Source organism: Gorilla gorilla, chromosome 21 (genome assembly GCF_029281585.2).
Source record: "Gorilla gorilla gorilla isolate KB3781 chromosome 21, NHGRI_mGorGor1-v2.1_pri, whole genome shotgun sequence".
NCBI lineage: Eukaryota > Metazoa > Chordata > Mammalia > Primates > Hominidae > Gorilla > Gorilla gorilla.
The window spans coordinates 31,299,783-31,443,961 of NC_073245.2; the positions used below are offsets into that span (position 1 = coordinate 31,299,783).

The window sequence follows — 144,179 nt, forward strand, 5'->3', positions numbered from 1 at the left end:
GCTGGCAGTCCTCACAGCCCTGGCTCGCTCTCGGCGCCTCCTCTGCCTGGGCTCCCACTTTGGCGGCACTTGAAGAGCCCTTCGGCCCACCGCTGCACTGTGGGAGCCCCTTTCTGGGCTGGCCAAGGCCGGAGCCCACTCCCTCAGCTTGCAGGGAGGTGTGGAGGGAGAGGCGCCAGCGGGAACCGGGGCTGTGCGCGCTTGCGGGCCATCTGGAGTTCCGGGTGAGCGTGGGCTTGGCGGACCCCGCACTCGGAGCAGCTGGCCGGCCCTGCCGGCCCCCGGCAATGAGGGACTTAGCACCCGGGCCAGCAGCTGCGGAGGGTGTACTGGGTCCCCCAGCAGTGCCAGCCCACCGGCGCTGCACTCTGTTTCTCACCGGGCCTTAGCTGCCTTCCCGCCTGGCAGGGCTCGGGACGTGCAGCCCGCCATGCGTGAGCCTCCCACCCACTCCATGGGCTCCTGTGCGGCCTGAGCCTCCCCGACGAGTGCCACCCCCTGCTCCAGGGCGCCCAGTCCCATCGACCACCCAAGGGCTGAGGAGTGCGAGCACACGGCGGCGGACTGGCGGGCAGCTCCACCTGCAGCCCCGGTGCGGGATCCACTGGGTGAAGCCAGCTGGGCTCCTGAGTCTGGTGGGAGGTGGAGACCTTTATGTCTAGCTCAGGGATTGTAAAGACACCAATCGGCACTCTGTATCTAGCCCAAGGTTTGTAAACACACCAATCAGCACCCTGTGTCTAGCTCAGGGTTTGTGAATGCACCAATCGACACTCTGTATGTAGCTGCTCTGGTGGGGCCTTGGAGAACCTTTGTGTCTATACTCTGTATCTAACTGATCTGATGGGGATGTGGAGAACCTTTATGTCTAGCTCAGGGATTGTAAACGCACCAATCAGCGCCCTGTCAAAACAGACCACTGGGCTCTACCAATCAGCAGGACGTGGGTGGGGACCAGATAAGAGAAGAAAAGCAGGCTGTGAGCCAGCAGTGGCAACCCACTTGGGTCCCCTTCCACAGTGTGGAAGTGTTGTTCTTTTGCTCTTTGCAATAAATCTTGCTACTGCTCACTCTTTGGGTCCACCGTGCTTTTATGAGCTGTAACACTCACCGCAAAGGTCTGCAGCTTCACTACTGAAGCCAGCGAGACCAGGAGCCCACCAGAAGGAAGAAACTCCGAACACATCCGAACATCAGAAGGAACAAACTCCAGATGCGCCACCTTAAGAGCTGTAACACTTACCGTGAGGGTCCACGGCTTCATTCTTGAAGTCAGTGAGACCAAGAACCCACCAATTCCGGACAAACTGGGTTCACGCCATTCTCCTGCCTCAGCCTCCCGAGTAGCTGGGACTACAGGCGCCTGCCACCATGCCCGGCTAATTTTTTGTATTTTTAGTAGAGATGGGGTTTCACTGTGTTAGCCAGGATGGTCTTGATCTCCTGACCCCGTGATCCGCCTGCCTCGACCTCCCAAAGGGCTAGGATTACAGGTGTGAGCCTCCGTGCCCAGCGGCTTCCACAGTTTTTGACAATGGCAATAATGCTCATGGAGGCCACTCCTATAATCACCAAGCAGATATTTAGGAAAAATGGCGCGAGTACTTTGGAAAACAGTTTGGTAGTTTTTTACAAAGTCAAATATACACTATTATGCATCCTTTATTCCTATTTGTTCCAGAGAAACGAAAATGTATTTCCACAAAAAGACTTGTGCATGAATATTCATACTAGCTTTATTCCAAAAAATCCAACAGCCCAAATATCCATCAGTGAGTAACTGGGTAAACAAATTGTGTTACATCTATACAATGAGATACCACACAGCAAAAACAAAAACAAAAACAAAACAAAACCCCAAAACCAAAAAACCACTGATTCACACAACACGGGTGAATCTCAAAAACATTATACTTAATATAGCCAGATATAAGACTATAAATAGTATGACTTCATTTACATGAAACTCTAATGAAACTAATGTATAGGGACAAAAAGCACATCAACGGTCGCCTGAGGCTAGGGCTAGGGAGGTAGTTTCTACCGCAAAGAAGCAAAAGAGACCTTTTGGGGTGAAAAAATTGTTGTATATTGTGATTGTAGTGGTGGTTGCCCAAGTGTATGTATACATTTGTCAAACATCATTGAACTGAACACTTAAAATGGATGCATTTCAATATGTGCAAATTATACCACAATAAAGTTGACTGGTTATAAAAAAAGAGAACTATATTTGGGCATAGCTTTACACAAGGCCAAGGGGAGGAAACAGAAGAGACTTTCCTAGGGTGTTTATGGTTTAGTACGAAGCTGAGGTGCAGATCCGTGGCACAAGGCCCTGCACTTAGGAACAATGGGTGGCAGAATGGATTAAGTGGCCAAAGAAGCCTATGGACAAGAAATAGAGAAGGAGGCAGAGAGAAAGAGACAGAGAGAGAGGTGAGGGAGTAGGTCCACCATGGCCTGGAGTTAAAGAATGATACATCATTTTAGAGAAGGTCTTATTTATTTCACTCTTCCATCAAGGCCTGTTCAAATCCCACTTTCTTCGCAAATTCTTGCTTGAGTCCCTACCCACAGCAACCTTTTCATCTTTCCCTCTTTTGTACTCTTATAGTAAGTTCTGTTTAATTTATGTGTAAATAGCTCTTTAATAGCTGTTTAATTTATGTGTAAATGGCCTCTTTTCTCTTGAACTGCTATTCAAATTGCTTAGTGCTAATTTCAAATGTGCTTATGCCTTATCTCATATCTAGAACACAAGTTCCTTAAGAGAGTCCTGTACCTTGGATCTCCCCATAGTTCCTTAACTACAGCAGCTGGGCAGCTTTTGTAGATGTTCTTGATTCATCGATTTTCAGTTACTAAAACTGGACTGGGTTAACATTTTGGGGTAAGGAAGATAAACCTACAATTCTATTATGATTGTACCTAGGGACTAAGTAGGGAGGTACTGTGGTTTGTGAACCCCTTGGTAATTCATTCCACTCCTCCTTTAATTGACAGACCATACTTTCTATCACAAAGCCAAGACCCTCTTCAGGCAAAGGCTTCTGTGAGGCAAACTGAAATTGAGTTGATATAGTTACCCCATCCCATGATTTTATACGTCAATTTTTTGTTTGTTTTGTTTTTCCAATCAGGAATTTCAGCCAGGGCAGTCACGTTTGTATTCGAAGCCTGCCAACTCTGACCAGAAATCAGGTCTCCGTTTAAGACACAACTTGACAAGTGGATTACATGTTCTGGTGAAAGGCAGATAAATGTCACTCATGTCACTATAAATAAAAGTCTGGGCCTGCTTATCAGCTTGTAGGGTTGAGGTCTTACCTTCAACACTTCTCAGAGTGCTTTACACTTTATTATCCTTTAAACGAGGTCTTTTCCATCCAGCTTCTTCCAGGGAATTATTACTGTTCAGCTCTTTGAAACATACAGCTCCTGTCAACTCCCTGTCTTTTCCTTTAAGGAACAATACAACCTGTGGCCTTAAACAGAAATCTGCCAGAATTTTCTCAAATGTCATATTAGAGAATGAAATGTAGGAAGACCTTTCATAGTAATGGATCTAGGACACCTTCCATAGTAATGGATCTAGGATCTTGTACCTGCTTTACAAGCAAATCATGTTCTAGCAGGCTTTGGTTGCTTGGGGTTATGGTTTAGAGCATGGGATTGGTCATCTAAATCCATGTAATAACAAGTATGGTTTGCAAAAAAGGATTTTCATGGTTAGAGAAATTTAGAAATGCACAATCAAAAAGGCTCTAAGATGGTTGCAGAAATGTAGTCTGTTTAGCTCGATTTAATCCAGAATTCTCAAAGTTATTTGACCACAGAACCTCCTTTTCACATATTTTTGGATACACTACTCACAAAAATGTTTCTGAGTGACTTAAGGCATTAACACAGATTGAGAAAGTTTAGAATTGAATTAAATAATCTTTTCTTTCTTTTTTTTTTTTTTAAATTTGAGGCAGGGTCTTGCTCTGTTGCCCAGGCTGGAGTGCAGTGGCACAATCTCGGCTCACTGCAACCTTGACCTCCTGGGCTCAAGCTATCCTCCTGCCTCAGCCTTCCGAGTAGCTGGGACTACAGGCATGTGCCACCATGTCCAGCAATTTTTGCATTTTTTGTGGAGACAGGGTTTCGCCTGGTCTCAAACTCCTGAGCTCAAGTGATCCACCCACCTCGGCCTCCTGAAGTGCTGGGATTATAGGCATGAGCCACGGCACCAAGCCAGAATTAAATAATCTTTCTACATTTATCAAAGTACACTTATTGAGGCCCTAAAAAGGCACATCTTTGTGTCTATATATCTGTATTACATTTCTGTACACTTCTGAGCTATATTCTAAAGTTCAATGAGGATAGAACTGGATATACACAAAAGTGTTTTGTACATTTGCTCACCAATGTTATGTTCATTTGTACCAGTGAATTATACTTGGTGATAATGATTGCAGACTGTTTTAGGTAACAAGGAACATTTGAGACAAGATCTGAATATAACAAAATCCTGGAAATGTGAAAAATTAGCTTTGGGTGGGTTCTAGGAGGAGAAACTCGTAGATTCCACTTCCAGTTTTACATTCTAAGACAGAGGTTCTCAAATTTTCGGTCTCAGGACTCATTTATACTCTTAAAATCCCAAGGAGCTTTTGTTTAAGTGGATTATATCTATTAACTTTTACTATGTTAGAAATCAAACCTGGGAAAATTTAAAAATACAAATTTATTATCTTAAAAATAAGAAACCCATAAGATCTTACCATAAGCAACATTTTTGTGAAAATAGCTATATTTTTGCAAAAAGATCAGTGAGAATATTGGTATTGTTCTACATTTTTGGAAATCTTTTCAGTGTCTGGTTTGGTAGAAGACAACTGGATTGTCACATCTGCTTCTGATTCAATTTGCTGATACTGCATGTCACAGAGTCTCTGAAAAATTTCAGTTACACTTAAGAATGAGAACAAAAAGGGTAAATAACATCCTACTATTATGAAAATAGTTTTGACCTCACAGACCCTCTCAGAGAGTCTCTGAGGACCTTGGGGTCTCTGAATCACACTTTGAGAACTACTGCTCTAAGAATTCAATTCAGTAAAAGTATTATATTTATTGAGAACCTACTGGATGCTCACCACAAGATAAATGTCCGAATTTGAGTTGTAAAAAAGGTGGTGGGAAGACTATGAGTCTCAGCAAAGTGGGAATGAGCAGGAAATATAAGTGAGGGAAAATTAAGACAGAGTCAATATGAGAAAGTTAACACCGTAACAGTGTGGTGGCATGCCTGTAGTCCAAGCTACTTGAGAGGCTGAGGTGGGAGGATTGCTTGAGTCTGGGAGATGGAGGTTGCATTGCGCCACTACACTTCCACCTGGCTTACAGAGAAAGATCCTGTCTGAAAAAGAAAAAAGAATGAACGCACGAGAGAAAGAAAAAGAAAGAAAGAAGGAAATAAAGAAACAGAGAAAGAGAAAGAGAGAGAGAGGAAGGAAGGAAGGAAAGAAGGAAGAAAAGAAAGTTAATACTAGCTGGGGAGTGGCAAAATGAGGCCTGTTAGATTATTAAATTGTCCAAAATAAGTGGAACATGCTAATAAAATTGTGAGGCTTCTTCAAAGCAAACAGTGTGGAGCACAACAAATAGCCATATAATGGTGATCACTTCCTGGTTCTTAGCAAGTTTTGGCCTGTGCACTGGGCATGGTATCACTGAATTTTCACAGAAAACCTATGAAGTCTATGATCCTCATTTTACAGATGAAGAAACTGAAGCTTAGAGAGGTGAAGCATCTTGAAAATGCATTAGTCAGAATTCTCCTGAAAAACAGGACCAATAGGTTGTGAGAAGGTTTTATTTGAAGAAATTGGCTCACACGATTGTGGGGGCTTGATGAGTCCAAAATCTGATGGGGTAGCCCAGCAGGCTGGAGACCCAGGGAAGAGGTGCATCTGCTGGCAGAATCCATTCTTGCTCAGGTAAGGTCAGTCTCAGGGGCTGTAGTGCTGCAGTGTCCACTTTCAGGTGGTGCCTGCACATCATGCAGAACCACCTGTAAACCAGCCCTGAGCTTTCTCTTCTCTACATTAAACCCAAGTAGGCCTGGCATTTCTCACTCACTCACTGTGGTCTACCTTTTGGTCCATGTTTCAGTCAACCAACCCATCAGTTATAGCACTAACTCCTTGAGTTGCAACATTAAATGCAGAAATCTTGCTCAATCGGCCCCTATCAATATATTCAGCCTGATTCAATTTTATGTTTCTTCCATCTTTATCCCACACCTTTAATTTCCATTCTCACACATATTCCCTGAATTTCTGACTAAATAAGAAAACTCCAGTAGTTCTTTTGGAGTGTAGTATGCCTCGTGGATCACATTTCGTGCCTCACCTTTTGGGACTGCTAGGACTTGAGTCTAGTTATAGTTCTAGAAGCCAAGAGGGGTAATGGGGGTGTGTCCTGAGGAGAATCAGCATTGTCTTGCGAGACAACTGTATCAGGGGAGGTCATGATAGATTCCTTAAGCAATGAAAGGTTAGTTCCCTCAGGTGGGGGTGGAGAGGATATATCTACTGGGGTGGAGAAAATGCTTCTACGGGCAAAGATGACTCATTGGAACTTAGGAATTCAATGTCCCCAGTGCCATCAAGGTCTTTCCATATGCCCCCATTCCAACTTTCAGGATCCAATTCGTTCCCAATCAATGCCCTCACTTTAGAAGTAGACAACCTGCAAAGTCAAAAATTCAATCAGCACTTTAACTCAGCCACTTACAGGATGTGATTCGGAGTTGATTTTTAACAATCTTGGCTCTGCAGCTACAGGAGATAAGGGTCTATTTCAGGCAGAAATACAAAGTTTCAGGTCACTTATGTTATACTTGAGCTGGGAATTTGAATCCCTGAGCTCATCCTTTTCTTTTCCCACTTTGTCCAGCAACATTAGGGGCAACCAATCTCATTATACTTGTTATTTTGGCAAATATGTTATAAAGTATCATACGCATGGTCACCCAGATCCTGCTTCTTTTTAGTTTTGGTAATATTTTGTGTAATTCTACTACTTCATCATGCCATAGACTATCACGTGTTTTATTTACTACTGGAAAGACATTCCTGTTTTTAATCTAATCAGACTAGAGAACCACTTCCAGAAACCTCAGAACCAATTACAAAAATGCATCCCTAAGATTCCGTTCCACTTGAACCACTTCTAGTACCAGAATCTGTAGCTGTCAGCGCTCTCTAGAGACATGGAATCAACATGTGGGCATATACAAAGACATTTATTATAAGGATTTGGCTCACGTAACTATACAGACTGGCTAATCCAAATCTGCAGTGTAGGCCAGCAGATTCAGGACTCAGGAGGCAGATTACATCTCAAGGCAGTTGGCTAGAGAATTCCCTCTTGCTTGGGGGCCAGACTTTTTGTTCTATTCAGGCCTTCAACTGATGAAATGAGGTCCACTCACATTATGGAGGGCAATCTGCTTTACTCTGCTGATTAAAAATGTTTATCTCAACCCAAAACGGCCACAATTACTGTTTTAAATACATCAGGTTATTCACAATGAATTTTGTAAGGATAAAGAAGGAAAGGAAGCACTTGGTAGAAGGACCAATAGTAGGCAAAAAAAAACTGAGAATTTTTTTCTATGATAATTACAATGTTAATGGGGCTTAAAAATGAATTGATGAATATTTAAAAACATCCTAGTTTCCACATATTATATATTTTTCATATTGTTTTTCACATTAATGTAATCCAGATACTAGCTGTGGCCTTCCTCTCTCCCTTTGAGATCTGGGCAAAAATGTTTCAAAACCTCTGAGTTCTCTGCCTGTATAAGTCCAAAGTCTGGTTCAGTATTTCTGCTAATTTATTTTATTTTATTATTATTATTATTTTTAGATAGCTTCTCGCTCTGTCACCCAGGCTGTAGCACAGTGGTGCAATCATAGCTCACTGCAGCCTTAAACTCTTGGGCTCAAGTGATCCTCCTGTCTTAGTCTCCCAATTTGCTAGGATTACAGATGTGAACCACCACACCTGGCCTCCCTGCTAATTTCTAACAATAATAAATTCTCACCTCTTCTGCTTCTAGAGGTCTGCTATGTTGCCCACCCCGTGGTGGTTCCAGACCACAGTGACCCCAACTGGAGACTTTTTATTTGATTTCTACAAGAAAAACCCATACCAAGCCTGAGTCTGACAGGCTTTACTGGACACATTGGGCCAGGGAAAGTGTCACAATACTTAGTCCATATCCTCCTGCCGCCTTTCAAGTTTCTTCTCTCTTTTACCCACTCCTTCTCTGAGTGCCAAAACTCCAATTTTAGTACTTCTATGCAAACCAATTTCACCACCCAGGTGAATTAGCTTGCACTCCCCAAATTTTGTTACTGGACTCTTTCCTTTGTAAGGGATAAGAATTTAGCCCAAGCCAGCTTAGGGCAAAAGGAAACTTTTGGCTGGGAGTGGTGGCTCACACCTGGAATCCCAGCACTTTGGGAGGCCAAGGCGGGCAGACCACAAGGTCAAGAGATTGAGACCATCCTGGCCAACATGGTAAACCCCCATCTCTACTAAAAATACAAAAATTAGCCAGGCGTGGTGGCGCACATTGGTAGTCCCGGCTACTTGGGAGGCTGAGGCAGGAGAATCGCTTGAACCTGGGAGTTGGAGTTTGCAGTGAACCGAGATGGCGCCACTGCACTCCAGCCTGGCAACAGAGTGAGACTCTGTCTTAAAAAAAAAAAAAAAATTTTTTTTGGCTCACAGAATCAAAGGACAGACTTAATCAAACTGCAGGAAGAGAGGGATTTAACTGGAACCAGGGAATTAACCCTGCTTCTCTCATTGCCTACTGGCAACAAGTTCCAATTCTTATCTTTTAGCGTTCACGCACTGGAAAGATGCAGTCTTAAATTTCTTATGGTTCAAAGCTCAAAAATGCTGGTGAGGCTGGGTGCAGTGGCTCACACCTGTAATCCCAGCACTCTGGAAGGCCGAGGTGGGCAGATCACCTGAGGTTAGGAGTTCGAGACCAGCCTGGCCAACATGGTGAAACCCTGTCTCAACTAAAAACACAAAAATCAGCGGGGTGTCGTGGCAGGCGCCTCTAATCCCAGCTACTCGGGAGGCTGAGGCAGGAGAATCACTTGAACCCGGGAGGTGGAGGTTGCAGTGAGCCTAGATCTTGCCACTGCACTCCAGCCTGGGTGACTGAGACTCCGTCTGAAAAAACAAAAACAAAACAATAAACCCTCCCAACCCGCCAAAATGCTGGTTAAGGATTCTAAATGGCTCAACTTGGCCAGCTGTCTATCCCTGAACTGCCTATGGTGTACATGTTCCTATAACAGCACCTCCCAGGGAAACCAGAGGGGCTGCTTCCAGGTAAAAGGAGGAATTTCACCATAGACATAATACTTTGGAATAGTTTTGGCTATCCTTAAGTAAAACACGGGATGACTATTTCTCTAATTTCCACACTAGTAGTTTAAACAAAGTAGTCATTAGACCACAGAGGAGGAGGCAATAAATACTGCCTGTCAGGTAACTCGGAGAAATACTTTCACAGAGGCCTCATGAGGTGAGCATTTAGCATCGTGTGTGATGTGTGTCAAACCAAGAGGGGATTCAGGGAGACTTCCAGGCTTGAGCAAACGGACAAATATACCTCCTCTTCCAGACCTCTCCTTTCATATGAAAAAAATTCGTTTGGGACCACCAGAAAACAAAAGATAAAAGTATCGTGTTAGAACAAGGACGGATTAAATGACCTTTGCTTGAACTGAAACAGAAGCTATGTGCATAAGTGACTTAACTCCTCTGTAACTTGGCTTTATCATTTACACGAGGGTGCTAACAGTACCCTCACAAGGCTCAAGTGAAGATTACATAGGACAATCCCTTAGTCAATGTCTTGGTACACTGTAAAGGCTCAGTAAATGCTGGAAAATCATATTAGCAACTATTTTATACCCGTAATTGTAGCTGGAAGGTTGTATTGGATGCTAAATACGGGCTAGATTCCATTCGGTAACTATTATAATTATTTATTTGCATAACAATCAAATTATTGGTGCAAAGCAGCCATTATTACTGTAAAATACTTTAAAATGCTCCTTTTGATAGTCCAGGTACGTACTGCAGCACAAAACTAAGAGAAACCAGGAAATGGAAGTAACGAGTAAGTTTGGATGCTTCGATTCTACCCTAGATTGAGATGGGTGAGAATAGAGGCAAAAGAAGACATCTTCTTCCAAACAAGAGGTGACCAAACGGGCAAGGGAGACCTCCTCCCGGGCATGCAGAGCGCAGCGATTCTGTGCGCAGGGAGCCGGAGGGCTGGGGCTGGGAGATCCCGGCGGAGCCCCGGCAGAGCAGTCGCCCGTGAGCCCCCGCGACTCAGACGCGCTCGGCCTCGCGCTCCGGGGCTGGGACCACCGAGGGCGAGCTGCAGCCTTCGCCACCCGGTCCGCCGGACTCCGCCTCCCACAAGCAGCCCGGCAAGGCCCTTTTCCGCCGCTGCCTCATCGAGCGGAGCCTCCTTCCCAGCTTCCCCGGCGGCGGCGCCGTGACGTCACTTCCGGTCTCCAGCGCGCACGTGGGAGGAAGTGCTGGTGCCCTCAGCCGCTGCTCCCGTCTCTTTGGTTACGCTCGTCAGCCGGTCGGCCGCCGCCTCCAGCCGTGTGCCGCTATGGGAGTCCCGGCGTTCTTCCGCTGGCTCAGCCGCAAGTACCCGTCCATCATAGTCAACTGCGTGGAAGAGAAGGTGAGGAGGCGCCAGGCGGCCGCCACACTCGAGCCCGGGCCCCCGGCACGTCTAGGCCGCGGCCCATGGGCTCCGCCGCCTGCCCCCGGGGAGCCTTGCCGGAGCTCGCGCCCTGCTGCCAGCCTCGCGAGCAGTCGCAGCCCCACACGCGGTGGGACGCGGGCTGTGGGATTCAGCACCCCGGGGGCGAGGAATTCAGGACCCTCGGCGGGGCAAGGGCCTATGGGGTTCCGAACTCGCAGGAGGGTCGCTCCTCCCCTACTCGCTTTTTCCCGGCACCGGAAGGCCCCGCCCACTGCTTTGTTTCCTCTCCAGACCGCGCATTTTGGGTCTCGGAAGAGGTTCAGAGGCTGTTGTTGAGCAATGCATGCCAGGTCAGCTGAGCTAGCGGGTTATGGATGCACGGATTCGGAGGCCAGCTTTTTGACAACCTTGTAAAGGAGTCCCTGGCGGCGACCTTTTCGTTGTTTACCAATTGTGCCGGAAAGGTTTTCTCCTAGTGTTCAGGACCATTTGTTGTTCTGGTTAGATTGGACGCTTAAAGCAGTATGTCAGGTCCAGGATGAGCGCTATAGAATTCTGAGAAGTTACCCTTCTCTGTGTGCCCTGACTACTGAACGGGGTGGGTGCTTGTTGAAAATTTCAAGATTACTGGATGTACTTGAGCAGTACAATTTTTGTTGTTAGTTAATACGTAAGTAGATTTTTGGCCATTATTGAGTTTTGTTTTTATTGTTTTCGTCATTCCGTGTAGATTCGATTTTGTGCTCTTAATTAGAATTTCTGGATTGGAAACGTTCGGAGGCACATCACGCGTACCTCACTCCTTAGTTTTTGAAGGCAGTGCTTGCCTGTCACTGTGAACTTATTTCTGCTTTTTTTTTTTAACTTTCTTGGCTTCTATCCAAGGAGGAACCAAAAGCCTTGTCTTAGTGGCATTCCCACTATTTCTTGTTTTTTTCAAAAAGCAACTGCTAAATTGAATACTTGTTTCCTTTGTAAAATTTTAATCGAACTTTATTGAACTTTACTTGCACGTGGGTTAAACAAAAAGCAACAGTTCTTGCTCTACCCCTTCTCATCCCATTTCTCCACCTTTAACTGTTTTGGTTCTGTCTCTAAGTATCATACTTATACTTTATCACTTTTAGATCTGTTGAATTCTAGCTGGAATAGGCGAGGATTTAGTCACCTATTCAGCCCTCCCTCTATACTCTTAATGGAGTAAATCACTAGATATATATTTTTATTGGTAAGCTTTATAACTAAGTAATTTGCCTTTTTCATTCCATCGCCTGTGTAACGTATCCCTTGACTCAATGCTTTCTAAGGTCGATCTTAGCTTTTCTTCCCTTTCACCTCAAGTTTGTCAGCTGTACTTTTGCGTTGTGGGCATCCAAAATTAAATGATCAGGGCTTTGACTATACAGATTTAAAATGCCGAAAAATCAGATAGGATAGTTGACTATTGACACTGTGTAGATTCAGGTTATGTACTGTGATTTTGTTTTTTGTGCTGCTTTTGTCTTTTTCCCTGGGGGTGCCTTTCTTTTTCCACTTTACATCTTGCCGCGCCCGGACTCTATTTTACCAGGTAGTCTATCAAGAGTCATCTTTCTTCTTGAATAGTCCTTCTTGGGGTCTTATTTATTTTTGTTGCTGTCACACCTGGCTATTCTGTAGGCTTGCTGGAAAGCTGCATCTGGGATTTTATTATTATTATTGCTATCATATCTTTCTTCAGTGGGAGGTACTGTTTTCTGGATCATCATCTTACTTCATTTGTTTATTTATTTAGAGATGGAGTCTCGCTATGTCTCTTAGGCTGGAGTACAGTGGCATGATCTCGGCTCACTACAACCTCCGGCCTCCTGGGTTCAAGCCATTCTTCTGCCACAGCGTCCAGAGCAGCTAGGACTACAGGTGTGCGCCGCCACGCCCAGCTGATTTTTTTTTTAGTAGAAACGGAGTTTTGCCATGTTGGTCAGGCTGGTCTCGAACTCCTGACCTCAGGTGATCTGCCTGCCTCAGCCTCCACAGTGCTGAGACTACAGGCATGAGCCACCATACCTGGCCTTTTTTTTTTTTTTTTTTTTTTTTGTTGTTGTATTTTTAGTAGAGACGGGGTTTTGCCATGTTGGCTATGCTGGTCTCTGTCCTGACCGCACGTGATCCGCCTCCCTGGGCCTCCCTTGTGCTAGGATTACAGGTGTGAGCCACGGCGCCCGGCCCATCTTTCTTCCTTTAAATCGTTTTCTTAGTTTTTATTCTTACTTCTTTTTTTTTTTTTTTTTTTTGAGACGGAGCCTCCCTCTGTCTCCCAGGCTGGAGTGCAGTGGCGCAATCAATCTCGGCTCACTGCAAGCTCCGCCTCTCGGGTTCACGCCATTCTCCTGCCTCAGCCTCCCAAGTAGCTGGGACTACAGGCGCCCGCCACCACGCCTGGCTAATTTTTTTGTACTTTTAGTAGAGACGGGGTTTCACCGTGTTAGCCAGGATGGTCTCGATCTCCTGACCTTCTGATCCGCCTGCCTTGGCCTCCTTATTCTTAATTCTTAAGAAATGCTGTGTGGGATGTGAGATTTCCGAGTCATTGTAGGACCCAAAATAGCTGCATTCTACCCTTATACACGTGAATGATCATTAGCTAGGCATGGAATTTGAGGTGTTTTTTTTTTTTTTTTCTTCTTTGAGAGGGAGTCTAGCTCTGTCACCCAGGCAGGAGTGCAGTGGTGTGATCTCGGCTCACTGCAGCCTCCACTTCCCGGGTTCAAGCCATTCTCCTGCCTCAGCCTCCCGAGTAGCTGGGACTACAGGCGCGCCACCACGCCCGGCTAATTTTTGTAGTTTTAGTAGAGACGGAGTTTCACCATGTTGGCCAAGCTGATCTTGAACTCCTGACCTCAGGTGATCCACCAGCCTCTGCCTCCCAAAGTGCTGGGATTACAGGCATGAGCCACCGCACCTGGCCAGGAATTCCAGTTTTAATATTAGGTTCCCTCAAAACTTTGAAAGAAATTGTTCTTTTGTACTCTCTCATCTAGTAGTGTTGATGACAAGTTCGGTGTTAATGTGATGTATTTATTTAACCAGCAGTTATATAGCATTTACCATTGTTTTAAGAACTTTATTATAACTTGTTTGATCCTCACAACCACATGACTTCTACTGTTGTAATTATTTTTATTACATACAAATAATAGAAGCACGTTATTTGGTGACAACCAATATTGTTATTATGTTATAATAATTACTATGTTTATTGGCCGGGTGCGGTGGCTCACGCCTGTAATTCCAGCACTTTGGGAGGCTGAAGTGGGTGGATCACGAGGTCAAGAGATCCAGACCATCCTGGCTAACATGGTGAAACCCTATCTCTACTAAAAATACAAAAATTAGCTGCGCATGGTGGCGTGCCTGTAGTCCCAGCTACTTGGGAGGCTGAGGCAGGAGAATCACTTGAACCCGGGAGGCGGAGATTGCGGTGAGCCGAGATCCCGCCACTGCACTCCAGCCTGGTGACAGAGCGAGACTCCATCTCAGAAAAATAATGATTATTGTTATGTTTATTATTATTACAGATGAGAAAATGGAAACACAGCAGGGTCGAGTATCATACCCAAGGTCACTCAGCTGATAAATGTCAGAGCTAGTGTGGAAACCAGAAGGACTTAATTTTTATGCTCATATGCTTTCATTCTTTTGTGATCAGTTTTCCTTCCTAGATTTTAAAAAGATCTTTTTCTTGATAGTGTAAACTTTCATTATTAGGTACCCAGGTATAGATGTTATTTTAAATTCAGATTCATTTTGATCAGTACGTGGCTCACTCTTTGAGTCTGGAGTCTTATGTTCTTCGGTTTTAGGGAATGCTGTTTGATGATTTCTTGACCTTTTTTTCTTCCCTTTCCAGACTCAGGATACTGGTCCTCCTAGACTCATGTATTTTTATTTTTATTTTCTCTCTCATTCTCTGGCTTTCCTTGAAACCTCCCCCAACCTTTGGTGTTTTTGCAGCTTTGTTGAGGTATACTTGACATAGAATAAACTGCAGGTAATTAAAGTGTACAATTTTCTTTTAACTTTTTTAGAGATGAGGTCTTGCTCTGTCACCAGGCTGGAATGCAGTGTGCAATCATGGCTCACTGCAGCCTCAAACTCCTGGGCTTAAAGTATATAATTTAATACAGTGCATACATCTGTGAAACCAGCACAACCAAGACAGTGAACGTGACCTCTAAAACATTCCTTCTGCCCTTTTGTAGTTCCTTTCTACCATCCCTCCCTGCCACCTGTCTTTTGCCAACCACTGACTGGTTTGCTTTCTGACTGTATGATAAGTTTTCATTTTCTATAATTTTTTATAAATGAGATTATATAGTATATACTCATTTTTTGCCTCAGTTACTTTCATTCAGTATACTTACTTTGAAATTCTTCCGTTGTTGTATGTGTCAGTAGTTTATTTCTTTTTTGTTTTTCTTTTTTTTTTGAGATGGAGTCTCGCTCTGTCGCCCAGGCTGGAGTGCAGTGGTGCAATCTCGGCTCACTGCAACCTCCACCTTCCGGGTTCAGGCAATTCTCCTGCCTCAGCCTCCCGAGCAGCTGGGATTACAGGCACATGCCACCACACCCGGCTAATTTTTGTATTTTTAGTAGAGATGGAGTTTCACCATGTTGGCCAGGCTGGTCTTGAACTCCTGACCTCAAGTATCTGCCTGCCTCGTCTTTTAATTTTTGGATAGTATTCTGTGTGTAGATACACCACATTTTATTTATTTATTCAGATGATTGATGAACATTGGGATTGTTTCCAGTTTTCGGCTTTCTGAAAAAGAAACCTATGAACATCTGTGTACAAGTCTTTGTAGGGACATATGCTTGCATTTGTTTGGGGGAAAAACATTAGGAGTGAAATGGTTGGATTGTATAGTAGGTGTGTGATTACTTAAAAAGAAAAACCTGCCAGACTTTTTTTTTCAAACTGGTTTTGCCATTTTACATTGGCATCAGCAGCATATCAGGGTTCCAGTTGCTCAACTTCCTCACCAACACTTGATATAGTTAGCCCTTTTAGTTTTAGGTAGTCCGGTGTACTGTTACCTTATTGTGGTTTTAACTTGCATTTCCTTCAGATGCTTATTTGCTTTCTGTATATCATCATGGGCAGGGTGAGGCATCTGTTCAGATCTTTTGCCCATTTTTATCTTCGGTTGTCTTACTTAAATGTAGAGTTTGTTACATATTCTAGATAGAAATCCTTAGTTTGATATATCTTTTGCAAATATTTTCTTTTGATCTGTGGCTTGTCTTTTTACTTCTTAACAGTGTCTTGGGAGCAAACATTTAAAAATTTTAATGAAGTCTGATTAATTTTTTCCCTTTATATTTCTGCTTTTTGTATTTAAGGAATCCTTTGTCAAAGCCAAGGTCTGCTGTGTTTTCTTAGAGAAGTTTTATAGTTTTACTTCATTCTGTGGTTTCCATTTTTTGGTCTAGTCATATGGTGAATTATCGGTCTTTAAATGCTAAAGCCACCTTGCATTCCTTGGATAAACCCCACTTGATCATGTTGTATTATTTTTATATACTGTTGAATTCAGTTTGCTAAAGTTTTCTTGAGAATTTTTACGTCTCTGTTCACAAAAGATATTTGTAGCATTCTTGTAATGTGTAGTTTAGATGTCAGAATAATGTTGACCTCAAATTGAGTTCCTTCAGTTTTTTGGAAGAGTTTGTGTAGAGTTAGTATTGTTTCTTCCTAAAATGTTTGATAAATTTACCAGTGAGGCCATCTGGACTTGGAGTTCTGTGGGAAGGCTTTAAGCTGCAAATTAAGTTTCTTTAGTAGATCTAGAACTATTGAGGTTACCTATTTATTTATTTATTTATTTTTTGGATGAGCTTTTTTAGTTTGTATCTTTCACAGATTTTGCCCGCTTCATCTAAGTCAAGCTTGTCCAACCTGTGGCCTGCAAGCTGCATGCGACCCAGGATGCTTTGAATGCAGCCCAGCACAAATTCGTAAACTTTCTTAAAACATCATGAGATTTATGAACGGACCTTTTCTTTTTTTTTCAGCTCATCAGCTGTCGTTAGTATTAGTGGCCCAAGACAATTCTTCTTCCAGAGTGGCCCAGGGAAGCCAAAAGACTGGACACCCCTGATCTAAGTAGTTGAATTGGCTGACATAAAGTTGTTCATAGTATTTTCTTACTATCCTTTTTTTTTGTTATTAAAATGTTTTCACTCCTGTTTTTACTTCTCTTTTGTTTTCTTTTTTCTTCCTGTTAACTTGTTATTATCCTTTTAATATTGTTAGAATCTGTAGTGATGTTACCTCTTTCATTTCTGATACTTGTAATTCTACTTTGTTTTGTCCCATTATCAGTCTGGCTACACTGTTCTCAGATAACTAGCTTTTGGTTTCATTGATTTTCTTTATTGTTTTTCTGTTTTCTCTTTCTTTGATTCTGCTCTTATATGTATTTGTTATGCTTACTTTGGGTTCAACTTGTTTTTTCTCTTCCTTGTTTATTAAGGTAGAAGCTGAGGTCATTGTTTTGAGACATTTCTTCCTCTCTGATACAGATCTTGAGTGCCATAAATTGCCTTCTAGATATTGTTTAAACAGTGTGCCACAAATATTAACATGTTGTATTTTCATTTTCATCCACTTAAAAATATATTCTAAAACTCCCTTTGGCCCGCTGGTTATTTAAGAGTGTTACTTAATTTTCACACACATGGGAGATTTTCCAGGTATTTTTTCCTGTTCGTGATTTTTAATTTAATTCCCTTATCAGAGATCATATTTAATTTGAGGTCTGTTGAAGTTTATCAGACTGGTTCAGAATATGGTCTCTATAAATGTTTTATGTATATTTGAAAAGGATACATTTTCTGCTGCTGTGAAACTTTGACTATAACTTTTGGATTTTTCTGTTTCTCCTTTCAGTTCTATTGGTTTTTGGTTGTGTATTTTGAAGCTCTTTTATTAGGTGCATAAATGCTTAACATTGTTCTAGTTTTTTGGTGGATAATACACTTATTATGAAATGACCTTCATTATTCTTGGTTAATATTTGCTCAGAAATCTATTTTATTTGTCATTAATACAGCCAGTTATTCTGACTAGTGTCAGCATGGTGTGTTTTTTTCTATCCTTTTATTTTAGCCTGTTTGCATCTTTATGTTTAAAGTGGACGTTTTTGTAGGTAACATAACAATTGGGTCTGGCTTTTTTTTATTTTTATTTTTTATTTTTTATTTTTTTTGAGATGGAGTCTCGCTGTGTTGCCCAGGCTGGAGTGTAGTGGCGCGATCTCGGCTCACTGCAAGCTCCGCCACCCGGTTTCATGCCATTCCGAGTAGCTGGGACTACAGGCGCCCGCCACCACGCCTGGCTAATTTTTTTGTTTTTTTTTTTAGTAGAGATGGGGTTCCATTCACTGTGTTAGCCAGGATGGTCTTGATCTCCTGACCTCGTGATCCGCCCGCCTCTGCCTCCCAAAGTGCTGGGATTACAGGCGTGAGCCACCACGCCTGTCCAGGTCTGGCTTTTTTATACAGTTTGAGAATCTCTGCCCCCTCTTTTTATTGGGATAAAACATACATAAAATTACCATTTTGACTGTTTTAAAGTGTACAATTCAATGGAACCAAGTATGTTCAAATTGTTGTGCAACTGTCACCAATGTCTATTTCCAGAACAATTTTATCATCCCAAACAGAAATGCTACCTGTTAAACAGTAACTCCTTGTCCCCCTCCCCACTTTCTATCTTTATAAATTTGCCTATTCTAGTTACCTTATGTAAATGAAATCATAATATTTTTCCTTTTGTGTCTGGCTTATTTCTCTTAACATAGTGTTTTCAAGGTTTGTCCATGTTGTTGCATGTCTCAGAATTTCATTCCTTTTTAAAGCTGAATGATACTCCCATTGTATATGGGAGTATATGTCACACTCTGGACACTTTGGCTGGTTCTACCTTTAGTCTATTATGAATAACACTGCTATGCACATTGGTGTACAAGTATCTTTTTTAGTCCCTGCATTCAATTCTTTTGAGTATGTACCTATGAGTGGAATCATTGGATCATGTAATTCTGTGTTTAGCATTTTGAGGAACCACCAAACTGTTTTTCTAGTCTGCTTTGTAATTGGGCCATTTAGAACATTTATATTTAAAATGATTATTGATGGCCAGGCATGTTGGCTCACGCCTGCCATCCCAGCACTTTGGGAGGCCAAGGAAGATGGATCATTTGAGGCCAGGAGTTCGAGAGCAGCCTGGACAACATGGTGAAACCTCGTCTCTACTAAAAAAGTAACAAAAAAAAATTAGCTGGGCATAGTGGTACAACACCTATAAACCCAGCTACTCAGGAGGCTGAGGCACAAAATCACTTGATCCCGGGATACTGAGATTGTAGTGAGCTGAGATTGTTCCACTGCACTCCAGCCTGGGCGACAGAGCGAGCCTCTGTCTCAAAAGACAAAAAAAGATTATTGATATGGTTAGATTTAAATCTGTCATCTTACTATTTGTTTTCTGTCTCATCTGTTCATTGTTTCAGTTTCTTAAGTCTTATGCCTTCTTTTAGGTTGTGTTTTTTTTTTTTGTCTTTTTGAGAGGAGTTTCACTGTGTTGCCCAGGCTGGAGTGCAGTGGCACGATCTCAGCTCACTGCAAGCTCTGCCTCCCGGGCTCACGCCATTCTCCTGCCTCAGCCTCCCGAGTAGCTGGGACTACAGGCGCCTGCCACCATGCCCAGCTAATTTTTTGTATTTATTTATTTTTTTAGTAGAGACAGGGTTTCACCGTGTTAGCCAGGATGGTCTCTATCTCCTGACTTCCTGGAATTACAGGTGTGAGCCACCGTGCCCGGCCTTAGGTTGTGTTTTTATGATTTCATTTTATTCCCTGTGCTCACTTATTAAGAACTCTTTACTGATTCAGTCATCAGCTTCTTCACTTCATATACTCTAACTGCTTGGCTCATGCAGTCCTCCATTTATCAGCTTTCTGACCATCGGAAAATGACTTAAATGCCTAAACTCTAGAGGGCCGGAGCTTCTCGTTAAAACCAAACCCCAAGATTTTTTTTTTTTTTTTTTTTTGAAGACAGAGTCTTGCTCTGTTGCCCAGGCTGGAGTGCAGTGGTGCAATCTCTGCTCACTGCAACCTCTGCCTCCTGGGTTCAAGCCATTCTCCTTCCTCAGCCTCCCAAATAACTGGGACAACCAGTGTGCACCATGACGCCTGGCTAATTTTTGTATTTTTAGTAGAGGTTTCACCACGTTGGCTAAGCTGGTCTTGAACTCCTGACCTCAGGCGATCCGCCTGCCTCAGCCTCCCAAAGTGCTGGGATTAGAGGCGTGAGCCACCATGCCTGGGCCCTAGATAAATTAAATAACACAGTTCAATTGAGCAATGAACAGTTTGCCAGTTGAGTGGCCCTCAGAACCAGAAGAGGTTTGGGGAGCTCTTGAAAACAGAAGTGAGGTACAGAGACAGCTTAATCTTTTGGCTTATTTAAACATGGCCAGATAAGTTGGCAACCTGTGATTGACTGAAGCTCGACTGCTGCGATTGGCGGAGACTCTGCTTTTTGTTACAAAAGTATGCTCCTAAGTTAGGCTTTTCCTTAGTGGACTTTATGTAAGTAATATTGCAGTTCTTCAAGTGAAGAATCAGTAAGGAGCCATCCTCAGGCCAAATTTGGTGTAAGTTAACACACTACGCTACACTGTGCTGCTCCCTACAGTTTCCCCCTCTGGTCATCTCTGTGCAAGGGCTGAAAGCAGAAGGCTGCGTGTCCTCATTTGTTGCCAGCTGGGAATGTGTATGTTGGGTGACTCAATTTTTCGCTGCTCTGTGCATGTCCACAAATGACTGCGAAAGTACCATGATTATTAATTTTGGGGTTAAAAATAAATTTCAGTGAGTAGACATATTTGCAAATATGGGATTCATGAATAATGAAGATTGGCTATGTATGTATCACAGAGGGTGATTGTGTGGATTAGATGTATTAATACCAGTTACAATCCTGTTACAGAAGCATTTGCTAAATGGCAACTATTTGGAAAATCTGATTTCAGAATTTTATTTGGTAAATTAATTTTTAGTAGTTTATGTGTCCAAGTAAAGGCAGAGATGTTTTTGAGTCTAACTCTTGGTAATACTGCGTTGGAGTGTACAGTGTGGTCTTACTGTTTTCATGTAATGAAATCCAGGTTTCCTCCACTGCCTCTTTTCTCTCTTCCATTTCATTGAGTACTACTTTTGTGATAGGCATCACTCTGAGGGAAGGGAGAAAAATCATAAGGTGGACATTTATCCTTGACCCTACATTCTATTTTCTCTAATATGATTATTTCTTTGGAGCTGGTTACCACATTCTTTAAACAGCTTTGTTGAGATATGATTTGCATACAATAAAATTCACCCATTTAAAGTGTACAACTCAGTGATTTTTAGTATTTTCACAAATGTGTGCATCCATCACCACAGTCAATTTTAGAACATTTTAATCACCTTGAAAAGAAACTTGTACCCTTTAGCTGTTGTCCCTCTAACTGCTGTCACCTTTTCTCCCAGCCTTAAGCAACCACTAATCTACTTTATGTCTATATAGATTTTTCCTAGTCTGGACTTTCACATGAGAGGAATCTATAGAATATGGTCGTTTCTGGCTGGCTGCTTTCACTTAATATTATGTTTTCAAAGTTCACCCATGTTGTAACATGTCGCAGTACTTTATTATTTGCTTATGGCCAAATACTGTGCCATTGTATGGATATACCACATTTTGTTCATCCATTTGTCTGTTGATAAACATTTGAACAGTTTCTATCTTTTGGCTATTATGAATAATGCTGTTTTAAACATTCATGTTATGTTTCTGTGTGGATATGTTTTCGTGTTTCTTGGGTGTATACCTAGGCGTAGAGTTGCTGGATTATATGGTTTAATCATTTGAAGAACTGCCAGCCACTTTCCCAGGTTCTTGCTCTGTTGCCCAGGCTGGAGTGCAATGGCATGATCATAGCTCACTGCAGCCTTGAACTCCTGGGTTCAAGCGATTCTCCTGCCTCAGTCTCCTGAATAGCTAGGACTATAGGCATGTGCCACTATGCTTGGCTAACTTTTTTTTTTTTTAAGAGATGGGGTTTCTCTGTGTTGCCTCCTGGTCTTGAACTCCTAGCCCCAAGTGATTGCACTATTTTATATTCCCACCAGTAGTGTATGAGGGTTCCAATTTTTCCACATTTTTGCTGTGAAGCAGGTTTACTGTGTGTTGCTTACCAACTTGTCTGAGTCTGAGGAGACAAGGACATCCATGTACAATGTTACATGAAGAGGGTTTATTATTTACAAATAGACAGTAAAGGACAACAGAAGCCTAGGATTCATTCTGAATGGGTCCCCCATGGCTCAGGAAACATGCCCGGGGCAGATAGAGTCTTGACTGCAGGGGCCACACTTGCTTGGCGGGAGAGGAACCCTGAAAGGCAGCCCACTCTGGGTTATACACCTCAGGGTTTATGTGACACACTGAGCTAATGCTTTAAAAAACGTCCTGCTTCCAGGGGTGAAAGGAACAAAGCCCACCTTGTCCCGGGCAGTTGCGCCCTCACTCAAGATGTTAAATTCCTGGGAGGGACAGGAGCAAGGCTGGACATTTTCAGGCAGTTCTTCCCTATTTCAGGATATTGCATTACCATCACATTCTACAGTCACTTTTGAGAACTATGAGCAAGAAAAGGAACTGAGTTAGTCCAAGGCCAGCCAAAGAACTATGCCACACTTGCCAACACTTGTTATCTGACTTGGCTTTAGCCATTCTAGTGGGTGTGTGACGTGGTATCTCCTGTGGTTTTGATTTGCATTTTCTGATGAGTAGTCGTGTTGAGCATCTTTTCATGTGCTTACTGGCCATCTGTGTATCTTTTGGAGAAATGTCTATTTAGGTTCTTTGTCTCCTCTTCCCCCCTTTTTTTGAGACAGGGTTTCACTCTTGTTACCCAGGCTGGAGGGCAGTGGCACAATCTCAGCTCACTGCAACCTCCATCTCCCAGGGTCACGTTATCCTCCCACCTCAGCCTCCTGAGTAGCTGGGACTACAGGCAGGCACCACCATGCCTGGCTAACTTTTTGTATTTTAGGTTGAGACAGGGTTTTGCCATATTGCCCAGGCTGGTCTTGAACTCCTGAGCTCAGATGATCCACCTGCCTCAGCCTCCTAAAGTGTTGGGATTACAGGCGTAAGCCATCATACCCGGCCTCTTTGCCCTTTTAAAATTGGGTTGTCCTATTATTGAATTGTAAGGGTTTTAAAGAATGTATTCTGAATATAAGTCCCTTATGAGATAAATGATTTGCAAATATTTTGCCACATTCTGTGGATTGTCTTTCCACTTTCTTGATGGTGTCCTTTGAAGAATAAAAGTTTAAAATTTTGTCCGATTGTGGTGACTCACGCTTGTAATCGCAGCACTTTGGGAGGCTGAGGTGGGCAGATCACTTGAGGACAGGAGTTCGAGACCAGCCTGGCCAACATGGTGAAACCCCGTCTCTACTGAAAATACAGAAAATTAGCCGGGTGTGGTGGTGGGCGCCTGTAATCCCAGCTACTCAGGAGGCTGGGGCAGGAGAATGGCTTGAACCCAGGAGGCGGAGGTTGCAGTGAGCCAAGATTGTGCCGTTGCACTCCAGCCTGGGCAACAAGAGCAAAACTCAGTCTCAAAAAACAAACAAACAAACTAACAAAAAAGTTTAAAATTTTGATGATGGAGTGCAGTTCATCTGCTTTTTTCTTTTATCATTTGAGCTTTTGATGGCATATCTAAGAATTCCATTGCGAAATTCAAGGTCACAAATATTTACACCTGTTTTTCGGAAGAGTTTTATAGCTTTAGCTCTTAAATGTAGGTTCATGATCCATTTTGAGTTGTTTGAGTTAAGGTGTGAAGTAATAGTCCAGCTTCACTTTCTTGCATTGGCTATCTAGTTGTCCTACACCATTTGTTGAAGACTGTTCTTTTCCCCATTAAATGATCTTGACACCTTGTCAAAAATCAGTTAATAATAGCTATGTGCATTTATTTCTGGACTCAATTCCATTCCATTGATCTAAATGTTTATCCTTGTCCCAGTACCACACTGTCTTGATTACTGTTGCTTTGTAGTAAGTTTTGAAATCAGGTATGATTCTTACCTTATTCTTTTCCAGCATTATTTTGGCTATTATGGTGCCTTGCAATTTTATATGAAATTTTAGAAGCAGCTTGTCAGGTTCTACAAATAAATCAGCTGGGATTCTGGTACAGATCACATTGAATTTGTCAATCAGTTTGGGGAGTATTGTCATCTTAATGTTGAGTCTTGTGTTCCATAAATATGGGATGTTATTTGTTTAGAACTATTTTGATTTCTGTCAACAGTGTTTTGTAGTTTTCAAAATATAAATTTCGCATTTCTTTGTTAGATTTAGCCCTAGTTTTTTGATACTATTGTGAGAATGTTTTAACTTTATTTTTGGAATACTCATTGCAAGTGTATAGAAATGTAATTGATTTTTATATATTGATTTTGTATCCTATAACCTTGCTGCAGTCATATATCATAATAATTTTCTAGTGGATCCCTTAGGATTTTCTATATACAAAATCATGTCATGTGCAAATATAGTTTAATTTCTTTTTTTCTAATATCAATACCTTTTCCTTTTCCTGCCTAATTGCCCTGGCTGGAACCTCCAGAATAGAAGTGGCAAGAGCAGGCATCTTTGTCTTATTCCTGATTTTAGAGGGAAAGCATTTAGGCTTTGACCACCAAGTATGGTGTTAACTGTTAGGTTATTTTTTTGTTTGTTTGTTTTTGTTTTTGCGATGCCCTTTATGTTGAGAATTTCCCTTCTATTTCTAGTTGAGTATTTTTTTTTTAATCATGAAAGTGTTGGATTTTTCTAACGCTTTTTCTGTATGAAGATGATCGTGTCATTTTGCTTTGCAATCTGTTAATATGATGTGTTTGATTGGTTTTTGGATGTTCAACTAACTTTGCATTTCTAGGATAAATCCTACTTGGTCATGGTGTATAATATTTTAATATATTGCTGGCTTCTGTTTGCTAGTCCGGTCGTCTTGCAGTATCTGTGAGGGATTGGTTCCAGGACCTCCTGTGGATGCCGAAATCAACGGAGGCTCAAATCTCTGATATATAATGGTGTAATATTTGCATATAATCTATGCACATCTTCTCATATATTTTAAATAGTCTCTGGGTTACTTAAATACCTGGCACAATGTAAATGCTGTGTGAATAGTTGTTATACTGTACCGTTTAGGGAATAATGACAAGAAAAGGTCTGCACATGTTGAGTACCAATGCAACTGTCCATTTTTTTTCCTGAATATTTTTGATCCATGATTGATCTATTCCACAGATGTAGAATTGACAGATATGGAGGGCTGACTGTATTTTGTTGAGGATTTTTGCATCCATGCTCATAAGAGATGCTGGTCTGCAGTTTTTTCTTTTATGTTTTTGTGTGGTCTTGGTATTGGTCATATTGGCCCAATAAAATGTGTTCGGAATTGTTGGGAAGAGTTCGTGAAGAATTCGTACAAATTCTTCTTTTGACTGTCTGATGTAATTCAGCAGTGAAGCCATTTACGCTTAACTTTTCTTTTGGGTAGTTTGCGGATTACTGATTTAATCTCTTTAACTTGTTACGGGTTTATGCAGTTTATGTCTTTCTTGAATCATTTTTGGTAGTTTGTGTCTTTCTAGTAATTTGTCCATTTCATCTAAGTTATCTAATTTGTTGGTGTATGACTATTCATGGTATTTCTTTATGATCCTTTTTGTTTTTATAAGGTTAGCAGTAGCGTCCTGTCTCTCATCTCTGATTCTAGTAACTTGAGTCTTCTCTCTTTTTTCTTTCATCAGACTAGCTGAAGGTTTGTCATTTTTTGTTGACCTTTTTAAACAACTAGCTTTGTTGGTTTCATTGATTTTTCTCTATTTTTAAATTTTCGTTTCATTAATTTCTGCTCTCATCTTTTATTCTTTCTGCTTGCTTTAGGTTTAGTTTACTCTCTTTTGGTATCTTAAGGTGGAAAGTTAGGTAATTGATTTGAGATTTTTTTTTTTAATTAACTTTTTCAGAGCCAAATACTTCTGAAGAGATATTTCTTAATCTAAGCATTTGCAGCTATAAATTTCCATCTGAACACTGCTTTATATGTATTCCATAACATTTTGTATATTGTGTCTTCATTTGCATTGATCCCAAAGTAGTTTCTGGTTTCCCGTTTGATTTCTTCCTAGATCCCTTGGTTATTTTGGACTGTGTTGTTTAATTTCCACATATTTGTGAATTTGCCAATTTTTTTTTTCTCTTAATGGTTTCTAATTTTATTTCATTGTGGTCAGAGTATATACTTTGTATTATTTCTGTGCTTTTACTTTTTTTGAGAGCATATTGCGTGTACACCTGAGAATGTATATTCTGTTGTTAGGTGTAATGTGCTAGAAACATCTGTTAGGTCTCTGTTGATAGTGTTGTTCAAGTTATCTGTTTTCATGTTGATCTTCTGTTTTGTTCTATTATTGAAGGGGGAGTATTGAAGTCTCCAGCTATCATTGTTGAATTGCCATATGTCTTGTTTTGTGTATTTTGGTGCTGTTATTAGGTGCACCTGTATTTTTAATTGTTATATCTTTTTCTTGATGGATTTACTTTTTATCATTATAAAATGACCATCTTTACCTCCAGTAACATTTTTTTATTTGTTTTAGTCTGTTTTATCTGATATCAGTATAGCCACTCCAGTTTTCTTGTGGTTGCTGTCTGCATGATTATCTTTTCTCATCCATTTACTTTTACTCTTTTGGGTCTTTGAATCTCAAGTGTATCTCCTGTAGATAACGCATAGTTAGATCATGTTTTTAAAATCCACTTTGACAAGCTACCTTTTTGTTAGATTGTTTGATCCATTCACATTTTAATGTAATTATTGATAGAGTTACATTTTACTTTTTGTTTTTTGTATGTCTCATGTCATTGTTCTCTATTTCTCCTTTGTGCTTTCTTTTGCAATGAGAGGATATTTTCTAATATAGCATTCAAATTTTTTTCTTTTCTTATTCAGTGGCCAGTTACTAGAAGGATTCTAAATTCATTAGTAATTTTTTCCACTATATATTTTTTTCAAAGTCATTGTTCTAGAGCTTACCCTATGTATCTTGTCAGAATCAAATTCAGATTTATACTTGCTTAGTTTCAGTAATACATGCTAAAATTTATTGAACTTTACTGCTATGTAGTTCAATTCCCATCCCCCCTTTGTATATTATTGTTATATATATTACATATATTGACATAATCCAACAATACTTTTTTTAAGAGTTACTTTACCGTCTGTAGCCATTTCCTTAGCCCACTGTAACTTTGTTTCCATCTACCCCTTTTTGCTATTAGGGCAAATATATTACACATATATTACATTCTACCTTATAAGCTCAACATTATACTATGTAATATTTATACAATTGCTTTTTAATTCAATTAAGAGAAGAAAGGAGGGAAAATATACTTGTGCTTATTGTTTGCCTGGACTTGAATTACCATCTAGAGTCACTTGCTTTAGTAACTTTAGTAAACTTTTTGTAACTTTATAGCTTGAAGAACTTCCTTTAGTAGTTTTTGACAGTGTGGTTTGTTAGCAATAATTCTCTCAGCTTTTTATTGATCTGAGTCTTTATGTCACCCCAGTTTTGCACCATAGCTTTCCTGGACTGAGAATTCTTGGTTGACAGGGTTCTTTTGTTGTTGTTTGTTTGTTTCCACTTCTTTACTGCTTTTTATGTTATCCCACTACCTATTGGCCTCATTTATTTATTTATTTATTTATTTATTTATTTATTTATTTATTTTGAGACGGAGTCTTGCTGTGTCGCCCAGGCTGGAGTGCAGTGGCACAATCTCGGCTTACTGCAAGCTCCACCTCCCGGGTTCACGCCATTCTCCTGCCTCAGCCTCCTGAGTAGCTGGCACTACAGGCGCCTGCCACCACATCCGGCTAATTTTTTGTATTTTTAGTAGAGACAGGGTTTCAGCGGGTTAGCCAGGATGGTCTCGATCTCCTGACATCGTGATCGGCCTGACTTGGCCTCCCAAAGTGCTGGGATTACAGACGTGAGCCACCACGCCCAGCCTTATTTATTTATTTTTGAGATGGAGTCTTGCTGTCACCCAGGTTGGAGTGCAGTGGCGTGATCTTGGCTCACTGTAACCTCCATCTCCCAGGTTCAAGCGATTCTCCTGCCTCAGCCTCCCGAGTAGCTGGGGCTACAGGCATGCACCACCACACCTGGCTAATTTTCTGTATTTTTAGTAGAGACGGGGTTTCACCATGTTGGCCAGGCTGATCTCGAACTCCTAAATTGTAGATCTTTCCAGGAATTAGTTTCTGACGTCAGTGTTTGGTATTTGTGCTAACACCAGGAGGGCTCCTCCCAGCCATCTTAATCCCGAGTTTTCTTCTGCAAACTAGCCTTTAGTCCAGGCCTGTATCTTCATTAGATCTATTAGTCTCCTCCCAATTGCTCTTCACCATAGCTTGCACTGTTTTGGTTTGTTTCTTTGTATTTGAGACAGGGTCTCACTCTGTTGCCCAGGCTGGAGTGCAGTAGTGCGATCTTGGCCCACTGCATCCTCAACTTCCTGGGCTCAGGTGATTCTCCCACCTCAGCCTCCTGAGTAAGCTGGGATTACAGGTATGCCATCACACCTGGCTAATTTTTTGTAGAGATGAGGTTTCACCATATTGCCTAGGCTGGTCTCGAACTCCTGGGCTCAAGTGCTCTGTCTCGGTGTCCCAAATTGCTCAGATTATAGTTATGAGCCACTGTGCCTGGCTCTCTCTCTCTCTCTCTCTCTGTGTGTGTGTGTGTGTGTGTGTGTGTGTGTGTGTGTGTAGGGTCTCATTTTGTCACCTAGGCTATAGTGCAGTAGTGGCACAATCAGCTCACTGTAGTTTCCAACTCCTGGACTCATGCAGACCTCTGCCTAAATCTCCTAGGTAGCTGGGACTACAGGTACATGCCACTGTACCTTCCTGATTCTTGATGGGGCTCCAGGACTCTTATGTTCCCCAGGCTGGCCTTGAACTCCTGGGTGCAAGTGATTCTCCCGCTTCAGCCTCCCAAAATGCTGATTACAGGCATGAGCCACTGGGCCTCACTCTACTTTCACTGTTCTTGAGAACAGCTTTTTTTTGTTTGTTTTTTAAACTTTACTGTGCACTTTTGCAAATGAATTTTGTTCTAAAATTTTTACAGGTTTTCTTGATTTGCTTGCTGTTCGCCCTCAGGATCATTTCCAAAGGCTTTAAATGTTTTTGTTTTAAAAGTAATATTTACCAGTTTCACTGGGGAGCAGGTCGTTGAAGCTCTTCATGCTGTCATGTTAGAATAAAATCTTCTGATCAGACTTTATTTAGCAAATGATGATCAATGTCACACACCTTGCCTATTTTGTATCCTCTGTAGTACTTGATATAGACCTTGGCACACATCACTTTGAATCTAGTGAAATTACAATTAATTAGTCTAACATACTGGTTAAGGTACCATCTCTGAGTCATGGTTTTAAATCCTAGTTCCTGAATCTGTAGTAGTGTGACTTTGGAAAAGCCACTTAACCTCTCTGAGCATTTGTGTTCTTAATTGTAAGTGGGATACTCCAGACCTCACAAGGTTGTTGTGAGGATAGAATGGAATAATCCATGAGTAAAAGCCCTTGTAACAGTGCTTATCACATCAAGTGCTCCGTAAATGCTAGTGGTAATTATTAGTCCTCATTCACTAACGTCGTATAAAAATGAAGATCTAACACACGTACAACTTGAAAAAATACTAATCACCCATAAGTGTTAAAATGTCTTATTATAGGTTGAATTTTTAAGCCAAAATACTGTAATTTCAATTTTTCATTAGCCCTTTGGCCATTTCTCTCTAAAATATCACCCATGTTTTGAATTTCTTTTCATAGTTCCAAGCTTCTTTAAGGGAAATCTGAAACTGAGTTGTATGGTTTGGCATATGACTTCCATCAGTGGGATACTCCTATTGCCCTGGAACCTCAGACATGATTCATGGTTTTTCTAATGTTCCTGTTAAATCCTTTGTAGGTTTAAACAAAAACAATGCATCTACTGAGCTATTGGTGGTGGTTTCTCCTCATAAGGTTGACTGGAACAGTGGGTTGGCATGAAATTCATTTTAGGGATTTACTTCAAAACCTGTGTAATGTATATTTATACAAACATTATTTGTATATTTCTATTATCTTTACTTCTTTAAATACCTTCTTTATCTTGATTTCTTGGCATTTTCACACACAAATATAATGATATCCCAACTGCCTATTTGAAATAAATATATCCCCTGCTTTATCCATGAAGTCACGAAGGAGCAGGCTTCCTACTAGGCAGAGCTACCTTGACTGCCAGCCTTCTGGTAGGGGTGCTCTCTGTTCCTTCCTAGGCATTGTTACTCAGCCAGGGCACTGCACTGCCTTTCTAACCTAAGCCTTCACATTCTCTGGGAGCTTCTGTCTCAAGTTGCCTGGTTCATATGGGACCTGGGTGGGTGAAGGGAGAGGAGAGGGCAGGAGTTGACCCATCTGGCTGTTGCTGTGACTGGCGCTGATGAATCATCCAGAAGCTGTCCCTTGAGCCTCCTCTCTGGGCCTAGAGCCCTCTTGTGTTAGCCCACCTTTGGCAGCATATCTCTTCTCACATGTTGGAGGTACTGCACTCCATCTTCAGTTAGGGCTATTGGTTGCCCATATTTTAGGTATCCCTCATCATTTCTCAGCCACAGAAATTCTGGTTTTCCGCCGTAGTTATACAGTAGATTTGTTTGTTTGTTTGGTCTTTCATGTGGTCTTGGGGTAGAAAGGGAAGACTGCAGTGTGTGTTCAGTCTGTCATCTGGGGAATCCAAAAAATAATTAAAAGTCATTACTTGAAATACATTGGTTTTAGGGTTCAGAGTGGCTCTCCTTTTAGCTGCCCTTTGATTAAGGATCTCTCTTTAACTGAACAGGAAACGTGTTGGTATAGCATTGGACAAGGTTCTTGAGGAGTCACTTCTCTGTTGAGCATCAGAGTCTTCTCTTGATGAAAGGAATTCTAAAGTTACATAATAAGTGTGTTGGACATGTCTACAGTACTCTTGAGGGGAAAATATATTCAGTTTTCTTACTGGGAATACCTGGAGCTCTTTTCTCAAAATTAGGACCCACCTACTCCATACTTTATTTTTTTTCCTAGGTAGTAGAAGTAGAAATTCTCATGTAGCTCCACTCTATATGAAGAGCTGTGCCTTTTCTTGTGCTAGGCACTAGGGCAGGGATTAGCCTGCTAGTGACGTCCTGTTTTTGTGAGTCAGGTTTTATTGGAATACAGCCATATCCATTCATGTTGTGTTGTTTATGGTTGCTTTCACTCTTCAAAGGCAGATATTAGTTGTTGCAGCTGAGATCATATGGCCAGCAGGTCTGAAATATTTATTGATTGTTTTCCTGGGGGGCACAAAGAATGAGTTTTGATTTTCCTGAGTGTGGTGGGCCCTTGGACAGGATGAAGGTAGATGTGGACTTTGGGGTATAGAGGTTAGATGAAGAGGCAGAGAGCCTCTTGTCATCATAGAGTTTAATTTTGGGGTCATCAAATTATCTTTTTCTATAGACTCCACCCACCCCCCAAGAATTGACCTGCTTTTTTCTTTACCACTTATTCCACTCACTGTTCCTGATCAAGCCTTTTTTTCTTGATTCACAGCATGTATGTACAGAAGATTGTCTAGTAGCTTCTTCTCTGTTCTGCCTTAAATCCCTTTTGTTATTCTTTCTCTCCAATTCTAAGTGCAACTTGAAGCCCAGTTGCATTCCCGTGATTCCTTCTCAAAGACAGTCAATATCCTGAAGTTGGTGTTTATCATTCATTTGCTTTTCACCATGCTTTCATTGCATATGTATTTGTCCCTGAGCAGTATTGAATGCTGTTTTATTTATTCATAACTTTCTGTAAGTGGTATACTGTATATGTTCTTTTTTTTTTTTTTTTTGGCTTAGTATGTTTGTGACCATCTAGCTCTAGCTCTTCCAATCTCACTTGCATCTCACAAGTATATGGATGTTATATGAGTTTATTCTTTTCCTGATGGGCTTGTTTCCTTTCCTCTAAGTTGATCTGTTTACTTGTTTAAGAGATGAGATCTTACTCTGTCGCCCAGGCTGGCGTACAGTGGTGTGATTATAGCTCACGGCAGCCTTGAACTCCTGGCCTCAGGCAGTCCTCCCACCTCAGCTTCCGAAGTAGCTGAGACTACCTGCACATACCACCATACCTGATTTTAAATTTCTATTTCTAACAGCTTTATTGAGATATAATTTGTGTATCATGAAATTGACCTGCTGAAAGTGTATGATTCGGTGGTTTTTAGTATATTTACAGAGCTGTGCAGTCATCACTATTATCTGATTTTAGAGGGTCTTCATTCTCAAAAGTAATTAGCAGTTGCTACCCATCTCCCTCCCCTGTCTCCACCCTCACCTGAAGCAACCATTAATCTACTTTTTATATTTGCAAACATGTCTATTTTAGACTTTTCATATAAATGGGGTTGTATATACTTGGTACTTTATGACTGGCTTCTTTCACTTAACGTAATGTTTTTGAGCTTCATGCATGATGTAGTATGTACATGATGGGCTTTTAAATTGCTTACAGTTTTTGCTGTTACAAGTGATGCTTTATATGTGCTTGAGGAACTGTTATTTTTTTAAGTGACTTTTATTGTTAATGGTAAAAATTAGATCTCATAGTCTTAATCTCTTGCTGAGGCTCTGGAAGAGAAAAACAAAGGAAGTAACATTTACAAAAACGTAATTGAGTATCTCTGGCAGTGAGTAAGCCCTTACCTTTTGAGGAACTCAGTGTAGCTGGGGTAGATTGACTAACTGTAAAACAGTGGAAGTGCTACAAGTGAATAAGCAAAATTATGAGGAAATTCAGAAGGAACAATTTCTTGGGAGATATGTACAAGGTGTTATAAAGTGAGTGACATTTGATTTGAGTGTAGACCCTGGAAATTAGTAATTTTTCAGGAAGTGGGTGTTGGCAAGGGAGGAAGAAGGTGTTCTGAAAGAAGCATCATGTGACGGCATTGAGAGATCAAAAGGCATTTTCCAGGAACTTAGAGTGAGTGGGCCTCAACAATAGTATGGCAGGATAGGAGACTAGGAAGGCTCCAGGCTCATTGGTAAACACCTGCCGTGAGAATCATTAGAAAAATTAGATAAGATTAAGGACGTACACTTTTATGTTTTAGAAAGAGAACTCTGACAATGCAGAAAGTGAGCTGGAGACCAGAGAGTCTAGAGGTGGGGTAGACTAGATGAAGGTTGTTGTGCTCTTTTAGGTTAGAGATGGTAACTTCTTGTTGTTCATGGTGGTGGGAATGAAAGGAGATGAAGTAGGTAAGCATTTTTTACCTTACTTTGACAGGACTTACTGATGTGAGTGGTGAGGGAAATGAATTTTAAGATGACTCCCATGATTTCTCACTTGAACAACCTGAATGATTTGTGAATTTTCTAAACATCTACATTGTCAAAAATAACTTGTGTTAGAAGCCATCCACTTTCTACAGATAAAATATCTGCTTCAGTTTGCTTTAAGGAATAAAATAACTTATTATAATTTAAAAGTTACTTGAAGTGTTTTATTTCCAGTTCAGAAATGAAACACAAGTTCATATTGAGCCTAGGATCTGTCATTTTTAGACTTGAACAATCAAACTACTATTAATTATCACTTCCTCATAGCCAAAAGAATGCAATGGTGTAAAGATTCCAGTTGATGCCAGTAAACCTAATCCAAATGATGTGGAGTTTGATAATCTGTATTTGGATATGAATGGAATCATCCATCCCTGTACTCATCCTGAAGACAAGTACGTAACCCATTTTTGTCACTGATATAGCAAATCACAGAGGAAACACTATATTATATTACATTGTTTGCTTGTCATTATAGACCAGCACCAAAAAATGAAGATGAAATGATGGTTGCAATTTTTGAGTACATTGACAGACTTTTCAGTATTGTAAGACCAAGACGACTTCTCTACATGGCAATAGATGGAGTGGTAAGTGCTAAAATAATTAGAAGCCTCCATTTTGGTTTTTTTTGCTGTGTTACCAGTGTCTAGAATGAAAGTCAGCTAAATAATGAAAAATGTTGACAGTGATGAACTTGAGAAAGAAAGCCTCATCCTTCAGTCATTCATTCAGATGTTTTTTTGTGTGTGTGTTTTGTGCTTATTTTGTGCTCAGTACTGTGAAATACTGGGGATGTTGGCGACTGCCCTTGCTTTTGAACTTTTGGCTTACCGTCAAAGGGAAGGAGGCATAGATAAATGGGTGAGCTTAATTATTTATAGGCATTATAAGCACTAGATAATACATGCAGGGTGTTGAGGGAAGAGAAAGTCAGTGCTACTAAGGAAGTTAGGATATAGAGAAGAGGTGACTTTTGTTCCATTTCTTTAACAATGAAGAATAATTGGGAGATTGGTGGGTGGTGGTGGGAGATGGATGGGACAGGGTTTGGGGAGGGAGGACCTTCCAGATTTCTCAAATGTGGCAGGTAAACACACTTTCCATGCCTTTGACCACACTGACATGTTTTGGCAACTACAGGTGGTTTGAATTGAGAAGGGAAGTATAGCAAAAGCTTGAGAAAGCCTTACCATCTGGAGTTTGGATTGTATCCTATAGGCAATGAGTAGTCATGAAAATGATTTGAGAGGAGTAAGTTACTGACCTGTGATAATAATACCAAGTAGCTCCTTTTATAAATGACCAGCAAACTCTATTAGGGGGGTAAGGTAAGATATAACTCTAAATTTATTTAGCTATGTGCAAGTAGATTCTTTTAATTTTAGTGCATCCTAGCGGCTAATGGAATGATTTTGGAAATCCAGAGAACTTTGAATCCAAGAAGATTAACTTTTCTGTGAGATTCGTCTTACTCAGTGAAAAACCTTAGCTACCTGATAACTTGCTAAGTTGCAGTTAGAATGGAGTAAAGAGTAAAAAGAAAAGGAATATGTCTTGTTTAGAGCACATTTCAGTTTATATTCAGCTAATTTTTTTTGAAGAAATCTTTAGCTTTACTCCAGTGTGTTCTTTCTGCTACATCAAGTATAAAATATGTACACATTTATATGCATGTGTATGTACATGTTTATACACATTTTTTTGTTTATATATAAATGTAGATATAGAACTTTGTACTTGAGAGGGCTTTATTAGATGGTCTCATTCTACAGAAAAGGGAATTGTTTAAAGAGAATATTAAGTAACTTACATTTAGATGTAAACAGGATATTTCACAGTTTCTTCCCACCCCAAAACTCAGTTCAGTAACTTCCAAAATCTTACAATCTAGTTCACTTTATTTGGGCTTTTCCACTGAAATTGCATTTGGTTAGAGTGATTTAAAAGTACTTCTGGTTAAGGCATTATTTCTTTTCTAACTGCTGTGCCTTATTGAAAAGACAGAAAAATTATAAACCTTTATTGTGGGAAATAGAAGTGCACCGAGATTCTTCACATAAAGAAACAGTTTTCTGTTGCTTTTATGAGACATTGTGGATCCCATTTGGACACCATTCTTCCTTTTAGGTGTGGACATAGAGAAGGTCTTCCTGATCTTAGTTCAGTAGTAACTGCTCATCAGATGTTGGCTGGGTCTTTTGAGTAAAGTGAGCTTTCTTTCTTGGGTGCCCTGAATCAAGCACCCTAACCGAGGGGAACTGGTGTTAGATTGGGAGGACTTGAAGTATAAGTTCTAGGGCTTCATAGGATGTTTGTCCATTTGACATGGCACTCATTCACCTTTTTGAGCTCAGCTTTTGGGTTCTCGGTCCAAATTTAAGTTCTCAGCATCTGGTATCTGTCATGAAAGGATTATTAGACACATTACTTACCTTTCTTCCATTTTAGTGTACTACTTATATAAGAACAACTGATTCAAAATAATGTACAGATTTATTTGTGAATATTTTGATTAGTGTTATGGAATATGAAATACATTTTCAGGCACCACGTGCTAAAATGAACCAGCAGCGTTCAAGGAGGTTCAGGGCATCAAAAGAAGGAATGGAAGCAGCAGTCGAGAAGCAGCGAGTCAGGGAAGAAATATTGGCAAAAGGTAAAGAATATGCATCTTGAAGTTGGATTTTTTAATAAGATGTATGCAGAATGAGGGGGTGGTGGCAACTTTTTCTTACAAATAGGCAAGCTTTTAATTTAATAAGGATCCCAGAATATCCAGTGTTCACTGTTGAGGAAAAGTAGTTCATGAAATCTACCAATAGGCTTAATAGGCTTGTTTATTTTCAAACTCTCCAGTAAGAGGGAGCCTTGGGAATAGGGAATTCTGGTGGAGATTGTAGATTGTCAACTCCTCTCAGGGCCAGTGCAGCTCTTTAACAAACTTTTATGTCTCTGTAGAATAGAAATATAGTAAGTATTTTTTACTACTTTTCTCTGTGGCGGCTGTCAGAAAGCTATAGTGCTGTAAACATTTTCCTCAAATCAGCTTTGGTTTGCTTGCTTTTTGAAACTCAGAGGTCTATCTGAGGAAGCCGGAGGTGATTCGATCCACATTTACAGGCTGTTGCCAAGTCATTTGCATACTTTCAATATAGGTTGATGGAGCAGGCACAGTACTTATGGTTCCTTCAAGTTTGGAGGGGTTAGGGTGGGATGTCTTCATTTTTGCAGTTCCCCAAAGCCTTAAAATTCCTGGTGGCTACATGGGTAGGAACTGACTAAGCCTCAGAGAAAAGGAAGATCAGGGAGTGTTGATGCCAGTTGGGACTGGTTCTCTCCTACCACACCTGTGTGTGAGGGTAGGGTATGGTTGTAGCAGGTTTGTTTGGTGTTCTGCTACTTAAGGGGGTATAATAGACCAGAAAAGCCACAGTGTCTTGGCTCCGGATAATTGCACTCTGCAGTTGAAAAAGGATGCCATAGTATAGCCAGCTCAGGCCTGCAATTACAATAAATTTTATATTACTTTAATTTTGCTGGAAGTGTACAAGTATATAGTTCCTTTAGCTGCAACTTGTAATTAAGACTCTAAAACCTGTTTGTATTTATAACAATGTTTCTGATTTTAAGAATGTCTTTTTTTTGAAGATGTGATGAAATATATTTGTTTCTTGAGAAGCAGCTAATAGTGATAGAGAGGAAAAAATAGGATTTTTATATTCCTCTACCTGATAATTGTATTTCTTATCCTGTAAAGCTGTGATGAACTCGGCATTTTAAATTTCATTTTTCTTAGGCACCTTTATTTTAGGAACTGTTATCAAAAATATGGCCTCTAACTGGTGTGTGTGTGTGTGTGTGTGTGTGTGTGTATTCTCTTACAGAGTGAAGAACTTCATAATTTTTATGTAACAATATAATATCTTTTGTGTACCATATATTGTTTTACAGTCTTATTAAAACATAATTTAAAAGGCTGAGCGCGATGGCTCACCCCTGTAATCCCAGCACTTTGGGAGGCCGAGGACGGCAGATGACTGGAGGTCAGGAGTTCAAGACCAGCCTGGCCAACACAATGAAACCGCGTCTCTACTAAAAATACAAAAATTAGCCAGGCGTGGTGGCAGGCGCCTGTAATCCCAGCTTCTCAGGAGGCTGAGACAGGAGAATAGCTTGAACCCCGGAAGGCGGAGGTTGCAGTGAGCCGAGATTGCACCACTGCACTCCAGCCTGGGTGACAGAATGAGACTCTGTCTCAAATAATAATAATAATAATAATTTAAATTTGAGAGATGGAATCTTATTTTCTTCCCAGTGAGGGAACATTTTTCCTCGGATGACGAGACTTCACTTTCTTTTGTATTTGAACTTTTTGTTTTTGTTGTTCTGGCTTAATGTTGAGTAATTTATCTCACTTTTTATGGGGAGAACAAAACGTTGCCTCTTTTCTCTAGGTGGCTTTCTTCCTCCAGAAGAAATAAAAGAAAGATTTGACAGCAACTGTATTACACCAGTAAGTAGTCTCATACTTTGCTAGCTATTGCTAACTCTTAAATGATAGGTTAATTTATTTCTTTCTATCATTTTAGGGAACTGAATTCATGGACAATCTTGCTAAATGCCTTCGCTATTACATAGCTGATCGTTTAAATAATGACCCTGGGTGGAAAAATTTGACAGTAAGTTTCACATTTTGATACTTCAGAAAGATTAGGGTGATCATTCGAGGCTGTACTTTGATATGACTGACATTATTTATCCTTCTGCCCTGCCCCATAAAATGCTAATTGACTGTTGGAAGAAAGAAAAGCTTCCAGGGTTTTTTGGAGATGGGGTATCCTTGCATGGTTAGGTTTTAGATAGCTGAATTTTCTCTTAAAGCCAATTTTGTCCTCTTACCATCACTATGAAGCTATAAAATGGGATTCATAATTTAAAAAATATATATGGGAAAGTAATTTTTAAATGGAAATTTCCATTATTACATATCAAAATACAGCAAAATTAGTAAGTTGTGGGGCTGTCTTAAATGGCTGTGTTCCCAAATATTTAAATAATATGTAAATGAACTTGTTTGTAATTTTAGGTTCATAAGCTGGCTTCCCTATTAATGAGAAATGGTAAATTATATTTTATAGATATCTGTTATTGATTATTCTTGGGGCATATATGGTTCAGCACTATATCCTTGCATAGTAGTGAAAATAGGAGCTTGTGAATGATCAGTTTTTCTGATGGCTAGGTCTGACCCAGACATTTCATTCCTTTCCATTCCATGTAGTAAGTTAATCAATGAAGTAGTTTTGGTGTCTCTCTCACACACACACCCCTACTTTATTCAGAAAATTTTCAGTGAAGTAGTTTTGGTGTTACACACACACACACACACACACAGACACACACACACACACCGCTTCTTTATTCAGAAAATTTTCAGTGAAGTAGTTTTGGTGTTTTTCACACACACACACACACACACACACACACACACACCCTTATTCAGAAAATTTTCCCGTAACACTTATCTCAGTTTTTCTTGAGACATATAATTCTTTTGATTTTTGTGCCTATAGAAAATTGGGGATAATCTGACAGTGTTAACAATTTTTTTATAGGTTATTTTATCTGATGCTAGTGCTCCTGGTGAAGGAGAACATAAAATCATGGATTACATTAGAAGGCAAAGAGGTAAAGCTTACTTACCAATATTTGATTATATGTTCTATTTTTAAAAAGCCATTGCATAGAAAATACTTGGTATGAAGTGATATTCTTGTGGTATATAATATATTAATATAAATACATGTTTCTCTCTTGTTTAGCCCAGCCTAACCATGACCCAAATACTCATCATTGTTTATGTGGAGCAGATGGTAAGTTTCTTCTTTGGGATTTGCTTCTTTTGGATTAAACCATAGCAAGTTGATGGGTTGGTGTGCAGTAATGGATTATTCATGGTTACCTGGAAGTTCCAAAATGCCTTGGTTATTTTATGTTCGACAGGGAACTAGTATTGAGTTGCTGTTTAATCTGTGATCAATGATCTTTAATTTCTTTTCTTCTTTCTTACGTTTTTCAACCTTTTAACTCCCCATACCTTTAAAATGGAGAATTTCCCAAGTGTTTAATCCTTAGTGGCAGTCTATGTTGTAGGTCCACGTATCTAGAGGACTTCCTGTTAACTGGGAAATGCCAGGAAGTGTCAGGCTTTGGGGCTTTGCTGCTCATTTGGGTGCTCATTTGGGCTTTTCTTTGTGTTGGCATCTCATAGTAGTTTATGGTAAGACTTCTCTCAGAATATTCACTGTTCGGTGTTTTTCTCATTGTTGATTGATAGCTGATCTCATTATGCTTGGCCTTGCCACACATGAACCGAACTTTACCATTATTAGAGAAGAATTCAAACCAAACAAGCCCAAACCATGTGGTCTTTGTAATCAGTTTGGACATGAGGTCAAAGATTGTGAAGGTTTGCCAAGAGAAAAGAAGGGAAAGGTAAGAACTTTGAGATGGTAGTTGCCTCATTAAAAAAAAAAAAAAATCTATTGTGATAAAATGTATATGACATAAAATATCATTTCAACCATTTTAAAGTATACAATTAAATAGCATTAAATATTTGAGTTACCTTGTTTTTAAAATGGATGAAGAGAAGATTGTGGTTGATTAGTTTTTTATGTGCTTGTTCTGTTACCGTTACCCTTCACAAAGATGTATCTTTTTTCTTTTTTTTTCTTTTGAGACAGTCTCGACAGAGACGTATCTTTTAAAGTACTTTAAAATAAACCTTCATTCAAAAACATGCCTACACTCATCCTTTCTACTTAGCACTTTTTCTGATACTGCCTATATCTACACGAGGCTTAGTTCCCATAGATAATAATGCTCATAGCTTGTAATTTGTTTGTGGAAGTTATTTGTTTGAAATACTCTTCTTAAAAGGAACTACAACTTCTTAAGACTTTTAAGTTACTCCCACTTTTTATGTATTTTAGGTTCACTTGGTTATGTCCAGTCCCCTTTAAAGGGGCTTCTGTTTCAATAATATGGTGCCTCTTGAGTCATATACTTTATGAGGGGGGAAAAAGAATATGGTGCCTCTTTCAAAGACATCGTTAAGTGAAAAAAGAGATAAATATAGTGTATTATTTCAGATATGTAATACAATAAAGACAGTATACATGTATCTATGCACATCTGTTCACAAGGAAGGGGTAATTGTTGGTTGGGTATAGGTCATCAGTTGGCAAACTTCAGTCCTCCAGGTTTGGCCTGTGAGCTATGTTTTTTACATTTTTAAAGTGTTGTTAAAAACAAAATAAAACATGAAAGACTATTAAACAGAGATCATATATGTCCCCCAGTAGCCAAAATAATTTACTATCTGGCCCTTTGCAGAAAATGTTTGCTGACCCCTGGTCTAGACATGGTTGATTTTATGGGTAATATTTATTTTAAAATGGGTTGGTGAGCTTTTGAAAATTAAATACTTGTGATATTAAAATGGATCGTGCGTTAGCAAAAGCCTTAAAATTTGCTTGGTTGGAAAAAATTACTGGACGTAGAGTAGACTTGTTTCATCTTCATTCCTATTCTTGCAGCATGATGAACTTGCTGATAGTCTTCCTTGTGCAGAAGGAGAGTTTATCTTCCTTCGGCTTAATGTTCTTCGTGAGGTATGTAGCAATAATCATTGAAATCAGCACTCTAAAGCAGGGTGCCTTTGATAGCTGTAATGGCAGCATTCCTTTTTGGTTGTAGTATTTGGAAAGAGAACTCACAATGGCCAGCCTACCATTCACATTTGATGTTGAGAGGAGCATTGATGACTGGGTTTTCATGTGCTTCTTTGTGGGAAATGACTTCCTCCCTCATTTGCCGTCGTTAGAGATTAGGTATGTGCATTTGTGTAGCTTTTCAAACGACTGTTTTAGGCTTCTTGACTTTACTGTGCCTACTGGTCCTAATGCATAATGTTTGTCTCTTGCTGACAGGGAAAATGCAATTGACCGTTTGGTTAACATATACAAAAATGTGGTACACAAAACTGGGGTAAGTTCATTCTTGAATGATTTCAAAACAGAAGTATTTGCTTTTATAAGAAGATCATTTTACATATATTTTATCACTTACAGGGTTACCTTACAGAAAGTGGTTATGTCAATCTGCAGAGAGTACAGATGATCATGTTAGCAGTTGGTGAAGTTGAGGATAGCATTTTTAAAAAGAGAAAGGATGATGAGGTAAAGTGTTTCTATTGCAGTAGCTAAAATTGCTCCTGTCTCTAATAGGCTATGATGATCCTGTGATTACTTTTAATCTCTTTGAGTGTGTTTTTATATCATTATGGTGTGTCAACACTAATGTAATCATGAGTGGTCAGTGCTTTGATTATTTTATAAAGGTTGTGCTGCTTGCTCTGTGGAACTATGTATTGTACCCTGTTTGAGTTGCATTGTAATGTTTTTTCTGTCTTCATAATCTGAATATAAATCCAAACACATTTCTAATCAATAGGATTTGAAATGCGGGTACCAAGGCTGGAAGACTATTGGGATTGAACTAGTGGCTGTCATGTTTTGAAGGCAGGAAGACAGGTTAAGAAGAATTGACAATGTAGGGAGTGTGGGTTGGATTATATCAGCCAGGGCAGAGGGTTGGGAGAATGTAGGATCTGTGGAGAGCTGAATCTCTTAAGAAATTGAAACACAAGAAGGAAATAAAATAGCAAAGCATTTGAAAATTGATTGCATATTATGGATGAGCGCTTACATGAAAAGTCCAGGTTCTGGCTTGGGCAGTTAGGAATTTGCTGGTGCCATTTACTAAGATAGCAAGCACTAGGGGTGGAATGGGTTGGGGTGGGGACAAAGTAAAAACTGAGTTTCATTTTGGAGATGTTTAATGTGAGGGGGCTATAGGACACCTGAGAGGAGAAAAGTCCATTAAGCAGTTGAATGTGTATAAAGCTCAGGGCAGAAGTCTTTTGAAGAGATTTGAGAACCATTAACTAATGGAAGGTACTTGAAACTATGAGTGTACTATGAGTGTGACCCTGGGAGCTTGTGTGGAGTAAAAGTACCTTTAATAGAAGCCTAGGGAACCACGGACGTTTAAAGAGAAAGAGGAGCCAGTTATAGAGAGGTAGAAGGAAATTCCTGAAGAGATGGGAAGCCATGCTCAAGGGGTCACAGTGAGATGAACAGGCACTTCGTCCGTGGACAGGGTTTGGGATCCACTGGTGAGCTGATAGGAGTGGAGGGGCAGCAGCCTGGAGGCAGAGTGATTGGAGGGTGATTGCAGGGTGTAGCAAGGGAGGGCAGCAGTGGGCAAAATAAGCAGGTAATAGCTTCTTAGAAACAGCAAGGAAATCCTTTCAGAAACTGATTTTATAAAAGTCATGTGGCTGTTTTAAGCAGATAACAACATATATTACTGCTACGTTGCTTCATGATCTCCCAGCACATTAAAATGTGTCATTGAATCTTATTTTCTGTTTTCATCAACTTTGTATACTGTAGCTAGTGATCTCTTATTTTTAGAACTTTGGGTGTCATTTTATGTAACATAGTGAGTTGACTGTAAGCATTCTTTCCAAAAGCCTTCAGTACTTGGTAATGTTTTTATGTGATGTCAAGAGTTTTTTGCATATAGAATTCAAATTACAGAACTAGCTTTGTCTGGAAGATCAGATGTCAATTGGAACATTTTTAACTACTTTTTCAACAATTATGGTGGCATCCCTTGATCTGCTGCTACATACTTTGTACCACTTGGTTTAAAAACCTCGAGTTACAGTAGCCTTCTACTGTCTCTTTAGCAGACTCTGCACCTTGAGTTGGCATTAGAGGAGGAAGTATGGGATTTGGTAGACACCATAGTGTTACAGATTTAATTAATACGATTTTTCAGCTGACCTGGCAGGAGAGGGCATTTTAAAGCTTTGGATCTTTGTTGGTGTTCCTGAAGTCATGCCATGTCCTTCAGCATGATTGGACACCAGGGGAAACCCTCAAAAATGCAATAGGAAAGTTTCCAGATATATGTATTTTTCTGGGAAGTATGTCCCTGGCATTTGACAGATTTCCAAAGGAGTTCATAGCACAAAAAAGGGAGAGATCCATAAGGTCCACCCAGGTGGTCTTCTGTTTGTGCGTGACTACCACCCTTAGAGATAGGCATTTAACAGACCAGCAGAACAAATGATAGGAAAGGAATACATTAATATTTGTTATTGGCTAAGCGTGGTGGCTCATGCCTTTAATCCCAGCACTTTGGGAGGCTAAGGTGGGCAGATCACCTGAGGTTAGGAGCTTGAGACCAGCCTGGCCAACTTGGTGAAACCCCATCTCTACTAAAAATACAAAAATTTAAGCTGGGCGTGGTGGTGGGCGCCTATAATCCCAGCCGCTTGGGAGGCTGAGGCAGGAGAATTGCTTGAACCCAAGAGGTGGAGGCTGCAGTGAGCTGGGATCATGCTACTGCACTCCAGCCAGGGCGACAGAGCAAGACTCTTATCTCCAAAGGAAAAAAAATTGTTATTGAAGTTGAGCATTTAGGCAAGAAATGTGTTGCTTTTTATTGTATGAGCTTTCATGTTTACCTTTTATCTTGGGAATGTTGTTCATTTATTAAGCAAATATTTAAGTGTTTACCATGTGCCAGACAGTGTTCTGAGTGCTAGTGATACAGCAAAAAACAAAAAAGGAGACAGAAATCCCTGCCCTCATGGAGTTTACATTCTCTTGGGAGAGCTGGAAGATAAACACAGTAACTAAGTAAACCTCATTAAGTGTTAGAGAATAAGTGCCACAAAGAAAACTAAAGCAGGTGAGGAGGCATCTGGGAAGGGAGAGGTTGGGCATTACAGTTCTAGAAAAGGTGACGAGAGAAGGCCTCACTGACAGCTGACCTTGATTAAAGATGTAAAGGATGTGAGGGAGCACACTGTGCAGATGTTTGCAGGAAGCACATTACAGACAGAGGGAATCGCCAGTGCCAAGGCCCTGGGGCAGGAACATACTCAGGATGTTCACAGAACACAAAGGAGCCAGTGTGGAAGGAGCAGAGGAGGCAAAGGAAGAGCAGTAGGAGATGAACTCAGAAAGAAGATGGAGGGCCCAGTCTGGTAGGACCCAACAGGTTATCATAGGACTTTTAACTTTCATTGTGCGTCAGTGTAAGGTTTTGAGTAGAAAAGTGACAAGATTTGACACATACTGTAAAAGGATCACTCTAGCTGCCATGTTGGAAGTACTGTGTGGAGGGAAAGGTCAAAGCAGTGAGCCCCAGGCCAGTGAGGAGCCTTTTTTACAGTAATCCAAGGGAGCCTGGATGGTAGCAGTGGAGATCATCAGAGGCAGTTGGATTCTGAACATGTTTTGAAGGTAGCACCAGTGGGATTGGCAAATGGATTAAATATAGAGTGTAAGAGAAGGAAAGGTGACACAAGACTGAAAGATGTTTTGAGCAACCCTCATGGAAAGACTGGGAGGTGCAAAGGTGGGGTGGGGATTCTATTTCAGACATGTGAAGTTTGAGATAGCCAAATGGAGATGCTAAGTATGGAGGGGCTCTGGTTGGGGAGTCATCAGCATGTAGATGGTGTTCAAAGCCATGAGACCAGGTGATGACTCCCATGGGAGGAGAGAAGTGGAGAGATCCAAGTACTGGGCCCAGGGGAGCACCAACATTAACCCATTTGTGCCCAGTGTTCCATTATTGGAACGGTAAGCTTGTGGGAGTTATTTATATCCTACTGCTAAAGGTCATCACCAAGGTTTGATTTTTCACACAAAAAACTTGCAACCTCCAGCATAAATGGGTTAAGAGGCTGGGGAGTTGAGGAACAAAGACACATAGCAAGAGGGAAGGAGATCAGGTGAGTGTAGCCTCCTGGAAGCCAAGTGAAGACTGATCCAAGGAGGAAAGAATCCTGGTCAGATAAGGACTGAAATCTGACTAATGGATTTCATAGTCTGCAGGTCATTGGTGACCTACACAAGAGAAGTTTCATTGAAGATGGGACAGAAGCTTGATTAAATAAATCAGTGGTTTCTACATCAGAGGAGGTTTTAGGGTAGTTGATCACCTGGGCTCCACTTTAGAGCAGGAGACTTATGTATCTGGCATTCAGCTTTTTTCCTGGCAGAAAGCACCAATTTCCAATTTCCTTAAGGCCTTATATTGCAGTTGGTAGGACTGACTTTGGAAGTGTACCTACTAGGATGACCATCAGTATAGGATCCACTGGCCCCTGTTTTAGGCTACAACAGTAGCTATGGCCACCCTAGCTGTCATTTCAGTTCCTTGATACTCAGGGAAACTTGGGCATGGTTATGGGAGGCCTGCGAATGGCCCAGAGTTAGTAGGGAACAAGATGAACACAAAATTCTGTCTAGTTGAAACCATGGCTACAATTTGGAAATGAGTAGGGGGAAAGAATCAACATGGGCTGGACCCTCTCCTGTGAATTAAATTGGCCCAGAGTAGTAAGCCGTGCATACATCTCAATTTCCTTCCTTTTTTTCCATCGGATTGATATTTTTGGAATCTGGCCAGGGTGGGGGATAATGTTTGCGTAGAGTCCCACTTCTCTCTTTTCTCCATTGTGCCATGCATGCTACAGAGTAAGAGCCCTTTTTAGATAACAGAGTCTAATTAAATTGTCTTGCTGATTTTTAAAAAAATGGATACCTTAGTTATTAACTACCTTCAACTAAACCTAAAGAATTGTTGAGTTGTTTATTTTATTTTATTTTTTAACTTACTTGTATCTTCTCCATATTGACAGCCTGTTTGCTCCAGGATAAAACCAAGGGTCTTTGTAATGGCTTTGCATTGTCCTAAAATGATTCAAAAGCTTTCTGAACAGAATTACCAAGATGAATTAAATTGTATCTAAATTCAGTCTTCCATTGTTAAGTTCTGATAAGCAGCATTTTGAACATATAGTCTTATTGCCTGGTTTAATCATGTACCTAGATTTCTGGGGTCGTCCTTTAAAACTTAAGTTGTCTCCCAAATCATTCCTGGTAATGCTTAACTCTGACATTTTTGTGTAATTATTTGACAGAATATGTGGATTTTATACTTTTAGGACAGTTTTAGAAGACGACAGAAAGAAAAAAGAAAGAGAATGAAGGTGAGTTTTAATTGATTTCATGAGATTGGCAATAGCGTAATTTTACAATTTATGAGGAAGATGTTCATTACAGTAGCTTTATTCCTTGTCCAGTAGGACTTGGTCAGGGACGTAAGTGTCCACCCAGTTACCTTTTTACCTGTAGAAAGAACACTGGTGTCGATTTAAAGAAGGTCCTCTAGGCTCTGATGTCTGAAGGGATACACTTGGGAGGTGAGAGGTGGGTGGCAGTTAGCTATTTGAATGGTTTACAGCAATCAAGTATTGTTCTTTAAGTAAAAATGGTCAATATTTTGTATCCCTTTGAAAGTTACTATACTCTTATTTCTACACCTTTGTCAGATTAATCTTTCTAGAACACAACACTCTAAACTTGTTTCTCTGCTCTAAAAGCACCACTGACTCCTTAATCCCCTCAGAATCCAATTCTGTCTTAGTTTGGTGTTCAGAGCACACTGTCATCCAGTTGAATTCCAGCCGTCCAGCATATCCCCTGTTGTCTTCTAAATACGCCATATCCCTGCTGATTAAGAATGTTGCCTTCATTTGTAACCTCTGAATGGATTTTTGACTTTGCAGCTCACTGACATCATACCTTTTCTACAAGGCCTCCCTTCTTGGTTATGCTCATAGTACAGGTTGAGCAATCCTTTCTTTTAACTCTGGTGCTTCCTACGTCTGATACATGTTTTCTTACTTAATTGCATAATGCTTTATAGTCATTTAACTTCTTTAGTTCTTGTTTTCTTATCTTCCCTACTAGATTTTCAAGCTTGTGGAGTTTAGGGACTGCCTTTTACTACGTTTTGTTAGAATTAAGCAATTTCAGGAAACAAGAAGGGAGAAAAGTAGAGTTATTTATTGTTGCAGTGGGTTCAAAATCATTTAGATTGGGAGGGACATATTTGGTTTCTACTTATATATTATTATTTTTGTCAATATCTTTTATCAGTCAGCCAAGACTATCACCTATGTTAGCTATAATCATATCTAATTAATTGGAAATAAAGAGTTAAATTCTAGCAAGGCAAAGGGTAAATAAAAGTTGTATTTCCACAAAAATTAGCCGGGTGTGGTGACGTGTGCCTGTAATCCCAGCTACTCGGGAGGCTGAGGTGAGAGGATCGCTTGAATTCAGGAAGCAGAGGTTGCAGTGAGCGGAGATTGCACCACTGCACCCTAGCCTGCGCAACAGAGTGAGACTCTGTCTCAAAAATAAATAAATAAATTTAAAAAGTTGTATTTCCTAAGTATAACTCAAACTCAACTTTTTTTAAACCTGAATTATTTTGTTTTTATTAGCCTGAAATTGTGTCTCGAATGTTTTCTGTAATTATAAAAAGCAGTGGGTTAGCATAATGAGACTTGCAAGATTTTCTCTATGTTTCAGTACAATGTATTATATGTACTTTAGGACTGAGTTATTAAGTATTATAGGCTGTTGTTTAGAAGGTATAAGTTACCATCAAATCAAAGTGTAGACAACCTTGTAATATTAACGAAGATCATTTGGTTTTTTAGTGAGTTTTGTAAAGTGCTTACAGTTTGGACTTTATTCCATTGCCCTTCTTTTCTTTCTGTCATCTAACTGTGTTGTGATTTAATTTTAATTTCTGCATTCATTTCCATTTATGTTAGAGAGATCAACCAGCTTTCACTCCTAGTGGAATATTAACTCCTCATGCCTTGGGTTCAAGAAATTCACCAGGTTCTCAAGTAGCCAGTAATCCGAGACAAGCAGCCTATGAAATGAGGATGCAGAATAACTCTGTAAGTGGCTTACTTTTATGTGACATTTAAGAGTGGTGAATATCACATACCTCTTGCAGGGGTGGTGTGTGTGTGAAATTTATCACAGCCTGGAGTTTTGTTTTATAGTTTTTCTTAATTGCTTTGCCTTGAGAAATGTTTAGTTCTGTTAAGTCCATCTTTATCAATATGAAAATATCCAAATGATGTGAAAGAAGAGCACGTAGGATTGTTGATACATGCGAATGTAAAGAGACAGCTGATTCCAATTTGGGTGACAGCGTGAGACCCTGTCTCAAAAATAAGCTAAGTGGCTGCAGTGTTTTTGTAATGCAGATGAACCACACACTGCTTCTCCCTTCTCCAAAGAATAGGGTGGTGAATGGTTCTAGAAGCTTGTCAAGGGACATCCATATGTCTCAAAGCTGAGGCAAGAGGAGGAGGATGGGTTTTATTCCCTTATTTCCCCTTTCCTTCAGTGGGCAGTTGTGAGCATTTTGCAAAATAGTATTCCTTAGGTGTAAACTCTGGCTCTCCAATTCAGCATGGAATAGATCTAAATAAATATCTTAAGGTAGCCCTTACTGGTTACTCCCTGTTTGTGAACTCAGCAACTGCATGCATTTATTTGCCTTGTGGTATTCTTCCATATTTGAACTTGGTAATCCAAACTCCAGAAGCAAATCAACCTATCCTGCAAGGCTGTACTTTGTCCACCACCTTCCTATTGTAGTGGAAATAGACCATGAGCTCTCAGAATACCCAGTGGGACAACAGCAGGGCTGAGGGAACAGACCCTGATCTAACAGTAGAGGAAGGAACATACACTTTTGCTATGATATATCCAAGGAAATTGAATAAGCTTGGATATTTAATTTTTGTTATTCTGTTATCCTATTGATGCTCATATGGAACAGAAATAGCCGATGCCCATCATTCAAGATTTTAGTGACTACCATCCCCTCAGAGCAGAACTGAGAGTGACTGGTGGTGTTATATGCCCTGTTGATGGTAGAGTACCTTTTTTTTTTAATCTTGGGAGGCAGGCAGGTTTAAACTTTGCCAGCTGTGGTTGCTTCAGGAAGGATTCCAGTATTATCTTCAGGCCCGGTAGTATTAGGCCACAGGACCAGACTGTAGATCGATAACATCTGCCATAGGAGTAGTAATGGGGAGACTGGTGATGAGGTTGCTTCTTTGATTCTGTCTTAATTAACTTCCCTTGCCACAATTATTTCTATATAGAGGAGGTATGGAATTCGAATCTTTGCAGAGTGGGATTTTCACCTAGAATGTTCTAAATTTAAGGAAATTTTGAAGTCAAATTACCAGTTTTTTTAAAGGGGGCCATTAAAGTTACAGATTTCTCGTGTTTTATTTTTCTGAGCTGTTGGGTTGTAGTCTCTAGTACTTGTCTACTGATGATTAACATTCTTAGTGTTTTATTAAATAGCTTCCATTTCCTTATATATGTGGTTTTATATTTAGCGTTCTTCAGTGTGGTTTCATTATATCTAATTTGATGAAAAAAACAGCTTAAGAAGAAATTTGAATTTAATATGAATCTGGTATGTTCACAAGGGAATATTTTTGTTGGTAGAGACAGAGCAGCGGAGATTTAGCATTAAATGGTGAACAGCATTTTTTTCTAGAAAGTATATTATTATTTGTTTTCTAAAGATAGAGTTTATATCTTGTTAGTAATTAATTTTGTTAAAGTTTGCTTTTTACACAACTTCTCTGTAGACAGTTAATGGGAATGTCGCTCTCATAATTTAATCCAAATGGATTAGTGTAGGGTTGAAAAAACAATAGTGATTACTTACTGAATGGTTAACTACCATGTACCAGGTAGGCAGCATGCCAGTAATCTTTCACATGTGTTGATGCATTTAATCTTTGCAATAACTTGTAAGGAAACAGAACGTTATCATCCCCATTTTAAGATGAGGCTCACAGAGGTTAAGTAATAAATTGTTCAAGGCCACACAGCCAGTAAAAGTTGAATTTGGTATTTCAGACTCAGATCTGTATGACTAAAATACAACAATACCTGCCTTGTTTTCCAAGTACAACAGTGCTTTCCTGTATTTATTTTTATTGGGTTTTTTTTTTTGACAATATTGTCTGTACCTTTTCATTAATAACATTGACATTATGTTTTTAAAAGAGATGTGCTCTAAGATCTATGTGAAATATGATTTCGTATTATTTTAACTTTTCTTGACCTGTGGTATGAACTGTGTTTATGCTGTGGATACTCTAGTTGTTGTATCATTGAAATGGCCTTCTGTGCTCTCAGTTTAAAAAAAATTCAATTTACTTGAGATAGCTAATATACTGTGAGTAACAGAAGAAAAACTTGACTGTGGAAATGTTTCTGCCCCTTATGTTTTTGGTGATGTGGTCCTTTAGCTTGAGTAACTAAAGTTGCAGAACATTTTCTTTTAATTTTTAAATATTAAAATATGTTAGGGTTATATTAAAATATGTTAATTAAAATTAACCTATTATGTTAATTGAGTTAGGTACAAAGGGAAGATAATACTGAATTTAAAGTGACAGCTAAGTCTTTGAAATACTAATAAAATCTGCATTTTTCTAAGATGACTAATTTTTATTTGTTGATTGATTTTTAAAACTGAACATATAAAGTAATTTAAGTTATCTAACACAGTCTTATTAAACTTGCTTTTCAGAGTGGTTGTACTAGGTTGAAGACTTAACCATTTAGCTGCATTCTCACCAGCATTGACTATTTTATATATTATTACATCTATATTATTATATATTATATGCTATATATGTAATGCATTTTATATATCACATAATTTTTTCCCCTCATAGCTTTGCCATTTGGTAGGTGGCAAATGATTGTGAATTCCTAACAGGAATTGTTACAACTGATTGTCACAAATGATTGTGAACCACCAAAGGAAAATAAAATTCAAGTACTATAATTTTTAAAAATCTATAAAATTAAAACTTTTTTTTTCTTCAGAAACTTTTTTTTTGCCCTAATAATGTTAATTGTTTTCAGTTTAAGCATAGAAAGTTTGGGTATTACATTACTTCTTTTGAGGGGAAGTGAAATGGAGCAAGATCAGTCTCTGTACCTTCTAAGTATGTTTACCATCTCTATGTAGTAGCTTTAAAAATGTTACTGTGAAACATGGTAAGTAGTGGTGGTTGGATGTACCTTCTTATGTAAAATGAATAATGAAATCCTTCTTCTGTAATGTCATCATTGTCTACAGAGTCCTTCGATATCTCCTAATACGAGTTTCACATCTGATGGCTCCCCGTCTCCATTAGGAGGAATTAAGCGAAAAGCAGAAGACAGTGACAGTGAACCTGAGCCAGAGGATAATGTCAGGTGAAGCCATTTTTTGGTAGCACTTTGTTAGCAAATTGCTGAAATAGATGCAGTCTAATTAATGCTATTTAGCTTAGAGCAGCAGTGCCTTCAGATGCTTGCCTGTGATCTTTTTATCCATCAGTAATTAATGTGGAGGGTTAGAATAGTCAGTAAATTCCAGTGAGATGTGTAAGCTGTAGCTGTTAAACCTAAGTGTCTAGATTAGTATGCGTGCAGGCTTTCGTCCTCCAATCCACTTTTCCCTCTGAGACCAGGCACAAGATCGGCTAGATATCATATCTAGGTGTTTAGCTCTGACTATGTGATCTGAATGTTGCTGTTTGGAGACTGATTAAATTTTCAAGCTGCTTAACCTAGAAAGTTCAGTTATACTTAGACACTTAATATAGTTTGCCTTAATCTTCTCTATTGAAAGAGTTCTTCCTCAAAATGAAATATGCAGAAATCATTCTGTTAAGAGATCAATATGTATGTTTTTTAAAAACCACAGACTTGCGTATGCGCAATTATATTTCATGACAGAGGAGTTTCCCTTTAACTGTATACTTCAAATTTAAAATAGGAAGCTGATTCTTTAATTCATCCTGAAGTTTGAGATCATTATATAATAAGATTAACAACCTCTCATGTAATTAAATCCAGATTTGAACCGTGGGCTCCAAGTGCAAAAGGCCAACAATCTCAATAATTGTAGCTCATTAAGAATTTAGGAAAACGATCTATTTCAAAGGTAAACAAGACAGTAGTCACCTACAGCTCATGCTTCTTTTACAGGACATGGAAAGTGTGTGATTTGTGTTTATGATTAGAAACTTTGCAAGGGTCACGTGTGGTTTTGCACATTTTCTAACATCCTTTGATTTCAGATCCATGTCTACTTGTGATTGAACATTTACTCTGTATATCTTTAGTTTCTATCCTCTACTTTCTGTGCTTTGGGTTTTCCTCTTACAGCATGTCTTTGGTTTTGTTTACTATGTAGCCATCATGATCAATACTAGTTTAATAGGTAACTTGATTTGTTTAGTATTTTATTGTTTAATCCTAGAGGAAATTGTTTAATCCTAGAGGAAATTATTGTTTAATCCTAGAGGAAATGCCTCTACCAAGAAATACTTGGGGCTTTTAGCATTTTTTCATTAATATTTTCTGTAAAATAGTGATAATCCACCTTATGAATGGGGGATATTTCTAATTGTTATTCTGTGAATCCTTTGTGTTGTGGGAGGGGTAGATTAAAATTGATACGGTATATTCTGAAACATGACTGCAATTAATATGTGAAATCTGGCACATGGAAAAGAGGCCTAAATGGAGAATCATCTTGATGTTCTTGATCTGTTCTGATGTTTTTAAAAGTGTTATTTGGCTTCTTTATGTTCCTTAAATGTTAAATCTTAGAGAATAAGAAATGGATTCTTAAAAAAAATAATACATTGGATGAAAATGTGGTTGGTCACATTGTATTTTCAGTGATGAATGATAATTTAGTGGATTCATTGACCTGCTTCTAGATTTTACCATAACATACATATGTTTGTGTGTGTGTATGTATACATAGATATATAGAGATATAGAATGTGTATGTCTCTCTATATATATCTCTATCTCCTTTCCTTAAGCCATCAACAACTCTTAGCTGAAAGAGGGATAAGGCCCAAGCAAGGATAGAGAGAGTAGGTATACACATAATTTCTGCCTAATGTCTAGATTATTCTTTTATAAACTATTTTTTACATTTAAAAAAGTTACCTGTGTGAGTCTTAAGTAATTTAGTTGACTTTCTTTGTATGGTTTAAATATATTTTAACAAACTAAGGAACTTGAACTATTTAAAATATTTTCAATATTTGAATCTTAAAATGTAGCTTTAGAATTGTACAAAGAAACATATAAAGTAGTATTAAAATTTGAGCAAACGTGTTCTGTATCTTTTTCAATAACATTTTTAAAAATGTGGTTTTATAGTGGTCTTACCAGAATCAGTGATTGGGGTGTGTTTAACTGTCTTTAAGTTGATAATAAATCCTATGAAATTAGACTTTTTAGAAATAGTTAAATCAATCTGTGTTAGCATGACTGTTTAACTCTTTCACATTTCCCCTGGGTATTAAATATAAATTGATTTGGGGTATAAATTAGTAGACAGCCTGTTACTGAAGGTGTGTTAATTCAGCATAAATGAGCTGTGCCTGGTTTTAGGTTATGGGAAGCTGGCTGGAAGCAGCGGTACTACAAGAACAAATTTGATGTGGATGCAGCTGATGAGAAATTCCGTCGGAAAGTTGTGCAGTCGTACGTTGAAGGACTTTGCTGGGTTCTTAGATATTACTACCAGGTACAAAAAGAATATTTTCCTCTGAATTTGTAGTTAATCATTTAAGAAAAATAGTAATTTCTTTTTTTTTGTTTGTTTTTTGTTTTTGAGACGGAGTCTTGCTCTGTCACCTGGGCGGGAGGGCAATGGCGTGATCTCAACTCACTGCAACCTCTGCCTCCCAGGTTCAAGCGATTCTCCTGCCTCAGCCTCCTGAGTAGCTGGGATTACAGAGCGCACCACCACACCTGGCTAATTTTTGTATTTTTAGTAGAGACGGGGTTTCACCATGTTGGTCAGGCTGGTCTCAAACTCCTGACCTTGTGATCCGCCTGACTTGGCCTCCTAAAGTAGTGGGATTACAGGCATGAACCACTGTGTCATCCCAGTAATTTCTGTAATAATAGTATTATTGAGCTGGATCTTGAAAACAAACCCAGGCTCATTTTTTAAAGCTCCCTATTCAGAAGTCCGTATTTGTAAATATTTGTTTCTGAAGACGTGGAAGTTTCTTAGGTATTAATATAGAAACAAAGCTAATTTTTGTTAAAAGTATTTTCAGCATCAAGTAATGTGGTTGACTGCCCTTTGTCTTTAAGATGACGAAAGGTTAGTGCTTTTTACATTGGAGTTTAAAAATAACTGAGTAATGAATTGACAGTCACTGAATGGCTGAACAGAGGACAAACCCTGGAAAATACAAATAAGAATTCTAAAGGAATTTGAATGCTACGCTTTTCATAATATAGTGATGATACATGAAGCACATTCTAATTGGAATAACCTGTATCCTACCTTTTGATAATTGAGATGTCAGATTGGTGAGAGATTAGGTAGACATATTGAGGACTGTAACACTGATAGTTAATATCTGGTTCCGTGCTTAGAGAACAAACGAAGTTAAATTTGGTGTGACCTGGGAATAGATGAAGTTTGTTGACAAGTAGAAAGTAACACAGTGCACTGAGTATTGACCATTAAGTACTCTGTTTGCGTGTTTTACTCCTACTGTCAAGATTTAAACTCACTAGACACTGTCTTAACACATCTTAGATATCTCTTTCCTATGAGTATAACTTGCTTTTGTTTTCTTTTTGCTGTGTTTACTCACATGTTTTTATAGTCAAAAGGAACTTGTCAGGTGAAAATATAATGGTGAATTTTAAAATGAAACTCATGGCTGTTTTACTTTCAACTGCTGTTCCAATAATGTCTCTAACCACCTTACATGCTCAGTAAATGTCTGCTGTGACTGCTTTTGGTTTTACTTGATGATAACAGCTCTAGAGATGGAAAGAAATGTCACCAAATGTATTTTAAGGATAAAAATCTTACCAAATTGTGTTTGTGAATATGAAGTTTGGCAGTAACTACTGATTTTTCAAAGATGCTTTGTAGCATTTTTAAAGTCAAAGAGCCATTGATATGAATTAGAAACTTCAAACTTAAAGAATTTTTAGGAGTCATGGAAAAGATCAGTATTTGGAATATATGCCAGAAGTCATGTGTTTTATAAATAGAATATTATAGGTTAACAGTCTAATTTTTGTTTTTTTAATTGTGTTCATCATTAACATAGGTTTTTGATTTTGTTGTTACTTTTTAATGATTCTAGGGCTGTGCTTCCTGGAAGTGGTATTATCCATTTCATTATGCACCATTTGCTTCAGACTTTGAAGGCATTGCAGACATGCCATCTGATTTTGAGAAGGGTACGAAACCGGTAAGCTTAATTACTTAAAGTCATAAAGTTTATAGAATTCTGGATTAGATAATAATCTTGGGTCTTTAATGTTTTTTCTTTTTTCAGTTTAAACCACTAGAACAACTTATGGGGGTATTTCCAGCTGCAAGTGGTAATTTTCTACCTCCATCATGGCGGAAGCTCATGAGTGATCCTGTGAGTCTCAGTATTTTGAGTGTGTGGGTGACAGGATTTTTGTCACATTTTATTAATATCAGTTACAATTGCTTTTGCAGCTGATAGTTAAAACAGTGAAGTACAGAAACAAAGTATGTTTTTTACTCCAAACACACATATATTTCCTGCTTTCTTTGGCCCGGCACAGTAAATCAGTTTGTTTTGGGGAGAAATTTTTTTGTTTAGTTTTTGATTTTTTTGTTTGTTTGTTTGTAAGACGGAGTCTTGCACTGTTGCCCAGGCTGGATTGCAGTGGCACCATCGGCTCACTACAAGCTCTGCCTCCCGGGTTCACACCATTCTCCTGCCTCAGCCTCCTGAGTAGCTGGGACTACAGGTGCTCGCCACCACGCCCAGCTAATTTTTTGTATTTTTAGTAGAGATGGGGTTTCACCTTGTTAGCCAGGATGGTCTCGATCTCCTGACCTCGTGATCTGCCCACCTCGGCCTCCCAAAGTGCTGGGATTCCAGGCGTGAGCCACCGTGCCTGGCCGGGGAAAAATTTTTGTTCTCTGGCTACCTGTAAGTCTTTAATTTTATTTGTTCCAGCCATATTTGGTAGCCACCAGAGATGAGGAAACTGCCGTACCCAAAATCACCTGTGAACTTGTTTTGTATGCTAGCTAGAAAGAGTGAGACCCAGCCGGGAAGTAGGAAATGTTAGAGTACATAAACCCTTTACTTTCTGCCTGCCTGAAGCCCATAGTTGTCAATTCTAAAATTCTACAGTAATGCTTTTTCATCTTTTAAAATAACATTGTTCATTTTGTTTTACTATACTTGGGATTAATGACCTAATGTCTCTTAACATTTTTTAAAAGGAATGCACTTTATTTTCTCATCAGACCTTATAACTTGAATGAAAGTCATATCAAATTCTTTATAACAGAGATGTGTGACTTCTGTTTTGATTCTTTACTTTTCTTCCTAATATAGGATTCTAGTATAATTGACTTCTATCCTGAAGATTTTGCTATTGATTTGAATGGGAAGAAATATGCATGGCAAGGTAAAATTTAGACGTTCTTTTCTGGTAAAACTGTGAACAAACATAATTTTTGAAATGAAATAATTCTGTAAAAGATAAATATTTTAGCCTGGGCAACATGGTGAAATCTCATTTCTACAAAAAATACAAAAATTAGCCTGGCGTGGTGGCTTGCACCTGTAGTTCCATCTACTTAGGAGGCTGAGGTGGGAGGATTGCTTGAGTCTGGGAGGTCTGGGTTACAGGGAGCCATGATTGCACCACTGCATTCCAGCCTGGAGGACAGAGTGAGGCCCTGTCTCATAAATAAATAAATAAATAAATAAATAAATATTTTAAAAGGTAAATATTTGGAGAATTATATGTGAAATGTTGATATTTCTCCATCCAACCTGGGATTAGCAATGATTAATAGTAAATTTAATTATAACATTCTTAGAAGCAGTAAATTGGGTTGAAATAGGTTGATAATTACGTCTTTTGTTTCCTTTGTGATTAATTAATGGGGCTTGTTAAATTCAGTCAGTAGCTCATTAACACCTTTTGAGGTTGCTGAGAAATACAGAAACACAGTAGTATCCATGTGGAGATTTATGTATACTCCATGGAAACTTTTGAAAAATATGCTAGAAACTTTTATGTAGTTTAAATACTTGTTGTTGATCATTACTTTTCCTACTAGTTTTTCATTCCATTAACAGATTTTGTAGGAATGGCTATATAAAATTTGTACTAACTTTAAGGTGTGTTTACCACTCAACCAATATGTAATGATGATTGAATGTAAAATACAATGAAGAAATATCTCGGCCGGGCGCAGTGGCTCGCGCCTGTAATCCCAGCACTTTGGGAGGCCAAGGCGGGCGGATCACGAGGTCAGGAGATCGAGACCATCCTGGCTAACACAGTGAAACCCTGTCTCTACTAGAAATACAAAAAATTAGCCTGGCGTGGTGGCAGGTGCCTGTAGTCCCAGCTACTCAGGAGGCAGAGGCAGGAGAATGGCGTGAACCCGGGAGGCAGAGCTTGCAGTGAGCCGAGATAGCACCACTGCACTCCAGCCTGGGCGACAGAGCAAGACTCCGTCTCAAACAAAAAAAAAAAAAAAAAGAAATCTCTCTTACACAGTAAACCAGCTGTTGTTTCACACTAAAGTCATCCTGCAGCAAATTATTTAACCTTTTCTTCCACCATACATTTTCCTAGGGTAATAAACACATTTGGTAAAATCATATTTTCATTTTTTACTTATTGTTCCCTGTGGTTGGAATGGCCAATAAAATGACTTAAAGAGAATCTTGAGACAAAGGGGGAATAAATAATACAATTTACAAATTGAAAAATCAGGAGGCTTTGGAGTTGATTTATTTAGTAGCAGAAATATCATATCGCTTCAGTGGAATGATCATGGAAATGCACCCATTGGGGTTATATAAGCGTTGTGTGCTTCATGATCATGTATTATTACATGTTAAATGGATTGGAGATTCGGGTTTTTCAAGGTGCTTTGTGGAGGATGTCTTGATTAAAGCAGAGAGAGAAGATGCATGGGACAGTGAGGGATGTAAAAATACTAAGTAAATTAATTAAGAAGCAAATATATTTTTGTGTTTGTTAAATAAGTAAATTATTAAATCGTTGTCTGGGTTTATTAAGTAGATAACTAAATATATAAACATGCAGGTGACTTGTCAGCTCTGTCATTGTGGTATACATTATTTCTTTCACTGACAGGATATTTTCAATATAACTTAACTCTAGGGGAAAAGTGAGATAATGTACAAGAGTTCAGATTTCTTCACATCCTCTCCAACATTTGTTATTTTGTTTTTATTAGTAATAACCATGCTAATGGGTATGAATGGTATTTCATTGTGGTGGTGATTTGCATTTTCCTAATGATTAGTGATACTGAACATCGTTTCATGTCCTTATTGGCCATTTCTAAATCTTTGGAGAAATGTCTGTTCAAATCCTTTGCTCAATTTTGAATTGGGTTGATTTTGTTGTTGCATTATAGAAGTTTTTTATATATTCTAGACATTAATCTTTTATTGGATATATGATTTGCATGTGTTTTCTCTTATTCTGTGGATTATCTTTTTACCCTGTGATGATGTCCTTTGATGCACACAAGTTTTTAATTTTGATGAAATCAAGTTTATCTTTTTTGTTGTTTCCTGTGCTTTTGGTGTCATATCCAAGAAATCTTTACCAAATCCGACATCATGAATCTTTCTTCCTATGTCTGCTTCTAAAAGTTACACAGTTTTAGTTCTTACATTTAAATCTGATCCATTTTGAATTAATTTTTGTATATGGTGTAAAGTAATGGTCCAACTTCATTCTTTTGCATGTGCATATCAAATTTTCCCGGCACCACTTGTTGAAGAGACCATTCTTCCCCCCATTGAATAAGTTGGCACTCTTGTTGAAAATATTCTGGGCTCTCTATTCTAGTCCATTGAGCTATGTGTTTTTCCTTATGCCAGTGCTATACTGTTGTAATTACTGTCGCTTTGTAGTGAGTTTTGAAGTCAGAAATTGTGTCTTCCAACTTTATTCATATTCAAGGTCCCTTGAGATTTCACATGAATTTTTGGATGGGTTTAAATTTTGACCTCAGATATTTTTGTATTTTATTCAATGTTTTATATAAATATTTTTACTTAGCTTAGTAGTGAGAACACACTTTTCTTGAGGTAAAATTTAGTACTGTTGGGAAATACAGTTTCTTCCTCATACATGTTTTTAAAACTTACTTAGTGAAAGTAATGATAATACTTAGTTAAGCTCTTACCTGGGTTGAGTACATCTTAATAGAAGATAAAATATATCTGGATACATCAACATTTTTAAACATGTGCTTATCAACATTATATGTAATTTTTTTTTTTTAAAGACAGAGTCTCACTCTGTTGCCCGGGCTGGAGTGCAGTGACGCGATCTCGGCTCACTGTAACCTCCGTCTCACAGGTCCAAGCAATTTCTCCTGCCTCAGCCTCCTGAGTAGCTGGGATTACAGGCGTGTGCCACCACACCTGCCTAATTTTTTTGTGTTTTTTGTAGAGGTGGGATTTCACCATGTTGGCCAGGCTGGTCTCGAACTCCTGACCTCAGGTGATCCGCCCACCTCAGCCTCCCAAAGTGCTGGGATTATAGGCGTGAGCCACCGCACCTGGCCCAACACACGTAATTTAAAAGCAGTATCGTTTTGGTCAATTTGCTTAGTACTATATAGATAGATAGCATAGTAGTTTTGATTGCTGTATATTTTATATATGAATAGAGAATTTAAGTAATTCCATCAAGTCACACAGTGGCAGAGTTAAGACCTGAACTCAGAAAGTCTGATACTAGAGCTCACATTTGAAGTGACTGTGTAATACCTAAGTTAGTACCAGTACTTGGGCTCCCTCTGGGTATTGAAAGAATTCAGTGAGATAATGCATGTAACATAAGAAGTGTTCAGAAAACAGTAGCTGCTATTCTCATGTTTACTATCAGCTCACTGTAGCTCTGTCATATCTGGATGTAAGGCATTCCTTTCTATGCTGGCCAGTAGGGCTAATTTATTGCTTAGTAATTTTCTTGCTGTTGAGTAGCACTTCACATTGTTAACTGATTGGATTTAGCTTCTGGAATTGATATTGTAGAAAAGTCTTATTTTATATGTGTATAATATTTAATATATAATATATAATTAACATATAATATAATATATATTTATATATATTTTATATATATAAATAAATGTAGTGGGTAGGATATATATATATCTTAAATGTAGTGGGTAGAAAACAAGCTAAATGATGCTGTAGTTTCCCCTTGATATATTTCTCTTAAGTGTATGACTAAATAATGTTTTAGCAATTTCCTGGGTTTTTTTCATGTGTTTACCAGTAATTGAAATAGCCTGACTCACATGTTAGGTATTAAGAGCCTTGAAATCACTCTTTTAGGCCATTCAAAATTCATACTAGAACTTAGTTTCTTTTTAACTTAAAAAGAAAAAAAAAAAAGATCAGGTGCAGTGGCTCATGCTTGTAATCTCAGGACTTTGGGAGGCCAAGTTGGAAGGATTGCTTGAAACAAGGAATTTGAGACCAGCCTGCGTAACACAAGGAGACCTCATCTCTACAAAAAATTTAAAAAATTAGCTGGGTGTGGTGGTGGCATGTGCCTGTAGTCCCAGCTACTCAGGAGGCTGAAGTGGGAGGATTGCTTGAGCCTGCAAGTTTGAGGCTGCAGTGAGCAATGATCGTGCCACTGCACTCCAGCTTGGGTGACAGAGTGAGACCCTATCTTAAAAAAAAAAAAAAAAAAAAAAAAACTCTTACTAGGTAGTGAAATTGAACATGATTCCTAAGTTTGGAATAATTAATTAAGCTAAATAATTAAGACTTGGAAACCTTTTCATTTCTCATAATTTTAAAGGGAATAATCACAAATAACAGTGGTTTTGAGTAGCAGTAGTTTCAGAATTATTTAACACTATTTAGCATTTGTCTTTGCTATGTATTGTAAAATTTTTGTTTAGCCAAAATACTACTTATACTGTGTAGAGCAGAAAATATATACGCTTCAATAACTTTGTATATTTTTCTTATAGCATTGTATTAGTGATGTGCTTCTTTGAAAATTATGCTTCTGGGTCCAAATAAGTGCCCTTAATTTCAGCATACTCCAGAGGATCATTTTAAGTCTCAAATGAATAGCCTCTGTTCTGTCCCCTGCCCCCTAAGTTATTTAAGCAAGTAAAATTTTTTTGTATATAAATTAATTAGTAGGCTTTAAAATGTAAAAAGAATACTATGGAATTTTAGAGCAGGAGGAGATCTATGCATTTTGGTTGAACAGAATTGAGTTTTTAGTTGAAATGCTCTCATTTTACAAAAGATGAAACCAAGTACTAGAAAGAAGAAAGGACACACTCAAGCCCTAGGGAGAGTAACTGGCTTGCTTGGGGGCATCTTAGTAACTAAAGTGAGAACATATTACTGGTATCCAGGTAGCCATTTGTTCATTTATTTAAAATTTTTATCACCATGGAGTTAAGATTCAGAAAACATGATTTTCCATATAAGCCATTTTAAGAATGGAAAATACGTAGAATTTTTTCTTCTGCAACTACAGGGGAAATATTAGCATCTGAGTTTTGGCTTAATGAGACAATAAGAGTTCAGTTCCAAAATGTTTTTGTATCAGCAAGGAAACTCTACTAGAAACGTTCATTTCGAGCAATGATAAGTTGGAATTTGGGTGATCCTGGTAGCAGGGGTGGTTCATTTGCACTTGTTTTCCCAGGTGTTGCTCTCTTGCCATTTGTGGATGAGCGAAGGCTACGAGCTGCCCTAGAAGAGGTATACCCAGACCTCACTCCAGAAGAGAGTAAGAATTATACTTCTTAGTTAACATTGATCTGTGTAATATACACTTCATATTTCTGTATAAAATTAGACCTTCCTTCTCCCGTTTGTCAGATTTCCCATAAAGGGGGGTATAAATCATTGATTTTATTTTCTTATTACAGACGTTGACTTTGCTTCTTAATTCATTATCTGTAAGTTGAGTAGTAGTTAAATAAAATGTTTTAACTTACAAGTATTTGTTAAATTTTTTAAAAAGCAATACTTCAACAATATCCTTTGACATTTTGATTCTTATATGACATGCACACACGAAAGTATCTTTTGCCTGTTGGGAAGATATTATTCATTTTCTCCATCTGCCTTCTTCCCTACTCCTCCTTTCTCCCCAGTAATAACTACTTTGTTTAAAAGGTTAGGGTGAAACAAAAGCATATGCTCTTAGAGTGCTAACTTGAAATATGACATAAAAATAGGCAATTTGTAATTAATACTGACAGTAAAAAGTATTCATATTCGGAAATTGCAAAGCTGGGCTCTATTGAAAAATTTAATACCATTATAATAAGCCTCTAGAAACAATTTCTGTATCAAAAAGATTGTCTTTTAGAACAATCTTTTCATCAAATGACACTGTTTATGTTTCCTTAGGGAATGATTATGTATTTCTTATACTAAGAAAATGAGTTTATTATAAATAAGAAAATATTGCCCTTTATCTTGCAGTATATTCATACATATTTCAGTGGGTTTTTTTTCCTGATAACTATTGATCTTTTTGAAACTTTTTTGTTAAAATATTTTTTTCCCCATAGAGGCACATCACACATTTGGATCTATCACTATAATTAAAAAAATTTTTTTAAATTGATATGTAATAGTTACACATATATTTTGGGTCCATGTGATATTTTGATACCTATATACAATATGTGATCAAAATAGGGTAATTGGGATATCCATCACCTCACATTTATCTTTTCTTTGTGTTGGGAACATTACAGTTTTTTTCTTCTATTTTGAAATATGTAATAAATTACTAACTTCCCCACAGTACTATCAAATACTAGAACTTACTCTTGTCTAACCTATCACTTTAAAATTATTTTTCATAAATTTTATAATTAAGTTCTTAACACTTAGATGCTTTCCCTTGTTTTATGCTCATAAAAATTGATCTTGCAGGTACAATTTTTTTATGTGTAGGTCTTACTCTTTTCTTTCTCCCTAGCCAGAAGAAACAGCCTTGGAGGTGATGTCTTATTTGTGGGGAAACATCACCCACTCCATGACTTCATTTTAGAGCTGTACCAGACAGGTTCCACAGAGGTATGTTACGCAATTTGGTTAATTAGAAATGCACTTTTTAAAATTTTGGTAAAATATGCATAACATAAAATTTACCATTGTAACCATTTTTAAGTGGTTATTCTGTGGCATTAAGTATATTTACAGTGTTGTATAACCATCAGTACTTTTTCAGAACTTTTTCATCTTCCCAAATAGAATTTCTGTACCTTTTAAATAATGTTAAATAATGTATCAGAATTTCGTACCTTTTTATGGCTGAATAATACTCTATGTGTACTTTTTTATCCACTTATCTATTGGTAAATATTTGGGTTTGTTTCTGCCTTTTGGCTCTTACGAATGATGCTGCTATGAACACTCAAGAATCTGCTTGAGTCCCAGTTTTCCATTCTTTGCATATGAGATCAGGAATGCATTTTTCCACAGCCAGTGGATGTACCCCCTGAACTATGTCATGGGATTCAAGGAAAGTTTTCTTTGGATGAAGAAGCCATTCTTCCAGATCAGTAAGTTTCATTTTGTATATAATTGAGGTGACTGGAAGGAAGTTTAGTTAGGATTTTTTTCCTTGTTGTCTAAATGTTTATTTTCTAATAATAGTGAGAAAATTGTATTTAAAATAAGACAAAACCTTGCTGACTGAAAAAGGCTTGGGTTCAAAGCCTAGCTCTTCAAAGTAGCTGTGTCACCTTGTGCAGGGAGCTCTGGGAGTCCCTTTCAGGATATCCTGAAGGTTAAAACTCTTTTCATAATGATACTAAGATGTTACGGTGTTACTTGCTTTTCTTACACTTTCTCTCTTGAGTGCACAGTGGAGTTTTCCAGAGGCCTCTCAAGAGATAGAAGCAGAGGAGAGTAGCTATTAAATAGATACTAACCAGATATTAATGAGATTTTTGAAAGTATACAACAATGACATTGTTTTGCTTTGTAAAAAAATAGCTTTTTATAAGAATGTTATTTATGTTAACATGTAGGGTTATCTTTTAGTATTTTAAAAATTTCTTAGTCATAATTTTTAATGGGTAAATGTTCATAAATATAACCACTATAAACAAAAGCCCTTTGAGATTTAAGAATGTAAAAGGGTTCTGAGACCAGAGTTTGTGAACCACATCTCAAGGGTACATTTCCAGGAATGGAACTGCTGGCCATAGAGTATGTGTATCTTCATTTTTTTCTAGGTAATATTTCTAGGTGGTTTGTCAAGGTGGTTACACTGTGTTGTAATCCCAGTGGCAGTTTGTGAGAGATCTTGTTGCTCTACGTTTTGGCAAACCCTTGTCACAGCTTTAATTTCTGTCAGTCTGGTGGATGCTCATTGACATCTTGTGGTTTATAGTTGCAGTTCTTTGAGTACTAATGAGATTGAATGCCTTATGGTTAATAGTTAACCATTTCATGTATGTGGTACTTACTCTTTTTTTTAAGATATAAGTGGTTTTTATTGTTTTTGTTAGTGCATTCTAATGATTTATCTTTTCTAAAGACTAACAAACATAGCAACATCTTATTTCCACTTACCTAAAAGGTTACAGTTTACAGATAGATGTTTCTTCTCTTGTTTCCTTCTAGAATAGTATGTTCTCCTGTTCCTATGTTAAGGGATCTGACACAGAACACTGTAGTCAGGTAAGTTTTCCAAAATTCATGGCATTTACCCAGAACACAGCTCTGAACTTGCAAATCCATTTTAAAAGACCTTTGATTCACAAGGAAATGGCAGCTGTTAATCCACCAATGCTTCGAGATTGGAGAGTCCCTGTGTTGCAGACCTTAGAGCAGAGCCTCTTAACTCTAAATTATGTATATTGTTAAGGTTACTGATTTAACATGCTTGCTTATCTGTTTTCTGGTTTCCCATGACAACCTGTAATTCTTCCTGGATTAGGCAAGTGGGAGGTAAAGAGTAGGAGTATCTAGCAGTTTGTTATATAGGAACAAACAGAACTCTACACCCCAGAGGTTCACACAGCTTCCCTGTATTACAACAGACTATTTTACTTATGTTTATAATCATGGCCCTGCAGAGTTTGAACACAAAAATATTCTGTAGTATGTTTTAGTTAAGATGACATAGAACAGAATATATTTGTGAAAATTTTTTATTAGCAATTATAAACTTAAAGGGCTAATTTCTTCTCTCTGGAAAACTAATTTATATCTCAGTTCTTTGGTGCTGACAGCATTTTCTATTGAGTAAAAATAATATAAAATGTAATATGACCATTTGGACTAAAATCCAACCAATTGACTACTCATTTGTATTTTATAATGACAAATCTTGATGACAGAATTTAGTTGTCATTTTCTCCAATCTTTAGGTAAGACTAAAGCAAACACATCTCAGGTATTCAAGAATTTGATAAAAGCCTGCTAATCCTGAATCCTCCTTTTCCATCCATTTTTGTTTCTCTCCCCCTCAGGAAATATTTTAGATTTTTTTTTTAGATTTCCCTTTGTGAAATATAAACATGTTTATTTCCTATCTTTAATGGATTCAGGTAGTAAATGACTGCCATTCTAGAAAGGCTTTTATTTAAAGAAAACTACTGTGAATTCGGAAAATCTTTCTGGATGAGTTGCTTACGTTAATTTTTACGTATAATTTTTTGTTTATCTTTACACCTAATTTGTCCTGGCTCTTTGTCTTTGTGCTCTTTTGTTAAGGGTGGAGTACAGAATTGAAAGCCACGCTCCTAAACCCATCACAAACAATCTGGCTCTGACAGATTCAGTGTGAACACTGTGTATTAACCCTTGGGGTCTCTGGCTTTCATTAAAGCATTGGCGCTTCAGGCCAATTAATTCCACGGTTCTCTCTTTGGATTGTCACATGTTTGCTTGTGCTTCTCAATTTTTCTGCATATATTCAAGGGCCTTCCTGCCTAACCCTCTAGAAATAGTTAATTCTACTTAACTTTCTAATTAGGATAGAGAGGCTTGCCCAGAGGAGAGTTACAGAATTAATGGAAACATTTTGGAATTTTTGTTTGGATGATGATGTTGTTGGTTGGTTGTTTCTGAGCCTAAAGGGGCCTTTGGTTTTTAGTACATACTATGTTCAGAAGATTATTAAATTTATAAAACAGGCCGGGCGCGGTGGCTCACACCTGTAATCCCAGCACTTTGGGAGGCCAGGGTGGTGGGTGGATCATCTGAGATCAGGAGTTCAAGACTAGCCTGGCCAACATGGTGAAACCCTATCTCTACTAAAACTGCAAAAAATTAGCTGGGCATGGTGGTGCACGCCTATAGTCCCAGCTACTCAGGAGGCTGAGGTGAGAGAACTGCTTGAACCCAGGAGGCTGAGGCCTCAGTGAGCCAAGATCACACCACTTGGGCAACAGAGCAAGACTCCATCTCAAAAAAAAAAAAATGTATAAAACAAATCCCAGATCTAAATGCATATTCAGGTGTATATTGAAAATAACTTTATAATAAAATCAACTAAGTTAGGTTAATTTGCTGAAGATTTGTGGGAGACCAAAGTTAACTTTTCCCTTAGGTAAAAGTAATTTTCAGTGTTTTCTCTGAAGGGCGGCAACATTGAGGCTGAGATCCAGTTTTTACAGCAGGTTTTTGCATGTTTGTTTTAGGGCTTGTTGTACATTCCAGTGTTAAATTTGCTTTATAACTTTAACTTACAATTTTCAGATTTAAAAAATCTCAGAATGTACTCACTAGTCATTTGCCAGTTATTTCTCTTTTGACTCCTGGCATTTTTTTCCTCTTCCTTATTTAAATACATCTAGTATCCCATTTGATATTTGAGAAATCGTTTCCTCAAGTTGAGTTTAGGTAAGTTCTTATCTGTAGTGCTCAGAAAGTATGTTATACAAGCTGTTGAAGTCCCTTAAATTCGTAGACAGACCCTTAGAGAATATAGTCAACTCTAACCTAGGAGATCATATTTTTTTCCCATTTCTAAATCCACAAATTATTCAACATATTAGCTTCTGCATGTGAGTTTTCCTCCCAGTCTGTCATCTGGAGGGTAAGTGCATATGTGTGCTTTTACTTTTTCAAGGCCTGATGCACCTTGGCAGGGCCCTGGCTCTGTGCTTGAACCCCCAGGTCCTCAGGATGCTTCCTTCCTGCCCAGGCTGATCCCTTCAATACCCTTTGACCTCTGCCTCTTCCTCCTGTTGTTTGGAGTGCTCTTCCTTTCTTTTCTCCACCTGCCCCATAGCCTGCCGTTTATTGCTTTGCTTTTCTTCTAAAGCATAATTTATACAGTTTTTGTATATGTTGTTTCCAGCAGTAGTGTTGTTAGGTTGTTTTTTTTTTTTTCTCATGGCACCTAGCAGAGTTCTAAACCCATATTTAAAAAGCTCAGTTGTTCATAGTGTTGCAACCAGTGTTTGCCAAAGTCTTTGAAGAGCGTAAACTTTTTTCTTCAGAGGAGTGTTTCTTAGACTTTTTGTATTCACTTTTGGATGAATCAGACAAGATATAGAATGTTTTATTCCTTCAAGGAGATTTTTTGTTTTAATGTGAATGTGTATGGAGATGGATTTTTTAAGTAACTCTTTCTGCAGCATTTGCAAGGCTTATGCTTGGCAAGCAGATAACTCGAGATCCAAAGCCTGAAGGAAGTGGAATACATGCAGTCAGCAGTGGATTTGATGGTGGAAAACAGTTGGGAGGGTTTCACTTTCAATGCTTAATTGGTTAACCTCTTCTGATAGAATGTCACAATCCTATAAACTCTTTGTTTTAAAATGTCAAGTATATGAATCATGAGATTTTCCTGCAAGAACAGTTTGCCTTTGTATGCCAATTTAGCATTAATTGTGGAATGTATCAGGGAAAGGTTGTGTAAAAATGAAACTTGATATTTGGAGTTTTCTGCTTTCTTTCTGAATTATGTTAACACTCTCTAACAGTAATACTTAAAATAGCATTTCTAAGGATAATTCTTAAAGCGAATCAGAAAAAGGTGTTCTATATTCCATTCCTTTTCTACTGAGACTTTGCTACAATATTTTCTTCTTACCAGCAGTGCTGAAAGTGCTACTTGTGGTATAAATAAAAGCACTGTTCAGTTTCCTTCTTTTCAACCATGCTTAGGTTTTAAATTTTTATTTACTTTGCGCTTGATGTGTTTATGAAGACAATCAAGCATTTAAAATAGTGAGGTTACCTATCAAGGAAAGGATCTGTTATGCTACTTGGGGGAAACCTGTTATGCTACCTGGTACATAAAAGCTTGATGAGTCAACAGTGTTTCACCTGCATTTGGAAAAAGTGGATGAAAATACTGTTGTTTAAAAATACTTCAGTTTACAGAATTAGATGAAGCAATACAAATCTAAACACAAGTCTCTTACCTCAGCTGGTCAGACTGTTGAGTCCATAGGCTGTATTAACTGATTTCCTTCCTCTGCTTCTCAGAGCTTGCGTGAGGGTGCTTCTCTCTTTACCTCAGTGTTACTTACTACTTCCCTAGACAAGCCTTCCACAAGTTACCCTTTTGCTTCTGATGATGGAATTTAAATGACACAGACATGAAAAAAATAAAAGACCTTCAAAAGTTTGGATCCATATAAAAAGTTACCTTTTTGAGTCTTTGCCTAATGGGTTCCTGCTTAGTCTGTGTGTTTGACTTTTAGGAAGTTTGTTTGAATCTGAGTCATGGCTGTTATCACATTGGAAAAATACATTTCTAAAAACATAGTAGATCTTAGTATACATTTTTGGGAACAAATTAAGATACTAAGAATCTTTCAACCCTTGGAAGCTTAATCCATTTTAGGAGAGAGTGTGTCTTCAAATTGTTCTCAAAGATCCAAGGAAAAATGATATTAATACTTTGGTATCATAAATAGTGTCCTCGTCTTTGAATGGAAACTTCCAAACTTATTTTTAGATACTCCTTTTCTATCTCCTAATGGTTTGTATTGTATTAAGTGTGTAGATCCTTTTGTTAAATGTGGTTCTGAGGGGAAGTAGGGATGATCTTGGAGACTGTCCTATTGACTTGGAAAGTTTTTCCCTTTCAGAGCATGAGCATGAATAATGGAATTTTAAAAACAATTTTATTAAGGAATAATTGGAAAACAAATGGATTTGTTTTCTCAAACTTTAGTTTCAGCTGTCTTATTAAATCTCTTGTTATAACCATTCTCCTGCAGAAGTGATTATCTCTGTGACCCTGGGATTTTCTCTTCTCCCTGGGAGCTTATTACCTTGGCTATTTCCTTCGTTTTCTTAGTTTCAGGTCTTTCTGTGCATGACTTGGAGATCTTCATCTGAGCTCGATCTCCATTCTAGTTCCAGCCTTACCATTTCATTTACTTTCCCAACGTTCCCATCCAAGATGTGTGTTGAAGACTGTTGCTTAGGCTCTGTTGGTGACCTCTTTATGGGTGTCCCTCTGCTCTCTCGCACACTGCTGCTGGGTTGTTCTTTCTGAAATTATCTTTGATCACTTTCACGTCCTCATTGACTACTTGCAAAGGCATCACATTATACTCACACAAACCCTCCATGACCATAACCCACTTCTGTTACCTTTCTTCCTGCCCCACTTCTGCTCAAATGCGTTTTTACTCTAATTTAGCCCTTCTCAACTGGAGTTCCATGGGAGAATTCTGCCTTGAGATCTTAAAGCATCTGTTGTATGTATCAGATTGTAGGTAGCAGTTTGTGTCCTGTATCTCTAGAATGATACTAGCTATGTTTTTTCCTTGGGAGAATTGAGAATGTACTCACTCATCATTTTTTGTAGGGCTTAATTCCCTCCCACATCCCCATTGAGAAGGGCTGCTCCAGTAAAACTGTACTGTTCCTTGGTCCTGGGACCCTTTCCATATCTTTGTTCCATTTGTTTCCTCTGCCACCCTGTAACCAATCCTGTCTCATCTTAAACCGCAGCCTCTTGGATGATGTTTTCCTTGGTCCTCAGGTGAAATAATTCCCTCCCCCCAGTACACACATACCTTTAGCCCACACTGACAAAGATGTTTATATGGAAGATGTATACACACACATGCTTTGACTCAGCATCTTTTCTGTGCGTGTTGTTGCATTTTCCACTTTCTTCCTTATTTCCCTTATTAGAAGGGGAGGCAGGCTTGATGCCTGGCGGTGTGCATAACCTCCCTCCCACCATGAACCGTGCGTGCAATAGGTATTCTAATAGTTTGGCAAAGTGCTAAAAACGCCCTGCTGAAACACAGATACCTGCTTCAAAACACTTTATTTGCAAGTCTTGCTTTGTTACTTGACTTTTTATCTGCAAAGCCCTAATGAGCACAAATACTTAACTACCATTTTTCTCTGTCATCCTCTTAAACCTTTATCACTGCCTGTCCTACCTTGCCCTGCCCCATACCATCTTGCCAGTACAGAAAATCTGAGCTAAAGACAGTTACCAGTGAAGAGTGAGTTGTAAGAAGAACTAGTCGAGTAATAAGTATTGTTCAGCTGTTGAGCTCGTGGTATATTTATTGTAAGTGAATCCATTTTTGTGTACTTAAAATGAAAATTTCTGTAAAGCAGGTAGACTCTAGTTAAAGTGGCAGTATTCAGAAAGAAAACTGCTATCTAAAAATGTCAACCAGGTCAATAAAACTTTTTTTAAAAACCTTTTTAACTGACTGTAAGTGTAATCATTGGAGGAATTTTGAAAAATATATTAAAGGAAACAAGTTACTAACTTACAGAGAAAAATCACTGATGATTCATGAATATGTCTAGTCTGTTGCATATATGTTTCCCATGTCATTAAGGTCATTAAGTATTCTGTTACTAAATTTTTTTTTTTTTGAGACGGAGTCTCACTCTGTCGCCCAGGCTGGAGTGCAGTGGTGTGGTCTTGGCTCACTGTGACCTCTGCCTCTCAGGTTCACACCATTCTCCTGCCTCAGCCTCCCGAGTAGCTGGGACTACAGGCGCCCGCCACCACGCCCAGCTAATTTTTTGTATTTTTAGTAGAGATGGGGTTTCACTGTGTTAGCCAGGATGGTCTCGATCTCCTGACCTTGGGAGCCACCGCGCCCGACCTTCTATTACTAAATTTTTAAAAATATTATCTGAGTTCTTCCTTTTTAGGAAGGACTAGTTTTTTTTAGCCAGTCCACTGTTATTCATACACTTGGGTTTTACAGTCTTTGTAACATTATGAATAATAGTGTTATAAGTATCCTTAAGTATAAATCTGGTGTATAACCAGAGTCCTGGAAGAAGCATTGCTATGTCAGAAGACAGACTTAGGTACTTACCAACCTTTGGGATAGGTAAACACACATACATACCACTACCACCGCCATCACTACTAGAAAAGAAGTTCGACCCAGCTTATACTCAAAGCCTGAGTGTATAGCTTTTAAAAATAGTTATATTGTCTGGGCGCGGTGGCTCATGTCTGTAATCCCATCACTTTGGGAAGCTGAGGTGGGTGAGTCTTATGAGTCCAGGAGTTCAAGACCATCCTGGGCCATGTGGGGAAACCCCATCTCTACAAAAAATACAAAAATTAGCCGGGCATGGTGTTGTGTACCTGTAGTCTCAGCTATGAGAGAGGCTGAGGTGAGAGGATCTCTGAGCCTGGGAGGTTGAGACTGCAATGAGCTGTGAGTGTGCCACTGCACTCCAGCCTGGGCAACAGGGTGAGACCTGTCTCAAAAAAAAAAAAAAAGCATATTTGTGTAGTTTTCAAATGGTGAAAATTATTTTATTATTTAAAAATCACACATTAGGAGAGAAGGGTACAAGGGTCCAACTGTGAAGTTTAATTTTTTTTGTTAAGTCCATCCCCCCGCCCACCATAGATTTCTTAGCTATTTGTGTGCATTTTTTGATTTTGCAAATATTTCTATTGGTATATCCATCTTTTCTTTATTAAAATAAGAGCTAATCTGCCTCAAGATGCTTTGGGGTTTTTGCAATGGACTGAACAAAATTAAAGGTTATTTTATTTTTATTTTTTGTTGTTGTAAACCTCTTCGACCTGTCTACAATATCATTTTGAAATTCGAGTTGGGGCAATGTCTGTTACTTCTCTGTCATCACCAATAGTCAGCTAGAACATGACTTTTCCCACAGAGAAAGTTACATGAAGGTTATATGTACCAGGAATTAGAGACAGTTTGGTGAGGAAGACATTTAGCCATTTGTCAAACCCATTTATTAACTAAAATAATTTTTGGAGAGGACTTAAACATGAAAAATACCTCAGTCTACATGATAAGACAGGCTGATATAATCAGATCATTGAATTGTTTCTTGTTCTTTTCCAGTATTAATTTTAAAGACCCCCAGTTTGCTGAAGATTACATTTTTAAAGCTGTAATGCTTCCAGGAGCAAGGTAACAACAGTAAATTACCTAGATTTATTTTGTACAAATGGTTTTCGTCCCTATTACTAAGTGTTGTCTTTTTAAATGGTCAGAAAGCCAGCAGCAGTACTGAAACCGAGTGACTGGGAAAAATCCAGCAATGGACGGCAGTGGAAGCCTCAGCTTGGCTTTAACCGTGACCGGAGGCCTGTGCACCTGGATCAGGCAGCCTTCAGGACTTTGGGGTGAGTTGTCAGTTTCTAGCCCTTGTATATTTTGCTTTTTCTGAATCATCCCATAAAACAAGTCAGTATTTATGCCATATATATAAATTTATGCCATATATATAAATTTATGCCATATATATAATATATAATTATGTATTTTATATAATATATAATTACATATATAATATATATTAAATTATAAATTTATATATATAATATACAATATTATATATTATATAATATATAATTATATTATATAAATGATATATATTTAATATATATGATATATGATATATATAATATATATGATATATATTTAATATATATTTATATTGTATATTATATATAATATATATATAATATATAATATATAATATATATTAAATATATTATTAAATTATAAATTTATATATATATATAAAATTACAGGAGCGAGCCACCGTGCCCGGCCCAAACCCAGTATTTTCGTAAAGTTTATAATATATATAATATATATTTTAAAATATATATAAAGTTTATATATATAATATATTATATATATATTATATATATAAACTTTATGAAAATACTGGGTTTGGGCCGGGCACGGTGGCTCACTCCTGTAATCCCAGCACTTTGGGAGGCTGAGGCAGGCAGATCATGAGATCAGGAGATCAAGACCATCCTGACTAACACGGTGAAACCCCGTCTCTACTAAACAAAATACAAAAAGTTAGCTGGGCGTGGTGGCGGGCGCCTGGCGCCTGTAGACCCAGCTACTCGGGAGGCTGAGGCAGGGGAATGGCGTGAACCTGGGAGGCGGAGCTTGCAGTGAGCTGAGATTGCGTCACTGCACTCCAGCCTGGGCGACGGAGGGAGACTTCCGTCTCAACCAGAAAAAAAAAGGGAAAAAAAGAAAATACTGAGTTTGTTTCACACATATATTTTTGTCTCACCACCATGGCTGACCACCTCTACTACTATGTCCTCTCATAACATTGCTTACATACTTAAAACCAAGCAAAGAGTGGAGCTCCATCTTTAAAACCTAAACAGGCATTTTGGACAACACATTATTGTATGCCACAAATATCTAACAGACCATAAAATACAACTGTTTTGTAAGTATTTTAATAACTTTGATACTGCTCTGCTTTTCTTCATTTTTAAAAATTCACTTCTCCATTTATGTATTGCTATATGTGTTGCATGAGAATTCTATTACTTTCTCTAAGACGTTTTACTATTTTTCTGACTGTTACTTCAAGGGAATAAAACCTCCTCTTTACCCACAAGAAAGTTTTGGCTGAATTAATTAATGTATGATGGAGACTCTTTTTCAAGTGTTAACCAATACATTGGTATAGAAGCCTCCAGTCTCTTAAATTTTTGTTTGCCCAGTGCTTGAACAGTGGTATCTCATAGTTGCTTGAATTGGCATTTCCCTGCCTACTGAAATTATCTTTTAATATGTTTATTAGTAATTTGTATTTCCTCTTCTATGAATTTCCGGTTTTTATCCTTTGCCCTTATTAGTTAACTGAATTGTCTTTTTCCTAGCTGTAGAAGATACTATAGAGAGAGGGGACTTGTAAACAATAACAGGTAAAGCTGGTATAGAAAGAGCAACAGGCTTGCCATAATGTTAATGAGTTAGGATTCATGCATTAATAATGATAACTTATAAATAGATGTTTCCAATTGGTGGGGAAACCTTAAGATTCAAAAAATTATTTAGGCAGAAGGTCACCATCAACATGTAATTTATACAGCACATATTAAGAGGGATAGTGTGGCAGAGTGATTAAGAGCATGGGCTTTAGATCTTAAATGTCTGGATTCAGATACCTTTTTTTTTTTTTTTTAACCACTTAATATATTTGTGAACTTTACCGAACCACTCTGTGCCTCCATTTCCTTATGTCTGAAGTGGAGACAGTAATTATACCTACATATTCTTATAATTATGAAGTTATAAGAATTAAGTGAGCCTAATGTCTGTCAAGCGCTTAGGGTAGTTCCTAAACACTATGTAAACATTAGCTGTTATTGTCATTGTTTTGGAAAAATCTTCATTCTTAGTAGCAGTAAAAGAAATGCAGATTTAAAATAGTCTTAACTTTTTGCAATATTTCAACTGTTTTGGAAAGCAACATAGTATTTCCTCTGAATAGAGCAGTGAGTTCAGAAGATAACTCTTACCCTTTGGTCCAAATTCCTACCTCTTGGATTTGTGAGGAGGAAATAATTTTAGATGAGCATAATTATATGCCCAAATATTTATATTGTATTGTAATCTATACTACTAGTACAAAATGAGAGAAATGGTTTAGTAAAGTGTAAGACATCAACATAGTAAAGTATTCTATAGGTTTATGTGTTGGAATTACAAAGATGAAGAAAAGATACAGGCAAATATTTGATATAGTAAATTAAAAATAGCAAGATGTAGAGTAGTCATGTATACAGTGATAGCAAGAACATGGATCCTTAAGGACAAAACTGAAACATAATGTGAAAAAAGAAAAATATGCAAATTATTTTTTGTATGATGTAAGTTGTAAATATTTAAATGGTTATCAATTAAGAGTCTTGGTGTGGCAGATGAACATTTGCTATCACTATTACCATTATGTAGTTTTGAGCTTTAATTATAAACCACCTTTTTGTTTGTATTATCTTAATCAGATCTGTTAGTGAAGACGTGGCTATGAGCATTTGTTTTATTTGTGTCAGCTGTGTTATGATGGGTATATCACTATACAATTTTTTTTTCTTGTGTTGGGTCCTTTTATAGCCATGTTATGCCAAGAGGCTCAGGAACTGGCATTTACAGCAATGCTGCACCACCACCTGCGACTTACCAGGGAAACTTATACAGGCCGCTTTTGAGAGGACAAGCCCAGATTCCAAAACTTATGTCAAGTAAGCTTTTACAAATCGGTTATTTTACATTATAAATTAAATATCACAGCAAATGTTGGTTTCTAATCTTCGTTGCTGAAAAAGGATTTGTTGTATTAGTGCAGACAGTGACCTTTAAAAACATGTACGTTAGAAGAGTTGTAAGAGAATACCTTATGCAAAATCGTTCATACATTTTTTATCTTTATTTTTGTGGGTACATTGTAGCTGTATATATTTATGGGGAACATGAGATATTTTGACACAGGCATACAATGAGTAATAATCACATCAGGGTAGATGGGGTATCCATCACCTCTAGCATTTATCCTTTGTGTTAGAAATAATCCAATTATATTCTTAATTATTTTGAAATGTACAATTAAATTATTATTGACTATGATCATCCTGCTGTGCTATCAAATACTAGATCTTATTCATTGTTTCTAACTATTTTTTCACAGCCATTAACCATCCTCCCCTCCCCAACCCTTCCCCTACTACCCTTCCCAGCCTCTGGTAACCATCCTTCTGCTCTGTCTCCACGAGTTCAGTTGTTTTAATTTGTAGCTCCCACAAATAGTGAGAACATGCAAAGTTTGTCTTTCTGTGCCTGACTTGTTTCATGTAACATAACGACCTCCGTTTCCATCCACGTTGTTACAGGTGACAAGATCTCATTCTTTTTTGTGGCTGAACAGTACTCCATTGTGTATATGTACCACATTTTATTTATCCATTCATCTGTTGATGCACACTTAGGTTGCTTCCAAATCTTGGCTACTGTGAATAGTGCTGCAGTAATTGTGGGAGTGCAGATGTCTCCTTGATGTACTGATTTCCCTTTTTTGGGGTATATACCTAGCATTAGGGATTGCTGGATCATATGGTAGCTCTATACTAATTTACATTCCCACCAGTGGTCCACGAGAGTTCCCTTTTCTCCATATCCTCACTGGCATTTGTTATTGCCTGTCTTTTGGATAAAAGCCATTTTAACTGGGGCAAGATGATACCTCATTGTAGTTTTGATTTTCATTTCTCTGATCATCAGTGATGTTGAGAAACTTTTTATATACCTGTTTGCCATTTGTGTGTCTTTTGAGAAATGTCTATTCAGATCTTTTGCCCACTTTAAAATCAGATTATTAGGTTTTTTTCCTATAGAGTTGTTTGAGCTCCTTACATATTCTGGTTATTAAACTCTTGTCAAATGGATAGTTTGCAGATATTTTCTCTCATTCCATGGGTTGTCTCTTCACTTTGCTGATTGTTTCCTTTGCTGTGCAGAAGCTTTTTAACTTGATGTGATTACATTTGTTCATTTTTGCTTTGGTTGCCTGTGCTTGTGGGGTATTGCTCAAGAAATGTTTGCCCAAACCAATATCCTGAAGATTTTCCCCAAAGTTTTGTTGTAGCAGTTTCATAGATTTAAGTCTTTAAACTATTTTTATTTGATTTTTTATATGATGAGAGATAAATTTATGGTTTTATTCTTCTGCATTTGGATATCCAGTTTTCCCAGCACCATTTATTGAAGAGACTGTCCTTTCCTCAGTGTATGTTCTTGGTTCCTTTGTCGAAAATGAGTTCACTGTAGATGTATGGATTTATTTCTGGGTTCTCTGTTGTATTCCATTGGTCTGTTACCTGTTTTGATGCCGGTACCATACTGTTGTGGTTACTATTGCTCTGTAGTATAATTTGAAGTCAGGTAATGTGATTATTCCAGCTTTGTTCTTTTTGCTCAGGATAACTTTGATTATTCTGGGTCTGTTTTTCATCTTGACTGTATATAGTTAAATGAATAAGATAATTTGGATTTCTTCCTTAATCCTCACTTAAAATCTGTTTCTCAGTTAACACAGGCAAAAAAAAAGTATGTGGAAATGATTGCAATTTATTTAATTAATACAAGTATAATTAAATCAGATGTGATAGATATGGATCGTCATCACTTAGTTGCCTGAAAGACAAAGGTGTCCCTTTCTTGATTCAAATTGTATCTCAATGCTACCTACAATATAGCCAGGCACTGCTTTAGGTAGACTATACCTTTAACCCTATATTTCTGGAAGACCTTAGTCTTTCCTTAACCCCTCATAATCTGTTTTGTGGACAGGTCAGAAATGTTGACCACAAAAATAATTAACATGGCATTTGGATTGCAGTGGGAAAGGGAAAAGATAGTTGAATGTTAGACTTCATAGATTTTGCATTAATTTTAAATTGTGTCCCCATTTAATGTTATTTTTGAGCTCCATTGCTATGCCCATTTATCAAAGAAGTGTAAGTCATGTGCCAGTGTTTCTCAAAATGAATGTCTTCATGAAGGCTTTGTTTCTCCATTCCTGGTTGTCTGGTTGCCACAAGGGCAGCATGGGGGAGAAGAAACAGTGTGGCAAGATGCTCACGTTTGTTAAATCTGAGTGTCATATCATTAAAACATTTTTTCTAAATGTTTGAAATATTTCATAAAAATTTGATTTCCAAAAAACAGAGTGATACTTTGTTATAGATACCCCTCAGAGCTGTTTTTAAACCGAAGCTGTACTTACGAAAGAACGTGCCAGGTTAAAATGGATAATTGATGGGAAATATTTGTACTATGCACCTAGCACTGTTGTAATGCTAGTTAAGTTACACACCAGAAATCCAGATTTTCTGGATGTAGTACCCAAGAAGAAATTGGTTCTATAGGTCTTACTCTTTCAGGGCCCTCTGTTTTTAGTGTATTCACTCTCTGTCTCTGTTCCTCTCTCTGGCAGTGTAGCTTTGCTGTATGGCTTAATGACATTGAGTGGAGCTTTGTGAGGCTCTATCATGCAAACTATGGACTTGTGTTCAGTGAAGCACAGAAGGGGCACAGAGGTACAGAGTCAGTGGTCCTGTGGGAATCTGCTTGGTGCAGTGGTTAACAGCTGCTTCCCGTAAGACTTAGCAAATAACATTTCTAGGTATTTCCATATATTCAGTATCAAGTCATACCATGTACAACAGGAGAGTCTAATCATTTTGAAGGAGCTATCTTTGCCCTAAGATTTTACTAATAAATGGTGAAAGCATATCCAACATATTTTTAAAGCCAGCTGTTACTGACACATTCCTTATCAGTTTCTTTTTTCTTGTGACTTTTTACCATTTACATGGATACCATGGCCTTTTGCTTCTAGCAGAAGGATCATGTTCCAATAATAAGGGAAAGAAGCCAGAAGGTTCTTTTATTTATTAGCTTTACACCAAAGGAGAGAATTTCATGCCCTTAGGGGCCTACAGTTCTATAGTTCTTCGTCTGCCTTCTTTGGAAATAGACAACTCTTGTTTGCATCTGTGTATTTTATTTCAAATAGTGGAGTCCCCTCTCTACTTTTATTAATATTACTTTGGTTAAATAACTCCTTATTTGCCATTGTTGTGGCTGTTACTAGATTTAATGTGTACTTACAAAGTACAAAATACTTACAGACTTTAATTAGAATCTATTCCAGTTAGAATATCTTTATTTCAGTTACGTCATGAAAAAATTGGGAGATATGTTTTGTAAAGTAGGGATTGATTTAGAGCAAGAAACAAGTACCCTCTGCCTCGTGACTTGTAAACATTGACTCAACTGAGGATTAGTGCTGGGACTCTAATGACATTTAACATCTTTTCAAAGGGCACAGGAATGGGAGGAGTGAAAAAGTTTATGGACAAAAAATTGGCAATCATGTGATATTTAAATTGAGCCAACAAGTGGGGAATTTGGGCTACTCTAGGCTGAGAGAAAATTATGGGCTTTGAAGTACATGGCAAGTAGTTGGGTGGTGTTAAGCATAGCATAACTGGTACAAAATTAGACTGGGAGCATACTCGGAACAGATTATGAGGGGAGGAGAGCTAATTTTTAAAATATTTTTAGTGATTTTTAAATATATTTTTAAAATGCATTTTTAACTACAGTACATGTTAATTGAATAAAATGTGGCATGTAGCAATAAAACATAAAAAACACCCATAATTCCACAGTCCCGAAATAAGCAGTGTTTCTTTTTATTATTTCATGTGTGCAAGTTTTGAAAATTAGATTATTGTACATGTATTTTTACATATACTTTTTTATTGAAATGTAACATATGTAAAGTGCCAAATCGAACCGTACAGTGTAGTTTTTATGAAATGGATATATTCATGTATTCACCATTCAGATTCAGTAGAAACGCGTCAGTCCTCAGAAGCCCCCCATTGTGTCCTTTCCAGGCACTACCCCCTGCCCATTAAAGGGAACTGCTATCCTGACTGCAGTATCATAGTATCATACATTACCTTTTTGGCTTTTTTAACATTACCTCATAGTTTAAAAAGCTATTACATGACTACCCTTTTAAAAGCTTGCCTTTTTTCAGTCTTTGTTTCTGAGATTTATATTGCTTGTAGCAATAGTTCATCCATTTTCTTTTTCTTTATTTTGGTCTCCCTGAGATGGGGTCGTGCTCTGTTGCCCAGGCTGGAGTGCAGTGGCACAATCTTGGCTCACTACAGCCTCCACCTTCTAGGTTCAAGCAGTTCTGCCTCAGCCTCCTGTGTAGCTGGGATTACAGGCATGTGCCACCACACCCGGCTAATTTTTGTATTTTTAGTAGAGATGGGGTTTCACCATGTTGGCCAGGCTGGTCTCCAACTCCTGACCTCGTGATCTGCCCGCCTTGTCCTCACAAAGCGCTGCGATTACAGGCATGAGCCACCGCGCCCAGCAGTTCATCTGTTTTCATTGCTTATAGTGTTGAATCATAGGACTATATCACCATTTATTTACCTATCCAGTAGCATTTGGGTTGGTTTCTGGTTTGAGGTTGCTGGATTGGACTGCTGTGAAACCTGTGCGTCCTTCAATGCACATATGTAAACACTCATGATGGGTATGTACTCCATAGGAGTGGAATTGCAAGACTGTAGGATTGTGTGTATGTTCAGCTTTAGTGAATGAAAGTGCCAGACACATTTCCCAAATTACATTCAGTTTGTATGAATTTACACTCCTCCAGCAGTGTAGGAGAGTTCTGGTTGCTTCATGTTGTTGCCAACCCTTGGTGTTGTCAGTCTTTGCACTTTTAGCTATTTGACTAAGCAGGGAGTGAATATCTCACCGAGCTTTTAGTTAGCATCTTCCTGGTGACTAAGTAGAGCATTTTTTAAAATGTTTATTGACCATTTGGATATTTTTGTTTGTGTGATGTAGTGTTCAAGGTTTGTGTGGTTTTTTTAAATTGGGTTGTCTATCTTTTTGTTTTGTAGGCGTTCTTATATTCTGGTTATGAGAGTAGTTTTATATTGGAAATATCTTTTTCCACTTGGCAATTTGCCTTTTCGCTTTATTATTGGTGTCATATGATGAACAGAGGTTTATGCCAGCATTTAGGGAATGTGGGTGAAGGGGATGTGGGAATTCTTTGTACTCATCTTGTAACTTTTAAGTTTGAAATCATCACAATAAAAAATTCAGGACAAAAAGAATTAATACTATATAATTGATGTGTTTTGATGTTTTAAGTAACAGTATCTTAAATATCACTTTCTAATTGCTTGTTTATATGTAGAAATAAAGTTGATTTTTTTGATATTTGTATCTGACATCCTTACTAGATTCATTTCTTCTAATAGTTTATATGTTCTTTGAAATCTTTTTGTGTGCACAATTATGTCATCTCCAAGTAGTGACCATTTTATTTATTTATTTTCTAATCTTAATGCCTTTTTTGTTTGTTTTTTGTTTTGCTTTATTGCACAAGCTAGGACCTCTCATAATTAATAGAAGTGGTGATGGTAGATATTTCATTCCCAATCAGTTTTAAGGGGGAGACTTTTACTATTTCATCATTAAATATGAGGTTTGCTGCAGTTTTTTTCTGTGTAGATAACCTTTATCACACTGAGGAAGTTCTTCTATTCTTTGTTTCTAGTGGGTATTGAATTTTATCAGATGCTTTTTTCTCTAAAACCTGGGGGTTTTGTTTGTTGTTTTTTCTTTGTTGTGTTAATATGGTAAATCACTGATTGATTTTGAAATATTAAACCAACATGGCATTTCTGGAGTAAACCTAATTTCTGGAATATATCATCTTTTTATATGTCACTACATTCTATGTGTCAGTGTATGGTGGGATTTTTAAAATCTGTGTATTATGAGAGAGATTAGTTTTATTTCCCTTTTTTGGACGTTCTGGGGTAGGGTTTTTCTGGCCTTATAAAACAAGTTAGAAAATATTTTCTACGTTTTTGTTCTCTGTATGGGTTATCGTAAGATTGTCGTCATTTCTTAATTTTTAGAAGAATTCAGTGGCCAAGCCAGTTGGGCTTAGAGATTCCTTTGTGAAAAGGTTTTCAATTATAGATTCAAATTTTTTAGTTCTGGCTTTTCAGATTTTTCAGTAATTCTTATGTTGGTTTTGGTAAGTTCTTTTTTTTTTTTTTTTTTTTTGGTGGGAATGTGCCCATTCTAAAATTTCAAATTTATTGCCAGAAATTTTTCATAAGATTTTTAAATATATTTTTAATGACTGTAAGACTTCAAAATTAAGTGCTGATACTGGTAATATATAGTCACTCTTCTTCTCTTGATTAGTGTTGCTAGAATCTATTTAATTTTTTTTTTTGAGAACCTATTTAATTTTATTGTTTTTTTTCCCCCCATTGAACTAACCTTTGGCTTTGTTGATATATAGATATTTGTTCTTTTCCCTCCATGTACATTTGTTTTCTATTGATTTCTGCTTTTGTCTTCATTATTCTCTTCTACTTTTTTGGGGGATTAAATTGGCATTCTTTTTGCAAGTTTTTGAGATGGAGACTTAGGTAATTTATTTTTGGTCTTTTCCAATATATGCACTTCAGTGTTACAGATTTCTCTCTAATCACTTTAGCCTTATCCCACAAAGTTTGGTCTCACATATTTATTATCATTTAGTTCATGGTATTTTCTGATTTTTATTTTTTATTATGTACCCATGGATTATTTAGAAGTATATTGCTTAATTTTTTTTAATTTATAGGGCTTTTCCAATAATCTTTTAAAAATATATTTATTTCTTAACTGCAGGCTAAATTTCTAGAAATGGTATTGCTGGATCAGAAGGTATGGTGAATTTCTAGACTTTTGGTCAGTATCACCACATTAACCTCTAAATAAGAGTATACCAATTTATACTTCCTACAATAGCATATGAGAATGTCTAATATCCCACTCCCACCAATACCAGGTGTTATATTTATTTATTTATTTATTTATTTATTTATTTATTTTTCGAGACGGAGTCTCTCTCTGTCGCCCAGGCTGGAGTGCAGTGGCGCAATCTCGGCTCACTGCAAGCTCCGCCTCCTGGGTTCATGCCATTCTTCTGCCTCAGCCTCCTGAGTAGCTGGGACTACAGGCACCCGCCATTACACTCGGCTAATTTTTTGTGTTTTTAGTAGAGACGGGGTTTCACTGCGTTAGCCAGGATGGTCTCGATCTCCTGACCTTGTGATCCGTCCGCCTGGGCCTCCCAAAGTGCTGGGATTACAGGCGTGAGCCACTGCCCCCAGCCACCAGGTGTAGTTTTTTTTAAAGTTCTTGGCCAGGTGCAGTGGCTCACGCCTGTAATCCAAGCACAGATTTAACCAGGCGTGGTGGTATGTGCCTGTAGTCTCAGCTACTCAGGAGGCTGTGGTGAGAGGATTGGTTGAGCCCGGGAGTTTGAGGCTGCAGTGAGCTATGATAGCGCCACTGCCCTCCAGCCTGGGTAACAGCAAGACCCTGTCTCTTTAACATAAAATAAATAAAGTTCTTGCTAATTTGATAAGGAATAATGTGTCTTTGTTTTAAGATATGATTTTTCAATTTCTGCTTTGGTCATATTTTTACTGACCAGTGTTTCTTTTGTAAGTTGGCTGTTCTTGTCCCTTGCTGATTTAATTTGGGCACTAGTCTGTTTGTTTATAAGGTTTTAAAAACTCTAGAAGAATTAACCAGATACATCTCCATTCTAGAACCACAACTCTGTGGGTTAAGGAGAGATGATGAGGGTCTGAACTACACTGGCAGAGTGGATCCAAAGTCTGGAAGGTGGGAGGAAGGGAAGGCTGAAAGTCTGGATAATTGAATATGAAGAGTGAGGAGGAGAGGGAGAAGGGAATGAAGAGTCCTGTGTGTTCACTGTGATGCCTGGGTGCTTACTGAGGCCTTTCACAGAGTTTGGAAACCCAGGAGGGTGAAGGAATATGAAAGAATGTGATGAGTGAGTTTGTGGGGGTCAAAGTGCCTGAAAGACTTTAGAGGCATCTGTGCTAGGTAGTCATAGGAGTCAGGTTCTTGCTCAAGAGAGAGAGGACGTAGTTGGAGAGAAATTGGGGATTGTCTGCATATAAACTAGAAACATAAAAGCTCAAAAAAGAGTTGAATAGATTGATGGATTTCGATTGCTCTTGGTTATAAAAAAAACCTTGGAAAACTTGGGTTAAGAGTTTGGACTTCCTAGAAGGCAACCATGTCATTTCACAAATCATTCCCTGATACTTTTGTAAGAAATGTATTGGATAAATAATTAGCTTCATCTAGAATGGTCATTAAAGTATGATAAGTTCAGGCAAATGCTGCAGACAATGAAGAAAGGAAATCTGATATTTTCCTAATATTCTTTAAACATAGTCCAACATATGATTTGTCGGTTTTTTTCTTTTTCTTTTTTTTTTTTTTTTTTTGGTCAGTCTTGCTTTGCCACCCAGGCTGGAGTGCAGTGGCGCAATCTCAGCTCGCTACACCTCTGCCTTCCAGGTTCAAGCAATTCTCCTGCCTTAGCCTCCCAGGTAGCTGGGATTACAAGTATGCACCACCATGCCCAGCTACTTTTTGTATTTTTAGTAGAGTTAGGGTTTTGCCATATTGGCCAGGCTGGTCTCAAAACTCCTGGCCTCAAGTGATCTGCCTGCCTTAGCCTCCCAGTGTTGGGATTACAGGCATGAGCCACCATGTCCGGCCTGTGTTTTTTTTTTTTTTTTCTTTTAGTTTACTGTCATTAAGACTTCTGACATATTTATTTTGTGGTCTCGTTACTTCTAGATTCAATATTTGTGTAGAACCAGTCTTCACCTATGTATCAATCTTTCATCCATTCATCCACATCTTGCTATAAGAGGAAGAAAAACACAAAAGGAAGAGAGATAGAGGGCAAGGAAAAGGCATCCTTAAGATGATTTGGACTTGGATGGATGGGATTGTAGAGTGAATCTAAGCACCACATCTCTCCATTGCTTCCTCTGGCTATGAGGGCAGAGAGGTACTTTTTTGTCCCTAGGGAGATAGGCTTGACCAGGAAGGGGACCTGGTTCATTTCACCCAGGCTGTCACGGCTTCGAGAGCACCTCTCCGCTCTTTCCGTCCCTTGACAGACCGGCTGATCTCTTTGGAGTGATATTGGGTTTTGGTTTGCGCTTCAGGAACCGCTGATACTGATTTTTATCTGATCCCTTCTCTTTACATTTTAAGTGCCAGATTTTGAGGGTTAGTATTATCCTTTTGAAAAGAGCAGAGATTCCAGTGTTTTAGCCAAGATGTTTTCTTATTTTCTTTCTATAAATCCTGTATTTGCCTAGATGCTTACAACTAAAATGTGTGTTATTTTTCTTTCCTATCCTAATTGGATATGAGTAATAATGTCAGTTGTAAACCTTTAAGATGTTGAGAGTAGTTGTTAAACCCCCCATCCAGTCTTGTTGAAACTGTAGTTTCTGAGCCTCCTGATTAAGAAGCACAAAATCATGGGTGGTTCTCCTCTGCGTCTTCTGAAATAAATTAACATGAAGTGCCATCTCAACCGACAGCATAAATGAATGTGAAACTTTGAGATTGCACAGTGTAGTAGAGAGTGGTTACGAGGACATAGCCCCTGGCCTCACTCTGTGACCTCTGACAGGTTTGGTCATTGCCCCAGTTTCCTCATTTCGAAAATAGTACAGAGGATAAGAATATTTACCTGACAAAATAACCAGACTAAATGAATTTAAGTAGCTAAGCCCTTAAAATAGTACGTTGTACATAATAAGTACTGTGAAAGTATTAAGTGATAAAAGATCATCTTTCCTTTTATAGAATTTTGAACTTTAAAATTTAGTCAAATAGCTTGTTTTAGGAAGATTGAGTTCTAAGCCATTTATTCAGTCTAAAATATTTTTAGTATCATAATCATTTTCTTCGTGTAGTGTGAAATTGCACTCAAGAAGGGCCATTTGGTCAAACTGACAACTGTCAAGTGTCTGCTGTAGGTATTTCTTATTGTTGGTGTTTGATTTGTCTTTGATGTGTCAGTTTTGGCTGATGAGTAATTGTCTGAGTACTGATAACTTGTTGGAATCGAGTGTAGCCCTGAGTACTCAGTCTGAATAAAGCATTTGGTTTCTGTAGCCCAGAGAACCTTAAATGTGACTTCTCTTCATTTTAGTCTGTAAACTTGTCAATTAGCCACGTTGAAAAGTGATTTTTGACTAGTGCAATCAGTAAACATGGAATCTTTTCTGTGATTGCCACGCTGATTAGGTAAATTGTCACTTGAGAAGCTATTGGCGAAGCTTGGTTTACGTGGCCTTAGAGCTCTAGAAAAGGGATAAGTTTTTAAAGACCAAAGGAAAAAATTAACTCGTTTTTCCACTCTCGCCTGTACCTTCTGAAGTGCAATTCACTGTCTCAGAATTTTTTTTCTTCCTCTCAAATGGGTCTTCTGTTAGAGCCATACAAATGAATGATAATAAGTTTGTTTTACCATCTACTTCATTACAGATCAGCCAGGAAATACTTCTGCTTTGTGAATACTTCCAGGTTATATATGTTACTAAGAGCCATATGAAGAAATTTGGTTAAAAATAGCCTTGAAATATTTCTTTGAGCCTTTTTTCTTTTTGGATTGAAAACAAGGAGTGTTTTAACAGTTGCATCAGAGTTTATTGAAAGTTTTGGAAAATTTGCTTAGGTTTTAACAAAAAACTGTAATTTTTGTATGTGCTGAGTTTATATGGAAAAAGAAAATTGTCCTGGAGGTGAGAGATAGAAAATGGAAAATAGGCACCTGGCACACTAGAAGTGATATATTAGAAATGTTTGCTGTTTTTTAAGACATTTCTAGGTGTATAGGTTAGACAATTATTTCCTCCTCCAAAAAAAGCATTTACACTTAGTAAACTTTACATTCCAGTTCTACTTAGAAATACTGCTGTGCTTAATCTAAGAATAGCATGTTTGAGTCTAATGAATATATATTATGGGTGGTGATGGCTTCATCTCCATTAGCACAGTTTCTAGGACAAAATATACAAGTTTTTTTCCCATCTTTATTTTTCTTAAAACATTAGATTGTTTCTGAAGGTTTATCTTAATGTAGCTGTATCTTTGTATTGTCTTCATTCGATTTTAAATTTATTAGGGAGACACTGTGGAAGCTTTTGTAAGTACCATGGAGAATGTGTATCCTGCGATTATACCATACATAAAAAGACACCAGGCAAGCACAATATGGAATTAAGTCCTAATGGTAAAAAAGGGTGTGTTTCCAGGGTAACCGCAGTGATTCCAGGGGATGTGAAGTAGAGGGGTCCGGATGAATATTTGCTGTATTTCTTTTGACTTCTGTTACATTTGCAAATTTTGTATATATAAGGGCACTAAAATGAAATACTTCTGGGAACATTTTAACTGATTCTCACTAAACTAATTTTGTACATGAGCTGAAAAAGTGGCTCAAACATTGATTTTACTTTCAGTAGATTACTTTCTCACAAATGGTAACTCATTGAAATTCATATATGTAAATGTATCTTAAGTTTTCCCATAGAAATAAACCATACAAATGAAATGATTGCTATTATCGTAAGAACTTCTTACTTTTATCTCTTCAGAAAATTGATTTTCTGATAGTGTATAGTCTGTAGTAATGACTCAGAACTTACTCTGGGCGTAGGGCGGGAAGCTGTCTTCCTCTGTTTTCTGTGGAGTGTGTAGTAGTCAGCATCCTCCACATTGTTACTCGGTTTGACTGCTAGTAGTTTGGTTTTTAAGAAATAAAAAAGGAACTTAATTCCAATTGACTAAAGATACCACCTTTTAATTCACAATGGGAATCTGCCTGGAAGTGACAGCTGGTGAAGAGCTTCCTGCACCTTTCTGAGAGGTGGCTTTGGCACCCATGGGTATGGCTGCAGAAACTTTTCCAGCTGGCCATGGACTGAGGTGGGAGTGGGCTGTGGCAGCTGCAGATGGCTGCCCTCCTTCAGGTAGTTTGTCCACATAAAGAAAACTTTCTTCAGTCTGGCCTTCTCAGCATGTCGAGATGGGAAGGAAGCCAGGGCTGAGGCTGCCAGTTATGAGCTAGAATCATTGTGAGCAGCTAGATATTTTATTGATTCCGTGTTCTTTGTCATGGGGCTTTTAAAGCATGATTCTACTTTTTTCTTTCTCTCTCTTTCTTAAGTAAAAACCATATATATTTTTGGTTTCTAACCAGAGATAAGCTTTCAACTCTTCTTTTCTTTAAGTAATTTTGAAAAGCATTTTTCTAGTTTGTGTTTCTATTAAAATGTGAGCCTGAATACATTATGGTAAGCGTTGTTGTCCTTGGTCTCGGGAGTCTAGAGGAGGTTACTGTCCTCACATGGTGAACTCATTAGACAACTTCTGGAACCAGCAGTTTTAATTAGGTCACAGCAGACCCCGCTGAAGGTGAAGTGACTGCAAGCTGTGGTTCGCTGTTATAGACAGGCCCAGATGTTTCTTTCATCCTATATCCGTCAGTTTATGTAGAAGAGCAGGAGCCATTTAATTGTTTCTTCTAGTTAGATGATGTTGCTAGTTCAGCTTTGTGTTACAAGAAAACTATCAGAAAAGATGGAGAAGTGGGTGGTCCCTTCATTAATGTGTTTTCTTGGTTTGTGTTGGAGAGATTGTGTGTGCTCTGCTTAATGTTAATGAAAGCAATTTATGCCTTCAGAAGGAAAATTTCAGGATTTCTGTTGTAGGTACTATTCATTCAGTTTGTATTAATTCTATTTATGGAAAAGAACTAAACCTTTCCTTTCGCACAGCATTTAAAATATAAATGTAAAAACTGTGTGTAATGTATGTATCTTTACTTACACACACATACACACACACACACACACGATTATGTGAGTTTAGTGAGCAGGGGTTACTAAACCTATTTTGTTATCAAAGGAAAAATAATAAAACAAAAAATTTGCTGACCTTGTTAGTTACTTACCTTTTTACATTTGTGGTGTGTGTTATTATTATACTAGTTTATTTGGTTTACAGTCTTTCTCAGATTTTTTTCAAGAACTTTTAATTATAGAATATTGGGTAATTGAATATTGGTTACTTTTAAAAATCTTCTTAACCCTTTCCTGTTTCTTTTTCAGATATGAGGCCCCAGGATTCCTGGCGAGGTCCTCCTCCCCTTTTCCAGCAGCAAAGGTTTGACAGGTAATATTAAAGTAGACATGACTTTTAAATACTTTCTGACACCAGCATTTGGGGTTTATGGGTTTTATGGAAGCTAAAACCTCTGTGGTTTGAAATGTACTTTTTCCCACCAAAAACAATTTCCCTTGTGCCTATCCTTTAGGAAAATATATAGCTAATATTTTGAATTAAAAGACTCATGTTTAATATACTTTCTTACTTTTCTTGGTTCTTGGCCTTTATTTTATTGATGCTTTTGAGATGCCCTGAAAAATGCAACACAGCTTAAAACTGTATTAGGTTTTGGTCAGGCTAAACAAATTTCTTTTTAGAAGGGTTGTGCAGCTTAATGAGGCATAACTAATGGTGTTCCACTTTTATCATTTCTGTGCGGGCAATGCAGCGTTAGTACAGACCAACCATTGATTCTTGCTACAAACCTCTTGAAGTCCTAATCAGCTTCTTTGGTACAACTTTTTCAGGGCTGACAAGCCTATTGTAGGGCAGTGTCACTGTAGGTCAGTAGTTATTAGTTGCCACTGAAAACAGTTTCTTTAACTACTTAAGACTGAACTGAATTAAACGCAGAAGGGACTCAGAAGAGGATTATGGGATCTGCAGTCTAATAAGTACCATGGACTAGGAAGAATGTGACATGGTTTAATAACAAGGGATGTTTAACATGTATTCCTTCATTGATAAGTTGTGTGCTCCTAAGTCAGATGGACTCTGTACGACAAGACAACTAGGCACGTTATGAATAATTAACATCTGTAGAATAATTTTTAAAGGCCAGCTTTAAGATGCGTCATTTTGCGATGGTTTTGCCAACATCAGTAAATGCAAAAACAAATTAAGCCCCATCATAATAAGGCTTTCTTTTTTGCCTTCCCAGTTTTAATCTGTTTTATTCTCTTCTCCTCTGCCATGTTAACAGTCTCTAATCTGTTCACATCTGAAATGAATAGTGTTTTTATAAATGGGATTCTAAATGCAGCTTCCCTTTTAAGAAAACTTTATAACTCTTTAGAGACTCCAGAACTTCATTTCATTGTTATCTTCAAGAGGATAAAAGGAATCATGTTATTTGATGTTTACTAATAGTGTCAACTTAGTGCAAGTCTCATTAAATGTAATACGACTAGCAATGTGTGTATTAATGTTTTGATTTTAGTATATGTTCCGAAAGCACACAGTATGTGCTGTTTCATTTTCCTCAGTACCACAAATTTTAAGCAGAAATTAAGTAAGTAAGGGGTAAATTTTTACTAAATTATATACTTGGTTTCCCTATCTTATTGCTCACTTTCCATACTAATAATAATGGCGAATGTTTGTCTGCTTACAAAGTGTTAACACTGTGTTAACATCCTTTAATAAGAATGATTTATTCCTCCTAGCAATGCGTTGAAATAGATGCTGTTATGTTTACATTTTTGCAAATGAAGAAAGTGAGGCACAGAGAAGTTCAGAAGCTTACCTAAGGTCACTCTTTTGTGCCATTCTTTACCAAGAAACTTTTCACTGGAACAAAACTTACCAGAATATTTACTCTGAGCGTAATATAAAGACGTAGGGACTTCAAAGGAAGTAAAGGATCTGTTTCCACTTCTAAGGCCCCAACAGCTTTCCTCCCCTCTGTTCACATTAAAAGTTTTCCTAAGATCATCATGATTGTCCCTTCCCTTACCCTGCTGTCCATCAGGTTTTGTTCTTATTCTACCCTAGCCAAGTACTAGTATTATTCTGACTTTGTGAACCCAGCAGGTTAGTGACAAGTTTTGTGGGAATGTTTTTTGGTTTAGTTTTAGTCAGATACTTAAAATTATGCCTGAAAGCAAAAGGTAAATGTGAGCATAATAGAGTTCTATCATAAAAGTCTTACATCACAGACATTTAAGAAAGATACCATTTTGTTCCAGAACCAGGTTTTACCAGTTCTTAGTTCAGTATGTTTCCACGACGCTACTCTGAGTGTTTGTTGAGAATCCTATTAAGAGAATTTTGAGTGTCTTTTTTTTTATTACATTGCATTTCTTGAATAATTTACTACTTTAAGATGCTATGTATAATCCATATATCCAGTAGGTTTAAAAATACAACAGGAACATCCTCCCAACACAGACACAGCCTGGAGTTAATAGATACCCAGCGTTGGAGTTCCCTTTGTCACTTGAGTTCTGCCACATTGTTTGGGTTCTTCTTGTCAATGGGGCCTCTTTTTCAGTCATTTGCAAGGCAGCCATTTAGTTTTTTACCTATGAGTGTTAAGCTCAATCATGAAAAATCTTTTAAATAAAACTCCGATTTTACCATATGCATACATTTAAAATACTCAAATTGGTAGTAGTTCACATTTCCAGTAACTTTCCAAAACAATTTGGAAACTTAAAAAAATTGTTGCCATCTACGATGCCAAATGGCTCAAATAAGTTGCCTTATTTATTAACTTCTTTTATTGATTTATTGATTGAGACAAGGTGTCACTCTGTCACCCAGGCTGGAGTGTAATATCATGATCTTGGCTCACTGCAGCTTCTGCCATCCAGGTTCAAGTGATTCTGATGCCTCAGCCTTCCAAGTAGCTGGGACTACAGGCTCCCACACCACCATGCCTGGCTGATTTTTGTATTTTTAGTAGAGACGGGGTTTTCCCATGTTGCCTAGGCTGGTCTCAAACTCCTGGGCTGAAGTGATCTGCCTGTCTCGGCCTCCTGGAGTGCCGGGATTACAGGCTGAGTTACTGTGCCTGGCCTAATTGCTAATTTTTAGAATTTAGGATATGTCAGTTTCTGTGCTTCTATCCCAGATTTTAAAACATAATTTCCTAGGCAAATTTTTAGTTTTGTAAGTATTTGCAAAGTATATAATTAGTCTAGACATATGATAAACTTGTTGAAAATAAAGGCCTTTCTGTCATAAAAGTCAGAAGAGGGTAGTACATGACATCCTTGCTTTGTTCTTCTGTTTAATTTTAATTATTGATGATTTTTTTCATAAAAATTATATTTGTCAAAAACATTATAAGTAATCAATTCAAACAAAAAGAACTTTGCGTTTTTAAACTGTGGCTTTGTTCTTAACCTGTTTTTGGAACATAAAATAGTTTTGAATTGCATTTATAATGTATATTATTTATGCCAGCAGATCTTCCTAAAACTCAATTGAATTTTATTATTGTAAGACTCAAAAGAAAAACTGATCACAGTTAAGATGGGAATTGTATTTTTAGCCCATGGGTTTTGCATTAATTGGCCCAGTTTTGATGAGACTTTGGTTACAGCACAAACCTTAGTTTAGCCCTTCACTCCTGCAGAGACTGGAAGAGACCATTCCTATCTCTGCACACGGAGCTCTTGCTAAAACAGATGGAGGCATTCTTGCTAAAATATATTTGTGCTAGTAATTATCCTGAAAAATAATTAAAATCCCTAGCCATATGCATTTTCTTTCTGAGATAAAAACTTATTTTTAATTGTATTCTGAATTACTTATAACACATTGTTATTAGAGCTCTGGTTTCAGCTACCAACTGTAAAGAAAAACTTTAGCCTTTCTAGAGTTCTTTAGAGAGCAGTTCATCTCTTCGAACCATCACACAAAAATAATTATCTCTGGTGTTGTTTTAATAAAAAGAAGGCAAGCTCCAAGTGAAGGGAGGAGAGTGGGGGTAGAGAGGATGGATTCAGGCTTGAATAGCTGTGAGAAGAATGCTTTACGCAATGAGCCCAGCGCCGGGCTTTTTTCCCCTAAGACCTCGGAAGTGAAATTCTTATGCTGATATGGTTATAACTGATTACCAGCTAGTCAGCACTTCAGTGAATTTAAAGTTTTATTGAATTCCTCCTAACATGGTCAGTGGCCCCAAAGCTTCTGATGTTCAAATATGCTGGAGCATTTGCCTCTGTTTATTCTTTGTAGTGCCTTCCATAAAATAGAAGTTATGGAAAGTGCCTTAAGGAGAAAGTAAAGTCTTAAATGGTGATTGCCTTTAGAAGGTATATCCTTGCTACATTGTTTATGTGACAGTTTTTAATTAAGTTATGATTTAGTACATTATACCTGTTGCTTTGCATCTGCAAAGTTAAAATAGTCACTTGAAGACAATTAAAACATTTCTTTCGACTAGTAATCTGCGACAGCAAACTGGGTTATAATAGCCGTTGAATCTGTGTTCCCATGTAAACTGTACACCAAATGCCAGTCAGCCCATGCCAATTAGTGCTCATGTTGCTAGGTCACCGTGGTCAATTGAAAGCTGCATCAATAGAACTTGAAAAGGTTTCCTCCCAATCAGACCTTCTGACATATTGAACAGAATAATGGATGGGAAAAAACAGCCAAGTCTCCTACCCTGGATTCAAAATACTCAGCAGTAAGAATTCATTTGCAACCTGCAATTAAGTAGAAAGAATGGATCCAAGAACGAGTCTGGACATTTTTGAAAATAAAGCCTCATTCTCCTGTCTTGTACATGTTTACTCTTTGGATAGCATCTTAAATGTAGCCATCTTGGTGATCTTGGGTCTACATCTTTAAGTGACTAAAAAGGAAATTTCCCAATTGAAAATGAACAAAATAACTTTTAAAAGTCAGAACTTCTCAGTTGAGTTTAAACATCCATTGTAATAAATGATGATGCTTCATGAAACATGTTAGATTATACTGGATATAAGGGACACAAAAGGCCATTCTGATACTCTGTATCCCATATGATAAATCCAGGTAAATTGGATTGTACTAAAATTTGGAGATGATCCCTGCCGATTTTAGGCTCTGTGCTGTATAATAGGCGTGGCTTCTGATGTAAAACTGGTACTTTCCTACAGAGGCGTTGGGGCTGAACCTCTGCTCCCATGGAACCGGATGCTGCAAACCCAGAATGCAGCCTTCCAGCCAAACCAGTACCAGATGCTAGCTGGGCCTGGTGGGTATCCACCCAGACGAGATGATCGTGGAGGGAGACAGGTAAATGGTTGTGGGATGAAAAGTATACTGCTCACTTTATATTTCAACAAGCTTCACAGGACTCCCTATTTTCTTACCAACATTTCTGGAGAAGACACTGATAGAGTAGCTTAGAGTAGCTTGGCTGAACTCGGGTCTGTCATTAAAAATGTATATGGGTTGAGTACCTGCTTCACTAAATAGGTTATATACCTTGAAGATGCCAAAGAATTTCTAACCCAAAAGCCCTTTAAATCATAGCAGTCAGTGATAATTAGTCCAAATATAGTCAGTCACCAAAACACATTGTTTTTCCTTTAAGGATATTGTTCTTCAATAGAACCTAGATCCCTCTTAATGGGTGATGATTTTCTGGAAGCTGGAAAGTAAGTCTGCTTTTTCAGCTGTTGTCTTTTAGAAGTCATTTTAAAATGTTGTCATTTTAGAAGTCTCCTGCCTTGATTCATCTGATATCCCTCCTCATAAAAGAAATTTCTGCTTGATAATCTTCCACATATTTTTCTTCTCAATGTAAGCAGCTGTATCACTGAATGAATATCATAATTCCTGGACAAATTTAGTATATGTAAACTTCATGTCCTCTTTACAGCATCCAGTTTTAGCAGCATTTAATACTGAGGTCTGTTTGACATAATTTCCTCCAGCAGTTTGACACCCTGGCCAGTATTTACATGCTCTTAATGGAATCCTTACTAGAGAACAAGATTAGAATGCTATGATTCAGAGTAATGTGTATGGAGTTTGGCACCTGCAGTGATGTGAAGTGGTTTTTAAATTGCTTACCTGGTGTTGCCTCCAGGCCTTTTGCAGTGCTTCACATGTTAATTAGTAAGACCTCTCTTCTCACAGCTAAGGAACATATTTTGTATGTTTTTTGATGTATTCTTACAAGTATCTCCACCTTACAAGAAGATAATCACCTTAATTGCAAATAGTTAATTTCTTCTGAGAGGATTTTGTTACAGTTTATTTAAATCAGTTTATCGAATTTTGCTTTGAATTCTTTCAGCCCAGGACCTCTAAAAATCGTATCAGTGAACTAAGGCTCTTTATGTTACTATGGTTAGATGGCACTAGGCCGTTTCAGTGATGAGCATTTTTGAAGTGAGGACATATTTGTAACTGGAAGAAACCTTGGAGAATGTGTAGTCTAGTCACCTCATTTTCCAAGTCAGGAACTGAAACCCTGAAAACCCCACACGGTTGAGCAGGAGAACTGGTAGCTGGCTGCCTAGACTGCTGACCCCAGTTCATCCATTTTCCTCTCTCCTTTGGAGATCTTCCTTTTAAAGGAACTCTCTGCTGTTACAGGAGGTAAAATTCTTATTTACTTAGAAGATATAAACCAATTGGTAAATTTATTATTCTTTTAGGACTTTTTGAAAATAACATTTCTTCTTTCTCAGTCTCTTTTCCGGGGAGATACTTTTTATTAAATCACAATTGTTGAAGCACTATTAAATTGCAGAAGTTTGTTGTTAAAAACATAGAATCATTACTTCATTGTATTTTTAGTAAAGTTTTATATGACCAAACAAGGCCTTAGCCTGCATTCTGGCCTTGAGTCTGCACATGTTCATGTTTAAAGTACTGAAGTGCTCTCTGGGTGGCAAAATGAGGTGGGAGGGGGTTCCATTTCAAAACCCTAGAGGCCTAGAAAAGGACTTATAATGAAGAGGTGTCAGGTTTATCTTTTGTTATACAGAAACGTTATTTGCAAACATACTAGGATATGTTATAAAGGTCACGGCTAATGGATTGTGTAATAACCTTAATATATCATTTAAAGCCCTACTATTTGTTGCTAAATAAAAAATCCCTAAAATCAATTGCTCATTTGGCCTTAACTGACTTAGCAAGCTCTTGCCTTGGTTAAAGCAAAGTTACTTTCCTTGTGTAATAAGTCTAAATTGATGTGGGTATCTTACCACAAAGTGACTTGAATTACTACTGCTAGGACAGTGGGAAAATTGAGAACCACTGTCTGTACATGTTGTTTACACAGAACACTTTAGTTATTTGTGTGCATTTGTGATTGTTAAGGTTTTTTGGTTTATTTTTCAGTAATAGCATTTGTGCTAGCCTCCAACTTTGCAACAAGTCTGTATTAAAGCTCTGGATCAAAGCACCTTTTATGGGGCCTTTCCATGTGCTGTACCTTTAACACATACTCAGTTTCCTTATGATGTGTTTTTCCATAGAGGTTTAAAGTTAACTGACTTGCGGGAGTATCGGTCCAGAAAATAAACTCTTTCTTTTGTTTATTTTCAGGGATATCCCAGAGAAGGAAGGAAATACCCTTTGCCACCACCCTCAGGAAGATACAGTTGGAATTAAGCTTTTGTAAAGCTTTCCCAAATCCTTTCATCATTCTACAGTTTTATGCTATTTGTGGAAAGATTTCTTTCTCAAGTAGTAGTTTTTAATAAAACTACAGTACTTTGTGTATTTCTTTTAACTGTGTATATTTCTACTGATCTGATCTCACTGTTTATGTTGCTTTCCAAAGATGTATGTTGCATAATACAGTGGATCTGAATTTATTATTGCTTATAAAACACATTTGATGGAATAGGAGTACTGGTTTTTCATAATGGTTAAAAATGAAACCAGCTGTGGATTTCAAAACACAGTGTATTCTAGATCATCTAAGATCCATGCTGATTTTTATTGCACAAGAATTAGGTTTGAACTCTTGAGCTGGAACCTCAGCAAACTAGAGTATATATTGTTCAGTATTTCTTTGGAAACATTTCATTAATGTACTTGTCTTACAGAAATTTCTGAACTTTAGTAAAAAAAATAAAGTTAAACTTTTAAAACTCTGTTTTGTGTTCTTGTTATTTTGCAGTATTTCAACTTTGAAAATCTTGACCAAGCGTGGTTTTTTAAAACTAACTTTTGCAGAAAACTATTTCTATAATCAGATGTCCAAACCAAAGGACAAAGAAGTCAATGAAGAAGTAGATTTTAAAAGATAGGGTCCGCAAGACATAACCAAAGCTTTAACTTTGTTGTATTATGTCAGTGACTGATCTGGCTAACTCAAAAATCTTTGTGAGATAAATTACATTTTTACAAATTTAATGTAGACTTCTCCAGTTTTAAGGACTTGTTTTAAATCTTCAAGTTGACAATTTTAATTAATGGCCAAATAGTCTATGCTCCTTAGCATATTTTTGTATGTCATTAGATTGCAATTTGTACTCATGTTTTTCCTTGCTACTAAGTACACTATAAATTGCTTAAATGTGTGTTTGGAGTTCACATACAGCACTTACATATGCATTTTCATTTGATTGCCAAAACATATTTAGACACACATACAGAGACTATTGCTTTGTTTCAGTTTTTCCCTCCTAGCCCAAGATTGTGGGGTAAAGCTTCTCTTTGACCTCCTGACTTAGGATATTTTTGCTTTAATATTCAACTGAAGCATGCTTGTTAAACTTAGTCTGTGGGAAAAAAAAAAAATCTCACCTCAACCTTGAATAGGAAGGTATTTTGTAGCTATTGAGTTCATTGCTAATGATGGGTGACCAGAGCAGGATCCTTTATTGTTGAGACAAAGAGTCTCTCCATCAGGAATTACCAACCCAACCCTTACATAATTGCCTTCGCTCAACTTTCAAGTGATAATGCCTTCTATTAAATTTCTCTGTAAGTTTATCTCCCAAATATTAAAAATGTAGACAGCCATCTCAGTAAAGCATTGCATATTCCAAAGGAGCTTATAAATGTTTTACTGTTCATAGTTCATAGTCAAAACCCACAATTCCACTCTTTATATTCTCAGACCTTTAGTTTTGGCTTAGTTTTAAGCTGTCCTGAGACTAACTCAGTTTTTGACTGAATGTTTAAAGCACTGTTTGGAAGACATCTGAGCAAAAGGCCTGATGGAGAAACTGATGACGGCAGATTTCCTCTGCAGAACTGGCAGGTGTTCCCTCGCTGAGCCGGCTTCAGGCCCTGCTCCGTGACCTCACCCTTGCTTCTTCCTCTCCATCCTTAGTCTTCATCTCTTTCCAACTTGGTTCCGCGTTTGAATCTTCCAGGAAAATGCCCTGCCCATTTCAATCAGCAAAATGCTTTTCAGAGCTTTAGTGTTTAAAGCTGTAAATATCTCCTCCAAATTCTGATGTAAAAATAAATTCGTTGGGCCAATTTTAAGTAGTTACTTGTACGCAATTATATTCTCTTTAAACGGCACATTTTTTCAGGGTCTCCTGTTAAAAATCTTAGAACCTGGAAACAGCCTGACTACTACTACTATGGGGCTAAGGGCCCGTAATGAGCAGTTGTCTTCCCTTTAAAGATCAAATGGGGTAATGTATGTTAATGTACAAAGCCGTCTACAAACTGGTATTAGATTGCCATTTAGCGTTACAAAGGCAAATTGGGTGTAATGAGCGATAGGTTAATTTTCGTACGATGACGTGGGATGCCAGGAACAGGCCGGGTGAGGCCGGGGTCCCAGCACTCCTTTGCTGGGCGCGCCTGGACCGAACTGAAGGGCCCCGGCGCCGCGACCTCGCAGCCGGGGGCGGGATGGTGGCGGCGTCCGGGCCCCGCGTGCTACTCAGAGCTCAGGTGCTTGGCTCAACTTTCTCCCAGCGGGGTCGGGAAGCGCCGGGCCCTCGGTGCACGTGGGGCACGCGCCCGGCGCCTGGGTCTCCCCCGCGGCTCGGTAGTCGCCCGGCCCAGCCCGCAGACCCCGCGGCTGGCCCTCCGGGGAGCCCCGCGAGCCGGCCGCACGCACAGGCTGGGCGCGGAAAGCTCCTTCCTCTACCCTCGGGCGCACCCTCCTTCCTCGTCCGCGTCCCCGCACGCGGCGCCGCAGCTTCTCAACCTGCCGCTGCATCTCAACTCCCTGCTAGCAGCAGAACTGTAGAATACCAGAAATGGTCTTCCTTCCGAGGCTGCCGTTTTAAGTTCCAAGTGTGAAAGTAACCGAATTTCGCTATGCGTAGAAATCTAAAATCTGGACATTCCCTGAAGAGTCAACTTAGAGTCCCCAATTTCTCGATCTGGCTCCGTCCCACTGACTGACGCCTCCTGCCCACCCCGAAAGGATCCTGGAGCTGCGATCTCGCCAGACTCTATTCCTGGTGATCCACTGCTCTGCTATTTCCCATCAGGAAAAAGTCACCAAACGAATGAACTAGCAAACGGCCCATTCTCGATGGATTTCTCCTCCACTCAGTAAAGCAGAATCCTCCTGTGGCTTGTTTCTCCACGCCTTATTTATGGAATGAGGGCCAAAAGAGAACAGACTTTAATTGATGTGTATGAAATAGGAATACAGCTGTTCACTACTGCAAAATAGTTTGCACAACTTAAATTTAGGCAATGTTCCTAGTTCCTAGTTAAACTTTTTTAGAAGTCACCTAAACAATTACTGAAGGTTACATGGAATTTCAAAAAACGAAAGGCATTTCATTCAATTGCAAGTAAACATTCTAAAGCAAAAACAAAACCAAACCCACCTCTCCCAGAAACTTCCATTACCTCTAAAGTTAAAAATAATAAAAACAAAAGTGATCCTGAAATCACAAAGTTATCTCAATACTTACTGGAGAGCGCAAATTCCTGATGGGATGTGAATGCAGTTCCCCAGTCTAGGCATCTTCTTTGAAACTTCCCCAGATGTTCACCAAATCTCACTAGTAGTGAAAGGGTATTTATATTTTTAAAAATGTATCATCGTTCTCTGTCTCACTGGGTTGCTGGATAATAAGTAACAGTGTTTCAAAAAACTGTACTCAAATAATTAACATACAGGGTTTCATCCACACATTAGTGTTATGGTAAGCAGTGAGGGAGTATTATCCATTCTTTGAACTGTGTCTGCAATTTGTGTTGCCACCACATAATGCATTATTTTCTCTTCAGCACAAATTCACATCTAAAAATCCAATTGATAGGTCTTTATATAATTATGGCTCACAAATTTGTTCTAAAAAGTCTTTTAAAATCATCAGTATTCAGTGGAGTTAACAAAGCAAGTCTATGGAAGATGCTTGCATTTAGTGAACAGGATTGAGTCTCTGATTTGCTTTAAATTGAAAGTAAACAGTCGCTAGCCAAATGGAGATTGAACACAACATCTGTGTTGATAGAAGTCTGACTACTTGTTCTGACCATTAGGTTTTAGTTCTAGGCAAAGACTTAAATAGAAGACAACTGGGTTACACCCCCATCCTTCCATATACAAAACACCCTTCTTGTGTCCTTCAAAACTGCACACACTCGCACACACAGCACTTCAATATACATCCCAACACAGATTACAGAAAAGTACCTGCAATCCCTCCGTTCCTCTCTGCAACTTTGACTCTGGCTTTTGGTTTCCATGCCTCAATTGGAAAAGGTAAGTTAGATTGTTGTAAAACCCAAAAACATTTAGGAAAAGGTCACATCTGCTGAGTAAGCATTTTTGAAACAGGTTTGCTGTGGCCTCTGCCAAACTTTGAGGGGCCTTTGTTCCACTCAGACCCTGCGCCAGTCCTCCCTCTCAGTTGTGGAGACACTTATCCTCCTCTTCAGTTAATGAGTTTCACCTAGTCTGGCCATTTGTATTTTTATAAAAGATCTGCAAAGCACTAATTGCAAAAAGAAGAAAACAGCTCGTTTTGCATTAATCAGAAGGTGGGATTCTATGGTAAAAACATTTCTATTTTAAGCTTCAAGAATCAAACCTTTCCCTAATTTCAGGATATGCACACATACACTCAGTCAGTCTCTGGGTATAGAATGTTAAGCCCTTTGCAGCAATTATTTCTGGCTTGGGGTTTTTCACTCTTTAAAGGAATGCTGAAAGGAATAAGATATGCCCACACAAAATACACTTTCAGAAAATATTGTATATAAAAGTTGTTTCTTCTTAATGTGACATATTTCTTAAAGAAAGTGCACTTCTTCAGTCTAAAGGATTTTTGTTCCAGAAATAAACTGTCCATGAAGACTCATTTTCTTTAAATATGTTACCCGGAGCCCTTGGACTATAAGCTATTATTGTTTTTGTAGGTATTGGACTGTAACAAAAAACACTGCCAACCATGTGGGCTTTTAGAACGTTTTCTACAAGTAAAATTTCAGAATTATGGTACTATTGTGAGGAAATCAAACTAATATAAACAAACATTTTGAAATTTGGCACATCAATAATAGATTTGCTAGCTTAGTTAACATTTCTAAAGTCATTTCCATTAATATGCCAAAAAAACCCCAAGTTGAGAGAATTTCCTGTGGGTGTACTGTAGCATTTTCTTACAAATTTGTCTGCTCAGATTATTTGTTCTTACATAAAATGTTTTAAAAATTAGATCTCATTTTCTAAAAATTCTTTTACAGCCCCTTGATAAAGGGTGATTCCCTTGCTTCTTTAGTGTTTTTTCTCCCTCTGTGAAAGAAACTGGAGTTTTAAAAAATTACTATACAAGAGTCTAGAAAAAGTGCAAGTTTAACTTCTAAAACACCTTCTTATGAATTCATGTTGCACATTCAGAAAAATGTTCTAACAATGAAGTGAAACACAATGTTTCAGCCCCAAGCTGTAATTCTAAAATCTCAAATGTAGAAGAGGTTTAGGGTCTCCGGTAACTATTTGTTTTGATCATTTGCAAATCATGCTTTATCCATGTTATTTCTTTAATTTTCATTAATTATTTATAAGCACAAATTCTTCAGCCTTTAGTATTTTTAGTCCAATACCAGTCATTTATGAGTAAACTGAGCTGTGTTGTCACATCATGACAACTAGTATTTCAAAAACACACCAAGCCATGTATAAACTTAATGAAAAAGAAATGACCACTTGACTTTTAGAAAAAAGAACTTGTTTCTTTTAAGTTATATTTAAATATCCATTTGAAACATAGGAAATATAAATCGGCATATTAAAGAGTAAATACATTATTTGTACAATAAAACACCAACAAAACCAGTGCAACTCCTAAGTTCTAAATATGGTGGAAAAATTATATTGTAGTTACTTATTCCTTATATCTTGATTACAATTCAATAAATCACCTTTCTTCTTCTTGTCATGCTTTGAATATAGATTAATTGATGTCAATTTTAGAAATTTTACTTGTTTGTTCTAGTACTTTATCAAGGTATTCAAATTCAGACAAGAAAATACCTCAAAGAGAGTAAATACCGTGTTTACAGAAGGATAGGGTTATTTATTTTCTCAGTTGATGTTGGGAGACCAGATTTCATATACAAATAGTATACAACCTTTCTTTCTTATGGTGAGCTGCATCTTAGGGGGGAAAATCCTCTTTTAGGGTAACATACAAACACTCACTTGTCAAATAATCATCAAAACATTTTGAAATCAGCGTTACATTTAAAAAGCTCCGTCAATCCATATAATCAGTATTTTATTTTGATTCCATTGCTCTATTACCTAAATGGCAATAATTCCTCTGCAATAATGTTGCTATGTGTATGATCCACCTTGAGCTACAATTCAATTTACTTTCAATCAAACATTAATGAAATTGCACTTAGGGGGCCCTTCGAAAATTAATCTCCCAAGATAAATTCCACTTCAAAAAGGACTCATTGTTAAAGCTGGGTTGATTTTTATAGTTACAAACGCCAACTAAGTTTCCAACTTTGAGAGCTGTAGTTAAGAATGCCGTGTGAACTTCTCCACCTTTTCGCGTCATTTAAGAACTTCTAGGAGGAGAAAATCACCACCTCAAAGCCTCGTGGCATAATGTTACACTACTCGGTTTCCGGGCTGTCGCTGTCCCCCGCCCCCAGCAAGAGGTTCACAGCCTGCTCCTCTCTGAGACCGGTTCGTTTTGAATCGCAGTTTACACGCGCGAGTCGGTTTTCGCATGCCTCCCCTATCCGTTCTAGCAGTTTCTTGCAGACCCTTCGGCTGCACCAGGACCTAGCCCCGGGGCGCCCTCGCTGTCACCACGTCCTGCCATAGAGCAGGTTGGCGCCCAGGACGCCGCCGCTGTACTCCCCGGCGGCCGCGTCCAGGGCCGCCAGGCCGCCCCCCGGGCCGTGCAGCGCGGGTGGGCTGGGCGACAGCTCCTCCAGCTCAGGTGCTGGCGTCGGGGCCGGCGGCTGCGGACCCGCCTGGCCGGGGGTGGGCGTGCTGGCGCCGTTCTGGCACGGCTTGCCGTCCTTGACCAGCACAGGCACCGCCACGCGGCGCGGGGACGGCGGCGGAGGCGGCGGCGGGCCCAGGCCGCCCTCCTGCTGCAGCTGCTGCGCCGCCTTGTCCTTGGCCTGCCGTTTCATCTTGTACCGGTGGTTCTGGAACCAGATCTTGACCTGCGTGGGCGTCAGGTGGATCATGCTGGCCAGGTGCTCGCGCTCGGGCGCCGACAGGTACTTCTGCTGCTTGAAGCGCCGCTCCAGCTCGTAGACCTGCGCCTGCGAGAAGAGCACGCGGCGCTTCCTTCGCGGAGCGGCTGCCGCCGCCGCCGCGTGCAACGGGCCCAGCGACTTCGCGGCGTCCGCGATGCCGGTCAGCGACCCCATGCCGGCCACATTCACGCCCGCCGACGGCCCCATGAACCTGGAGACTGGGGAAGAGGCCCAAGGGGGAAGGCGAGTGAGCTCCAGGCCCGCCGGGAGCCGGTCCAGCCGCCGCTCTCTTCACGCCGCGGCCGCGACGCCGCCGGGCCCTCGCTGAATCCCAAGACCCCCTGACCGCCGCGGCCTCCGGCCCCAGCACGCCCCGCGCGCCCTCGGCGGGTCCCAGGGCACCACGCGCCCTCAACGGGTCCCAGGACGCCGCGCGCGTTCCCGGTCAGGTCCCAGGACCCCCCCGCGCGCCCAGGGTCCCCAGAAACCCCGCGCGTCCCGGGCCGCGTCCCAGGACGCCCCGCGCGCCCGCTCGGCCCCAGGACCGCCTAAGCCGCGCGCACCCCGTCCCGCGCCCCCGCGCCCCTCGGCTGTGGCGGGAAACGCCTGAGCCGCCCGCAGCCCCGCGCTCCTGGCCCCTCTCACTTGACGAGTAGCGTGGGTCCGGGTTGGCGCCGTACCAGCCGGTGGCCGCGCCGCCCCGCATGCCGTCCGTGTAGGAGGGCAGCTCGCCCATGTTGCCCAGGCCGCCGTTGCAGTAGCCGCCCATGGCGCCGTGCGGGAACTGCGAGACGCCGGGCGGCATGTGGTAGGTGGCGGCCGCCGCCGCCGCAGCTGCTGCCGCCGCCGCCGCGGCCGCCGCGTTGTGACCCGCCATGGCGTGAGAAGGCTGCATGCCCGCCACGGTCGCCGCCTGCGAGGAGGGCCCAGGTGGCGGCGCGCGGTAGGCGGCGGCGGCCGCGGCCCCCAGGGGCGCCCCCAGGCCGGGTGGCGCGCCGTCCATGGCGCCGCTGAACTTCTTGTAGGTCTCCTCGATGGGGCTCAGGATGTCGGACACGGAGAAGGGCGTCGTGTGCTTTGGGCTCAACGACATGGCTCGGCGGGCGGCCAGGTAGGGGGGCCTGGGGCGCGCGCCGGCAGGACGCGGCGGCCGCTCGTCGCCGCCACCTCGGCCGCGGCAGCTGAGCCTGTGACGAGGAGTCGGCGGCTCGGCGAGCCCCCCGGGCTGCGGGATCTGGGGTTTATTTTAGTCCGGCGCCAGGTTTACGACAGACTCGGGGGGCGGAGCAACATCCCAAACGAGCAAACAATGGTCATTGACATCTTTTTCTCTCGCCCCCCCAACCCCCGCCCCATAATGGAGGCAAAAAAGGTAAAAGGGGCAGTTGGGTGTTTCTTGGAAAGATCACTCCCCGTTGCTTTTCCCATCTTTTGCTTTTCCCATCCTTCGCTCCTCCATCCGCGGCCGTTACCCCAGCCCTCGAGCACCAGAAATAGAAACTCGGAGGCTGGCGTCGAGGCTAGACATGGACTCCGCGCCTGGCCCCGTCCAGACCCCAGTTTTCTAAAGTGACTTCGCACCAAAGTCTGGTATAATTGCGGAGTGGGGAACGTGCTGCTAAGTTTGAGGGGAGGGTGTTGCGGGGGCTCGCTTCGTCCTCTCCAGTTATCAGCCCCTCATTCGCTCCATCACCTAAAGTGTTAAAAAAAAAAAAAAAGGCTCTTGGGTCCCACCGTAAGAGCGCATAAAGAGAGGAGGTACAATGACCGTCCTTTGCCATTGTAGGGCTCCCTAATTTATGCGTTTTTAGACCCTTAAGCATCATTTTGTGGGCAACCAAACGGGCACTTCCAAATTAGCTCAAAGTATCCAAGCCCAGAGAAGAGAGAAAACACACATACACTGATAAATACGCAGATGCTAACTTGTAAGTATTCTGTTTTTGCTCTGTGGGGATGGAGATTGAACAAGGGAAAGAGGGGGAACATTTTTATTTCCTAAAATGTTTCCTACTGAGTTTGCACTTGTAAAGTTGTTTTTTCTGCTTTCTTTCCCTTTGTGTGTGTTCTTACTCTCTTTCTCTCCGTAAATATCTCTGACTTAAGTTTATTCTCCCATCACTACCGTGATCAAAAAGAAGAGAAAGACAAAATATCAAAACTTCCAAATATTTCTAGTTGTTCGCAATGGGTCTTTTTGTTGTTGTTGGAAAAATATACCCTGTTCAAGCGATATGAAAATGGATGCAGAAATCAGGTGAAAATTGTAGTTTCTTTGGAAAAATACAAAACCATAGATAAACAGATTTTTAAAACTTTGTCATCCTTTGACTTGCAGTTTTACCCGAATACTTAGACATTATGAACTCTCTACTAAATACTGAACAAGACAAAGCATAAGACAAAAGAAGTGTGCAAAGCATATTGATTAAATTTTGAAAACAATCTTGCAGCAATAATAATGATAACGAGAAAACAACGATAACACTTTTAAGTTTTCCTGGAAACTGGAGCAGGAGAAAGAAAAACAAGGAGAGTGCTTTCTTAAGCAATATTTTGTTTTATTTTTTTTCCAGAAAAGGGTGTGTGGAATCGATTTAAGTTTAACCTGACAGTACATGTCTTGAAGGCAAGAACAGTGTTACATACTCCTTTTTCTGTTTGGTTTTAGCCCTTTGGTGGAAATGTTCTCCATGGTTTTGTTCTTAGGATTTTAATAATTGTTTTGTTCAACTCAGTATAGTTTTGCAAAGAATCTGCCCTTTCTAGGGGGGGAAAAGCCATAGGTCACCTATGGGAAGGAAGTGACAGACGAATGTTAAGAGTAATGTTTTAATATACTGTAAAAATAAAATGCAAGGTTACAGGAATTGTTTACAAACATCAGTATTGACTGAGCAAGATTAATATTGCTACAGTTTTAACACGATGCTACTTTTACAGGTCTTTTATGAACTTGAAACACATCGGCTAGGTCTTCATCCTCACCTGCACTGGAATTACCTACTTAAAAAAAACAAACTAATGATACACAAATAAGCATTTATGTATGTATTTAAACACTTGCTGAGATCCTTCTGAAAACTACAGTTTGGATTTTACGTTTCCGGTTTAGTTTAAATTGTATTGTTTACTTGTATGTATTAGCTTAAATAAAATAATAGAAAGTCATTTCAAACGTTTCTCAGAGACAACAGGGTAAGTAAAAAATAGTTGTGTTATGACATCTGTGAATATAAAAGTTATTTGTGGCCCATTATATTTTATTTTTCAAGTTCAAACGTATTTCAAATATGAAACCCATTATCATAATCTCCATATTGATTAGTTGTCCAAATTGAAAATTGTTTACAATTTTAATTTTTTCCAGATGATTATTACTCTGTTTTCAGGCTATAAATTTCATCTCATGTAATTTTCTTTGTAGAACTTTGACATAGCAGTTAACATCAAGTGGTTGTACTACAATTTTTGCTTATTTTGTTTTTCAACTGCATTGGGTCCTGTTATAAGTGCATATACATCTGGAATGCTTCCATCTTTAAATTAAAAGCACTTTATCACATCTGAAGGTTCTCTGCAGAGAGTCACTTTCTGACTGCTTAGGAACTTGATAAGCCAAATAGTATTCCATCACTGTAGGTAAACAGTTCTGGGAAAGAAAAATCTACAATCTTTGACATTTCTTCCTGTCAATTGTTTGTACCTCATTCTAGAAATTACATATCTTCATGCCGGAAACACTATTTGGATGTGTGTGGATGATTCTGAAAATTGATATAGTCTGAAGGATGTATATGTACATTTATATATAGACACAATATAACCCAATTGATATTCCATTGAAGCTTTGTATTCATTTCATCAGATTATCGTGTACCTAAATTATGTGTGGAAATTTATACTTAGTAGATTCTCAAATATTATTGACTAAACTGCATTTCACAGGAAATGTATTTCTCAGGAGTGTTTTCTCATTGTTTTCCTTAAAAAACAATGCTGGCACCCAGCAAAATAATAAAATTAAAAAATAAAATAAAATGCAAATACTGCCTAAGGGAATACAGTGAAAAGAATTGGTTCTCACTCTCCTATCCTTCAAGCCTCCTAGTTCTTCACCTCAGAGGAATTTGGTGTTACCTGTTTCTTTTGGAATGGCCTGTCCATCTAGAAGCATACTACTATTTTACACACAAAAGATAGCATGCTCTATGTGATTTGGTACCTTGCCTTTTTCATAGTTTAGGTTTTTATAGTTTCATACATTACAACATTGAAAACAGACTAAGATAGGCTGTGGCAGATACAGAAATTTTTTCTAGACAAAAAGACAAGATTTTTCTAGACAAAACACTCCTGGCTTTCTGGCAAAAATGTGGTATTTGTTGAAAATCTCTGATGTGTTAGATAGCCTTAGTGCCAAAAATATTTGGCAAAAAAATTCTAAGGAAAGAGCCTTCTGCAGTTTGGATTTGCTCTTGGCAGACGGAAGCTCAGCGAAAGGGACCTGAGAGGAGTTGAGAAACTTCTGACATACCCACTTTGAAGTGGGGGTCCAGCCAGTACTTAGAGGGAAATATTGTTTCTCTAGGTGGTGAATAGGTTTCCAGTGGGTCTTGTATTTCCTCATCAAGACTGTTTGAAAATATAACTTTCTGCTTGATACCCAAAAACGTAAATGCCTTTTAGAACTGAGACACTTGCTACATTTGCAATTAGTTTAAACTAGTTGTGAAATAATTTGATTAATGAGTTTTATGTTGTGGAAGTAGCCTTAAAATATTGTCTTTGCAGTTGGGAAGGAATAAAGAAACATCTTAAGGATACTAGTATTTTGCAGCAAAATTTGAGGTTATAAAGAGGAAAATAAAACTGCCATAGAGATGAAACACAAAGTTTATTTGAATTATTTTACTTTTTTTTTGCTAAATTCATCAGTTTCTGAGATCTGGTTCTCATTTCTTTTTAGTCCCTTTATAAGCCTTTTTCCAATAGTGTTCATTTCAATTATTTTAAATGTCTTACAGTAATTTTACACTTGCATTTATAAGGCTTTGTTATTTCTATGTGACACAGTAATCCTTTCATATTTTCTTCACAAAATACAAACTCCTGGCAGTTTACTCAAAAAAATCTTGTGCTCCTTTTCCTGAGATTCAGATATTTTAGACTGAAAATTGTTTTCTGACCAATGATAATTGGTATCAATAAACACATTTTAAGCTAACACAATTATTAGTACAGTGTGAGAATGAATAGTAGGTGATGACATTTTGTTGTCAAAATTATTATAATATGGTCCAATGAAATGATTCCTCCTCCCATCCCCCTAAGGGAAAAAACAAACAAGAAACCTCCCCTTCTAGGGTCAAGCTGTAACACTAGTTTTTACAGTCAGAGTAGAGAATAACACTGGGCTATAACAGGGGAGTAAAAATAGGGAAATTATCCAGTGTGTCCCAATTCTCTCACCCTAGGATTAGGAGCTTGAGCCACAAATTCAAATTTTTCTATGTTAAAAATCATTTTTTAGAGTAATAATACTTGTATGGGAAAAACAATGGCAATATTGAAATATAATTTTTTATTTCTGAATTACAAGTTTGTTGTATATTTTGTGTATATAGAAAGTTTAAAATATTTTGGAACAGTGGTATTTCCATTGAACAACATTTTTTAGATGTTTTGGAGTGTCATTAAATGGCTGTTTTATAGGAAAAAGAATCCTCTGAATTTTAAACAAAACTATATTTCTGTTGGTTATTTTGTGTTAAGTGTTCCACCATGTTTCCAACACAACCTAATTAGAGTAAATACACAAAGCTTTTAAAAATACTTACTTTATAACTTCTCACATACTGTCACATTTTTCGAATCTGAGATTTAGTGGCTTTAATGTAAACTCTTTTTCTCCTACAAGTCTCATTAAAGATGTGCCATCTTGCATTTACAAGTTACTTTGTAATTATCAAGGAAGGTATCAGTTTTTAACATCTGGGCTGAGTAATTGGGCTGTTGCCACCATCACTTACTTGAAGGAGAACTCCAATTTTTGATGTTTTGGTAAATTGATTATTAGGTTGTTGGATTTGTTAATAAAAAGTTTTACTGTGTACATTTTAGAAGGAACAGCTATGACAATATAGTAATTAGAGAATAATTTGCTCAATTTTGTCCCCTTTTGTTCTTCTGTGTACTACTAATGTTGAGGGAATAGTTGACAGATACTTGTATTCACATGTATCTGTCTGAATTGTAGGTTGAGAATTGTTCTTAAAAGGAAGCAATAGGCTAATGTTTACCTCATAAATCAATGCAAATTTTGGTAGATTTTAAGCAATTTATTGCTTAATAATTTGCATTAAAAAGCTTCATATGAAACAATTTCATTAATCTACTTTATTCAGACAGTAAGTGCCACAAGGAAAACCTGACTAATAAAGTTGCCTTATAAGATTTTCTCAAGAAAACCAAAACCCCAAAAACCTAATAAAATGAGAGTCTCAAACCACAACAGACGTGTCAGATGGACTTGAAAATTACTGATTATTGCCCCAGAATATCCAGTTTGTGAAATAAATTGTGGGATCTGACTCTAGTAAATCTAGGGTTTATTATAAAGTTTTTAAAAGTGAAGTACTAAATGTAAAAGGCAATTTGATCTTGTCACTGTGTAGGGAATTACGTAGGTGTAATACTGAAAAGGTGATTCAAACTGGTGTTTGTACTTTTAGAAATCATGGAAATTACACAAAAATGTCACAAACCACAGCCATTGGAATTTGGCCTGAAATACCAAGCCAGATAAATGAGAATTGCTTGAGAAAATCGGAACCAGCTTAAATGAAAGCAGCTTATCATTGGCATGTAGTATGTCTTTTAAAATGTATAATCATCTAACAGAAGGAAAATAGAATATTTGGAGTAGATTACCTCTTCAAAAACAAAAAGCGTATACTATGTATCCAAGATAAATTTTTAAAAAACTGACTCAACCATAAAAAATGTCAAACTTCAATGAGTGAAAGGTTTTTTAAAATAACATATTCAAAAAAATTTAAATCAAATTTATATTTTTTAAAGTTCACTTTTTAATGAAGGACTAAATCTTGAACTGTAAAGGGTATATTAAGGTTAAATGTTTTGCATAAGTTATTGTTCTAGGATTTGGATAATAGAATAATTTACAAGGCCATTGTTTCAATAAATTCTTTATGTGTTCACCATTACAAACATATAAACAAAATACTCTGAAAGATCTGAATGGAAAGTACTATATGAAATTTTATTTTTCTATAAATATTGAGGTATATATATAATTATTTTTTGTTTTTATTTCTTAGCTACATCTGCTGGAATGAGATGTATGATGATTTAGAGTTGGTTCTCTTAAGTGCAGTATTTCTTTAGGATAATCAGTGATAGTGCATATATGATTGAGCTACTGTTGTGAACATAATTGATGGCAGAATGCCTTGATGCAGCTCTTACCAACAATTTATGGAGATTAAAAGGGTGGTGGAACTGGTGGGTTAGAAATTGCTTTCTAAAGAACTGGAGGATCGAAGAGAAACCTGGGGTTTCCAGTGCCCTCTGAAATAATCTTTACATAAAACCCAGGTTTAGTAGGTACAATTGTTGTTTAAGTGCGCTGCTCATGAAAAAAAATTTATGTGGCAGAAAGATTATTTGGTCATGGATATTGTATGAACAAATCAGGGTTTCTGTACCCGTGTTAAAGGAAAAATGGAGAATGTTCTGTATATTTAATATGCACATGTGATTGTATTTAACTTTATAGGTAATGATACAGGTAAACACACTTATGAAGATCAAACACGTTTCATGCCCAAGAAAGTCTAATCACGAATTGTCCTTAGCTTCCTGTATATGGATTGTCCCGTTTCCATATGTTCAAGCAAGATGTATCTCTCTCACATAGATATTTTTACTTAGAGACTCAAAAGGACATATGTAAGGCAAAAAAGAAAAACATAAACATTTATTCTTCCTCTGCCTTGATAAAAAATCCGAGGCAGTTTATAAATAAATATATTTGTGCGCTTTAAACGTTTAGTAAGACTCAAGACCTCATAAATAAGGATCTTATAAAAGAGTAGGAAATTAAGATATAAGTTGAAAAAACATCAACTAAACAGGCTATAAAGCCTACTGAATTCCTGTAGTTGAGCCTCACATTTGGCTCTAAGCTTCCTCGTGGTCAATCGAAAAAGTCAGTTATAGTTTCCTTGCATTTAGGAAGAACACCCTCCCAATACACACACACATACACACAACATTTCTCAAGGAAAGAGGCATTTCCTAATACTCAGCTCTAAAAAAAAATTTGTCACGGGGCTTCATGGAGGGAGCACTGAATATAAACATCTTAATAGTTCTATAGCAGATGGAATTATTTTTAAATATTGGCTTGTTGTAGTGGCCATTCCTAAAAAGTCTGAGACCTCAACATCGAATCATCTCAATTAAGGACTCTAAGGTTTAGGAACAAAATATGGTTCAGGTTTGTAGCCTTCTGATTCAGGAACGCTTCATACTTTAAAAAAATGACCTCATAGATCATGCCTATAATCCCAGCACTTTGGGAGGCCGAGGCGGGTGGATCACGAGGTCAGGAGATCGAGACCATCCTGGCTAACACGGTGAAATCCCGTCTCTACTAAAAATACAAAAAATTAGCCAGGTGTGGTGGCGGGCACCTGTAGTCCCAGCTACTTGAGAGGCTGAGGCAGGAGAATGGCGTGAACCAAGGAGGCGGAGCTTGCAGTGAGCCGAGATCGCGCCACTGCACTCCAGCCTGGGCAACTGAGTGACACTCCGTTTCAAAAACAAAACAAAAAAAAAAGCTTCATAGAAACCACAACATCGTTTGATATCCTAGTTATTAGAAAGTTCTGATACTGAGGCTAAAAAGGTCACCATAATTTGCAGGTAACAGTCCTAGATCAGTTCTTTGATGCCAAACTGTAACTCTAGTTCTTTCCCACAAAGCACTCTAAATATAAGAGAATATTATATTATATTCTACCTATGTTTTCTCCTTTTCATACTAAAAAAATCCTCCAGAGCAAAAAGATCTAGAATGAACACATACAATTATATTAACTAAGAATTTATTTAGTGATTACTATATGCTTAAGATTGTCTTAGTGCTTTAGAAAATTGGGGAAGGAGCCCCTCTGATATTAGAATAAACTTATTCCTGGCATTCATATCCTGACGTTGAGTAGTATTTTAAAATTATATATTGATGTAGTTTGGATGCTTGACCCCTCCAAATCTCATGCAGAAATTTGATCCCCAGCGTTGGAGTGGGGCCTGGTGGGAGATATTTGGATCATGGGGAGGCATCCCTCATGAAGGGCGTGGTGCCTTCCTTCTGGTAGTGAGTGACTGCTTCCTTTAGTTCTTGCAAGATCTGATTGTTTAAAAGAATCTGGCACCACCCTCTTCTCTCTCTTGCTTCCTCTTGCCATGTGATGCCTGCCCTCCTTCACCTTCCGTCGTAAATTGAGGCACTCTGAAGCCCTCACCAGAAGCAGATGCTTCTTGTACAGTCTACAGAACTGTGAGCTAAATAAACCTCTTTTCTTTATAAGTTGCCCAGCCTCAGGTATTCCTTTATAGCAACAGACTAAGGTATTCCTATATAGCAAATGGACTAAGACATGTATACGTAATATGTATTACTTTATGTACTTTTATGTACTATTTGAAATTATATGTTTATATCCATGTGAATATATCCTGTATATATATATGTGTATGTATATATGTGTATATATATATATGTCTAAAAGAAAATGCATGTTAAATTCTAAATAGTTGACTTACTAATGAACTTTTCAGAACACATCCCATTTGTAAGGTGGGGATAAGGCAAAAATTGTAAACATTACTAATATTTATTTGTCTTACTAACATACTAGTTACTTTCATGAGATTTATGTGTTTATCTCATTTAATAGGTACAATAGAAGAGAACTTAAGTGTCATCAACATTGACAGTTCAAACGTAAAGATCTTCTAAATAGGGGTGAAAAAGAAGTCTTAAAGTTATTTATGGCTGCTCTCCTGCATCTCTACAAGGTTAATAGATGATGATTTATGCAATTTTTTTTAGACGGAGTCTTGCTGTGTTGTCCAGGCTGGAGTGCAGTGGTGTGATCTTGGCTCACTTGCAACCCTCACCTCCTGGGTTCAAACGATTCTCCTGCCTCAGCCTCCCAGGTAGCTGGGATTACAGGGACCCGCCAGCACGTCCTGCTAATCTTTTTATTTTTAATACAGATGGGGTTTCACCATGTTGGCCAGGCCAGTCTAAACTCCTGACTGCAAGTGATCCGCCCACCTCAGCCTCCCAGAGTGCTGGGATTACAGGCATGAGCCACAGTGCCCAGCGTGATTTGTGGTATTTTTGAGTAGCCGTTGTTAATGAGACTATTCTTACATTGCCAGATGATTTTGATGACTATTTTAATTGGATATTTGTTTTGTATACATTTTCTTTATAAGGGCAGCAGAATGTTTGGAAGTTTCAAGTGGTTAGAGTAGAGTTAATGGAGCAGTAATAGAAGGTGTTTCTTTCCTCTAGGTACTACAGTAATGAAGTAATTTTCATTTTTGCTTTTTTCTTTTCTTTGAGACAAGGTCTCGCTGTGTTGTCCAGGCTGGAATGCAGCGGCATGATCATGGCTTTCTGCAACCTGTGCCTCCCAGGCTCAAGCAATCCTCCCACCTCAGCTTCTGAGTATCTGAGACTACAGGCAGGCACCACCACGCCCTGCTAATTTTTGTATATTTCGTAGAGATGGAGTTTTGCCATGTTGCCCAGGCTGGTCATACTCCTGAGCTCAAGCAGTTCATCACCTTGGCCTCCCAAAGTGTTGGGATTATAGGCATAAGCCACCATGCCTGGCTTGAAATAATTTTCTTAGATAATTGAATAATATAGTTTCTCAGGTATAGTGACAAATACTTGTAGAACACTGGCATTGATTATTATTAACTCAATATTATTAAAATTACTGAGGTGATAAAAGCTTGTGGTAAAACAAATCAAATAATGTGTGGAAGTATATAGAGCAATGCTATCCAGTAGAAATACAATGTGAGCCACAAGTATAGTTTAAAATTTTCTGGTAGCTATGTTACACATAATGAAGAGAAATAGGTGGTATTAAATAGAAATATATTTAGGCTGGGCGCAGTGGCTCATGCCTGTAATCCCAGCTCTTTGGGAGGCTGATATGGGAGGATTGTTTGAGGCCAAGAGTTTGAGAACAGCCTGGTCAACATAGTGAGACCCCCCATCTCTAATTTAAAAATAAAAATAAAAATTGTATTTAACCCAGTATTTCCAAAAGGCTATTATTTTTATATGCTATATACTCAATGTAAAATCATTAAGGAGGTTTTTCTTGTACTAAGCCTTTGTAATTTTACACCTACTGCACATCTTAATTTGGACTAGTCACAATTCAAGTGCTCAGTAGCAGTGTGCTGCTCATGGCTATTGTATTGAGCAGCATTGTTCTAGAGCAGGGATCAGGAAACTATGACCTGTAGGCCAAATCTGGTCCAGCACCTGTTTTTGTACAGCCCAGGAGTTGAGTGGTCTTTACATTTTTTAATGGTTGAAAAAAATTAGATGATTAATAATATTTCATGATGTGTGAAAATCCTATGAAATTCAAATATCAGTGTTCATAAATAAAGTTTTATTGAACACACTTGCCCTCCTTTGTCTATGACTGCTTTCTTGCTACGGCAGCATAGTTGAGTAATTGCAAGAGACTGTATAGCCCACAAGCCTAAAATATTTAATTACTGGCCCTTTACAGAAAATGTGGGTCAACCCCTGCAAGAGTCAAAGAGAAAGTTACTTATGCATATATCCAATCCCACACCTGTTTCTAGAAGCAATCACTATTAGGGTATTTTTTTGTTTTTCTAGATCTTTCTATATATGTCTGTATATCTGTTTGTATACACACCCACATATATCCTATGGCTAGTTTTATTTATGTATCTATAACATATTTACACTTTTTAATATAATGTTATTACATATATATTCTGTGATTTCCTTTCTTTAACTATATTTTGTATCAGTTTCCACATCAGTACCTATACATATGTTTCTCGTCAGTACAAATACATGTTTTCACAGCAGTGCACATCTTCATAATTCTGTTTTTTTGTGAGATAGCGTCTCTTGTTCTGTTGCCCAGGTCTACTCACTCTGAGTGCATTGATGTGATCTCAACTCAGCAGCCTCCACCTCCTGGGCTCAAGTGATCCTCCCACCTTAGCTTCCCAAGTAGCTGGGACTACGCGGGTGTGCACCACCATACCTGGCTAATACAGAAATTTTTGTTGTTGTAGAGACAGTGTCTCCCTATGTTGCCCAGGGTAGTCTCGAACTCCTGGACTCAAGTGATCCTCCCACCTCAGCCTCCCAAAGTGCTGGGATTGCAAGTGTGAGCCACTGTGCCCAGCTGATCTTCAACATTCTTTCCAATGATTATTTATATTCCATAATATGGTTTTACTGTAAGTTATTTAACCAGTTCCCCATTAAGGAGTTGAGGTTTGTTCTTTCTTTTTCTTTCTCTCTTCATTCTTTCGTTCTTTAGTTCTTTTCTTCCTTTCTATTATAAACAGTGTTGCAGTGAACATACAGATCTTTGTGTACTGGTACAGAAATTTCTTCAGGACAGATTTCTAGAACTAAAATTGGATCAGAAGGTAAGTTTTTTTGTGTGTTTATTTAGAGACAGGGTCTTGCTCTGTTGCCCAGGTTGGAAGGCAGTGGCTCAATCATAGCTCACTGTAACCTTGGACCCTTGGGATCCAGGAATCTTCCCCACTCAGCCTCCAGAGTAGCCAATACTACAGGTGCATGCCACCATGCTCTGCGAATATTTTTAGTTTTTTTAGAGATGGGGGTCTTGCTTTGTTGACCAGGCTGGTCTTGAGCTCCTGATCTCAAGCCATCCTCCCACCTCAGCTTCCCAAAGTGCTGGGATTACAGGTGTGAGCCACTTCGTCCAGCCAGTCAGAGGATAAATTTATTACACATTAGTGTAGAGGTTGCCAAAGTGCCTTCCAAAAAGACTATTAGTTTACACATTAGTTTACGTTAGCAGTGTTATGACTTTTCTCCCTACATCTCTCACCGACACTAGATAATAATTTAAAAGGTTTTTAACCAGTCTAAATTCAGTTTTACTAAGTACTTTAATATTTCTTTAATACTCTTCTACTTACAAAAAATACTATTGCTCATTTAAACAACCAAAAAGAAAAGAAAATTAACCAAGAAATATATAAACTGTAAGGGGAAAGTCCCCTGAAAATAACACCCAGAAATACCACTATTATAGAAGTATTCCAGCTGAAAATTTTAGCCTACACTCTTAACATATTTTTACTTTCAACCTTGTTACTTTTCCTTGAGAGGATCATGGTTTAGTAAAAAGCAATTATGCTTTAGAATTAGATGGACTTCAGGCCGGGCGTGGTGGCTCATGGCTTTGATTCCAGCACTTGGGGAGGCCGAGGTGGGCAGATCACCTAAGGTCAGGAGTTCGAGACCAGCCTGGCCAACATGGTGAAAGCCCATCTCTACTAAAAATGCAAAAATTAACCGGGGTGTGGTGGCACTTGCCTGTAGTACCAGCTACTTGGGAGGCTGAGGCAGGAGAATCGCTTGAACCTGGGAGGCGGAGGTTGCACTCCAGCCTGGGCGACAGAGTGAGACTCTATCTCAAAAAAAAAACAAAAAAAAAAAAAAAAACAGAATTAGATGGACTTCAGTTGAATCACATTCTACCAAACTGTAAAATTTGGTGGCAAATTTTACTTAACCTTTCTGAATCTAAGTTTTCTCATCTGTAAAAATGTGAAGTTAGATTAAATAGGTTTAAGTAATAGATGAAGTCACCCATCATAGCAATTTTAGAAAATATTTGCTTTATTATTTATTTTATTCCTTTCTTCTTTAGTATGTCCCAAAAGTATATATTTTTTTCTTTTCCTTTTTAGTTAACACCTCATAATTGGACCTATTTATGAGATAAAGTGATATTTCAATACACATGCAATGATCAAATACAATGTACAATGACCAAATCAGGATAATTAACATATTTGTCACTTCAAAAATTATCATTTCTTTGTGTTGAGAACATTCAAAATCTTCTACCTTTTTCAATGTACCATAAATTATTGTTGACCATATTCATCCTACATTGCTATAGAGCACTAGGACTTATTCCTCCTATCTAGCTGTAATTTTGTATCTGTTAACCATTATCTTCCTACCCCTGCCTTTCTCAGCCTCTAATAACAACAGTTCTACTCTCTACTTTTATGAGCACAACTTCTTAGCTCCTATATGAGTGAGGACCTGTGGTATTTATCTGTTTTTCCAACTTTTCATTTGGATTATTAGTTTTTTTGCTATTGAGTTCCTTATATATTCTGGATATTAGTCCTGTTTCATATGTATAGTTTGCAAATGTTTTCTCCCATTCTACAGATTGTCTCCTCACTGTGTTGTTTCCTTTGCTGTGCAGAAGCTTTTTAGTTTGAGGTAGTACCATTTGCCTGTTTCTGTTTTTTGTTGCCTGTGCTTACCCATAAAATCTTTGCCTAGACCAGTATCCTGAGGATTTTCCCTATGTTTTCTTCTAGCAGTTTTATACTTTTGGGTCTTACATTTAAGTTTTTAATTCATTTTAGGTTGATTTTTGTATATGGTAAGAGATAAAAGTCCAGTTTTATTCCTCTGCATATGGATATCCAGTTTTCCCAGCACCATTTAGTGAAGAGGGTGTCCTTTCCTCAATTTATATTCTTGATGCCTTTGTTGAAAATCAGTTGACTGTAAACATATGGATTTATTTCTGGTTTCTCTTTTATGTCCCATTGGTCTATATGTCTGTTTTTATACCAATACCATGCTGTTTTGGTTACTATAGCTTTGTAATGTATTTTAAAGTTAGGTAGTGTAATGCCTCTAGCTTTGTACTTTTTGCTCAAAAGTGATTTGGCTACTTGTCTTTTGTGGTTTCACACATATTTTAGGATTAAAAAATTTCTGTGAAGAATATCATTGATATTTTGATAGAGATTGCGTTGAATCTGTAGATTGCTTGGGGTAGTATGATCATTTTAACAATATTAATTTTTCCAGTCTGTGGGCATGGGAGGTCTTTCCATGTTTTGTGTCCTCCTTAAATTCTTCCATTAGTATTTTGTAGTTTTCATCTTGGACATCTTTCACCTCCTTGATTAAATTTCTTCCCAAGTATTTTTTGGTAGCAATTGTAAATGGGATTGCTTTCTTGATTTTTTTTCAGATAATTCATTATTGGTGTGTAGAAAATCTACTGATTTTTATATGTTGATTTTGTATCTTGCAACTTTACTGAATTCATTTACTAGTTCTAAGAGTTTTTCTGTGGAGTCTTTAGGTTTTTCTGTCTATAATGTCATGTTCTCTGCAAAGGGCCAATTTGACTTCCTCTTTTCCAATTTGGATGCCCTTTATATCTTTCTCTTGCCTAATTGCTTTGGCTAGGATGTTCAGTACTGCGTTGAATAAGAGTGATGAAAGTGGGCATCCTTGTATTGTTCCAGTTCTTACAGGAAGAGTTTTCAGCTTTTCCATGTTCAGTCTGATGTTAGCTGTGGGTTTGTCATATATGATTTTTATTGTGTAGGTATGTTCCTTCTACACATAATTTGTTGAGAGTTTTCTTTTATCATGAAGGGATGTTAAAATTTACCAAATATTTTTTGTGCATCTATTGATCATAAGGTTTTGTCCTCCACTCTATTGGTGAGAGGTATCACATTTATTGATTTGCATATATTGAGCCATCCTTCCATCCCTGAGATAAATCCTACTTGATTGTGGTGTACTATCTTTTTGATGTGCTTTTGGATTTGGTTTGCTAGTATTTTGTTGAGGACTTTTACAACTATGTTCATTAGGGATATTGGCCTGTAGTTTTCTTTTTTGGTTGTATCCTTGTCTCACTTTGGTATCAGGGTAATGCTGGCATTATAGAATGAATTAGGAAGAATTCCCTGCTCTTCATTTTTTGGAATAGTTTCAGACAATTGGTTTTAGTTCTTCTTTGCACATTTGGCAGAATTCAACAGTAAAGCCATCTGGCGGTGGGTTTGTCTTTGTTAGTCTGTTTAGGCTTTCTATTTCTTGGTAGGTTATATGTATACATGAATTTATCTGTTTCCTCTAGGTTTTACAGTTTTTGGAGTATAGTTGTTTATTAATAGTCTTTAATGATCTTTCTGTTTCTGTGGTGTCAGTTGTAATGTATCTTTTTTTGCTTCTGATTTTCTTTATTTGGGTTGTGTCTCTTTTTTTCATGGTCTAGCTAATGGTTTATAGATTTTATCTTTTGTTTCATTGATCTTTTTTGTCCTCCCTCCTTTTTTTTAGACAGGGTCTTGTTCTGTCACCTGGGCTGCAATGCAGTGGCCCAATCATGGCTCAGTGTAGACTTGACCTCCTAGACTCAAGTGATCCTCCCACCTTAGCCTCCTGAGTAGCTTGGGATCATAGGACCACAGATATGTGCCACTATGCCTGGTTAATTTATTCTTATTTTGAAATTTTGTAGAGATGAGTTCTTACTATGTTGCCCAGGCTGCTGCTTGATCTTTATTACGTTTTTGTTTTTATTAATTTTGGCTTTGGTTTTCCCTTGCTTTTCTACCTTCTTAAGGTATATCATTAGGTTGTTTATTTGGAATATTTCTACTTTTTTGATGTAGATGTTTATTGCTATAAGCTTTTCTCTTAGCACTGCTTTTGCTGTATCCCATAGGTTTTGGTATGTTGTGTTTCTGTTTTCATTTGTTTCAAGAAATTTTTTGATTTCCTTCTTAGTTTCTTCACAGACTCATTGGCCATTCAAGAGAATATTAATTTCTGTGTAAAGTTTCTAAAGTTCTCCTTGCTATTGATTTCTAGTTTTATTCCATTGTGGTCTGAGAAGATATTTGATATGATTTCAGTTTTTGAAAATTTGTTGAGACTTGTTTTTTTGTGGCCTAATATGTGGTCTATCCCGGAGGATGTTCCATGTGCTGATAGGAAGAATGTGTATTCTGTGGCTGGCAAGATGGCCAAATAGGAAAAGCTCCCGTCTGCAGCTCCCAGCAAGACCAATGCAGAAGGCAGGTGATTTCTGCATTTCCAATGGAGGTAGCTGCTCATCTCATTGGGACTGGTTAGACAGTGGGTGCAGCCCACAGAGGGCGAGCGGAAGCAGGGTGGGGTGTCACCTCACCTAGGAAGCACAAGGGGTCAGGGAACTCCCTCCCCTAGCCAAGGGAAGCCGTGAGGGACTGTGCTATGAGGGACAGTGCCATCCAGCCCAGATACTACACTTTTCCCCTGGTGTCTTCACAACCCACAGACCAGAAGATTCCCTCAGGTTCCTACACCACCAGGGCCCTGGGTTTCAAGCACAAAACTGGGCACCATTTGGGCAGACACCAAGCTAGCTGCAGGTTTTTTTTTTTTTTCATTTACAGTGGCACCTGGAATGCTAGTGAGACAGAACCATTTACTCCCCTGGAAAGGGGGCTGAAGCTAGGGAGCCAAGTGGTCTTGCTCAGTGGATCCCACCCCCACAGAGCCCAGCAAGCTAAGATCCACTTGAAATTCTCGCTGCCAGCACAGCAGTCTGAAGTCAACCTGGGACACTCAAGCTTGGTGGGGGGAAGGGCATCTGCCACTACTGAGGCTTGAGTAGGTGGTTTTCCCTTCACAGTGTAAACAAAGCCATCAGGAAGTTTGAATTGGGTGGAACCCACCACAGCCCAGCAAAGCTGCTGTAGCCAGACTGCCTGTCTAGATTCCTCCTCTCTGGGCAGGGCATCTCTGAAAGAAAGGCAGCAGCCCCAGTCAGGGGCTTATAGATAAAACCCCCCTCTCCCTGGGACAGAGCACCTGGGGGAAGGGGTGGCTATGGGTGCAGCTTCAGCAGACTTAAACGTTCCTGCCTGCTGGCTCTGAAGAGAGCAGCAGATCTCCCAGCACAGCGCTCAAGCTCTGCTAAGGGACAGACTGCCTCCTTAAGTGGGTCCCTGATCCCCATGCCTCCTGACTGGAAGACACCTCCCACAGGGGTCGACAGACACCTCATACAGGAGAGCTTCGGCTGGCATCTGGCGGGCACCTTTCTGGGACGAAGCTTCCAGAGGAAGGAGCTGTCAGCAATCTTTGCTGTTCTGCAGCCTCCGCTGGTGATACACAGGCAAACAGGGTCTGGAGTGGACCTCCAGCAAACTCCAGCAGACCTGCAGAAGAGGGGCCTGACTGTTAGAAGGAAAACTAACAAACAGAAAGCAGTAACATCAACAACAACAAAAAGGATGCCCACGAAAAATCCCCATCGGAAGGTCACCAACATCAAAGATCAAAGGTAGATAAATCCATGAAGATGAGGAAAAACCAGTGCAAAAATTCTGAAGATTCCAAAAACCAGAATGCTGCTTCTCCTCCAAAGGTTCACAACTCCTTGCCAGCAAGGGAACAAAACTGGACAGAGAATAAGTTTGACAAATTGACAGAAGTAGGCATCAGAAGATGGGTAATAAACTCCTCTGAGCTAAAGGAGCATGTTCTAACCCAATGCAAGGAAGCTAAGAACCTTGATAAAAGGTTACAGGAACTGCTAACTATAATAGCCAGTTTAGAGAAGAACATAAATGACCTGATGGAGCTGAAAAACACAGCAAGAGAACTTCATGAAGTATACGCAAGTATCAATAGCCAAATTGATCAAGTGGAAGAAAGGATATCAGAGATTGAAGATCAACTTAATGAAATCAAGTGTGAAGACAAGATTAGAGAAAAAAGAATGAAGAGGAATGAACAAAGCCTCCAAGAAATATGGGACTATGTGAAAAGACCAAACCTACATTGGATTGGTGTACCTGAAAGTGACAGGGAGAATGGAACCAAGTTGGAAAACACACTTCAGGATATTACCCAGGAGAACTTCCCTAACCTAGGAAGACAGGCCAACATTCAAATTCAGGAAAGACAGAGAACACCACAAAGATACTCCTCAAGAAGAGCAACCCCAAGATACATAATCATCAGATTCACCAAGGTTGAAATGAAGGAAAAGATGGTAAGGGCAACCGGAGAGAAAGGTCAGGTTACACACAAAGGGAAACCCATCAGGCTAACAGAAACCCTACAAGCCAGAAGAGAGTGAGGACCAGTATTCAACATTCTTAAAGAAAAGAATTTTCTACCCGCAATTTCATATCCAGCCAAACTAAGCTTTGTAAGCAAAGGAGGAATAAAATCCTTTACAGACAAACAAATGCTGAGGGATTTTGTCACCACCAAACCTGCCTTACAAGAACTCCTGAAGGAAGCACTAAATGTGGAAAGGAAAAACTGGTACCAGCCACTGCAAAGGCATACCAAAATGTAAAGACCATCGACACTTTGAAGAAACTGCATCAATGAATGTGCAAAATAACCAGCTAGCATCATAATGACAGGATCAAATTCACAAACAACAATATTAACCTTAAATGTAAATGGATTAAATGCCCCAGTTAAAAGACACAGACTGGCAAATTGGATAGAGTCAATACCCATCGGTGTGCTGTATTCAGGAGATCCATCTCACGTGCAAAGACACACATAGGCTCAAAATAAAGGGATGGAGGAATATTTACCAAACAAATGGAAAGCAAAAAAAAAAAAAAAAAAAAAAAAAAAAAGCAGGGTTGCAATCCTAGTCTCTGATAAAACAGGCTTTAAACCAACAAAGATCAAAAAAGACAAAGAAGGGCATTACATAATGGTAAAAGGACCAATGCAACAAGAAGAGCTGACTATCCTAAAAATATATACACCCAATACAGGAGCACCCAGATTCATAAAGCAAGTTCTTAGAGACCTACAAAGAGACTTAAACTCCCACACAATAATAGTGGGAGACTTTACACCCAACTGTCAATATTAGACAGATCAATGAGACAGAAAATTAACAAGGTTATTCAGGACTTGAACTCAGCTGTGGACCAAGTGGACCTAATAGACATCTACAGAACTCTCCACACCGAATCAACAGAATATACATTCTTCTCAGCACCACATAGCACTTATTCTAAAATTGACCACATAATTGGAAGTAAAACACTCCACAGCATATGCAAAAGAACAGAAATCATAACAAACAGTCTCTCAGACCACACTGAAATCAAATTAGAACTCAGGATTAAGAAACTCACTCAATACCACACAGCTACATGGAAACTGAACAACCTGCTCCTGAATAACTACTGGGTAAATAACAAAATTAAGGCAGAAATAAATAAGTTCTTTGAAACCAATGAGAACAAAGACACAATGTACCAGAATCTCTGGGACACAGCTAAAGCAGTGTTTAAGGGGAAATTTATAGCACTAAATGCCCACAGGAGAAAGTGGGGAAGATCTAAAATTGACACCCTAACATCACAATTAAAAGAACTAGAGAAGCAAGAGGAAACAAATTCAAAAGCTAGCAGAAGACAAGAAATAACTAAGATCAGAGCAGAACTGAAGGAGATAAAGACACAAAAAACCCTTAGAAAAATCAATCTAGGAGCTGGTTTTTTGAAAAGATTCACAAAATAGACTGCTAGCCAGACTAATAAAGAAGAAAAGAAAGAAGAATCAAATAGACACAATAAGAAATGATAAAGGGATATCACCACTGATCCCACAGAAATACAAACTACCATCGGAGAATACTATAAACACCTCTACACAAATAAATTAGAAAATCTAGAAGAAATAAGTTCCTGGACATATATACCCTCCCAAGACTAAACCAGGAAAAAGTCAAATCCCTGAATAGACCAATAACAAGTTCTGAAATTGAGGCAGTAATTAATAGCATACCAACCCAAAAAAGCCCAGGGCTAGACAGATTAACAGCCGAATTCTACCAGAGGTACAAGGAGAAGCTGGTACCATTCCTTCTGAAACTATTCCAAACAATAGAAAAACAAAAGGACTCCTCCCTAACTCATTTTATGAGGCCAGCATTATCCTGATACCAAAACCTGGCAGAGACACAACAAAAAAAGAAAATTTCAGGCCAATATCCCATGATGAACACTGATGCAAAAATCCTCAATAAAATACTGGCAAACCAAATCCAGCAGCACATCAAAAAGCTTATCCACCACGATCAAGTCAGCTTCATCCCTGGGATGCAAGGCTGGTTCAACATATGCAAATCAATAAACGTAATCCATCACATAAACAAAACCAATGACAAAAACCACATGATTATCTCAATAGATGCAGAAAAGCCCTTTGATAAAATTCAACACCACTTCATGCTAAAAATACTCAATAAACTAGGTATTGATGGAACGTATCTCAAAATAATAAGAGCTATTTATGACAAACCCACAGCCAATATCGTACTGAATGGGAAAAACTTGGATACATTCCCTTTGAAAACCCACACAAGACAAGGATGCCCTTTCTCACCACTCCTATTCAACATAGTATTGGAAGTTCCGGCCAAGGCAGTCAGGCAAGAGAAAGAAATAAAGGGTATTCAGATAGGAAAAGAGGAAGTCAAATTGTCTCTGTTTGCAGATGACATGACTGTATATTTAGAAAACCCCATCATCTCAGCCCCAAAACGCCTAAAGCTGATAAGCAACTTCAGCAAAGTCACAGGATACAAAATCAATGTGCAAAAATCACAAGCATTCTTATACAGCAGTAATAGCCAAATCATGAGTGAACTCCCATTCACAATTGCTACAAAGAGAATAAAATACCTAGGAATGCAACTTACAAGGGATGTGAAGGACCTCTTCAAGGAGAACTACAAACCACTGCTCAAGGAAATAAGAGAGGACACAAACAAATGGAAAAACATTCCATGCTCATGGATAGGAAGAATCAATATCGTGAAAATGACCATACTACCCAAAGTAATTTTTAGATTTAATGCTATTGCCATTAAGCTGCAATTGACTTTCTTTGCAGAATTAGAAAAAACTACTTTAAATTTCATATGGAACCAGAAAAGAACCCATATAGCCAAGGCAATCCTAAGCAAAAAGAACAAAGCTGGAGGCATCATGATACCTGACTTCAAACTCTACTACAAGGATACAGTAACCAAAGCAGCATGGTACTGGTACCAAAACAGATATATAGACCAATGGAACAGAACAGAGGCCTTAGAAATAACACCACACATCTACCAACCCAAATGTCCATCAATGATAGACTGGATTAAGAAAATGTGGCACATATACACCATGGAATACTGTGCAGCCATAAAAAAGGATGAGTTCATGTCCTTTGTAGGGACATGGATGAAGGTGGAAACCATCATTCTGAGCAAACTATCGCAAGGACAGAAAACCAAACACCACATGTTCTCACTCATAGGTGAGAATTGAACAATGAGAACACTTGGACACAGGATGGGGAACATCACACACCAGGACCTGTTGTGGGGTGGGAGGGTGGGGGAGGGATAGCAATTAGGAGAAATACCTAATGTAAATGAAGAGCTAGTGGGTGCAGCACACCAACATGGCACATGTATACATATGTAACAAACCTGCACGTTGTGCACATGTACCCTAGAACTTAAAGTATAATAATAAAAAATGAAATAAAATAAAAAGATGAAAAAGTTCTGGAGATGGATGGTGGTGATGGTTACCCAGCAATGTGAATGTAGTTAATGCCACAGAACTGTATACTTAAAATGATTAAATGTCAATTTTATGTTATGTATATTTTACCACAATAAAAAAAAATTGGATGGGAACAAAAAAGAAAATGTGGCACATATACACCATGGAATACTATGCAGCCATAAAAAAGAATGAGTTCATGTCCTTTGCAGGGACATGGATGAAGCTGGAAACCATCATTCTCAACAAACTAACACAGGAACAGAAAGCAAAACACCGCATATTCTCACTCATAAGTGGGAGTTGAACAATGAGAACACATGGACACAGGGAGGGGAACATCACACACCAGGGACTGTTGGGGGGTGGCAGTAAGAGAAGGGATATCATTCAGAGAAATATCTAATGTAGATGACGGGTTGATGGGCGCAGAAAACTACCGTGGCACATGTATACCTATGTAACAAAACTGCACGTTCTGCACATGTATCGCAGAACTTAAAGTATAATTAAAAAATTACAGAAAAAAAAGAATATATATTCTGCAGCTACTAGATGAAATTTTTGGTAAATGCCTGTTAGGTCCATTGACTCGATAGGGTAGTTTAAGTCCAGTGTTTCTTTGTTGATTTTCTGTCTAGATTATTTGTCCAGTGCTTAAAGTGGGACACTGAAGTCCCCTAACTTCATTGTTTTTGGGCCTCTCACTTAACTCAATAATATTTGCTTTATATATCTGGGTGCTCTGGTATTGGGTGCATACATATTAAAATTGTTATATCCTCTTGCTGAATTCATCTCTTTATCATTATATAATTATCTTGTCTCTTTTTACGTTTGACTTAGAATCTGTTTTGTCTTATATAAATAAAGCTATTCCTGCATGCTTTTGGTTTCTATTTGCATGGAATATCTTTTTTATTTCTTTCACTTTGTCTTTCTGCATTTTTACAGGTCAAGTGAGTTACTTGTAGGCAGCATATAGTTGGGTCTTATTTTTTATTCTTTCAGTCAGTCTGTATCTTTTAATTGGGGGATTTAAATGGTTGTTATTGATAGATGAGGACTTACTCTTGTCATTTTGAATATCCTTTGTTCCTTTCTTCTTCTCTGATTGCTATTTATTATTATTACTGTTTTGGAGACAGGGCCTTGCTCTGTTGCCCAGGCTGGAGTGCAGTGACACAGTCATGGCTCATTGCAGCCTCAACCTCCTAGGCTCAAACAATCCTCCTACCACAGCCTCCTGAGTAGCTAGGACCATAGACACATGCCACCACACCCAGCTAATTTGTGTGTGTGTGTGTGTGTGTGTGTGTGTGTGCGTGTGTATGTATGTGTGGAAATGAGGTCTCACTATGTTATCCAGGCTGATCCCCAACTCCTGGGCTCAAGTGATTCTCCTGCACTGGCCTCCCAAAGTGCTGAGTTTACAGGCATGAGCCATCTTATTGTTTACCTTTGCAGTTTATCTTTGCAGTTTGGTGGCTTTCTGTAGTGATAACATTTGATTCCTTTCTCTTTCTCATTTGTGTATCTGTACTACCAGTGACTGTTATACTTTTGTGTGTTTTCATGACGGTAGATATCTTCCTTTCACTTCTAGATGTAAGACCCACTTAATTATTTCTTGTAGGGCCAGTATAGTGATGATGAATTCCCTCAGTTTTTGCTTGTCTGGAAAATACTTTATTTTTCCTTCGTTTATGAAGGATATCTTTGCTGGGTGTAGTATTCTTCACTAGCAGGTTTTTTTCTTTCAGCACATTGAATAGATTATCTCATTCTCTCCTGGTCTGTGAGATTTCTGCTGAGAAATCTGCTGTTGGTCTGATGGAGATTCCCTTATATGTGACTTGGTGCTTTTCTCTTACTGTTTTTAGAATTGTCTTTCTTTGTCTTGACTTTCATTTTTTACTTTTTAGAGACAGGGTCTCATTCTGTCTCACAGGCTAGAGTGCAGTGGCATAATCATAGCTCACTGCAGCTTTGAACTCCTGGGCTCAAGGGACCATCCCACCTCAGCCTCTTGAGTAGTGAGGACTATAGGCACATGCCAACACACCCTGGTTAATTTTCTTCCCTCCCTCCCTCCCTCCCTCCCTCCCTCCCTCCCTTCCTTCCTCGACAAAGTCTCTCACTCTGTTGCTCAGGCTGGAGTGCAGTGGCATGATGTCAGTGCACTGCAACCTCTGCCTTCTGGGTTCAAGCAATTCTCGTTCCTCAACCTCCCAAGTAGCTGGGATTACAGGCATGCACCACCATTCTCAGCTACTTTTTTGTATTTTTTTAGTAGAGATGGGGTTTCACTATGTTCAGCAGGCTGGTTTCAAACATGGCCTCAAGTAATCCCTTGGCCTCCCAAAGTGCCGGAATTAGAGGCATTAGCTACCACATCTGGCCTAATTTTTATTTTTATTTTTTGTAGAGACAGGATGTCACTATGTTGTCTAGGCTATCCTTGAACTCCTGGCCTCAAGTGATCCTCCTGCCTCAGTCTCCCAAAGCACTGGTATCACAGACATGAGTCACTATACCTGAACCCCAACTTAGACTTTTGACAGTTTTAATTATAATGTGCTTCAAAGAGGATTTTTGGGGGCTGACCCTATTTGGAGATATTTTAGTTTTTTGTATCTGGATGTCTATATCGCTTCTAATATTTGGGAAGTTTTTAGGTATTCTTTTATTAAATAGGTTTTCTTTTCTCTTTCCTTTTCTTTCCTCCCCCTCCCCATTCCTTTCCCCTTCCCCCTCCCCCTCCCCCTCTCTCCCCTCCCCTTCCCTCACCTCCCCTTCCCTTCCCCTCTCCTCCCCTTCCCCTACTCTTTCTTCCTTTCCTCTCCCCTTCCTTCCACTCTTCTCCTCTCCCTTTCCCTTCTTTTCCTTTCCCTTTCTCTTTTCTTCTCTCTCTCCCTCTCTGTTGCTGAAGTACAGCGTGTGTTTACAACTCACTAAAGCCTTGAGCTCCCAGGCTCAAGTGATCCTCCTGCTTCAACCTTCGGAGTAGCTGGGACTACAGATGTAGGCCACCATGCCTGGCTAATTTTTAAAATATTTTTAATGGAGTAGGGGTATATTAGTCCATTCTCACAATGGTATAAAAACATACCTGAGACCGGATAATTTATGAAGAAAAGAGGTTTAATTGACTCACAGTTCCACAGGTTGTACAGACGGCATGATTGAGGAGGCCTCAGGAAACTTACAATCATGGCAAAAGGTGAAGGGGAGGCAGGCACAATCTTTACATGGCAGAGCAGGAGAGACAGAGAGTGAAGGGGGAAGTGCTACACACTTTTAAATAAACCAGATCTATGAGAACTCACTCACTATCATGAGAACAGCAAGGGGGAAATTCATCCCCATGATCCAGTCACCTCCCACCAGGCCCCACCTCCAATGCTTGACCCCACTTCCAAAGCAATTCAACATGAGATTTGGGTGGGGACACGGAGCCAAACCCTATCATTCTGCCCCTGGCCCCTCCCAAACCTCTCATTTCCCCCTGGCTCCTCCCAACCCTCAAATGTCCTTCTCACATTTCAAAACACAATTGTGCCTTTCCAACGGTCCCCCAAAGTCTCAGCTCATTCTAGCATTAACTCAAAAGTCCAAGTCCAAAGTCTTACCTGAGACAAAGCAAGTCCCATCTGCCTATGAGCCTACAAAATAAAAAACAAATTAGTTAGTTCCAAGATACAGTGGGGGTACAGGTATTGGTAAATTATTCCATTCCAAAAGGGAGAAATTGGCCAAAACGAAAGGGTTACAGGCCCCATCCAAGTCTGAAACCCAGCAGAGTAGTCATTAAATCCTAAAGCTCCAAAATAATCTCCTTTGACTCCATGTCTCACATCTAGGGCACACTGATGCAAGGGTTAGGTTCCTAAGGCCTTAGGCAGCTCTGCCCCTATTGCTCTGCAGGGTACAGCCCCCACAGCTGCTTTCACAGGCTGGTGCTGAGTGCATGTGGCTTTTCCATGCACATGGTGCAAGCTGTCAGTGGATCTGCCATTCCGGGCTTTGGAAGATGGTGAACCTCTTCTCACAGCTCCACTAGGGAGTGTCCCAGTGGGGACTCTGTGTGGAGGCTCCAACCCCACATTTCCCCTCTGCATTCTTCTAGTAGAGGTTCTCCTTGAGGGGTCCACCTCTGCAGCTGACTTCTGCCTGGACATCCAGGTGTTTCCATACATCCTCTGAAATCTGGGCAGAGTCTCCCAAACCTCAGCTCTTGTCTTCTGCTCAGCTGCAGGCCCAACACCACATGGAAGCCACCAAGGCTTGGGGTGTGCACCCTCTGAAGGCATGGCCCGAGCTGTACTGTGGTCCCTTTTAGCCACGGCTGGAGCTAGAGTGGCTGGGACACAGGGTGCCATGTCTTAAGGCTGCACAGAGCAGCAGGGCCCTGGGCCTGGCCCACAGAACTATTTTTCCCTTCTAGACCTCCAGGCCTGTGATGGGAAGGGCTGCTGTGAAGGTCTTTGAAATGCCCTGGAGGCATTTTTCCCATTGCCTTGGCTCTTCTTTATTTAGGCAAATTTCTGCAGCCTTGAATTCCTCCCCAGAAAATGGTTTTTTCTTTTCTACTGCATGGTCAGACTGCAAATTTTCCAAACTTTTATGCTGTGCTTCCTTTTTAAATATAAGTTCTAGTTTCAGGTTATTTCTTTGTTTATGCAAATGAGTGCAGGCTTTTAGAAGCAGCCAGGCCACATCTTGAATGCTTTGTTGCTTAGAAATTTCTTCTGCCAGATACCCTAAATAATCTCTCTCAAGTTCAAAGTTCCACAGATCTCTAGAGCAGGGGCACAATGCCACCAGTCTGTTTGCTAAAGCATAGCAAGAGTGACCTTTACTCCAGTTCCCAATAAGTTCCTCATCTCCATCTGAGACCACCTCAGCCTGGACTTCACTGTCCATATCACTATCAGCATATTGGTCACAGCCATTCAACAAGTCTCTAGGAAGTTCCAGACCTTCCCCCATCTTCCTTTCTTCTTCTGATCCCACCAAACTGTTCCAATCTCTGCTCATAATCCAGTTCCAAAGTCGCTTCCACATTTTCAAGTATCTTTATAGCAATGCCCCACTTCTCTGGTACCAATTTTCTGTATTAATTCGTTCTCACACTGCTGTAAAGACATATCTGACTCTGAGGCTGGGTAATTTATGGAGAAGAAAGGTTTAATTGACTCACAGTTCCACAGGCTGTAGAGGAGGCATGGCTGGGGAGGCCTCAGGAAACTTACAATCTTGTTGCAAGGTGAAGGGGAAGCAGGCATAATCTTCACATGGTGGAGCAGAAGAGAGAGAGAGTGAAGGGGGAAGTGCTACACACTTTTAAGCAACCAGATCTTGTGAGAACTCACTATCATAAGAACAGCAAGGGGGAAATCCATCCCCCATGATCAAATCACATCCCACCAGGCTCCATCTCCAACACTTGGGATCACAATTCAACATGAGATTTGGGTGTGGACAGAGCCAAACCATATCATGTGGTCTCCTTATGTTGCTCAGGCTTGTCTTGAACTCCTGGGCTCATGCGATCCTCCTGCCTCAGCCTCCCAAATTGCTGAGATTACAGGTGTGAGCCACTGCACCTGGCCTCTTTCATTAAATAGGTTTTCTATGCTCTTTCCTATCTCTTCTCTTTCTGGATTATTTGTTTACTTAATGGTGTCCCATGTGTTACATAGGCTTTCTTCATCCTTGAGAGCTTGTTTGGAGGTTCTAGTAGGGGAGTGCAGCTACTTGTATACCCTTGGCTAAAGAATGGTCCTCCTCTGTTAGGGAAGTTCATCCTCTTCAACCAAGCACGAAGGGAGGGACACACATGGAGTTGTGAGGGAGGAAGAGGACACCTGCTTAGCCAGACAGATTAGCCAAATCAGCCCTGGCGATTAGTGGGGTGACAGATGTCACTGCCAGATCACCCTCACGTCCTCTTCATTCTCTTCTGTTTTGTTTTTGGTTGTTTTTCTTTCTTCTATTTGATCTAGTCTGTTGTTGAAGCTCTCAATTGTATTTTTATTTCATTCATTGAATTTTTCAGTTCTAAGATTTGTTTGTTTTTTTGTTTAATGATTTCTATCTCTGCTGAATTTCTCGCTTAGATCATGAATCATCTTCCTGCTTTCCTTGTATTGTCTGTGTTCTCTTCTATCTTCCTGAGTTTCCTTAAGATTATTATTTTGAATTTTTTTTTTGAGATAGAGTCTCGCTCTATTGCCCAGGCTGGAGTACAGTGGCATGATCTTGGCTCACTGTAACCTCTGCCGTCTGGGTTCAAGTGATTCTCCTGCCTCAGCCTCCCGAGTAGCTGGGATTACAGGAGCCTGCCACTATGCCCAGCTAATTTTTGTATTTTTAGTACAGACGGGGTTTCACCATCTTGGCCAGGCATTATTTTGAATTTTTAAAAGGTATTTCATATATTTCCTTTTCTTTGGGGTCTGTTTTGGAAAATTATTGTGTTCTTTTGGTAATGTCGTGTTTTGCTTTATCATGTTTCTTTTGTCCCTGTGTTGATGTACGTGCAGTCACTTCTTCCAATTTTATGGAGTAGCTTTCATAGGGAAAGACCTTTTTCTGTAGATGTAGCTATAGTGTTGGTTGGATATGATACTCTGGCTTTGATTCTGGTTGAGTGCAGTAGTGTAGTCTCCATATGATTTCTTCAGCTGTAATCAACGTCAGCAATATCCACAAGTTTCTCAGTGGCTTAGGCTGTGATTGTTTGTGGAAGCTGTGATTGTTTGTTTGCTGAGGACAAGGACATTAAATAGGCTGGGTTTTGGGCCCCTGAGGGGCACATGTGGGTGGGCAGCATCCCCTCTGCTAGAGGGGGCAGATTTGCTGATGTGGAGTCAGTGGGTCCCAGGAAGGCTGGTCCCAGGTGGCAGGCCCCAGGGGGGCCAGTTCTTGGGCCCCTGTGGATTGCACACAGACATGAGGCAGCCTCACCGCTGGGATGGGTGGGGTCACCAGTGCTGGTAGCAGTGGGCTCCAGGGTTGTCTACCAATATGTCAAAGGAGATAGCTGAGAAGTAACATTAGTTTATCAGTGGATCTGGACCTGTAGAAAGATTTATTCCTTTGAGGATCATCTTTGCTTTCTGGAAAACTTCTTTAGTATCTGGGCCTGCTTCATGCTCATTCTATGATTCCTATATTGATTCCGCTTCCTATTTTTGCTCCTTATAATGACTGATTTCAAAACTGAGCCCTTAATATCCTGATTAGCAATAGATCTCAAGCTTTTGATTGGTAAATTTCAGACTGGTTGCTGCTACTATCCTTCCCTCTCTCTACTTTTTCTGAATATCCAGCAGGGAGAGGATGAGTGCAATTGGCTTTGCCACTTCTCTTCGACATTCTGGAGACTTTACCATCATAGCAATCTCATGGGTTAAGGGAAGTGAATAGCCAATATTTTACAGAGGGATTTCATTCCCCTGCTTTATATGCAGAAAATTCAGTATTCTTATGGTTCCAGTAATCTCTCTCTGTGGATATCTATTTCCTAGTCATCCTACTTCCAGGTTACATCTTGTGATCTAGTCAGGCTGTTCTTCTCTTTACCCCATAGATATGCCAGCACACTCTGCCTCTCTGCCTTTTTCATGTCCTCTTCCCAACAATCCACATACTATCCATATATCAAGGTTCAGTTTAAATTTTTCTCTCTTCCATAAAGACTCTCCCAGCTAGGCCAGCCCTTCTGCTCTCCCTCTCCACTGATGTCCTACTCCAACTTAAGAGTTCCTATTAAATGATTTCATTTATCTTTTTTGTTGTTGTTTCATCATTGTTGGAAGACATTATGTGGAAAGACCTAGATCCTGATGCCAGCTCTAGTACTAGCTTGGAATATATGATTGGGCATGAGACTTGACAGTTTCCACACATGTAGAATGAAGGGTATGGGCTTGTTACTGGAAAACATTACAGATTTGATTTTATAGAAATTCAAAATTTCTGTGGAGCAAAATACGTCATAAGCAAGATTAAAAGATATATGACTGGGGAAAATGTATGCGACATATATACGAAGGATTAATATTTCTACTATAAAAGTGACTTCAAAAACTGGATGTAATGGCACATGCCTATAGTCACAGCTAGTCAGGAGGCTGAGGTGAGGGGACTGCTTTAGCCACGGGGTTCAAGACCAGCCTGGGTAACATAGTGAGACCTCCATCTCTTAACATTTTTAAAAAAGTGTCTTCAAGCCAATAGAGAATGGACAATTTACAAAAAATAATAATAACACAAATGGCTAATAACCACCTGAAAAGATGCTTGTTCCCCAGTGGAATTAGGTACTGGCACATAAAATAGCCATGAGAAGCCATTCTTTTTCTCCAGAAAGATGTATGTTATATTCAGAGTTGGAGAATATAGGATCACAAGGTCACAAGGTTGTTAAGAGCCTAAAGTGATATAGCTTTTTTGGTCTAAAAATATTAAATATACTTCCCTTTGATCTATCAAATCCATTTCTAGGAAAGTATCCTGAAAAAATACTTGGACAAAGATATACATAAAAACTGTCCAGATAGTAGTTAATTTGTAGTAGTAGGTAATTTGTAGTATTATCAATAATTTAAATTTTCATCAATAGGAAAAAGCTATATAGTCACTGAAAACAGTGAGGGCAGGCTGGATTTGGGTGCATCCACAGCCATAAAAATATCTCTGATATTTTGTTGACAAAAAAAAGGTAAGTTGTAAAATTATGCAATGTGATCCCATTTTGGAGGAGGAGGGAAGAAAGCATTGTATATCTTAAATATATACTTATAGTTTTATCATCTTAGAAAATTATTTGGAAGGAATTACACCAAACAGTTACAAGGAGCTACCCCTAGGGAATAGGAATAGATGGGATTAAAGGGAGGCATTTTCACTTTTTAAACGTGGCTGTGATTGTTAAATTATCTATTTTTTACATGTTAACCTCCTTTTCCCAGTTAGTTAACTCTTTGGCTATAGATAATGTTATCTCTTCCTCATAGCACTTACCACGGTGTTGATCATTTAACTATTTGACTCTAATCTCTTCTTCTTTTCATGGTTTCTGATAAACAGTTCACTATAATTTTTGTACTTGTTCCTCTACAGTGAGGTGTCTCCTCTCCCCACTGTTTCTTTTAAGATTTTCTCTGTCTTTGGTTTTCTGCAGTTTAAATACGATATGCCTAGGTGTCATTTTTAAATATTTATCCTGCTGGTGTTCTCTGAGCTTACTGAATCTTTAGTTTGGTGTCTATCATTAATTTTTTTTTTTTTGAGACAAAGTCTCATTCTGTTGCCCAGGCTGGAGTGCAGTGGCATGATCTCAGTTCACTGCAACCACTGCCTCCTGGGTTAAAGCGATTCTCCTGCCTCAGCCTCCTGAGTAGCTGGGATTACAGGTGCCCACCACCATGCCCAGCTAATTTTTGTATTTTTCTAGAGACAGGGTTTCACCATGTTGTCCAGGCTGGTCTCGAACACCTGACCTCAGGTGATCTGCCTGCTTCAGCTTTCCATAGTGCTGGGATTACAGGCATGAGCCACTGTGCCTGGCCTATCATTAATTTTGAAATGGTCATTATTACCTTCTGCTTGGTTCTCTCCCGCTAACGTTCCCTTGGTGTATATTATGCCTTTTGAATTTGTCCCACAGTTATTGGATGCTCTGTGTTTTTTTTTTGTTTGTTTGCTTTTTCATTATTTTTTCTCCTTGTATTTCAGTTTGGGAAGTTTCTATTAATATCTCTTCAAACCCACTGAGTGGTTTTGATTTATAGCATTTTCTTTTGATTCTTTCTTAGTTTCCATCTTTCTGCTTTCATTACCCATATGTTTTGTATGTTGTCTGTTGTTTCCCATTAAAGCCCTTAATGTAATCATAATTATTTAAAATTCCCTGTCTGATAGTCCCCAAATCTGTGCCATATCTAAATCTTGTTCTTATATTTGCTTTGCCTCTTCAGACTAGACTTTTTCTTGCCTTTTTTTTTTTTTTTTTGAGATGGAGTTTCACTCTTGTTGTCCAGGCTGGAGTGCGATGGCACAATTTCGGCTCACTGCAACCTCCACCTCCCGGGTTCAAGCGACTCTCCTGCCTCAGCCTCCCGAGTAGCTGAGATTACAGATGGCTGCCACCACGCCTGGCTAATTTTTTGTATTTTTTAGTAGAGACAGGGTTTCACCATATTGGAGAGGCTGGTCTTGAACTCCTGACCTCAGGTGATCCACCCATCTTGGCCTCCCAAAGTGCCGAGATTATAGGCGTGAGCCACCGCACCCAGCCTTTTCTTGTCTTTAACATGCTTTGTAATTTTCTTGTTGAAAGACAAATACTATGTATCTAGTAATAGGAAATGAAGGTAAATAGGCCTTAAAGGGAGGTTTTTATGTTAATCTAGCTAGGAGTTGGGCTGTATTTCATGTTTTCTATAGCTGTAGGTGCCAGAGGCTTCAGATTTCTGTAGTGTGCTTGCCTGTTGTTTTGGAGCTTCTTTCTTAAATGTAGTCTGAATCTTACAGCTCTTTCAGTTATAATCCACTGGACTGCCATCATACTGGTGCCCTGTTGGTCTAGTGGTAACATGTGGGGGAGTTCTGTAATCTTATGACAATATAGAAATCTTAAATTTATGGTTAAGATTAAAAGTTCTCTAATTTTATGATTATAGAATTAAATGATCTTGCTTATAAGACATGTTTATGAATATGGAATTCTCATTCTAATGATGAAATCTCAGTCTTTTCATGGGTCTGTGTTCCTGGCTGTGATCTTCATAAGTGTTTCTTGCCTCCCGCACCCTTTGGCAAGTCGGGAAGTCTAGCTGGGATTGGAGTTGGAGAATTGTTCTTCCCCCAGATAGGGCAAGTCTCTCGTAAAGTGCTTCTCCCTTGAGAGTGGGCATTTGTAGGCGAATGCTCTGGGTGTATTTCACAATGGTCACTTTTCCATTCCCCTGACAGAGCCTTAGAGGGGCTCTTTCCTGACTTTTTACTGCAAGAACCTGGTGGGGTTCCTGGAGGTAAAACCCAGGAAAGTATGTCACGCCCCCACCACACTCCCTTGGCAAGGCTGCATTCTCCAAGAGTTTCTCACTGTCACACTAGTCCACCTTTAACCTCCAGCAATTCATCACTCACCAATTAAGTGTTCCTTTCAGATTAAGACTCTAGCACTTCTGTTCCACATCAGCAGGTGATGGCTGTAACTCTCTGGATTCATCTGTCTCTCCAGATTGCAAGGTGTCTTTTAAATTTCCCAAAGGAGAAAAAGGCTACTTCTCATCCAAATTTTTGTCTAAATACAGTTTAAATCCACTTACCCATTTATAATGGTGATGGCCTTTGAGGAAGCTGATGTGGTGTCCTGAGCTGCATTTCAGGTTTACAGGTGAGGTTAGGCTTGGAGCTTCTCCACAGCAGATTATACACATGCGACCAGCCTAGCCCATAGCTATGCTCCCAACAAGACCTCAGAGACCTCAGCCACCAAGCATACATTTCTGCGTAGCAGGGCTAGAGGGACATTGCTCACAGGTGTGCCTATCAGGCAAGGAGAGAGAATACGCCTGTACACAGCTTCCCAAGAAGCCAACTTTCTCCTTCTGCAGGAGGTTTCGTGCAGGGAAGAGATAGGCCTAAGGTGTCCTAGAATTTATCTACATTGCTGGGAAACTGCTGTGTGTAGCAAGCTTTTTGAAAATAGAGAGCTTGGGCATGGTATGGCAACTTTGTATTGCTTTTTGCACTAGAAGCTTTATTGTTAATGATGAAAGAGGGAAAAACCTTGATTGGTTGTTTTACATCTTACTGTTTTATTTTGAAGAAATATTTATGTTCCCAAAGGTTAAAAAAAAAACACCAACTTTTTTTTTTTTTTTTTTTTGAGATGGAGTTTTGCTCTTATTGGCCAGGCTGGAGTGCAGTGGCACGATCTTGTCTCACTGCAATCTCTGCCCCCCGGGTTCAAGCGATTCTCCTGCCTCAGCCTCCTGAGTAGCTGGGATTACAGGTGCCCATCACCACACTGGCTAATTTTTGTATTTTTAGTAGAGACGGGTTTCACCATGTTGGCCAGGCTGGTCTTGAACTCCTGACCTCAAGTGAGCCGCCTGCCTCAGCCTCCCAAAGTGCTGGGATTACAGGCGTGAGCCACTGCACCCAGCCACCAACTCTTTTAAAAGTTGTTTTCAAGGGCTAAGAAATAGCATTTTGAGGTAATAATATTTCTGAATTTTATGTAATTCATATTTTCTAAATTGTGTATAATTCAGTGTTTTCCTTATTCTAATCAATCCAAGATACATTTGTGAATATATTTCTATGTTCCAGATACTACTTATATTAACTTCAGTATATTAATTAAAGAACTGAGCCCTGAAACTTAAGTTTTGCCCAGGTCACATTTGATGGCTAGTGGCAGAGTTGGTTTTATATAAATTGATCCCTTTTTTTAACAGTTACAATTTTGAAATATTTTATTTTATTTTATTTATTTTTGAGATGGAGTCTCACTCTGTTGCCTAGGCTGTAGTGCACTGGCATGATCTCGGCTTGCTGCAACTTCTGCCTCCTAGGTTCAAGCAATTCTCCTGCCTCCCAAGTAGCTGGGATTACAGGCGTGTGCCACCACACCCATCTAATTTTTATATTTTTAGTAGAGATGGAGTTTCACCATGTTGGCCAGGCTGGTCTCGAGCTCCTAACCTCAAGTGATCCACCCACCTTGGCCTCCCAAAGTGTTGGGATTACAGGTGTGAGCCACTGCACCTGGCCATTGAAAAATTTTAAATTAATATATAATTTGTATACATTAAAATTCACCTTTGAAAAATATTCAGTTCAATAAATGTTGAACTGCGTAGGGTCATGTAACCACCACCATAGTCAAAATAAAGAATATTTTCATTAACCCCTCAAATTCACTCTTTTTCTAAGTGTTTTAAAGTTTTAGATTTATTCTTAGGTCTGTGACCCATTTTGAGTCGATTTTTGTGAAAAGTGTGAAGAAGTGTTGGCCTAGTTTCTTTTCTTTCTCTCCTTCCTTCTTTTGCAAATGAATGTCCAATTATTTGGGCGCCATTTGTTGAACTGCCTTTTTGTCTTTGCTGAAAATCAATTGACATATGTGTACACCAAAAATTTCTGAACTCTCTCTTTTATTTCATTGATGGGTATATCTATAAACCTCACAAGTTTTAAATTGATTAGTGTGGTTAAGACCTCACACTTACTGTCATCACTATTTCACCACTTACTTGAGCTGTGACATGCCAAAAAAGTACAAAGCAAAGCTATTTCTCCCTATATTTTTGACTTTTTTAAATGCCTCAGACAACTGTAACTCATTGACATTTATGTCTCAGAGCTAAAATACAGAGATTACATTTGGATCAACACCTTCAGTACTTATATCCTGAAACTAATTATGTTGCCAGTATAATGAAATGAAAATGTTAACATGTTTAAGCCTGTCATGTGAAAATATTTCAGATGTCACAATGAAACCATTTATGCCATCCTTGTCATGGGTTGTCTCTGGTCCTATAATTACTTTCTGGCTTCCAGAAAATCCGTTTGAATATTTAAAATATTCAAGAATAAAACATTACTGAGAAAGCAGAGATGGTTCTTTCTCTGACCTCCTAGTAAAAGTGTCTTTGTTTTTGTCTAACTTCATCTTGCCTGCCCTGAGTTTGAATTGCGCATCAAGATTGGGGGTACCCTGACTTTTTCCTTGCCTACATCCAAAGCAAGACTTCCTTGGTTCCTTTGACAAGAGCTGTAGTCCATCAGATGATATAAATCTAAGATACTCTTTCTTTCCAAGTCCATACTTAGTTGTAGGTAGATTTTGTCTCTATTGGCAGTGGTGGTGTCGGGAGTAGAGATAGAGCACAAACCACTAAAAACTGTGCTCCTCCCTTTACCTCCAGGATCTGGAATTCTGAATTAGTCACTCCTGCGCATAGCCATGGCTGTTGGGGGAGAGGAATGAGAGGGGAGGTTTTTCACCTTGATCCATCCTGGGAACCCTGATCTCATCTGTTCTATTCACCAGTAGCTGTCATTCTCAAAGTACCATTCGGCGGCTTTCTTCGGCTTTGGAAACTTTCATCTCTGCCCTGGCACTCTTCACAGACTGAAGCTCCTTCCCACTTTGTACCATGCACATGGCTCAGCACCAGATTCCAAAAAGCTGGAGCTGGGCTTACAGATAGGAACATTTCTGCACCTGCTGAGGGTTGCACCAGGTTGCCTTCACTACACTGTGGTGTTTCCTGTTTGCTAAAGCCCTGGGCCTGTCTTCCAACTGACTGCTTGTGGAGTGTGACTCTGAAGGTACTCTGTCCCAACACTCTTGGATGACTCACAAAAGGCAAGTTATTGCTCTTTTCTTGATGTCATTTCCCTCTCTCCCTGATAAAGTGAGTAGTCCTCCTTATCACCCCTTTGCCGATGTCAGAGCACAACTCATTATGCCAGGCTTGGGGGTTTACAGAGTTCCTCAGCACTTTGCAACACTCCCTCCTCCCCACTCTACCCCAGTGTTATAACAGACCCTCTTAGCTCCCTTTTCTTGAGGGCATTACAGCCAGGAATAACTAGCTGAGTGGCGCTAAATGAAATGTATTCTAAGCCTCCCATTAAGCCACCCACCCTCATTGTGCTTATGGTACCTTATTTATAGGGACTCCTGTAATTGGATAACATCTCTCCCCTTAGTTCTCTTCCTTTCCCTTCAAGCAGAAGCCAGCTGGGGTCAGAGGAGAGGCTGCTTTCACCTGCAGTCTCCATCACTCCCTCTGGCTTTCCAGATCTCAGTCTTATAGGGGGACACCTGTGCAAATGATTCCAGGGCATTTAGTCATGCCTGCCCTTGCCCCGTTTCCCAAGACACAACTGCCAGAGGCAGCCATTTAAAAATGTGGTATGTAGTCTTTTAGACTCCTTCATACATTTCCCTTTTTTACATACATGGGGTGATACTACATACTGTAGGCTTCTCTGTTTATGTACTCCTATATTGATGGCATTTTTCATGTTCTCAGCTGCATGAAATTCCATCGTATAATTCTAGCATGGTTTACTTCACCAGGTCCTTATTGACTGTTGTTCCTGTTGCTACAGTTTTCAGATGTTGTGAACAACGGTCCCATGGATGTCAGTGTATATACAGCCTTGTACACCTGAACAATGATTTTCTTAGAAGTGGAATTGATAGAGCTTTCATTTTGATACACACTACCTTTAGAAAAGTAGCACCATTTGGCTGGGTGCGGTGGCTCACACCTGTAATCCCAGCACTTTGGGAGGCTGAGGCGGGCGGATCATGAGTTCAGGAGATCGAGACCATCCTGTCTAATACGGTGAAACCCCATCTCTACTAAAAATACAAAAAAAATTAGCTGGGCGTGGTGGCGGGCGCCTGTAGTCCCAGCTACTCAGGAGGCTGAGGCAGGAGAATGGCGTGAACCCGGGACGCGGAGCTTGCAGTGAGCCGAGATGGCACCACTGCACTCCAGCCTGGGCAACAGAGCGAGACCTCATCTCAAAAGAAAAGAAAAGTAGCACCATTTATGCTCTCACCAGCTGTATATAAGGGTCACCTTTTCCCCCACACACTTGCTAGCAATGAACTTTAGCCTTCTTTTTCATCTAAGACCATACCCATACCAGTGGAAACATGGTATTTTATTGTTTCAGTTTGCATTTCTGTAATTATTCATGGGACTGAGCATCATTTAATATACTTAATAGTCATTTGGATTTTTTCTGTGAATTGTCTGTTCGTATCTTTTTTCTACTGTGGTGTTCATCTTTTCTGTGTTGCTTTGTAAGAGTTCTTTATACGGTAAAAATATTAACTCTTTGTTTTATGTATACATTACAGATATTTCCCCCAGTTTGGTGTTTGTTTTTAAATTTTGATTCAATGTCTTTTAATAAATGGACCTTAAAATTTTTATGCAACTAAATCTGTTGTAGTTTCCTTTGTGGCTTTTGGTTTTTCATTCTTTTCCTGATCAAATATTATAAAAATATTTAAATGTCTTTATTGTTCCAATGATTTTTAAAAATCTTTTACATGTGGAAGATCTGTCTTGTTATGAGGATGATAATGGTAGAATGACTTCCCATGTGAATGGTAGAAGGGTAATCTGAAGTCACCTTTTGGCAGGTCTGGAATCTTATGAACACTGCAGAAAGTAGGTAGAACCTAGAGCCCAGTTTGATGACATTGGTGTGTCTACACAGAGGTTTACACAATTTCCTCAAGTGTTTCATTAGTAAATGAGAGGTAGAACCTGTGATTCTCTTGTTATTGTTATTAAGTTGAGCAAACCTTTTATTTCCAGCCTTAGTCAAATCTATACCAACTTTATAATCTGTAATCCACTAACAAGTCGGGCTAGATTTTTCTGTATAAAGGGAAAGAGTCCTGGCTAAGCAATATGTTAATTACTATTGTAGCCACTCTGAGAAACACAATGGACACCCTTTCAAAATTTGTTTCAGATGTTGAGACTGATGATGACACACACACACACACACACACACACACACATGCACACACACACCAAGAGTGTGAAAAGGTTAATTATGTACATAATTGTGGTCTCCGGAGAGAGCAGAGCAGGCATCCCAAGTGAGTCTCAAATGGCTTGAGAGGGCAGGAAAGGAGAAGCCTGGCTAGGGATTTTATTGGGGTTGTGGCTGGGGCTGGAGAGAGGATTCCTTTATGCAGGCAGTGGTTTGCATGGTTGGAATCTTCCCCCAGTGCCAAAGGAGGGAGCCCCGAGACTTTCTTATCAGCTTACCCAGTTATGGGGCAGAGTGGCAGAGGGAGGGTGAGGCTCAAAAGCAGATAGCAGTCAAATGTCTAAAACCAGAGTTAGACTCCTTATAATCGCCAGTCACTGAGCAGTTACATTGACATATCCTTAGGCTCCTTCAAGTGCTGAAGGGTGGGAGCACTGGTATATCAGAGAGTTCGCTCCCCAAAGTGCTAGTTTACGTCCATGTTTATGTAGTTGCTAATGGCAAGAGACAACCAACCAACCATTATTAAAAATAAAAACATTTGTGTCAGGAACTTCAAATGATCATGATGTGGGTGTTGACCACATCTACACTGAGGCAGCTGGATGGCCCTGACTTTTATGTTGAGACAGATTTTAAATGACTCAACCATGTGGACATACAACCACCTTATACTCCTCTAACAATAATGCCTGTCCTCTGAGTTTTTTCGTTACTTGGTGATTTAGTTACTAATGTCCTATGAATCATATGTCAGCAATGCATTTATTTCTAGCCTACAGAGTGTCAAAGCTCGGGTAAACTGTGGCTATTTTCCTTTGTGAAAATTCCATTCGTTGATATGTGATTTTCTCATTTCCTCCTGAAACCATTCCATCATTGTCAGTAATCTTATTCTCTCTCTTTAGGCAGTAGTTACTGCTCTTGACTGCTTGCTTTTCAGATTTTCTGTCTTTCTTGGTAACCACTTTGATCAGTACAAACTAACGTAGTATAGAATTTATTTCTTGGATATGCCTGCTTTTGTTGAGTGTGTAAATGGCCATTTCAGTTCAGTGGGTTCTTTGACTTAGATTAA

The 144,179-nt window shown here is 38.9% G+C and overlaps 2 protein-coding genes across 6 annotated transcripts; one reads left to right on the top strand and one right to left on the bottom strand.

Moving 5' to 3' along the window:
- The first annotated feature begins 10,335 nt into the window (after nt 1-10,335).
- XRN2 (5'-3' exoribonuclease 2) lies at nt 10,336-97,269 on the top strand. 5 transcript variants are annotated; one of them, XM_019017317.4, is made up of 30 exons: nt 10,336-10,798; nt 33,713-33,840; nt 33,924-34,035; nt 35,993-36,104; nt 37,903-37,961; nt 38,038-38,127; nt 39,064-39,136; nt 39,271-39,321; nt 39,786-39,943; nt 41,050-41,124; nt 41,210-41,343; nt 41,443-41,500; nt 41,584-41,691; nt 46,548-46,592; nt 48,231-48,362; nt 51,599-51,717; nt 53,923-54,058; nt 55,653-55,760; nt 55,848-55,937; nt 56,895-56,967; nt 62,254-62,337; nt 63,547-63,644; nt 64,053-64,132; nt 65,202-65,258; nt 72,872-72,940; nt 73,024-73,155; nt 75,914-76,041; nt 89,434-89,497; nt 94,306-94,444; nt 96,716-97,269. In XM_019017317.4, the coding sequence occupies exons 1-30, from the start codon at nt 10,724-10,726 to the stop codon at nt 96,779-96,781; spliced, it is 2,853 nt and encodes a 950-aa protein (XP_018872862.2). In that variant the 5' UTR covers nt 10,336-10,723; the 3' UTR covers nt 96,782-97,269. The 5 variants fall into 5 exon arrangements, with proteins under 5 accessions (XP_018872862.2, XP_063558511.1, XP_018872861.2 ...); XM_019017316.4 differs by lacking the exon at nt 10,336-10,798 and adding an exon at nt 10,801-11,172; XM_063702440.1 differs by lacking the exon at nt 10,336-10,798 and adding an exon at nt 11,203-11,492.
- A 5,074-nt stretch (nt 97,270-102,343) lies between these two features.
- Nucleotides 102,344-105,000, bottom strand: NKX2-4 (NK2 homeobox 4). The gene is made up of 2 exons (XM_031005021.2): nt 104,426-105,000; nt 102,344-103,998 (listed from the first exon to the last, which is right to left on the bottom strand). Exons 1-2 carry the CDS (start codon nt 104,871-104,873, stop codon nt 103,376-103,378), a joined length of 1,071 nt encoding a protein of 356 aa, XP_030860881.1. The 5' UTR covers nt 104,874-105,000; the 3' UTR covers nt 102,344-103,375.
- Nucleotides 105,001-144,179: the final 39,179 nt, after the last annotated feature.

Excerpts from the sequence above, each read along its gene's own strand:
- XRN2 (XM_019017316.4), top strand. The coding sequence starts at position 10,864 with ATGGGCTCCGCCGCCTGCCCCCGGGGAGCCTTGCCGGAGCTCGCGCCC. Across the intron at positions 11,173-33,712 it reads TGTTGAGCAATGCATGCCAG|CCAAAAGAATGCAATGGTGT; the intron begins GTCAGCTGAGCT and ends ACTTCCTCATAG. Across the intron at positions 39,322-39,785 it reads TTGTTTATGTGGAGCAGATG|CTGATCTCATTATGCTTGGC; the intron begins GTAAGTTTCTTC and ends GTTGATTGATAG.
- NKX2-4 (XM_031005021.2), bottom strand. The coding sequence starts at position 104,873 with ATGTCGTTGAGCCCAAAGCACACGACGCCCTTCTCCGTGTCCGACATC. Across the intron at positions 103,999-104,425 it reads GGACCCACGCTACTCGTCAA|TCTCCAGGTTCATGGGGCCG; the intron begins GTGAGAGGGGCC and ends CCTCTTCCCCAG.